At 37.9% G+C, this 105124-nt stretch overlaps 2 protein-coding genes across 2 annotated transcripts; one reads left to right on the top strand and one right to left on the bottom strand.

Moving 5' to 3' along the window:
- Window positions 1-33486: 33486 nt before the first annotated feature.
- On the bottom strand, window positions 33487-75544 carry DCAF5 (DDB1 and CUL4 associated factor 5). The gene is made up of 9 exons (XM_039323987.1): window positions 75296-75544; window positions 65587-65730; window positions 64770-64806; window positions 63921-64060; window positions 61862-61991; window positions 53585-53798; window positions 45779-45845; window positions 41041-41168; window positions 33487-37732 (listed from the first exon to the last, which is right to left on the bottom strand). The coding sequence occupies exons 1-9, from the start codon at window positions 75507-75509 to the stop codon at window positions 35945-35947; spliced, it is 2862 nt and encodes a 953-aa protein (XP_039179921.1). The 5' UTR covers window positions 75510-75544; the 3' UTR covers window positions 33487-35944.
- Window positions 75545-80191: 4647 nt separating this feature from the next.
- Window positions 80192-103882, top strand: EXD2 (exonuclease 3'-5' domain containing 2). The gene is made up of 9 exons (XM_039324010.1): window positions 80192-80332; window positions 85248-85630; window positions 87194-87453; window positions 88637-88763; window positions 90827-91146; window positions 92440-92546; window positions 94563-94698; window positions 96667-97023; window positions 100223-103882. Exons 2-9 carry the CDS (start codon window positions 85301-85303, stop codon window positions 100437-100439), a joined length of 1854 nt encoding a protein of 617 aa, XP_039179944.1. The 5' UTR covers window positions 80192-80332; window positions 85248-85300; the 3' UTR covers window positions 100440-103882.
- Window positions 103883-105124: the final 1242 nt, after the last annotated feature.

Genomic DNA, 105124 nt, shown 5'->3' with positions numbered 1-105124 from the left:
CAACAGAAATTTTGGGCTTAATTGTGGTTGTAAGTCGAGGACTACTGTATACAGCAGAGAAATAAACTTAGGTGGGAGAAAAGGAAAATGTGGGTCTGTCCTATTGCTGAGACAATTCAGGGCAAAACTGAAGATTTTTTTTAGGCTATAAAATGGATTTTCCTCATTAATAATCTGGCCACACAAATTTTCATCCATTATGACCTCTGATATTAAATAGGTGGATAAACTAGCTCCATTAGCGAGGAATAATCTCTCAGTATAATAATCTTGTTGGAATTTGCTGAATGAATCTTAATAAAATATTAGAGAAGTGATTAACAATAAGGCTCAAAGATTATATATCATTTTTTTTCTGCTTTTGCTATTAGCTTTTCAGGTAAGAATGTAGTCCTGCCATGTGCATTTTTCAATTGTTCCTTATGAGCATTTAAGCAAATGTAACTGAACAATGACACTTTTTTACATATGCAAGCAGATCCTACACATATGGGCAGTGAAATAAAAAACATTAGATTCAATGGAATATCCCTAAGTAAGTTTATATAAAACTATAACCTGAGTATATTTATGATCAAAATATTCATTTATTACATCTGCGTACAGCTAAATCAAATGGGCTCATGGCATTTTACAATAAAGTCAAATGAATAATAAGATGATCTGCAACCAAAGTCTCCCACCAAGTCAAGAAACCATTCCACTTACATAAAGAGATAGGCTGGAATTTCACTACCAAAATCTTGTCTTCTTTGACAGTTCTACCCCACAGGTGTCACTGCCTTACTTTAAGTAGGAGTGCAGCTGCTGGTTGCTGGTTTCAGAAAAATATCCCAGTAAAATTTTTGAAAAGTTGTATATCTCTAATGCCAAAAATTGCATGTCCAGTATAAAAAAAATCAGTGATATATTTGGTTTTATAGTTTCTTTGGTTATCATCAGAGGAATGCTATGGTGCTTTATTCTTAATTTTGAATGACTGTTTCATTTCAATTACAACCTCACATTTCATCGTCATAAATTAAGTGATTAAACGGGTTACAGTGCCCCTGTCCCCAGCAGCTGTGAGACAAGCATGTAACCAAGAAAGAAATTTTTCCCACATTCAGATAGCAGTAGATAGATGGCTAAGGAGAGATGATAAAAAAATCACATGGCTGAAGTAAAATCCAAATATTCCAATGTATTATTGGCCAAAACAGATAATATCCCAAAAGACAAAATATATGCTAATTTCTTCTCATAATAGTTTTTAAGTAGATCTGATTATCTATGACACTGTTACCTGAAGGAACAATAGGTAAGCAAAAAATTGCACTAATGCAGAGAGCAAAATAATGGATATAAACTGCATTTATGAAGTTGGACTAATTAGTGTATCTCCACTGCCTCAAATATATATTGGCTGATAAGTTGCTGTGGGAGCATGTTTACCACTTTCTGTTGAAAATAAATGTTATCTATTTCTTTCCAGGGATGAGAATATAGAAACATCACTTCTACCAGTTTGCAGAACTCTATAATAACATGTTGAATGATTGGATTGTTAGCAGCTTGTAACATCATAGCCCATATCCAGAGCAGTTGCAATTTTACATTGGTTTTCCCCTTTAAAAAAAAGTTGTTGTAGAGTGGGTGGAATTTAATTTTGGAAGCAGATGAAAGAATAAGTGACAACTGAACTCAATCAAAGGAAGTCTGTCATTAAACTGCCAAGGCTGAGAAAGCCAGCTAACCAGTATGACACTGTCACTTGTTACATAAAAAAACCTTAAAAATAATATTTTTTAAGACAAAGTGGAAAGGAAAAGTATCCCTTAATGCTATAGGAGCCAGAGATAGAAGGTATTTCTAATGAAAATGCATTACTGTAGGATTATAATGAGGGCTTGATATACACAAAGCTATTTTTTTAAGGTGGATGTAATACATTCTATCTGCTTCTCATGGATTCCTGCAGTTCAGACATGGTGAACCTATTCCCTCTGGCAGTTGGACACCCTCCCATTTTTGCAGATTTCAGAGGCTCTCAGAATCACATTACCAAAATCATTAGCACATCTGTAGAAGTTTTGATGGTGTTACTTTTTACTTTATCTGATAGTTTATTCAGTATAGATCAGGGGTGTCAAACTGCCAGCCCACGGGCTGGTTTCATCATACTGGAGCCGTGACCACCCCATTGCCAGCAATGGCGAAAAAGCTCCGATACGTAGTGCAACATCACGTGACATCGCGAGTTTGACATGCCTGGTATAGATGCATCACATTACTGTAACCACTCAATAAAATTCCTTTTAAAAAAGGATGACACCATAGTATTACACCGGTGACATCACTTAAGTATTTTTGTTGTTGTAAGACACGGGTGTCAAACTCGCCACATCACGTGACGTGTCGCGACGTATCGTGACTCTGTTTGCATTGCCGGCAATGGGGTGGGCATGACTTCGGTATGATGAAACCAGCCTGTGGGCCGGCAGTTTGACACCCCGGTTGTAAGGCTAGTTGCTGCATTTGCTATTAGTTTGATCTACTTTAGTCTTAGTCCCATTTTTTCACTCTGAACGTTGACTTTCATTAGTAGAACTTACAGATTATTTGAACTCTCAGCAGTTAGTGCCATCAGCATAGTGCAGGTTTATGTTTCTTCTTCCAATTTAAAAAACACATTCATCTTCCAACACAGCTTTCTTTAATAGTTATTCCACATATAATTGACAAAGGGAAAAATGTACAGTTTTGTCTTGCTCCTTGCTGTCCCGTTTGCCATTTTCTGTCTGTATTGTAATTTCCTGACGTGTATAGGTCAGTGGTGGCGAACCTATGGCACGTGTGCCAAAGGTGGCACTCGGAGCCCTCTCTGTGGGCACACACATGCCATTGCCCCAGCCTCGCCTCCCCCGCGACCCCCTCCCCAGCAGCCCCCCTGGAAGAGAGTCACCCCCAAGCGTGGCCCATGCGATGCAGCACAGCCAAGGACATGGCAGCCAGGCAGCATAGACAAGAATCTGCTTTCACACCCCATCGTGCACAGTTGATGCTGCGGGAGGCGGGCATAGGCCCTGGCCACCATGGCGCTGCTGGGCTGCCTGGGTGATCTGCGGCGGGCCCTGGAGGCAGTGAGTGGCCCTGCGGGCAAGCGGGGCAGGGGATGGGGTGGGGTGGGGCAGGGGCGGGGCAGGGCAGGGGCGGGGCAGGGCAGGGGGTAGAATCTAAAAGATTCGCCATCACTGGTATAGGTGGTCCTTGCTTAACAACCACTTGTTCAACAACCATTCAAACTTGTGACAGGGCTGAATGAGTGGTAGTTACAACCAGTCCTCAGAGATCTGGCTATTGCAGTACCCCTGCAATCACCTGATCGCAATCCAGGTGCTCAGCAGATTTCCAACTGCCACAGTGTCCCATGGTCATGTGATCACAATCCATGCTGGCTTCCCACAAGCAAAGTCATTGTAGAAGCCAGCAGGATGTTAGCAGAAATTGCAGTCACTTGAGGTCCTGGCTCGACAATGGCAATCAGGGACTGCCAGAAGGCTGTTGCTAAGCCATGCAGTCATGTGACATCACATTTTAATACCACATTGTTTAGCAATGGTAATTCCAGTCCAGGTTACCATTGTTAAGTGAGAATTACCTGTATACATTTCACATAAAGATAATGAGTTGTTCTGGAGTTATTTTTTTTAAGCACATTCTACAACTTGACATGGTTGACACAATTGAAAGTGTTTCTCTAATCCAGAGGTCCCCAACCTTTTGGGTACCAGGGACCGGTTCCATGGAGAAAGGTTTTTCCACAGAACGGAGGGTGCGTGGTTTTGTGTGCTGCCTGCATCCCACGGATGGAGCTTTGTTTGTTTGTGTGGACCGGTTGCTGGTATGCCGCAGCCCAGTACTGGTCCATGGACCTGGGGTTGATGACACCTGCTCTAATCAGTGAAGCATATACTGACTTCTTTTAGAGATTTTTTAGTTTCCTCAATTATCCATCAGCAAAAATTTCTCATGTTACTCAGCTTTTTCTGAAACCAGCTCAAACATCTAGCATCTCCGTAGCATGCTGAGGTGCACGAAATGATGTTACCTTCCCACTGAAGTGTTCCCTATTTATCTACTCACATTTGCATGCTTTCAGAACTGCTAGGCTGGCGGGACATAGGACAAGAACCGGAGCTTATTCCATCACATGGTATTTTGGGTTTCAACTGCCAATCTTCTGGTTGACAGCCCAGTGTCTTAATCTCTAGGCCACTATGTTCCTGCCACTGAAATAATTAAGCATAAAGAAGATCACTTGCTATAACCAATCTGTAAAAAAAAAATGCTGATCAAGTTGTCTCTGTTCCAGCTTAATTGAGAATAAAGCCAAGAGTTGTACTAATAGTATCTGTTTGTTCTTGAAGTATGTAGACTTTATTTTTACTTTGATAGGTATCAATTCATTCAGACCTGTGAATATATGGACAAATTTTCTTTAAATTTTCGAACTATTCTGACTGATGAAAGATGCTAATGTCCTTGAGGAAAAATAGGACTTAATGAAGGTTGCTATCAGCTTGAAAAGAAATAGCAGTGAGACTTTTGCTGAAAAATATTACTGTTGGACTTTGCCCTTTAGATAATCATTGGCCTGGTTCTAATTTAACATTTTTAGCAAGGTGTTCAAGTAGCCCATAAAAAAGTTGCAGAGCTGTTTTAAAAGTTAAAATGGTTGTATTTCTTGTAGTACAGTTATTATAGATTTTGGAGAATGGTGCAGAGTCTGAGTCCCCAAAGTTTTTGAAGCAAGGAAGTGACATAAACTTGATTTATCCTAAGAAACAATGGTGGTGGAATAACCTAAGTTATCTCCACCCACATGTGAATAAGGAGCCTGATTGTGCAGTAAAATCCTTGTCTGGCCAGGAAAGCACCTACAAAATCTTTGGTCTTCAGCGTCCCAGATTGAGACAAACCTTGTCCCTGAAGAACAGCTGGTTCTCAGAGCAAGGCGAAAGGGGAACCTTCCTGCCCGCTTCCTTTTGAGCCAACAGGACCTCCCTGCATTCCGGAAATTGCTGCTTTTCAACCTCTGGAGGAGTTTAAGGATTGTGATTGCTATAGTTGTTGCTGATGGGGGGGGGGGCGCATAGATTGGGGCTCTGCAAAGAGGCCCAGACAGCCTTAGCCTTCTAAGGTAAAGCTGGTTCTTTCCAGCCTAGTTCCCCATTGCTCAGCAACTGAGCAGAGAAAGAGACACACACACACAGAGAGGAAAGATGAAAAAGTCTGCCTGCCTTATATGGCTATGCTTGCATACTCGAGCGACGTGAGAAAGTCGCGTCACGAAGCTGGAAGAAACGGGGCGGGGAGAGGAGGGAAAAGGAGGGGGCTTGAAGGTCTAGCTTCGGATAAAAGTGGCGCTTGGGACAAGCTGGACGCTCCGCCTCTCGGAGGCAAGCCTGCTTCTGTGACACACCCGAAGTTTCTCGGCTTTGTGGCTGGAGACACACCTGAGGGAGGGCAAAGGCGCCAGGCTCCAGACTCGCGGAAACTCTGCTCTCGCTGCTTCTTGAGAGGACGGGCCTGTGCCTGCCTCGCGCTTCTGCAGGCTCGAGGCGACAATTTCTTAGGAAACCTGGCAGTGGCCTAAAGGAAAGGCTGGTCAAATTGGTGGGCAGTCGCTTTAGAGCAGAGGTGCCCAACTTTGGCAACTTATTTAAGACTTGTGGACTTCAACTCCCAGAATTCCCCAGCCAGCATGGAAAATTCCGAGAGTTAATAAAGTTGCCAAGGTTGAACACCCCTGCTTTAGAGCTAGGCGGATGAAGGACTTTTGCTTCTGGTAGCTTTGCTCTAAAATGACACTTAAACAACAATAACAACTTTTTCTCCTCCTCCTCCTCCTGTTTAAAATGTTTCTCAAGGACTGCGCTTAGCTGAAGTTGTTAATTGTTAGGTAACTATAGCAATTAGACAGTTTAACCACCCTTTGAAGATAACATAATTAAATGATAAAGAGTTAAAACACTGCAAAAGGCACTTACCAACTATAACAGGGCAGTCAGCCCTGTTCTGAGTTTGAGGACAACTGTGTAAGACAGAAATCTCCCTCCAATGTATTATTAAAAAAACAGTTTAAGGTGCTTTGATTTTTATGAGTTTCAAAGATACTTCCTTCAGGCAGAACATGAGCACCTGTTAAGGAAATTAATTACAATAAAAACCCATTTCCATATGTAAAGTGTTGATTCAGGCAATTACTGCTTTCAGGGCACCCATTTCACTCAAATGAGCCAATGACAGAAATATTTTTTTTTTCTCCATAAGAATGAAGGAAGACAAGAAGTTAGCCTTGCTGCCACCATCTGGCCTTACACAACCTGACCAATTTATGCTTTTAAAGATGCTGCAAAATCATGTATATCAGCATCCTGTGGGGCTTGTACTGTGGAACGGATTCAGTGTTTAATTATTACTCCTTTGCAGCATCTTTCATTTTGCTATCAAAATGTTATTCTGAGTTGGCTAAGCGTGCTTAGTCCTCTCTGAGCAATTGATAGGATTTTTGTATTTGGTAGTTCTTGGTGTTTCCTAAAATTTTGTCTTGGATGCAGGCTGAACATTTGTCCCATCGGAATTCATAGCATAAATGTTTATGGCAGAGAGACAACTTGTCATCCACAGATGCTGAAGACTACGGCACAGGTTTCATTTCTTCAATAAATTGTATTAAATAATACTTCTTTGCAGAATAATTTCCCAGCATATGCATTTAGTTGTTTAAATGTTAGGAAATACTGGTTCTTCCATAATAGCAACAAATACAGGGATTTGGCTAATTAAAGCAAAGATCTTAAGTTCTTCCATAAAGTTGTGCCTGGAGTGTACTTTTCTTTGTCAGTTTCAATTGGTAATCTATCAACAATCCTTCCAAAGAATTGACCAGAAGATTTGAAGATATTCCTTTTATTTATTTTATTCTTCTATCCATATATGTTCGTATGTATGTATATGTATGTATGCTTTTTTTAATAAGCACTTTCAAATCTAAATGCAAAGGTTTAGAAATAAGGGATACTACTTTTAATTTAGTTAGAATACTTATTAAAAAACAATATCTAAAATGGTTAGTAAAAAAGATTCAGGTTTTCTTTTTGTCCGTGTAAATATACATAGAACATGTGGACTGCAGAATATGGCAAAGAACTTCCTTGTCTTCAGCCACCTAGTTTTTTTTCTCTCTACAGTAACAAGGAGTCTTAAGTCTTCTACATCTGATCTTTCTTCCATAGATACATATATTATAGATTGTGCTGACTTTAGGCATAGCAATGTCTACCAGGTTTCCGTGTTCAAGTAGAAGGCAGGAAAAAGGATTCTGCAAAGCTTGCTCTGTTGATGTACTTAATTCAGTTCAAAATACTAGAGTGCAGAAAATTCATCTAGTATAAATGCGACTGTTATAAGCAGAATCAGACATCTGTAGCATAAAAGGCATATCTTCTTTGAAGTGAAAATAAACTTGCATTGTCAGTGAAGAATAAACTATTTTATTTCCGTCTAGCAGTGTTTTAAGTACAAAACTGCCATGAATTATTAACACAGAAATTGCTACATAGTTCTGTTGAAAAAAAATATTTTTCAAAGCTTAAGCATCAAGAAAAGTTGATGTAACAATTTTTCAAAATCTCATAATACAACAGTTTAATCTTTAAATAACATGCTTTTTTCAATTCTGGTAGCTTTGTATCAGAGATAAAAAGCAAAATGTAAGAACCCACAGGGGAATGCAGTTGCAAGTCAAAACAACATTTTGGTATGCATATTTCTGTTTCATAAGTCAAAACAGATACACATTCCTTCCATGTCATAGGGTTGTTTCTTTACTGTAAATGAAAGAGATAAGATATGGAGCAGCTCTCAGATACATATGGTCAACTCTACCATTTGGGAAAGTGAGGCTCTGGTGTTAGAAGACAGGGCTGAAAATACCACTATATTCCTTCTACCATCTTGCTATCTTCAGATGTTTAGAAATAGGCTGTTTCAAGTGTCATTGTCCTTAATAGCAACAAATTCCATTATTTTCTAAGCGACAGATTTGCATACTTGCATTTCACCTTATTCAAAAGGACCAAACAGTGGTTTCTTAAAAAAATAAAAATAAAAAGAATGTGACTCTTCTGTAAATTCTATACATATTTGTTCAGAATGTCATTCCATAGAGTCCAGTGACACTCCAGAATAAGCATAGATAGGATTCCAATCTTCAGGTTAAATGAGAAACAGACAAATTTATAATGTGTGCTTGAAAAGCTAGTACTGGAAAGGAATAGAATCCCAGTTAGATCAGCATTCTGGTACTGAAGAGTTGGCTGCAATCCTATTTTGTCATGTAGATCCCTGTTATTACTTCCAACCCTGTGTTTGTACCAGTAAACTTTCTCCAAAAGGTGATTTCAGTTAGATACAGAGGTTAATCTCTGATTTGCAGCCAATATCTCATGCCTGAAAGTAAGGCAGGCGCTCTTGAATCAAATTTGACCGTGCCATTGATGGAGGAATCTAACTTGGAACAATAGCAGATTGTGGATCATCCTTCTCTCTACAAAAATAAGAACGAAGTCTTTCATGAAAATTTAGTCTCCATTGGTGCATCTTTTGTCCCATGACTGTAAGACAAAGCTAGATAGGTAGGTGTGCTTAAAATCTTAATTTCAGAATCGAGCTGGAAGGGACCTTGGAGGTCTTCTAGTCCAACCCCGGCTCAAGCAGGAGACCTTATATCATTCTGGACAAACAGCTGTCCAATCTCTTATTTAAAACTCCAGTGGATGGATCACCCACAACCTCTGGAGTTCCACTTTTCAATTACAGAATAATCTGGCTTTGACTGTGGGTTCATACATTATGTTAAGGCATGATTTGTTTTAACCATAGTTAGTTGAATAAACAGAATAACAGAGCTGGAAGGGACCTTGGAGGTCTTCTAGTCCAACCCCCTGCTCAAGCAGGAGACCCTATACCATTTCAGACAAATGGCTGTCCAGTTGCCCAATTGTCCAGTTGCAATGAATCCCTTCTCTATAAACCAACACCCCTCTCTCCCCCCTCCCCAGTGGCATATTTTATTGTTCTAAATCAGAATGGGGAAGGGACTTTCAAATATTGCTGAACTCCTGGAAACCCAATCAGCAAGGCTAATGGGGGGGTGGGTGAGGAGTATTATGAATTGTAAATCAGGAGCATCTGAAGAACAACAGGTTCCTCCTTCTTGTCCTGTATGTTTTCTGCAACAAAAATAATAACTGTTCCTGAAATGGAAAATTCACAAGTGAAATCTACACAAGTGAATTCAGAAGAAAAATATACCAACATTAAATTTGCCCTCTTCATTGTTGCTGATCTCATTTGTCTATATAACCTCTGTTTTAAATCACTTCAATCACTTGACTTTCCTCTAATGCAGGGGTGTCAAACTCAATTTAATTGAGGGCCACATCAGCATTGCAGTTGCTTTCAGGGGGGCGGGTAGGTGTGGCCTAGGTGGGTGTGGCCTACTGGGTGGGTGTGGATGGAGTGGGTGTGGCCAGTTCTATATCATTCGCATCAAGGTGCCTTTGGGGGCATGGGCAGGAGTGGGATAGATCTGAGGATCTCTGGCAGAAGGGGGTGGGACCGGGGCAAGTGCCAAGGCATGGTCCACTGGAAGAGCCTCACATTTTCTCTCAGGCCATGCGGGGGGGGGGCTTATGGAGCTAAGACTGAATGTGTTTCAGCATAGATGGCCACCACAAAATTGTACATTGGCTCCCAGCTGGCCTGGGCCTGGGCCAAGGCAGAGGGGGCGTTCCCTCACTGTTTCCAGGATGGCTTCGTGGACCACATGAAACCACTTCGCGGGCCGCATCCAGCCTCCGGGCCTTGTGTTTGACATGTCTGCTCTAATGTAATGGATACCAAAGGCTAACTATTTATATACCCCAAAATTACCCTTGCATGGCATCAGGGAGATTTTAAGCTTATTTCACTCAAAACATGAAAGTAATGACAAGCAAACACAATCTTCCCAAAAAGACAATGCTAGGGTTTGTTTGTGCCATAATTAGGTGCAAGTGTGAAAAACAGTTCTAAGAATTTCAATATGCTCATCTATCTTATAATAGGAATATTCTACAATTAGAGGGAGGGGGATAGGGTTGCAGTGAAGAATAGATGTTGCAATATTTTTCCAGTCTCTTGTTTGATCTCTCTCTCCAACCTCAATGGTAAAGAGAGAATCTGTTATATAGCTCTGGCATTGTTGTCCCAAGGGCTTTAAGACCTTTGAGCATCCTCACTGTTTTTGCAGGAGCTGTGTGAGTCATGATGACTTTTTGTATCACAAAAATATATTAATTAATTTTGCATTTTAATGTTTAAGGGAAGTTGATTTTATCTTGAGAAGCTTATTTTCCTTTATTTTATAATCTGCTTAAAGTTTCACATTATGAAGAGAGATACTGCTATTTTAACAATACCATTGCCATCTGAATTTATAACAACAGAACTCTGCTGAGGACGTCGTTCTGTAGCATTAAATTTGGAGAATCATGTTTAATCTTAAAATATGTTCCTCTAGATCAGTGGTTCTCAACCTTTTTAATGCCGCGACCCCCAACCGATCGTAAGTCGAGGACTACTCAACTGGTGCAGCACCATTTGCAGAATGGGACTTTTGGTGGGCTCAGCAGGGCAGAGACAGCCTGGACAATTCCTATTGGCTTTTGAAAGCCAATAGAATAAAAGGGAGTAGCACAGCTAAGGAAAAGGGGGAAAAAATGGTGGACTGCATTGTTTGGCGGCCCCTGTGAAATGGTCATTCAACCCCAAATGGGGTCCCGACCCACAGGTTGAGAACCATTGCTCTAGATCCCCTTTAGCCACTCTATGCATCTCTCTGGTTTTCTTTCAGATAGGAAATGCTTTCTGTTTATAACAGATAATTTTTCATGACTGTCAGATACTTAGAGAAGATGCTTATGATTCTTGTGTCAGTATCATGTTTCTAAAAGAGAAGTATTAGGGCTTCCTGCCTTATAAAGATCAAGTTCTTTGCCCAATTGCATTGGAGAAAATCTTGCAACCAAAGTAGATGCTAGATGAAAATACAGATAAAGGAAAATTAGAAGATTGGCTTTAGACTGTTGGGCTATCTGGTTCAGCATTATGCTTGACACAGTTGGTATGTATTCAGGAAGCACATAAACAGATAATCGGAGGCCCATTTCTAAGCATCATAATAATACAAATTGCTGCCAAAAAACATCTGCTTCTCTTAGAATGTATAAAGAGAACGGACCAGGTCCTTCTGCATCAAAGTTAATTCTGTCAATGCACCAATTATAACTTTAAAAAAGCAACTGTGGGCAAGCATGCCGTTGCTCCAGTCCTAGGCCTTCAGTCCCATCCATGAGCAACCTGCATCAAAATCTCCTCAGGCAAGCGGCTTTTTAAGCTGGGTTTTATAAAACCTTTTCCCTTTAGGCCTCTTACAACCCTGTAATCCCTTGATTTCAGGTAGATTTGGGGTGGTTGAATGAAGCTAGTGTTTACTGATCAGATGCATGGCTCTTGCCAACCCTATCCAGCCTCCATAGGCGTCCTTCCCCATGAGCAACATCAAGGTGGCAACGCCCATCCCGGCCACACTCACCCAGTCTGCCATGACCACTGCAGCCATGCCCATCCAATGGCCATGCCCACCCAATGGCCACATTCACCCGGTGGGCCATGCCCACCCAGCACCCGATGATAAATAAGTGGGGTTTGGGTTGAGGTTTGAGCACTCAGTCTCTAAAAGGTTCACCATCACTGTTCTAGACAGTCTTTCCCCCCTCGTTTTTCTCCATGAAGCTACAACTCATTGCCTTCTTGAAAGTTCATGAATGCAAAATCAGAAAAGGATGTTCTATGTTGTGTTCCATGAATTTGGACCTAGAAGTAGAGTTCAATTTCCTCAGGCATTCATTTTAATTTTAGTTCCTCTAGGAGGGAGGAACCTTGTGAGGAAGAGACCAGTGAAGAATCTGGGATCTTTCCTTTTTTTTTAACCTGCATCAGAGTCCTGCCATGTTCATTGTGATGGGTTTGTGGTATTCTAGCCTTAAATATCACAGTTTTATCTTACACTTTACTGTAGACAAAGCAAATTTCTCATATGCTTCTCTGTGGGATTGTCCGTGTGTTGGTTGAAGGTTCCAGTCCAACACACTCAGACCAGAAGAAATCATATTGAGAAGCTGGTTCCATCTATGTGCCAAACTGGGGATTCAAACTGCATTTTGTACCGACGGCATTCTGTCCTGTGATGTCTCTTTCATTCTTTTCCTAGAACTCATAATGTGACTAACCAGCTCAGCTAGAAATCTTATGCACAATACATTAACATAATTGCTTTTAATCTTGCTTAAGGTTGCTGAGTCTGATGAATAAATCCAGGCCTTTTACGACCCTGTAATCCCTTGATTCGGGGTAGATTTGGGGTGGTTGAATGGAGCTAGTGTTTACTGATCAGATGCTTTAGCAATTAAAATGTAACATTAGCTTCACATGTGGTGGTATTCTATCTATAGTTTCTACAGCTTTTTTTTTAATTAAAAATTTTTTAGATATTTTTACAAAAAGCAAAACAAACAAACAAAAAAAAAACAACCCTAACCTACCCACCCCAACCCTCCCTCTCCATCCCCCCCGATCTTACCAGAGCTGAATATAGGCTTAATTAAAATTTTTAAGAATCTTAAAAAAATTGAAAAAATATAAATCATAAATATATCTAAATACCTTACATAAACAATTTATAAAGTAATTAACAATAAAATATATGTAAAAAAGCATACGTATTAAAAGGAAAAAATACTTGAAAGAAAAAGAGATAATAAAAAAGAAAAAAAAGAGAAAGAAGAAAAGAGATATAAAAAAAGTACAATCTATAAAATATTAAAATTTATTTACAAGTTATTAGAAAGCTAAATGATATTTTTTTATATCCAATTTATATTGTATAAAATTTATCCATTTTTCCCATACCGCAAAGAATTTCTCTTGCGATTGCTCCTTTAAGAAAGCCGAAATCTTTGCCATTTCCGCCAAATAAGAAACTTTAAAAAACCACTCTTGCAAGGTAGGCAAAGATTCCTTCTTCCAATATTGCCCTACTAACAGCCTAGTGGCCGTAATCAAATTTAATATCAATATAACTTCCTTAGCATCATAATCAGTAACAATACCTAACAAAAACAATTGTGGGGTAAATTTTACCCTCTTTCTAAAAATTCTTTGAATATTCCACCATATCTTAATCCAAAAGACTTTTATATTTTTACACGACCACCAAATATGATAATAAGTAGCATCCAAACAACCACATCTCCAACATTTAGGCTGTAAGTCAGGATACATACGAGACATTTTTTGTGGATCAAGGTGCCATCTGTAAAACATTTTGTAAAAATTCTCCCTTAAGTTCTGGGCTTGTGTAAATTTAACATTCCTCACCCAGATGGTTTCCCAGGTATCTAGTAGAACTGGTTCACCAAAATTTTGTGCCCATTTAATCATACATTCTTTAATTAGTTTTGATTCTGAGTCCAGTTCTACTAGCACCCCATAAATTCTCTTAATGTGAGTTCACCTTTGATCTTTTACTTGTTTAAAAAGATTTTCATCTTCTCTGAGCAGACCCACATTACGATCTATCTTCCATCTATCAGCTATTTGTCTATACTGAAACCATGAATATATAATATTTTCATGTGCTAAATCTTCCAAAGATTTTAACAGCCAATTTTTACCATCCCACCTGAGTAATTGCGCATAAGAAACACTATCCATCTTAACTCCTCTTCTTATTCCCTCTATCGCATGCCAAGGTATAGCCCATAATGGTATTTTAAACTCACTTTTATAATATTTCCTCCAAACCCGAAGTAAAGAAATCCTTATAATATGAGATTTAAAAACCCGATCCTCTTTTTTATTAAAAATTAGATAGGCATGCCATCCAAAAAGTAAATTCCAACCCTCCAAATGGAGTATTTCTACATTTGTTAAATCAACCCAATCACTAATTAATGTTAAAGCCACAGCATCATAATATAATTTCAGATTCGGTACCTTGAGTCCACCTCTCTCACGGAAGTCTTGCATAATTTTAAGCTTTACCCTTGGTTTTTTCCCTGCCCAAATAAATTTGTTGATACCTTTCTGCCATTCATTTAAATTAACCTCATTCTTTAAAATAGGTAACATTTGAAATAAAAAGAGAAATTTTGGGGGACATTCATTTTAATCACTGCAATTCTTCCCATAAGAGATAACCGTGTTTCTACAGCTTTTTATCATACATCAGGGGTGTCAAACTACCGGCCCACAGGCTGGTTGCGTCATGCTGAGGCCATGCCCACCCCAGCTCCGGCAATGCAAAAAAAGTCGTGAAACATCGTAACACGTCACATGACGCAGCGAGTTTGACACCCGTGTCATACATCATATCCCCCATATTACTAAAATCAAGACCAGAAAGGGGAAGAATGAAGAAAAAGTTGGAGGCTACTTCACACAATATTGAATGTGAAATTATGTATATAGCTATAGCATAAGAAGCTCAATAAACTAAAGTATTATAGACATGGTAAAGAATATTGGGACCTGGTGAAGTCTGATCAATAAAGACTTGCTTCCATGTGCTGTCACTCAGGCTTTGGAAAGGATTGGGCAACTTCATGGAAGAACAAAAACAATAATCTTTATCCTCTTCTTGCTGTCTAATTCCTGACATAGCTCACCAGCCAACACACCAAGGCCATTTCCAGATTGAGATGGATCCAGTTAATCCAGTGGTTCTCAACCTTTTTAATGCTGTGACCCCCAACCGGTCATAAGTCGAGGACTACTCAACTTGTTGTAAGTCGAGGACTACTCCACTGGTGCAGCACCCTTTGCAGAATGGGACTTTTGGTGGGCTCAACAGGGCAGAGACAGCCTGGACAATTCCTATTGGCTTTTGAAAGCCAATAGAATTAGACTCTCCCCTTTATGGATTACTGCCTTGTCGTGGCGAAGGGGCTTGCGTAACTCAATGAAGCTATAAGCTATGCCGTGCAGGGCCACCCAAGACGGACAGGTTATAGCAGAGAGTTCTGACGAAATGTGATCCACTGGAGAAGGAAATGGCAAACCACTCCAGTATCTTTGCCATGAAAACCCCATGGACAGTACTAAAAGGAAAAAAGATATGACGCTGGAAGATGAGCCCCTCAGGTCGGAAGGTGTCCAATATACTACTGGGGAAGAGCAGAGGGCTAGTACTAGTAGCGCCAGAAAGAATGAAGCGACTGGGCCAAAGCCGAAAGGACGCTCAGCTATGGATATATCTGGTGGTGAAAGGAAAGTCCAATGCTGTAAAGATTTTTTCTCCATAGGAACCTGGAATGTAAGATCCATGAATCAAAGCAAGCTAGACGTAGTCAAAAAAGAGATGACAAGACTGAACATTGACATCTTAGGAATCAGCGAACTAAAATGGACAGGAATGGGTGAATTTAACTCAGATGACCATCAGGTATACTACTGTGGGCAAGAATCCCTCAGAAGAAATGGAGTAGCCTTCATAGTCGATAAAAGAATAGGAAAAGCAATACTGGGATACAATCCTCAAAATGACAGAATGATCTCTATTCGAATCCAAGGCAAACCATTCAATATCACAGTAGTCCAAATCTATGCCCCAACCACTGGTGCTGAAGAGGATGAAATTGACCGGTTCTATGAAGCCCTACAGCACCTTATAGAATTAACACCAAAAAATGATGTCCTTATCATCATGGGGGATTGGAATGCTAAGGTAGGAAGCCAAAAGATAACCGGAATAACAGGCAAGTTTGGCCTTGGAGTACAAAATGAAGCAGGGCACAGGCTAATAGAATTTTGTCAAGAGAATACGATGGTCATAACAAACACTCTTTTCCAACAACCCAAGAGACGGCTCTACACATGGACATCACCAGACGGTCAACATAGAAATCAGATTGACTATGTGCTCTGCAGCCAAAGATGGAGAAGCTCTATACAGTCAGTAAAAACAAGACCAGGAGCTGACTGTGGCTCAGATCATGAGCTTCTCGTTGCAAAATTTAGGCTTAAATTGAAAAAAGTAGGGAAAAGCACTAGGCCACTCAGGTATGAACTAAATCATATTCCTGATGAATATACAGTAGAGGTGACAAATAGATTTAAGGAACTGGATCTGATAGACAGAGTGCCTGAAGAACTATGGATGGAAGTTCGCAACATTGTACAAGAGGTAGCAACTAAAACCATCCCAAAGAAAAAGAAATGCAAGAAAGCAAAATGGCTGTCTGAGGAAGCTTTGCAAATAGCTGAGGAAAGAAGGGAAGCGAAAGGCAAAGGAGAAAGAGAAAGATACACCCAATTGAATGCAGAATTCCAGAGAGTAGCTAGAAGAGATAAGAATGCCTTCTTAAATGAACAGTGCAAAGAAATAGAAGAAAACAACAGAATAGGGAGGACCAGAGATCTCTTCAAGAAAATTGGAGATATGAAGGGAACGTTTCATGCAAAGATGGGCATGATAAAGGACCAAAATGGCAGAGACCTAACAGAGGCAGAAGAGATTAAGAAGAGATGGCAAAACTACACAGAAGAACTATACAAGAATGAGCTTAACATCCCAGATAACCACAATGAGATGGTCACTGACCTCGAACCAGACATCCTAGAATGTGAAGTGAAATGGGCCTTAGAAAATCTGAGCAACAACAAAGCTAGTGGAGGTGACAGTATTCCAGCTGAGCTATTCAAAATCTTAAAAGACGATGCAGTAAAAGTGCTACATTCAATTTGCCAGCAAATTTGGAAAACTCAACAGTGGCCACAGGATTGGAAAAGGTCAGTTTACATTCCAATTCCAAAGAAAGGCAATGCCAAAGAATGTTCAAACTATCGCACCATTGCACTCATTTCACATGCTAGTAAAGTTATGCTTAAAATCCTACAAGCTAGACTCCAGCAGTATGTGGATCGAGAACTACCAGAAGTACAGGCAGGATTTCGAAGAGGCAGAGGAACTAGAGATCAAATTGCCAACATACGCTGGATCATGGAGAAAGCTAGGGAGTTCCAGAAAAACATCTACTTCTGCTTCATTGACTATGCAAAAGCCTTTGATTGTGTGGATCACAACAAATTGTGGCAAGTCCTTAAAGAGATGGGAGTACCAGACCATCTCATTTGTCTCTTGAGAAACCTATATGTGGGTCAAGAAGCAACAGTGAGAACCGAACACGGAACCACTGATTGGTTCAAAATTGGAAAAGGAGTCCGGCAAGGCTGTATACTGTCGCCCTGCCTATTTAACTTATATGCAGAGCACATCATGAGAAAGGCAGGGCTAGATGAATCAAAAGTTGGAATTAAGATTGCCGGGAGAAATATCAACAACCTAAGATATGCAGATGATACCACTCTAATGGCAGAAAGTGAAGAGGAACTAAAGAGCCTCTTGATGCGGGTGAAGAAGGAGAGTGCAAAAGTTGGCTTGAAACTCAACATTAAGAAAACCAAAATCATGGCATCCGGCCCTCTCAATTCCTGGCAAATAGATGGGGAAGAAATGGAGGTAGTGACAGATTTTATTTTTCTGGGCTCCAAGATCACCTCAGATGGGGACTGCAGCCAAGAAATTAAAAGACGCTTGCTCCTGGGGAGGAAAGCTATGGCAAATCTAGACAGCATTCTAAAAAGCAGAGACATCACCCTGCCAACAAAAGTGCGTATAGTCCAGGCCATGGTTTTCCCAGTTGCAATGTATGGCTGTGAAAGTTGGACCATAAGAAAGGCTGAGCGCAAAAGAATTGAGGCCTTTGAACTATGGTGCTGGAGAAGACTCCTGCGAGTCCCTTGGACTGCAAGGCGTTCAAACCGGTCAGTCCTAGAAGAGATCAACCCCGACTGCTCTTTAGAAGGCCAGATCCTGAAGTTGAAACTCAAATACTTTGGCCACCTAATGAGAAGGAAGGACTCACTGGAGAAGGGCCTAATGCTGGGAAAGATTGAGGGCAATAGAAGAAGGGGACGACAGAGAATGAGATGGCTGGATGGAGTCACTGAAGCAGTAGGTGTGAACTTAAATGGACTCCAGAAGATGGTAGAGGACAGGAAGACCTGGAGGAACGTTGTCCATGGGGTCGCGATGGGTCGGACACGACTTCGCAATTAACAACAACAACAAGAATTAGACTCTATTCAAGAGAGTCTATTCTATTGGCTTTCAAAAGCCAATAGAATAAAAGGGAGTAGCACAGCTAAGGAAAAGGGGAAAAAAATGGCGGACTGCATTGTTTGGCGACCCCGTGAAATGGTCGTTCGACCCCAAATGGGGTCCCGACCCACAGGTTGAGAACCACTGAGTTAATCTATTCCATCCAGAAACTCTTGGTGCTATACTATCATCATACATTTCTCCATTAGGTTAAAAAGAGTAGACTTGAAATGGTACAATTGTCTAATATGTTGTTTGGTCACAGTCCAACCCTAAGAACTACAGTATTAGACTCTCTGATTTTTTTAGAGTTGAAAACATTTAGAACTATTGGAATAAGGTCAGAAGGAAACTCTGATCTGTTTCTACTTCACCTTAAGGACAGAGAAAATCTTCGGAAAAGATGTGACCTCATTTTTCATTGTTTTTCCCACAAACTGATGGGTTTTAGCTATGAATCCCATTGCCGAAGGTGGAAAGGGGGCATTTTCCTCACTTCTGAAATTAATATTTGTAACAACAGCTATAGATAAAACAATCTCTATATCTAGTTATTCCAAGAAAACACTCCATTTCTTTCTTTCTAAAGAGCCACTGCAAGAATTTAAGGCATATCACTGAATCTTTTAGTAGTTTTGACCAAATAAAATTAACAGCTTTTGAGACTTGTAATCTGCTAACATCCTTCCAGCAAAGCATTTCTCCTTTGTTTCTTAGGGGCCACATTTTGGTCTTTTTCTCCAGTTTTTATTCTTGGTTTGCATAGACTGGCATTTGATCATATGGAAGTTACCCCAGCTATTGGCATCTGTTTCAGAGTGTTCCTCTATGGTGAGACCTGGAAAGAACAGGATACTGTGCTATTGAAACTTAGAAGAAGAAGATGAGATTGAAACTATCAACAGATAGAACTGGTAGAAGCAACATGCAAAGCTAAATGGTATGATGTTCTTGCTTTTAACTGCCCTTGAATATAAAGCCAATGCTTCTACATGAAATCAACCATACTAGACTAGACTAGACTAGACTAGACTAGACTATGCTATGCTACAGGGCTTTTCAACCAATGGTACGGGTACCACCTGTGGTACATTGGCACCTGGCAGGTGGTATGTGACCATCCTAGAAAAGTGGTAGCGGGGGAGGGGAATGAGCGTGCCACCAGGTGGGCAGGCATCTTGCTTGGCTGTGCCTTGAGGGGCACTTTTTTCATTGTAACTTTGAACAGTCACTAAGCAAACTGTTGTAAGTCAAGGACTACCTGTATTTTATCACTTTTTTTCTTTCATTTTTTTTTTTTTTTGGTCATCAAGTTTTTGACACCTTGCTAGGCGACTGGTAGTACCCAGATATTGCCATATCCTAAAAGTGGTACAATGGGTGAAAAGGTTGAAAAGCCCTGCTATACTATACTATACTGTACTGTACTGTACTGTACTGTACTATACTATACTATACTATACTATACTATACTATACTATACTATACTATACTATACTACACTACACTACACTACACTACACTATACTTGATGCTTTTTTTCTAAAAAAAAAAAAAGGTGCTGGAACTCACACACGTCATGCAACCCGCCTTGCCTACCCTACAAGGTTCCAGCCAAAACAGGTGCCGGAACTCCGTTCTGGGCGTTCTATGAGAAAAAAAAGCTGTGACTATACCATACCATACCATACCATACCATACCATACCATATATATACACCTATCCATGCTATCAGTAGTTTTCATCACTGAAATAAATAGAAAACAAGATGTAATTCTTTTCCATCTGGGAATTTGGCCAGAGTGGAAGATAAGAGCAGCTTTCAGAGTTATGACTTATAAAACTGAAGACTTATTGTATGTAATAAAGACATTATACCTTTTTCACAGCATGCAGTTCTAGCCTCACCTTGGGATAAACTGTGGAAAATATATATCATGAAGTAGTTAACTGTCTCATACTTTGTAAAGCCTGTTAAGGGATATCACCAGCTTTATAAGCATGTGGCCTTTTAGCCGTGTATGGCTAATTACTGCCATGATTTTTGAAATGTGTGAACATGACAGAAAAATGGAAGAATATAACCATCCTATGCATGCTGACAGTTGGAATGTGTAGGCATCATAAGAGGAACAAGGAAATTAACTTTGCTTCTCTCTCTAGGCCTTCTCATCACCTCCCTCACAGAGAAGTACAGCTGCCACAAAGACCTTGCTCCGCCTCTGAGATTTATTTTGAGTCTTCACATTTTTTTAATTGGGAGCATCTATCTGTAGACAGAGGAGATGCTATATCAATACAAATGCTTCATATTTGGAAAATGACAAGACTGGGAAATAGGGTAGTAAACATGCCATGTCTCATTTGCAATTGATGCATATAAACAGTGCATCTGTTAGAACATCTGGAAAAGGTTCATGTTATTAGTCAGTCACAAAATTATCTACAAGTCATAGACCAACAGTTTAGTATCAGGCATACCAATATATTTGGCCCAGAGTCATATGTTTAAGATGGGCAGCCATCTGAAAGAAAAGGGAAAAGGGTGGATACCCAAGACAGTCTAAAATGGATGTGGTCATTTCTGAATAGGCAGCTCCCAGGGTGACGAAGGTAAAGAAGAATAGGAGAGTTGTTTTTTCCCTTTGATCCTTACTGTGCTTTATCAGAGAAGCTTTGTACAACCCACTTACATCTGTCTTCAAGAGAACCAAAAAGAATCTAACATAATCTCAAAAAGAAGCCTGTTATATGAGCACAATGAAATTTTCTCTGTTGCCTTTTTCCTTTATGTATGCTTGCTATAGACTGATAAAACCTACGTGTTCTCTGCTGAACTATAATAAATTCTGACCTTGTCTTTTGATGGAAAAGGGGGAAAGAATAAAGCTTTTGTACGGTTATAATGTTTCAGTCATTTCAGGCAGGACCTACAAGCAAAATGATGCAGAGCTCTTCTTTCCTGTTCCAGGCAGCCAGGGGGGGCATTGAGCATTATATTGGGGTCAGGAGGGATTGTGAGGCAGTGGTGGGAGAAGATTAGAGGGGTTTTCTGGTTTTCCTACTTTATAACTTTATTCTCAGACATGATAGTATCCCTCTTTGCAGTGGTGGGATTCAGCCAGTTCGCACCACTTCGGCAGAACCAGTAGCTAATTTTTTGCTGCCCAGACCCAGAATGGACTTCCAGAAGGGGCATCCACATGGAGAACTACTTGTTCACGTATTTGAATCCCACCATTGCCTTTTGGTTTCTTAGAAGCTCTGATTTGCTGTAGTGGCTTCATAATTCAACAGATGAAATTACTATTTCAGTATTGTGGCAAAGATGTTGGATCAAGTAAACTAAATGCAAAATCTGATTGGCCATGGGAACTGATTGCATGACTGTGGACATGCCACATTCTTGGAACATACTCTACTATATTTCTTTCTGCTAACCTTAGATGGTAAATTTTTTTAGTACTGAGCATGCTTGCTCATTTGTTTGTTTGATTGATTTTGTATCGTTCCTTTTAGATCTCAGAGTGAGCATACATCGCATTCCCTTTGATAGTTTTCCTATTAGGCTGGCAGATAATTGGCCCAAAGTCATCCTTAAGCACCCATGGTTGAGGATGATTTGAAATTGGATCATCATGCCTAACCCTAATTGCTTCAAGTTTGTTTCCCCTGAGATTTCCTCTTGATTTTATATCCATACAAACCTTGCGATTCCTATAAATGTGCAGGCACTTCCCTCTCCTACTGTAAATAGATGCTGCTGGGTCAGCTGCACAGGACCTTATGCTTGGAGAATTGAGCATGCTCTTGGTGTATATAAAAAGGGAATTCCTATATTTTCTGCAGCAGCTTACAAATACTTAATTGACTCTAACACTCTTTGCAATCAATCAGATCACAGCTAAGGTGCTTTTAGCTCAGGACATTGTGCAGTATGCTGATGCACGTACAGTATGAGTGTAACGATCCTTCAGGGATTCATATCAGCAGAAGGAAACCAGATACACTCCCAAAGTATTGTCTCTTCCCCTCAAACCTAAAATAATTTGATTTCTGATTCTACTTTTCTCATTGGATGCACTTTCCTCTTAGTGACACTTTAATGTATGATACAACATATTAAAACCCTGCAGTGGAGCTTCTGAATAATGACCGCATTTACTACAGTTTCCGGGAATGAGAAAAAAATAAATAAATTTTGCTCTGCTAGCTGTAAAATACATCTAGTCCAGGTTTAAATCTCACCATCTGTTTAAAAAAACATCAAATGTGTAATCCTAGTCCTAGGGTAGAGGACTCAGATAATTAGGAAGGTTATTTCTACCATGTCCTTCAATGGACGTAACGAAGTCTAATGCCAAGGGGCTTCAGAAGGAGAAGCGATTTTTAATTAAACCACAGTAGATGAAGAGCCACAAAATTATTTTGGAATGAGACCTATTTAAAGTATTATACCATTGCTATGGCAACAGTGCTCAGGAGATAGAAAGATACATAGGCTAATGAGCGTTTGAGGAAACTTCCATTTGATTGTTCTGAACAATTACTTTTGCCATACTTTTTACACAAAAGGTCAAGAAGCTATAGTAAAAAGTACTGTGGGTCAATCTGTCCCATATTTAAGCGTACACAAAGCAATGCAGTTCTGGGAACAAAAGAGGGAGTGTATCCATTTCTGGGGTCTAGGCTAAAAGTAAAAAATGAGCCAGCCAAAAAAAGAGAGAAAATCAACTATAATTTGACTTCAGTTTCTGATTAGTGATCATCAATTTCAGTGGCTGTTCTGGACTCTATTGGCTCATGTGGCTTTGGGCCTTTTCCCCACTTGCCTCTAAAAGTGGGATGAGCATGCCCCGCAGCCAATTTTTTCTGTCAGTTCCTCATGACATTGTCTTTTATCTCCTTTCCAACACATCCTGAGGCAATTTTAAATCATCCTTAGCTATTCTGTGGTAGTTATTTTTCTGTTATGCTGACAGCAGTCCAAGATAACTTTCAGATGAATACCACATGCTTCAATAGCCTGTCATTGAGGAAGTCAAGTGACCCCAGAAGGTGGAATCCACCTATTGGCTACTTTAGCCTAGTATGGATAGACCTCCCTCTGGTCCTTGGACATTGTCCTTTGGCTTGAGCACTGTAGGTGTGTAGTACTCTGTCTCTATGATCTCCAATTCTGGGGATTAGTTGACTTATAGGATTGGAGACCTGGCTGGGAGACCTGCCAGATGAAAAAGGAAAGTTGACTCTGCTATCAGCTGTCTCATCCGATGGATCAGCTGACTTACAGAATTGAAGACATGATGGCTATGAAAATGCCTCCATTTATTATGTCTGTGGAGATTCTCAGTCATCCAGGTCATGATTGTCCAAAAGGTGCTTTTTCAGATGGACTTTCTTGTTTTTCTTTGAAGACATTTCACTTCTCATCCAAGAAGCTTCTTTTTTTTAAAAAAAATTTTTTTTATTAAGTTGTAAAGTAAAATACAAAATACAAAGCAAATAGTTGGACACAATGGGGAGGAAAAAGGGAGAAGAGAGTGAGGGAAGGGGAGGTAAAAGAAAAAAAAAGAGATTGACTTCCGACTTCTCCTGTTGCAGTAGAATAAAGCATTAACGTCGAGCCTCAACTTTTTATTTTTTCACAGTAGTAAAAACTAGCCATTTTTCTAATAACAAATCAGTCTAATCAGTGAAACCCAGAATCAAAGTTTCATTTTTTTCCACCTGAAGCACAATGTCCAGAAATGGTCTCCATGTAGAAACAAAGGTACCTGTATGCTTTTCTTTAATCAAAACAGTCAATTTAGCCATCTCTGCCAGCTCCATCAACTTCTGTAGCCATTCCTCCATAGTGGGAATTGAAATGTCTTTCCATTTTTGTGCACATACTAGTCTTGCTGCCGTCAATATATACATAGTGCAAATGTGTTTGGAGCCTTCTTGGTTGCAGGGACACAGGGCAGAAAACATCCTGCAGCCAAGAAGGCTCCACACACATTTGCACTACTTAGGTGATTCTGGGGACACAGGCAACCCTCCAAATGGCTCCAGTGACTCTCTAAAAGAATGCAAATGACCAGCTGTCTGCAAGGAATATAAATCCTTCTATTCCCCACCATCTAGTCCAGCGGTTCTCAACCTGTGGGTCGCGACCCCATTTGGGGTCGAACGACCATTTTACGGGGGTCGCCCAACAACGCAGTCCGCCATTCCCCCCCCCCTTTTCCTTAGCTGTGCTACTCCCTTTTATTCTATTGGCTTTTGAAAGCCAATAGAATAGACTCTCTTGAATAGAGTCTAATTCTATTGGCTTTCAAAAGCCAATAGGAATTGTCCAGGCTGTCTCTGCCCGGCTGAGCCCGCCAAAAGTCCCATTCTGCAAACGGTGCTGCAAGTTGTCTGCAGCGAAGGCGAGCTGTCTGGAAGCTTCCACCCCTCCCTGCTGAGCAACTACTAAAAATGTAAGTAAAAGAGGGCCAGGGGTGGGAGGTGGGAGGCCGGTGAGTGCAGGGAGGGTTGCTGGCGCGCATGGGGCCCGGCGGGTGCCTTACCTCCTTTGGGCTGGGCCAGCTGGTGGCCCAGCCGGTGGTTGGCCTGCTCCGTCTCTGCTGCTTGCCAGCTACAACTTGGCTGGTGCAGGAGGCGGCACCACGCATGCGCAGCGCTCCCGGGCAGGGAAAGTCCTCGACTTACGACCGGTTGGGTAGTTCTCGACTTACGACCGGTTGGGGGTTGCGGCATTAAAAAGGTTGAGAACCACTGATCTAGTCAGAGTTGAAGAAGCTACTTTCAGGATATTCAGAAAGAATTACTGCCAAGTAGGAAAGACTCCAGGATTAGAGTAAAACGCATTTAAAATTCTTTCATTTTTATAATGCAATAGTTGTAACAGCTCATTGTTTGTATGTGACTATATTATCATATCATCTCAAGCTAAAATAATGCATTTATAGGTTCTTTTGAAAACACATTTTTCTTTGTTTTTTTTCCTTATTAAGCCATCATGGCTGAATATACATCGCGTTGGATCATAATATGGCTTCTTGTGGTCCAATCACAATGAGCCAGCAGTGTGCTGGAGCTGCCAAAAAAGCCAGCACAGTGCTGGGCTGCATTAACAGAGGGATAGAATCAAGATCACATGAAGTGTTAATATCACTTTATAACGCCTTGGTAAGGCGGATACTGCATCCAGCTTTGGTCGCTACAATGTGACAAAGATGTTGAGGCTCTAGAAAGAGTGTAGAGAAGAGCAACAAAGATGATTAGGGGACTGGAGGTTAAAACATAAGGAACGGTTGCTGGAATTGGGTATGTCTACTTTAATGAAAAGAAGGACTAGGGTTGACATGATAGCAGTGCTCCAATATCTCACGGGTTGCCACAAAGAAGAGAGAGTCAAGCTATTCTCCAAAGCACCTGAAAGCAGAACAAGAAGCAATGGATGGAAACTAATCAAGGAGGGAAACAACCTAGAACTAAAGAGAAATTTCCTGACAGTTGAAACAATTAATCAGTGGAACAACTTGCCCCCAGAAGTTCTGAATGCTCCAACACTGGAGTTTTTACAAAGAGATTGGACAACATTTGTCTGAAATGGTATAGGGTTTCCTGCTTGAGCAGGGGTTGGACTAGAAGACCTTTAAGGTCCCTTCCAACTCTGTTATTCTGTTTATTCAACTAATTATCGTTAAAACAAATTATACCTTAACATAATGTATGAACCCACAGTCAAAGCCAGATGTTGCAGAACAAAGATAAAAGGCAGCTTTTTTCATTCTCTCTCTCTCTCCCCCTTCTTAATTCTTTGAACTTGAAAGAGAAATGAAGTACAGTGCAGCCTTGATCAAAGAGGAAACTGATACTCAAGAAGTCAATACCTTACCGCTAAAGTTGTTTTACAATGCTGCATTAAATTGATCTTTCGCGCCTTAACCAGAAACTAATGGGATACCAGTTGCATATCCAAATGTCAACATGTTTATTTAGAGGCACCATAATTCAGTTCAATTTAGCTGATTCAATGTGTTCAGAAATGAAAATTTAAGACTGCTTAAAGTTGCAGCTTAAAGATAGGTAACTGTAATTAACTAATGTTAATTATTCTACCCATAACAAAAAGCCCTTAAGTTTTTACCCATGGAAAGTCACCTGTTCATTTATATTTTTCCTGTGCCTGACAGGAAATACATAAAGTAGCAAGTTCTGTTTGTGCAAGAAAACACAGCCAGGCTGTGTTTCCAGATCTTAGAGAAAGATAGTTTTTTAGTTTACTGTCGGGTGTCAAGAGTCCAAACTTGGATCTTCTACACAAGCCCATATCTGCTCTTGTCCAAAGGACCTGCACTTTTGATTGAAATCTTCTATTTCTAATTACTATTCTATTTCTTCTTACTATTTCCAGATTCATTGCTACTATTCTAGAATCATTCTACACACACACACACACACACACACACACACACAATTCTCAAATTTGAATTAAATGTTCAATTCTCTCTTTAAAGCACAAAAGAGCAACAACAACTATAGCTCAGGTTGCTATAAAGAGCTTATTCTTTTCTTGTTGGCGATATTTTAATTCCCTGGGGATAAAGCCATATCAGCAGCTTACCACAGCTGTGGTAATCATTTACACAATGTTTGCTTAAGAATTTTTACACTTTAAGCACACAGTACATGGTGAGTTTATCCATGTTGGCAATTTCATTTCCCAAGGATGTTTAGACTGGGGTCAGAGAAATGGAAACACTTTAAAACTAAAGCTTCATTCACACATCATGCAAAACTTGAAACTTTGAATTATGGGTTGTTGAGTAATTCTTATTTCCGATATTCAAGCATTTCAATCCTTAACCCATAGGTTACAAATTGCAATGGCTGACATTAAACAAATAAAACCTATCACATTATGGTTACAGTGATATGCGAACCTATTCATATTTTCCATACTTGATTTATCCTGAATTAATTTATCACCCCTTAATATGAATAATAATGCGCCCAACTTACCTCAGGGTAAATGATACCAGTTAACCATGAAAAGATTTATTTCCAGTAGCTGAATTTGCAACAGTATAACTCTAGCAGTTATATGAAACAATGTCTCTTAAGCCAGAATAATAGTCCTTTTATAGGTTATAAGATTTTTTTTTACTGTGGGCACAACGGCACACATCAAAAATGAAATTTAGTTGCCCGCTCTCAAAGTGAAACACATACATGACACAAACCTAAACATACTATGAACAACATATGTATAGACCTACATCTCTACATATACGTAGCAAATAAATATTAAATATATAAAGATATATGCACTAAACTGAGAGAATAATTGTTTGTTGATATGTGTGAAATTGGCAGAGATAGAAATTCCTTCTGTCTTTTGGGAAAATGAGGTTTCCCCCAATTTTTGTCCTACAGACATGTTGGATTACAGCTCTTATCATCCCTTGCCAATATGGCCAATCCCTGATGAATTAGATTCTTTTTTTATGTGATATAATATGTCTTAACCTTCCTCCCCATTTCTCCTCAGCAAACTATGCCTCTAGATCAGTGGTTCTCAAACTGTGGGTCGGGACCCCATTTGGGGTCGAACGACCATTTCACGGGGGTTGCCAAACAACACAGTCCGCCATTTCCCCCCCCCCCTTTTCCTTAGCTGTGCTACTCCCTTTTATTCTATTGGCTTTTGAAAGCCAATAGAATAGACTCTCTTGAATAGAGTCTAATTCTATTGGCTTTCAAAAGCCAATAGGAATTGTCCAGGCTGTCTCTGCCCTGCTGAGCCCGCCCAAAGTCCCATTCTGCAAACAGTGCTGCACCAGTTGAGTAGTCCTCGACTTACGACCAGTTGGGGGTCGCGGCATTAAAAAGGTTGAGAACCACTGCTCTAGATATTACTTTTAGAGACTAAAATTTTATTCCTGCTGAGAAGTTTCCTGACACTTTCTGGCTCTTTATTACTTTGATTGGGATGCACACAACTGGGGAAGGTCCAGAAGCACCATCTGTCCAGGAGAGGTCTTCCCTCTTAAGCCAAGATGCTCCTTTCCCCTGTAAATAGCAGAGGGAAAGCTGAATTGCTGGCTTCAACCTTACATTCAATACTTTTATGCATTCTTTAATGAAGAGCAAATGTTTCTTCTTTGTAGTCGTGGTTTTATACATTGTCAACTTTCCATCAAGTCTGCACAGAAGCAAACTCTCTGTGTAGAATCAATCCATAGCAGTTGCCTTGTCAAGACAAAGAGCAGCCATTCAGGTTAAATAACATTTAACTGTGAAAAGCAACAACAATAAAACCCCGCAGAAATTATACCCCTTTTAATTTAAAACATCTCTGTTGGAGAACACTCAGGAAATGACAATTTGTATTGTTGTATTATTCGGCTATATGCCTGCTTTGCTACACTTTCAAGGAGATCACTTTCCCAAATCTTAATCAGGCAAGGCTGTTTTAATGTACAAGAAGCTATTGGAGATGAGAACTACAATTGATAAGTGTGCCTATAGTAGGAGATACTCCTTTTGTAGTTTTAAGTGAGTTTTCCAACTATTATTATCAATAAATTGTTATTATCTAGTTATCTAATTATCCACTAGATCGCGTGATGTATTGGAACTTTTCCCCCATTGCCAGCAATGGGATGGGTGCAGTTTTGTCATGATGCGTCCAGCCCGTGGGCCGGCAGTTTGACACCCCTGAACTAGATCATCTTGTTTTATTTTCTTAAGCAAAGTTCTGTATACTACTTGTTACCTCACAGTTTATTTTTTTGTATTTTATAATAAGTAAATAGATACAAGAGACAGTGAAATATTTTCTTTTCAGCAGTTTCCTGTTCTGAATAGATTTGATTAAAGGAAGATTTATTAGTGTATCTAGGAAAGGGCCTATAGGGATAAATTAGATTGATGTAAAAATTACAAACCTTGCAACTTTGCTTTCCTTGTTAGTGTAATTAAACTTCACAGTGAAAGTTTACAAATCCCACATGGATGCCAATTGTGCCTATTTCTTTTGTTAGCATAGTGATGGATTTTCTAGTTAACTGGAGTCTGATTTGGTTCGCTAAAAATTTAATGAGCTACATCTTAAAAGGTAGCTGTTGATGTATCTGGTATGTCTGAATGAAAGTTTATGCAAGTATTTATCCAGTTAACCATACATAATTTTCTTTTGTGCTAACATTTACCCTGAAAGACTCCAGTTAGTGGGATATTGTGATTGTTTTTGAATTGCTGTTAAGAAATAATGTCTGCTTTCTTTTAAATAAATGTTTGTAAAAAAAAGGCTGCAACTGATTCTGGCATGGAACAATCCCAAGGCATCGCAATGCTACCTACACTTATTTAAAGTTAAGTTCCCATAAACTCAGTAGGACCTATTCTGAGTAACCATGGCAATATTGCAAAAGACCAGAACAATGGCTGCCTCCCAAATTGTTAAAAAAAAGCACATACAATCCAAATATGTTTAATAGGCACCCTCTTTCTTGCATATTCCATGACTCCTTTTGGGCACTACTCAGGAATTTTCATTAAAAGTCACTCCAGTATTTACTCTATACTTAAGATGAATTTTAGCAACAGGAGCATCTGGCAGATATGATCCACTTAGGCACTACTGGGTTATTTCAAAGCAATTGAACAATTGAAATAAGTGAATGTCTCTCAGAGGGAACGAAATGTATGTTTTATTAAGAACTAATGTAGTACAGATTTTCTCAATTATTATCTTTCAGACATGTTGGGATTTTTACTCCCAGAATTCCTAATTAATATGTTAGTCTCAGGTTCAGAAATTGTGTCCTAGTGAAAAGATCTGCTTGGTTTCTACTCAATTCCAGCCATTTTTATACACTGAAAATATACTTTACTTGGGGTAGGGGAAAAGGAGTAGTGAAACAAGCCAAATGAAGCATTAGTCACCAGTTTTAGTATAGAAACATAAGCTGGTAATTAAGAAAATTGTGGATTTAATTTAGATTAAATTCAATGAGCAATAGATGGTATGAAAAGTCTGATATTTCAAATACTTGCTTCCTTTTTACGCACATCTAAAGTAACAAGTACTGTAATGATAAATAATAATTGGAAATTAATATTTGATGCTTGAGCTGCAGGTTTCAAAGAAGGCCTTTTGTTTCATATTTTATTTTTTAGAAATGTTTCTGTATACTATCCACCTTATGAAGATCAGTTCCAATCTTTGGGTGTCTCATGCCAAGCATCGCTTAGTGAGCTGTATCTAAATTTCCACCAGGTGGTTGGATTTATGTGCTAGTGATATAAATTCTTGTGAATTCTATATTCCTTCTGTTGATCTAAAACAAGTTATTATGAAAGATATTATTCAAAATGCTTTGGGAATTATACAGAAATCTGATAGCCTGCCTATGTGATATTAATAGGCCAGCTTTCCAAACACAGAAGATCTGGCTATATAATCAGTAATATAAAAGGATGCAGCATTCTTGAACTCTGCAAGGTGTTTTAAACAAGCTATAAGCTCTTCCACATGCATCAGTTCATCCCACAATACACTTATTACTTATGCTGACAATCTTTGCAAGAGCATCAGGTCAGGAATTCACACACCACCACATAATCCCAGCCAAAGTATCTAGTAAAGTTGTGTTTTCAAAAATTAAGTTGTTTCTTAGGAAGTCTTTCACATCTCTTCATTTCAAAAAGCTAATAATTGGTAAGACATCCTTGAGTTCTGCAGAGTGGATAAACATTATCAGCTGCCAGTCTTGGCATAGATGTTCCAACGTGTTTGGGGTAGAGAGACGGGGAGGGGGAGATTTATTTACAGCTCTTAAAAAATGATAAAAGATACTGATTTTCGATATAAGATGTCTAAACAAATCTCTTTCCCAGCTGTTGGCCAATTAAACTACATCTGGATATCTTGCATCCTCTGTGATTGGCCCAAGAAATGTCATGATTAGCTCCAGGTTGCTGCTGTTTTTAAATTAGGACTGTGTTGCAGTTCAGATTCAGTTCTTAGCTGTCATGCAATCCTTGGGGAAAAGCAAAGCTGTTTTAAGGAGTTGCAGACAACTCATTAGCTTATGTCCTTGCTTACTGTCAAGTGCCTCTTCGGAATCAAATCTGAGTCATTATCCAAACCTACTATTCATTATGAATGTGTTCCTAAATCACATTTCTTCTGCTGAACTTGTGGGACCCATATAGCTGTCTTCTCTTAATAGATAAAATACACTTCATAGTTTACTGCTGCTGAGATTTCATGGGGCATGATGATTTGTTTTTAAAGACCATCATATAGTCAGAAGATCAAGTTTCCAGAGGCATATGATGAAATTGTATTTGCAAGAATAAAACCTAAATTCCTGTTGCCATAAAACTGAATGATTTCCACCTTTTAATATGATTATAGTTGTAATTGATTAGGCAGTTGGGCATATTCTGAATGATTTTGCTATCATATTTTAGATTCTGCTATATTTTTTTAGAATCTGCTAAAACATAGACTTCAGATAATATTGTCAAATGTATAGCTAATCCTTATTATTTTTTTTTTTTAGAACAAATGCATATATATCTTCTCCATGTCAATCTTCCATTCTTTTAAGGCTACAATTCATGAAATATGCTATAGTTATGGAAAGGTCCACTTTATCAATATCTTGTGATCCAGGAACATAAAATAACAAGAGTCCCCTTGTAACAAGAATCTTAAATGCTTTTCAACTAAAGTCAATGGGACCCAAATTCTGCCTTTAGGAGCAGGGAAATATAAATCAAACAATCCTTGATTTCTTGTAGTCAATATAACTTATTTAAATGTCCAAAGCCACAATTTGGTTTCTTGGCAGTAGAAATGGTGTAAAAAGAAAATGATCATATTGGTAGTTCTCTTGAAGGTTGAGGAGCTGGTCCAATTTTTCAAATCCTCAACCCAAATTCTATAAAAAAAAAAAACAGCAGTTGATGGCCTGAAAATATCCTGTTGATTTAGTGCAGGGCTGTCAAACTCGCAATGTCACGTAATGTGTTGCGATGTACCGCGACTTTTTTTCCATTGCCGGCAATGGGGTGGGTGTGGTTTCACCATGATGCATCCGGCCTGCGGGCCGGCAGTTTGACACCCCTGATTGTGGATCTAAACTGGTTTCAAACCAGCAACAAGACACTGTTTAATGTGACATTCAAATATTGCTGCATCAATGTCAGTTCAAAAACTGAATACGTGCAGCTTGTTTAAAGCTGCACGGAATTAAAACTTCTGTTTATCTACCAGTTTAAGGTTTATTTAGGTTGATATACTCAAAGATCTTTTGATGTGCACTGTAAAAGTCAATTAAATTTCATGAGTAGTTTGGATTTTTCCATTAGTCTTTCACACCATTTCTGCAATATATATAGTTGGCTATCAAAAGTATTTTCTTCTGGTTCCAGATTAAATACGCAACATTGCAGGAATTACTTTGGCAGTTTATATGTAGTTTTCTTTAGATACAGGTTATCATGTGATCTGATTCAAGTTTTATGACTATTTTACTACAAATTGTAAAATGAGTCACTGTGATCATTAAGCAAATCACATGGTAACTTAGTGATCCATAAAGTCCTTAAGTGAATCCAGTGTATCCAATGGGCTTCTTTTGCTATTTTCTGCAGGAAGAGAAAAGTCACAAATCTTGGTCGTATGAAAAATGGCTAATCTCTGCTGTCCTAGAGAATTACTACTCAATGAATGTCAAAGCGAGAAGGGGAGAAATTATGCGTCAAGATCGAATAAGCCCAAATTCTCAGAATGTGACAGTTTGTATCATGCAATTTATGCTATCAAGAGGATAACCTAGCTTGTAATTTTACTGATTTGAAATTTAGTATCAAACTATTTACTAATGCTATCAAATAACAGGGTGGTTGCTTTTTCAAATGAAATATCAAATTTCACCATTCTTGCATTTCTAAAAAGGGGAGAAATTCCCTATTTGTACATTGTTAAACACAATTTATTGTTTTACTAATAAATATACTTGAGCTAGAGTATATTCTCTATACCTTTTGTACTTCAGGGGTTTTGGCTGAACAACTGTCTATTGTAGGAGTACCTAAGAAGACCAAATTCATTACCCTTGGAAAGAGGTACGTTGCACAAAATGTTAAACATCAGTCAAGGGTTTGCAGAAGCATTTCCTTTTTAATTCATTTTCAAAAGTCCAACAATTTAGCATTTTTATTCTCGTTCTTAGCACAGTAACTTCAATACACACATGGAATATTTGGCATCTCATTTTATTCTGGTAACGACCCTTGGCTGATGTCCATAGCAATGATCCAGCAATCTAGAATGTTCCCAGAAGTGGGCGGGGTAAGTAGAATAAAGCGTATAGCACCAATCTACTCATGGAAACTTCCCTTCTGGTCACTAGACTCCCCATTTCTCTTAATTTTAAAAATATTTTTATTACAAAATAAATTGAAAAAAGCATGTTGTAATTCAAAGTGTCAGCCAAAGAACAGCAGCTTTATTTCCAGGAATGCTTCTGTTCCTCCTCCCCACCCCTACTCCACAAGGCCTATAGGCAGGCTTTGAAAAGGTGAGAATGATGAGTGCTTGGATGCCATATTTCGTTTGTAAGTGTGACCGCTATGCCAAAAGAAAAAAACACAGACTAAATTTAGTAGACAGCCTTTTAGATAGGGTGGCTGGGATCAGTCTAATCTGTTGTTTTCTCATAAGCAAATAAAGTTATTAAATTTATATTTATTAAAGGTATGTGTTATGGTTGCTATGTCTACCACAGGGCAGAGCTGTTTTTTTTTTAGTATAGGTATAGTTCTGTCATGCTGGTCATTTTGGGAGAACCTTCACAAAAGGCTTTCCAAATTCCACATATGCTTGTGTCTCCAAAATTTGGCTACCTCTGATCTTTGCGAATAAGAAATTAGTTATTTTCACTTCAGCAGTTGTCTTAGTCTAGCATAATCTAGTAGAACACTATATTTCCTGTGTATCATACTGGGCCTTGCAATTCTATGCAGGCTTCTGTGCAAGTAAATTGAGGTGAACTTGGTGGGACTTGCAAGAAGTAAAGATGAGTAAAAGTGGGTGATTGTTTTGCCTTTTGAGGGGGGGGGGTGGAATAAAGACATGACTAATAGCTCTGAATCAGTTAATGGGTTTGGTGCCTTAAAAAAATGACACAGGTATCTTTTCCAAAATAGTTGAATATATTCAAAGATATGAACAAATATAAATGCAATAGATGTATAAATATAGGGCACCTGGAAATAGGCTTCATACTGAAATTAATCCCACCTTTCTATCTTTTGCAAGAAGCAATGGGTAACAGGGCAAATACCTATTTTGGAAGGAACAGTTTCAGACTGAAAAGGCTGGTACCCTTCCATAAGTGAACTGCACATCCCAACAGTAATGTGGAAAATAAACAACTGCCTTCCACTCATCTGATTATGATTATATCAGCCAGCATAATTAAGTAGGCAAGTAACATGTAAAAGCCAACTGACAAAGAAAATGATTTAATTGGTGTCCCAGAAGAATTTACCAGACCTCTTCCCTTCAATATACAACTATTATAAAAATATATCCACTCTAGGTTTACTATAAAACACAAAGATAGCCCATACAGACAAAAATATTTGTTTAATTTGAAATCATACATCAATCTGCACTGTGTGTAATATAGTGCAAGACTGTAAAACAAGGGTGCCTCAAGTCAGGCAACTGTTCTGAATAAGATCAGTTCGTTTTTTTAAAAAAACTTAAGGAAAAAAAAATCAAATCTCAAGAATCAGTTCAAATTCTGTTAAGTACACCATTATGCATCTTTCTCCTCCTCTGAAATGACTAACCATCTTCTCTAGACTCTGCTGTTAATATCACAGAGATAAAAGTTATTTTGTAATTAGAACATAGTCTGGGAAGGTCAAAAATTGCAATGGCTCCTTCAGGATCATACTGTAACAAATTTCAATTGGAAGTGAATCTACTTCTCAATCCATTCAACATGGTTACTGTTATTACTATATAATGGGAGAAAGTTAGTTTGAGAGAAAAAAAAAGAAAGATCATTATGGATGCTACCTTAACAGTCTCTAATTCAAACAAAACCTCTTATATGAATAATGGATTACAAGTTCATAACAGCTGTTGATGTTACTTCACATACATAAACCATGAGGTTGCTTCCAAACTAACCTCTTTAAAAAGATTTCAGAAGTGTGAGAGATTTTAAAGGCTACTTCCAAATTTGTCTGTTTTCTTAAACAGAAACCATGCTCCAAAAAGCATCATTTGTAGGATGTTATTTGCCTATCATTCAGCTCGGACAAAAAAAAAAAAAAATCCCCACAGTATTAACACGCTAAGAATTATATTTTTAGAATAAAATGTACAATAGCTACTTTAAGTAGCTGGCTGAACAAACACCACACATCACACAAGAAAAAGTCAACTGTCTGAATCAGTGTTTACTTGAGCAAAACCTTGTAAGGGTACACTATACTCAGTCTTATTTTAAAGAAGTTGATTAGATTTTTATACAACATAGCCCCTGTCAATTTAAAACAGACCCACTGAAGAATGGAATGAAGAGTTGGAAATGCAGCATTTCAGAACCAGACTGTGTGTGTTTTCAACTTCTTTTCTGAGGAAGACCTCTCAGAATCTGTGTCTTCAAACTCTGCTCTGTGCCTTTTCTGTCGTCCGTGGTTTTGTGAGCCATCACTGTCTGCGGGATGCAATTCAGCAACCTCCTCTTTCATGCTCATGCTGTGACTGGAAGAGTCTGTTGCGGATAGGCAGCACTCCTTGTGCAAGGATGTGCATGTCTGCACAAAGCTGCTGCCTTTATCGACATTTAAGTGTAATTGTTTTCCTTGACCCAGAACCTCTTGCTCTCCAAAATTCTGTCCATTATTAAGATAAGGAGAATGAGAGTGTATATGGCCATTATTGTAGTTTGTACAGGAATTGTCAGTGTTCCTATCCTCACTGTCATCTGTTTGGTTTCTAGATAAATTTCCAGATGCATTACCATTGGCAGGAGTAGAAAATGAATCCTTAGAAACAGCCAGTGAGTTGTGGCTGGATGTTGTTTGACAATTCTGGTTATTTTTCTGTTCCACAAATCCTGCAGGTTGGTTGCATGACTCCTCAATGCAATTAACTCTTTCTTTACAAATGGCTTTTCCGTTCAGCTTCTTAGCTTCAAAAGAATGCTCTATAGATCCACTACTCCCAGAATCTTGGGCTAGGGTTTCCTGGTTTTCCATCTGTCGTTGATTATCACATTCATGTTCTTGAACATTTATAGAACTTTCTGCTGGGTTACAATCCTTGAAAATGTCTTTGTTGCAGCTTTCAGCAGCAGAAGAATCTTGACTGCTAAGAGCTTTTCTACTAGTTCCTGGTCTTCCTTCACTTTCTCCACCTCCACATGAAGATTCACCATCTTTATTAGCTGCGTAGGACATGTAAGAATAATGAAGCCAACGAAAAGCTTTATAGATCTTCCTATCTACTGATTCACTCTCTGAGCAAGGAAAAATCTTCTCTTTACGGACTTCGGTGTTTCCAGCACTTCTTTCAGGTGACGAAGGTGGAGAGGCAGAGAGATCATCCACTTTGATTTGGGGATAATCATAAAGGTCTTCACCTATATAAGTACTTGTGTTTCCTGCATTTGCATTAGTCCTTTCTTCCTTTTGTGGCTTTTGTCTTTGTCTACGTCTCTGAGCATTGCGCTGCCTGGTTAAGGCACGTCTCTCATTCAGTTCCTCGTCATCTTCTGTGCTGCTGCTACTGCTGGAGCTGCTTGAATCATTCTCTTCAGGACTAGGCGACCTTGGTCTTGGGAAAAGATCAGCATCCAGCTCAGTCTCACAGGTGTTTTCATCAGAATCAGACTCATTGGAAAGGGCTAGGAGGCGTTTGTCCTGATATCTCCTAAGTGCAGATAAGCGTTGCTGACGAGACACTGCAGTTTCTCTGGGTGATGGAGATTCCGTGGATCTCAAAGTTCCCAAGTTATAGGCAGGTTCATCAGATTCTTCGGTCATATGAGGTGGGGAGTGACGTAGAGAAGTAGAGGACTCAGATTCACTATAGCCAGAGCGTTCACTTACTCCAGCATGAAGCTGCAGGATAGTACTTTCACTGAGGTCACTGTCAGAGTCAGAACTCCACCCCTCTATTTCTCGGCGGACCAAGGAATCAAAGAAGGCCATCATGCGTGGGTCCTCTTGTACTGACTGATTGGCATAATCATGAGACAGGCCACTGCCACTGTTCAATACAAGATTAATGTACTCCTCGTGTGTATAGAGACAACGTGAATCATCTTCAATTTTACCATCAAGATCCCCCGTACAACCAGGTTGTCGATAAGGACTCCAAATCTATAAACAAAAAGAAAAAGTCACTTTATATCCTTACCACACATAACATCAAGACATTAAAAAAAATTAAATAAGCAACTTGTATATTTATATCATAACGATTTTAAAGCATTTGTATTTTAATTTAATTTTCATTCCATTCTATAGGTGCATTGAGATAAAATATTTTTCCCTACCTGAACTGGAGGATTCACAACTCATAAAAATGCCCTAAACTAGAAAAGAAACATCAGACTGCAGTGCTCTATTTTTATGCAATAAGTGTCTACTGGTGGGACTGGGTGGGGGTGGGAAAAGAAAGTGCAGAAGGAATGGCTAAAAATGCCTAGCTGCGTTCTGTGTAAAAATCTAGGCACAAACCAAGATACTGGTTTCCCAGGAAACTAGCATTACTTGGATGAAGAAATATGCCATTGTGCTTTATGAGATAACATATAATACTTCATTTAGCAATTGCAGACATTCCTATATTATAAAATGAAAAATATTATTAGCTGACAAATGTATTGGGCACTTCTTCAGCTCCAAGGAGGAGAAAATTTACTATGGTAACTGTGCAACTATTACTTTCATAGCTATTCTAAAATAAAACCTTTATTCTATAACTTTATATCCTTCCTTCCTTACATTTTATTTTGTTACAGTAATCCTAACTCACAAAACCTTCTTTAAAAATCTTAATTCAGGAAGTAGAATTTTGTACAATAAATGAATTACTTAGAATTATTAAGTTACATTTGATGTAGAACTTAGATTTTGAGATTGTTAATCAGAAATAAAATCTAACATAGCATCTCCATTATGAATGAAATCCTCAAATAACTTTTACATGCTAGAAGCAGTAAAATTGCTGCAAGTATTTATAATTAGAACTAATGTGGTACACATTAGATAATCCCCACTGTAAAGCAGAGATAGATAGCCTATCTCTATAGTTATCTCCATAGAAACAAAGGTCTATGGGTATTTTGATTCTCATTAAAATATACATCAGCAATACTTTTTCCTTCTATGCAATTGACAAATTGCCATTGGCATCAACATTCAGTTCAACACTGCCCTCCTGCTGTCAGCCTTTTACAGATTTAACCAGTTTTTCTTAACAGATGAAATTCCTCAGCAATATTGGTCTCCAAGAAAAGTTCTCTATGGTCTTCTCTGCTGTTTGCTGCGCACTCCATTTTGTTTCAAGGCTCTTCTGAAAAGATTGTCTTTCACTGACAATGTTTGTTTTACAAAAATCCTTCCATCAAGCCAAACCAAATTTACTATTCGAAGTCACACAGGGCAGGAACTTAACTTTGTTTTCTTTCACATTAGATTGAAACAAACCTACAATAATATGCTGTCTAAAAAGAAACATAAGCACTAGATAGATTTGCTCAGGGAGAAATTATTACAATTGTGAAAAGTCCTGGGGTAAATTAGATTTAGCTATCTCTCTCCCCTCCTCCCCCCATCTCAGGTCTTTAATTTCTTTACTTTAATATTTCTTACTCCTTTTCTGTGATCTTCATAATACTACAATACTCACTGGAAAAGTAAAAGATAAGAAGTGGGATATATATGTAACATTAAAAAAAATCCAGAAGGTGGGAGATTCATCTTTGGACTTTAGGTGATGGAGAAGTTATAAAAGAGTAGGCCGCACTTCCCTGTGTTAAACTAGATTGGTATAGAAATTTGAGAGCCACTAGTAGTTGGGTTATTTTGTCTTAAAAATGACAATAAAGTTTTTATTATTATAGTGTTTCTTTCACACGTTTGATTGGTTTATAAATCAGAAACATAGCTATGTTTCATCAGATATATGCTGGGAACCTAAAGAAATTCCCTTTTCAAAATAATTATCTAACAGATTGAGAACAGCCCCCAAATAGTGATAGGCTGCAACAAAAGCAGTAGGTGAGGGTTTTTTTGCGCACTAGTTTTTAACTTTTTTGTAACATGGACAAAAGGGTGAGGGTCTGGTGAAACCTACTGACTTCTCCTGAGAAAAATGGATTTAAACACATAAAATGTATTATATATAGTTTTATCTAGGAAACCAGTTGTGCTCAAATACAAAACAGCAGTAAAGTTCTTCAGGTTTTTGGGTTCTATAATCTCCCAGGACTTGAAATGAATACTTAATATTAGAACCATCATTAAAAAGGCAAAACAAAGAATGTTCTTCCTGCGTCAACTCATACTGCCCCACGAGCTGTTGATACAGAAGAATTATTGAGACTGTCATTTGTACTTTTATAAGTGTCTGATTTGGTACAGCAATCAAACAGGACAGGTACAGACTCCAATGGATAGTTAAGACTGCAGAAAGAACTATTGCAACCAGCCTGCCTTCCATGGAAGACCTGCATTTTGTGTGGTTCAGAAGATTGGGCAGCATACAAATTTTATTAATAAATAAAATAAATAAATATCTGAACCACACAAGAAGATATCTGAGAAGATATCTATGGCCCCCTCACATCATGGACATAAACTGTTTCAAATCCTTCTCCTGGGACAATGCTACAGGGCACTGCATGCCAAAATAACTAGACACAGGGACAGTTTTTTTCCTCGTGCCATCAATTTGCTGAACTCCTAATTCTCACAGTACTGTCTAATGTCTATGTCTACTTATCCATGTAGTATGGCTATAGTATTATCATTTATCCTTACTATCTTTACTCCCCCCCCCACCTATTGGCATCATTCTGATGATGATGATTATTCTGTTGCTCTGCATGTACACTGAGAGCTTCTGCACCAGAGACACATTCCTTGTGTGTCTAATCACACTTGGCCAAATAAAGTTTTCTATTCCATTCCATTCTATTCCCAAATAACAAATAAGTAATATAGTAATCTGTGCTTTTTATTAACCAGTTAAATCAAAAACAAGATATTAACCTTTTAAAGGTATAATAATTTAAGTATTATTTGAAATCCACAAACATTTTTGGAGTCTAGAAGCCATAAATTACTTTCTTGCTGGTATATATTATTGAATGAAAAGCTAAATTTTAGTCAGAGGTTAGCAAAAACAAAGTTGCAATTTTTTCCCATCTACGTTCATGAATCCCCTGAACCTATCCATGGAGCCCAGGTTAGAACTCCTGTATTACACCAAGTACATTCTCCTGGTCCAGGGGAACGATATTCCATAGGGTGGATGCCATGGAAGAAAAGGCTCTCTTTCTGGGATCCACCAGATAACACTCTTTTGTAGACAGGTCCCGTAACATGTCTCTCCTGCTACGTAAAGCTTCACCAATTTTTAAATAAAAACTAAAAATCCTGACCATGGAGAAAAAACTCACCTTTATAATTTTTTCCACACCAGAAGAGCAGATCATGTAAGTGTGAGGGTTAAATCGGACTTGGTTGACAATTGAACGGTGGCCTTTCAGCACCATAAAGGCTCCATTAACCACTCTGCCAATTCCACCTGGAAAGAAAAAAAAGGCAGAATTGGGTGACTTTATATAAATTGGCTTGATTGTATTGCTAGTGGAATATTCTGCCTCAGTGCCCCCATATTATTATCCTTTGGAAATATTCAGAACCAGCACCACCAGCAGTTTAGTCAAGAGAAATGAGACAGTAGATATGTGTAATTTGTTAAATTACATAAATGCATAATGACAGTATACAACAACCTTTGACAAGGGTCACGTTTACCTACTTGAATAGATAATTTCATTCTATATGTAAAATAAAAGCTGTTATAATCTAAGCTAACATTGTGTTACATGCAAAGATTGTTTTAGATTTGGTATCAAAGAGACAAAGAGACAGACAAACATAAGTCACTGCCAGACAGGGAAGAGGCTGCCCTGCTCTTGATGCTGAGAACCCAAAAGTACATGCTGTTGTCATAGGAAGGGGGGAATGAGTAAATATGCTAGCCCCCCCTATTGTTGAGAACATGGTTTTAGAAAAAGATACTGTTGAAATCAAAAAATAAGCAGGAGGTGCAAATAATGAATGAATGAAGGTTTGAGAATAGGAATAGAGATACTCCTTATTGACTGGGGACTTATTGCTTCCTGACAGGCCTTTCTATAGGAGATGACCAGGCTGAGCCTGAGGGAGGGGTCAAACATGTCATCAGTCATGAGACCCTGCATGCCCACAAGAGATCTAAATCCAGCTCACCTGGAATTCCTTTCTATTCTTAACTCCCACTAATTTCTCTTGACCGTTAGTAGTTCAGATTCTTGTAGAGAGCTTAAGCTTGCAATAAATCTTTGCACTCATTTGAACTGCCTGAATTTCCTGATTTCCCCAGCTCTTGACACTCTCTGTTTTTTTCAATTGTACATTGCTTAATCTTATATGATTTAATTAATTAGTAGGTTTTATAGGATCTAATGTATCTATTCTTTTCATTGTAAAGTAGTTACCTGTCTGGTATTCCACTATTCCCTTAAAAGTTAGTGCTCCCCAGGTTTTATTGAGACTACTTTGTACTTTTGTATATTCTATTTTTTTTAAAAAAAATTATCCTGCCTTTATTATTTTTCAAGTGATGAACGTTCAAGATATTCCCTCCTACTATTCAATTGTCATTCCTGTATATAGCTATTATTGTTAGTGACTGTGCAAATCCTGTTTTTTGTCTTCCATGTGTAACAGGTGAGTATCAGCAGTGGAGAGCTTCTATTATGGAATAAAAAGTAAGTGGAGAGTCTTTATGGATACATTTTCCAATAGAAAAGCTCAGCCTCCATGTGTATGTCATTTTTAGTCTACAAAACAAGACTTTTTTTTTCTAATACATTTGTGTGATTTCTTGACCTAAATCTGTGCATAGATACAATCTATAATTATGTATATTGTCTTTACAGTTGAAAGACAGGATTTTTTTTTAGTAAAGAACATGATGCAAATTCAGCTAAGAACAAACAACTCATTTTCAACTTACTACAGGTAGCTCTCGACCTACAACCACAATTGAGCCCAAAATTTCTGTTGTTAAGTGGGACATTTGTTAAGTGAGTTTTGCCCCATTTTATGACCTTTCTTGCCTCAGTAGTTAAGTGAATCACTGCAGTTGATAAGTTAGTAACTCGTTGTTAAATGAATCCAGTTTCCCCATTGACTTTGCTTGTCAGAAGGTCACAAAAGTTGATGACATGGCCGTGGGACACAAAAGTGGTCAAAAATATGAACCAGTTTCCAAGCCTCTGAATCTTAATCACATGATCATGGGAATGCTGCAAAGGCTGTAACTGTGAAAAATGGTCATAAGTCACTTTTTCCAATTGTGTTGTAACTTTGAATGATCACTAAATGAACTGCTGCAAGTCAAGGACTAGCTGTATTTACAGAAAGGATGAATGTCTTCCTAGTTTACAGCATGGTTTTAACACTATCTAGTTAAGCAATGAAAAAAGTTCTGAACATCAGAATACTGCATTTTAATACTATGCATTAAAAGCAAACAGCAGTCTAACAATTTAGGACCCCAAGAGCCATCATAATAAATTGTTTGACGCACGTAGCAGTCACTTTGGAATCATGTGAAAACTGCCCTTTAATCTTTGCTGTTTCTGACAAAACAGAAGAGAAGGAAGAGAAGAAAAATACTTCAGAAAGAAATTAAAATAAGTTCCAGAATGTTGATTAGTTTAATAAATGAGGCCACAATAGGGCATAGCATATTTCTGTCAATAGTTCAAATTAAGAGGTTGAAACTGAGAAGACTTTTTAACACAGTTTGAAACTTAAATTCACAAAGCAGACTACAAAACATCTGGGATTATTTATAAATATGGAACATCAGCAAGCAAAAGGTATGGAAACAATGGCACAAAAGAAAATCCAAAGAGATACAAATGCAACAAGTAGGTACTAAAATAGCGATACATCCTGCATTACCCAGAACAGTGCTCTATATGGAAATATCCTCTGCAATTCTGAAGAATTGTATTAATTGTATTAATCTTCTTTCAATAACAGAAGAATGGAAAACAAAAGCCCTGAATGATTGCAGCAATGGTCTGCATCAGTATAGGTCACCTGATCAAAATCTTCAATAGTATGAGAGATATTGTATATCCTTCTAAATTTATATTTATGCAAATAGTTAGCAAAAGAAAATGTAAGTAGAAGTTCTTGACCATAAAAAAATTACTAACTTCAAGTTTTTTTTAAAAAAAGTTGCTGCCACAAATCCAGAACATTTGTGGTTAAGCATGACATAATATTATTTGATCAGTCTGCTCAAAGGAAAACATAAAGCTTCAATGCCCCAGGGGAGTGCTGGATTTTTATCTCAAAACTATCCTGGATATTATTAGTCATGTTGCTTCCTCAGAGTACAAAAAGAATATCAAATGGGACAACCCATTTGGCTTAACTGATGTTTAACAGTAGATTAAGAACTTGTTAGAACAAAAACAAGTCCAAACAAACTGCAGATTGTAGATGTGCTATTCTGACTACGGAAGTGAAAATTTATTTACTAAGGTTTACCAAGGAAAGTAAAATACCCTATATCAGGGCTCTTCAACCAGCGGTACGCGTACCACCTGTGGTACTTTGCACGTGGCAGGTGGTACGCAGCCCTGCCCAGCCAAGTGTAGTGTGGGAGGGAACGAACCAGTGCAGCACAGGACTTACTGTGAGAGAGTCCTCCGGAGCTGCAGAGTGACTGGAGTGAGGCAAAGGCCCCAGGCTCTCTTCCGACTCACTTCTGGATGAGAAAGGAGGAGGAGGGGGCGGAGACAGGAGGGGCTATAAAAGGAGGCAGTCTGGGCGGGAGAGGGAGAGAGAAAAAAAAGAGGCAGCCTTGGGAGGAGATGGAGTCAGCTCTAGCTGCACCAAAGGGAAAGAAGGAGGAGGGTGGGGGAGAGGAGAGGAGATCAAGCAGGCCGGCCATGAGCCGATCTACAACTTCTGTGGCAGCCACCTGTATTGGAAGCAACAAACAGGCAAGAAATGCAGCAGGAGAGGGGTTGCCCTCCATGAGGAATGAAGAAAGGCAGCATCGGCTGGAGGTGAGGCATGGAGGGAGGGAGGAAGGTGGAGAGTGGAAGGATTCTTATGTGCTTTTGTGACTTTGAAGTTCTGGATTTGTGCAATGTGGGCTTTGTGTTCTTAAGGAGTGTTTGGCAATTTCTAGGCAGATGGCTAATGTCTCATGTTAGCTTCTATTGATCTGCTACTGTTAGCTGTAAGTTTTGCTGCAAGGGATTTTGAAATATTTTTCTCCTGAATGGATTTTGCCTGTAGCTTTCCTTTACTTATGAATGGAGCCATTTGGGGAGGCTGCCTTAACCAGCAGCCAGTACTTACTATATTTTTTTTCTTCCTTAAGTGCCAGCTGCCAGCTCAACTTTCCTTTCTAGCCAGTAGCTAATTCTTAAAAGGGAATGCGCCTTTTTAAGCTAGTTCCCTCAGCGGTTTGTCTTTTCTGTCTCTGGAGGCTTTTCTTTGTTTGATGAATATATGGAAGAGGGAAAATATTGGGGGGGGGTCAAATTCTTCCTTTAGAAGGAGATGGGAATGAGAAAGAAGGAGGCAGGGAGGAAGGGAGGGAGGGAGGGAAGGAAGTCCCGCCTTAGCACTTGGCCACCAGCAGCCCTGCCATTGACTTTGCTTGTCAAAAGATTGCAAAAGGGGATCACATGACTCTGGGACACTGTGACCATCATAAATATGAATCAGTTGCCAAGCATTCAAATATAAATATAAACACGACCCTGGGCATGCTGCAATGATCGTAAGTGTGAAAAATGGTCATAAATCATTTCAGTGCAATTGCAACTTTGAACAGGACTTCTTTTGAGTCATCAAGTTTTTGACACTTTGCTAGGTGGAACTCGAATATTGCCATATCCTAAAATTGGTACAATCTGTGAGAAGGTTGAAAAGCCCTACCCTATATGACTTTTAAAGGAACTCCTTCCCTGTTATTACATTTTAGATTAATAAATTATTCCCACCTGGATAATTTTCTTATCAATCCTTCATGTTCTGCATTAATTCCAAAATACAACATTCCTTACATTTCTTATTGGGAATTAAGTTCAGCAGATTCCATACACTCACCAGCTTCAGGATCTGGAGGAATTCTCCACATGTATAAATTGAAGTCATCTGATCCTGAGAGGATATACTATTAGAAACCAAAATATTATAAGTTACAAGAAAAGGACCATTAAACTACATGCAAAAGAATAATATAATTTAATTGGATAACATGGCTAATGCACGTTCTGTGCTTTGGTCAATTAATATTATTAGGATTATGACAGATTAAATGCTGAAAGCATGAAGACTAGTTACCTATAAAAGGATTACAATTCTACATATAAACATTGATTTAGAAGTGCCAATGAAATAATGAGAACGCCTCCCTAAATATATTTATTCTATTTTGGGTATTCTTTACCATACCTTTACTTGTACAAGAACTTTTTATATGCTACAGGTTACATTTATATAATTCTATTACCTCATTTATAAAAGAATTCCCAGGAAGATCTATAAGTCAGTGACAGAATAAATATTTTGTCTTAAGAAGACTCCTTGCTTGAGGGCAAGGTTAAGAACAGTGCCTATAATTTTCAACTACAGTTAGATTGATTACTGCGTTAGGTGGTCTAATGATCTGACAGGCCATGAAGTCTCTGAAAAACAACTTCCTATTGTTTCTTGTATTACATCGAAATTACATAATGATATATATAATTTCTCAATTGCTGGAATCATTTTATTTTACCAAAATAGGGTTATCACAATGTATTTTACAACCCATCACGACTATATTATAGAATGTAAGAGAAATCATATACAGCAGGACTACCCGATTCTATAATAGTTTTGTTTCCTATGCCATCTGTTTGGTAAACGCGCAAGATTTGTTTTTCTTGCCATTCACATGTATACATAACCCGATCTAGAATGTTGTTTCTTTGTGTCATATAATATATGTGGGTATATGCATAATTCTGTATTTATTTATTTATTTTTGTCATATGTATGTAGTGTATATCGGAAGTGGTGACCCTTTGAGAACTGAATGCAACGAAATTTCATTTTAATGTATGCTGATTAGTGTACATTCAAAGTGACAATAAAGTTATTATTCTATTCTATTTCAGAATTTCACACTGTGTTACATAATAGCCAGAAGCACATTTCTCATGGGATATCAGTATTATAGTCAATAATGCTATAAGGTGCTTAGTGGTGGACTTGACATATCCTTCATGTTTCCATCCATATTGGTAAAGTTACTATTGGCCCAAGCCAATAAAACAACAAAAAAATATGATTGTTTCTACAATGGTGAAGCCTTACTTAGAATATAAGCAATTCTAAGTAAGCAATTATTTGGATGGCATGTCTGCTCAGCAACACTGGAGACTGACTTCTTCTGTTTTCAACATTTTGAAATATTCTAGTGTTTACAAGCTATAACTGGTGCAAACAAATTTTACATATTTTTGAATAACTTATAAATCTTACAAAATATAAAAATAGTACTAGTGTCGTAAAACCAATGTAGTCTGTTGTTTAAAAAAATTGGGATGTCTTTAATTTTTATGCAGAGCTTTCTCCCAAATTCTCTCATTCAGTACATTCTCTGAATAAAAAGTTATCAGGTCCTTGATACCCATAATTTCTTTAAACTAAATTACTGGTCTACTTAAAAGGGGAAAAAAAAGAAAAGAAATGCACAATTGCACTTACAGATGAAAAATTTGCAAACATTGCAGAACTATGAAGCTGCTAGCATACTAGATATTTATTGCTTCAACAGAAGATTAAATAGTATTAAACAGTAATTTAATATAGAGTTATAGTACTTAATTCCATCTGCTATTCCTCTCTGGAAAAAATATTTTTTACCCCAGACATTGTCAAAATTTAAAGCCAAGACTGTCTCCACTTTTATTAGATTTATTAAACATACTGATTATTCTCTTTGAAGTAGAACTTTAGATTTTCCTGTAAGAGGAATATTTTTAGAAGTATTAGAAAAACTAGGTAAGTGGCATATTGGATAAACAGCCCTAAAGTAACTTTGGAGTAATGCTACCAAGATATTTTTTTGTAATAATGTCCAGAATTTGGTGGCAGAGAGTGAACTATAGCTAGACCAGAGTTTCTCAGCTTCGGTAATTTTAAGACATGTGGACTTCAGCTTTCAAAATTCCCCAGCCAGCATGCCAGGTAGGGAATTTTGAGAGTTGAAGTCCACATATCTGTAAGTTGCTAATGTTGAGAAACTCTGACTTAGGGTGACAAGGTACACTGAGGACACCAATCACGAAGACTCTTTCCCAAAGTTTTACAAACATGCCACTAATTGTAGTGTAACATAAATTAATGTCTCCCAAGGGTATTCAAATCCAGGCAAATTCTCAAGGAAGAGATAGCACTTGGAATTGTGCCTGAAGAAAAATGAGTAGGAAGAGAAGCTGATAAAACAAACAGATCACATGCTATCTACAACCAATAGTCACTCTTCCAGTTGAGCCTTTTTGGAACAACCAAAGTTCAAAAGTATGCCCATTTTAGCAATGTGAGATAAGTAACCGTTTTTCTGCTACCCTTAGCATATGTGTAAAGTTGTGAATTCAAACACTGGACCGATTAAAAATATCCCAAAATTGTTTCTGAGCAAAATTCTTAAGCAATCGTTCTTCATAAATGATTAGCTGGGGGAAAAAAAAAAAACAGGCCGTGGGTGGAGGGAAGAATTGGCTTGGCTTCCAGATGACCAGCTGCTGATTCAGAAGTTTGCCTTAGATGGAAGAAATTCCCAGGCGTGGTTAATAACTGTGGCATGAAACATCAATCCCAGAACAATAAACATGTCTCAAATGTTTAGAATTAGCCATCCTACGGCAGTTGCACGGGATACCTTACGGCTCCTTCCCACCTCTGTCCCCAAAGTAATTTCATACTAGCATCTTATGCAAGCTAGAATATGGGGAGAAGTAGTCAGAGTAGTATGACCTTATAACAGTGTTTTTCTACATTTTATCTGCTTAAGGAAAAATTCAGCCTCCTGTCATTTTTCCATTTCCTTCATTTTTATGGAATGTAGAATAGAACTATGCTCCTCACCCCAAGCAACAAAAAAATAATTCATTTTTTCTGTGGCCACGATTTTCCTGATTTCTTTTTCTGTGAAAGTTAGCCCAGAATGGAGGATTTTCTGCAAGATTCCAAGGTAACTAAAGGCTGCCATACTAAAGTCAAGATTATTAACAGAGTTCTTGAGAAGAAAGGCAAAAATAAAGATGCTGAAGTATATTTAATTATAAAAGTTAATTAAACATTCTATGGACAACTATCTTTCTTTTATTCCCCCCCCCCCAAATTTCTATTCATGTTAGCTCTTTCTTAATGAAAGATCCCACTGTTTTGCAATCCCTTTTAAAATAAAGTTTATGGGGATTGTTGGTGTTAATAGACACATACACACAAACACACACACACACAAACACACACACACGCATACGCACGCAGAGAGAAAGAGAGAGAGAGAGAGAGAGAGAGAGAGGGAGAGAGAGGGAGAATCCCAAATGTCCTAATGCCATCCTCTCCTCCAAAACTGAAAAACTGATATATGTATAAACTGCACTGCACATGTCATGCTAAACCAGAATTGTAGCAATTTGTAATTTGCTATGAGCTTTTGCATTTAGTCTATTTTTAGCCATCTTCATTCTTCCTAGCAACACCAGCAGCTAAACTAAAAATCAAAAGTTTGCTGTGACATTAGGTAAATTTGCATCCAAAACAGGAACCATTTTTAGCATCCTGTTTAAGAGTTCCTGATGGCTAGCTTACAAGAAAAGAGACAGTTCAGATCCTGTGATCTTGTCAGGTGGACAGCAAAGGATAGATTAAACAAGGCAACAAATGAACACATGGCACCTTTAAAATATGGGACTTCTGCTTGAAGAATGTGTGTATCAGAGCTACAGTACATCCAAGACAGATAGCTAAGCTAAATGAAAGCTAAAAGCAAAGTAAAAAAGTGGCTTAAGTCAAGTTATCTATTCTGTTCCGACCTGTGTTTAGATTTCCTAGTGTACAGTAGTTTTATGACCAATGAAGTTTTTTAGTATTTATTTAACCACTGAAGTACAGGCTGCTGTCTCTGTTATTAAGTATCCTTAAATTTTTGCAATTTCTACCTCAACCAAATCAATAATGAGCGAAGTGTCCTCAATATGATCATTTGAATGGACTTTCAATAACCTTGCAACAGCCAGTTTTCCCTTTAATCAGCGTCTCAGTTTTACTTCATATATTTAGTGATATATTTAAATGATAAGAATAATATTTTCATTATTTTTCTCCTTCCTCTAAAGAATCTGGACTAACAATATTCGTACTTAACAATTTATAAATAAAAAAATTAAAAAAAATAAGTAATAAGTCCTAGGACCCTTAGGAAACTGCTTCAACCTTATAAAGTTCATCAATACTAGAACTAATAACATATCCAAATCCATATATTATTATACATAACTGTTCATTATAGGCATTACATTTTTCCATTAAATAAAATATTAATTGTAGATTACTAATCTATCTTTCCAATATCTACTAATAGCCCATTTCTGCCCTCTACTGTCAACACAGAGACATTTCGGCATTTTTCAATAAAATACTAACGGCAGGAAATGGGGGGAACCACATATACATACACAAATCCTGACTAAATCTTAATTAGGTACAACATAAGTTTTCGCAATTATTTTTAAGTATCAAAGTGATAAGACACGTTCTTTTAGACACAACTATTTCTAGGACCCCTGTGGAGAATGAATGTAGAAACAGCTAAATGGCTTTTCAGCATATAGCACACATCAGAAATGCAGGAATTTCTACTGGGAATGCTACCAATGACTGCTGCATTCCTGAAGTTCTCTTGTACCAGAATAAAGTCAACAAAGGGGTTTGGGTGGTGATGTAATGTCTGAGATATGCCCCAAGTCTGATAAAGCAAAGCAAAACAAAAATACCCAGTCATATACAGCATATATTAACCCTCGCTTGAAAAAGTCACCCACCAGATTTTGTGACCAGGGACTTACAGACAGATAGGGTATGGCACTCCCGCATATCACTGTTTTTTGCAGCATAATTCAAGTAGAACTGAAACTTACTCTCCATATTATTATTATTTTTCCTACCTTTATTATTTTCAGAAATAACTCAAGGCGGCGAACATATCCAACACACCTTCCTCCTCCTAATTTTCCCACAACCACCACCCTGTGTCAGTTTTTGTGTCTACATCCCACAAATGCCTATAATTCGACCCTTCTATCTTTCACTATATATTTTTAGAGGTACCAATTTTATCATCCTTTAAAAATATTTTACAATATATATCATGTTACTAATTTTATATATAAATTTGGATTTGTAATGTTTCGCAGTTGCGACTTGAGCCTGCTTAACGCCCCTAGTTGGAGGCTGCAAGGCAAAAGAGATTGTAAAAAGTAAAACTGCAGTATAGCAGTTAAAAAATGTCAAGGTGTAATCAATTAGACATCTGTCTGAAAAACTTCCTGCATATATATATGTGTGTGTGTGTGTGTGTGTGTGTGTTTGTGTGTGTGTGTTTGTGTTACTAATTAAATAACAATAATATATAGGATTTTTTGACCAACTATCTTGTGAAAAATACAAAAATTGTGGCTCCTCACAATTTTATGAATGCACATATTATATGATAAGGTAATGGCACTATAGTTCTTTTTCATCTAAGAGATATTCCATCATATGTAACATTTAATAATTTATTATTTAAATTGATTTACATATGGCAAGAAAACAGCTAAAAAGCCAGTGGGTGACCTTGGGCTAGTCACCTTTTCTCAGGAGGAAGAAGGTGACTGGCAAACCACTTCTGAAAAACCTTGCCAAGAAAACTAAAGAGATTTGTCGAGGCAGACTCGGAGAATTGACCAGAAGAAGAAAAACAATGGCAATAGTACTGCGCGCGCACACACACACACACACACACACACACACACACACACCAGAATCTGAAAGTGCTCTGAGATTTTAAAATCTGGTTGCTCACATGACAATAAAGTCAGATATTATTAGACTGACACATCTGTGGAGACTTGTTACTATTCCTTGATTCTTTGGGGGGAAAATGATTTGACCAAGAAGAAAAAAACAAAGCAATTATAGAGGAAAAAATAGGAGAATTACAAATAGATGGTGGCATTGTTATGTGGATCCGCTATAAAATTTAAACAAATACGGTATAACAATTCAAAGTAAATTCTTGTCTGGAAAAGGTATTATCGTCTCAGCAACAAAGAGTAAATTGGTTTAGGAAATTAGTGACACATGTAGAAAGCAAATATGGTTTCACATCAATTTTTTTCAACCAACGTATGCTTGCTACAATATGCAAGGTGAGAGCAGCAGCCAGCACTATCAGAATTTATTTCCTTCTCCTCCTGTTTCCCATCCATGTTATGTAGTTCAGTTCATCTCCCAATAGTAAGGAGGCATCATTTTTTTAATCCTGGGCCAAAATGGTTGAGTGTTATAACCTGAGATTAAGTCACAATTCAAATATAGGTCATGGAATATTTGATAACCAGTATCACAAATAAGGGGATATTGCTTATCAATTAATAAGGGTGGTGTGATGGCTCAGTGATTAAGATGCTGGGCTTGTCGGTGAAAGCCACAGTCCAGGTTCGAGACCCAAGCATCATGTGATGGGGTGAGCAGCTATCTTTGCCCTACCTCAGTGTTTCCCAAACTTGACAATTTTAAGGCATGAGGACTTCAACTCCCAGAATTCCACAGCCAGCGTTGCTGGCTGTGGAATTCTGGGAGTTGAAGTCCTCATCCCTTAAAATTGTCAAGTTTGGGAAACACTGCCCTACCTCCTGCCAACCTAGGAGATTCAAAAAAAGCATGCAAATGTGAATAGATAAATAGGTACACTTCTGTGGAAAGGTAACAGTGCTCCATGATGTCATGCTGGCCACATGATCACAGGAGCATCTTCGGATAGCACTGGCTCAATGGCCCTTGAAACGGAGATGAACCTAGAGCAGTGGTTCTCAACCTTTCTAATGCCGCGACCCCATAATACAGTTCCCCACGTTGTGGTGACCCCCAACCACTTATACATCACCGGGTGCCAGGGGCGTGGCCAAAGAAAAGGGGGAAAAATGGTGGACAACCTTGTTTGGCGACCCTTGTGAAATGGTCGTTCGACCCCAAATGGGGTCCCGACCCACAGGTTGAGAACTACTGGCCTAGAGTCAGCAATGACTAGCGGAGTAAAATCTGCAGGGACTCCTTTTTACTTATTCCAAATAAATGAATATAATATCTTATTGTATTTCTAGACATCTCAGGTAAAATAACTCACTTTCATATTAATTTATATATTAATTACACATACATGCACAAACATAGAGCCCCATATACAGCTATATATATTACCTATGCATGTGTATTTCTTACAGCACTCCTGTACCTCTTTTCACTTCCTTACCCACTATGGATAGAAAAAGGGATAAAAACAGGAGAAACACTGCATCTGCAGCAGCTTTAAAGCAGAGACTCAACAAGTCACAGTTATAAATAGTAACTAAGATGTTCATCATTAATTACTATTTAATTTATGTGGAGGACTAACCACAATATGATTTAGCACGTTGTGAGAACTATGTCACTAAAAATTATTTATATTGATCTAGATTTGTTGCTTTACACACAAGGAATCTTACAGTGTTCTTACATCTTACAGTGTTCTGCACTATATTCTCAAGCAGTCTTAAAATATCTTAAAATGCCTCTCTGTATAACTCATGGATTTTAGGAATTAATGCTCCTTACCTGATCACGATCTCCTGCAAAACAGCAGCTTTTCATGGTACAAGAGTTAAAATAACCCTGGTTGTCAAACTGGAAGACAGGCAGCCGGGAATGGATGTCATAAAGGACTGGTGGCAACCGACGCCTGAGAGCAAGCAGCTGCGTTCCATTGCTGTTAAATCTCACACTCATGGCACTCTGAAGTGACAGATTCCCACCATATCGGAGCAAGGAACTAGGAAACAGGAGACAAAAATGAATGAAAATGAGCTGCCACAAGTCAAGGTCGCCAAGGTGGTCTCTGTTATCATTAGCATTAGAGTTCAAGGATGGCCGAGTGTCTGAATGTGCTATTTTGTAACAACATCATAATAATTTGGATACTGTAGCCAGATATCCCTCAGATATCCTATCCAATAAGACATTTGAATTAGAATTACTTTAGCAAAAACATTTGGAACACATTTCAAGTGAGTGGTATATATTTTACAACCTTATTTCAGGTGAGTCTAATGGCATAGAAGTCAAAGGGAGGAGGCTGATTTTAACCAATTTCTTTTACTGACTGCTAAGCTGGGGTTGGGGATTCTGGCTACAGCGCACAATCCCTGAAAATAAGTACCGATTTAACCTTGTTTCCCTCCAGTAAAACACAGATAATGTTTGGATCTAAGAGATCACTTCCATGCATGTTTCTTCAAAGATAATCAGTGTTGAATAAGGCTCTCTCCCAAAGAAGTCAATTTAAGATTTTTGCCTTAAATGTAATAACATTTTAAAAACTTAAATGTAAGATTTTAGACAGAAAAAGTAAATCTTTAGGAATAAGATAATTTGTTTGCTAAGTTTACTTGCTGCCTTTATTTGGTACATTTCGTATTTACCACATTCTGTTTAACTAAAAAAAAATCTAGTTTTGGGCCAAAGGCTGCATGAATACAGTATATGAAATCTTCTAAGATGTTTATGTCATAAAGGTCTTCATATTAAAATGCACAGTGGCTGAGGGTCAGAGCAGAATAAAAAAGCTCAAATCCAATATTTATGTTCTCAATAAAAACATGAATCAACCTTAGTTGATTGTTTATTTCACTGGTTGCTTCATGATTTTTTTTCTCCCCTGCATAATCTATTGAAATCTTTCAATTATACTACTGATCTGCTTCATGCATTAAACTTGTCTTTGGGCAGGAAATAATTTCTTTGTAGAAACGGGAAACACACACAAACACCTTTATAGTGTGACCTGCTACACAGGTATAAAGAAGATACACTCGGGTTATTGCTATACAAAAACTGGAGGAAAACACAGTTGTGTTGCTATTATTACATAAAGCAATCTGTTATACAAATTTAAGCCTCTAAAAGCCTTTTGGAAAGCAGAAAGGATAGGCCTTAAAAAGTCATTGGGCATTCAGGCAGTAAATTAAAAAAACTGAAACAATATAACTTTAAATGCAAGAATAGCTTTGTTATGTCAAAATAGTTTTTACCAATAGCTTGTGGAAACAAATGACAATTCTTGTGTTCAAGAATCAATGGCTTCATTTCCAAGAAAAAAGATAAAAAGTTATCTTATTTTGGCAAGTGGCATCATCTGGATTGCTTATTGGAAGCTCACAAAAACAAAACACTACTAACAAAGGGCAAAGAGATTGTGACATGAAATCTCTTCAGTTGCTTTCATTATGTTATTCAGTCTGGATATCTTGGTAAGTCACAGTCATAGCTAAATTAGCTGCATGCTAGCCAATGGTTATAGAAAATCATAACCTTTGGGTGGAAAGAAGGACAAAGAATATCTAGTGCTAAAGACTATGAACATAAAAGTCATTATATATAATGAAAAAACCTGCCATCATTACAAATTGTGATATTTTTATTACTGCAACAAGAATGTATATAGCAATATAACTAATGAGCAAAAAAGTAATTCTTGGCCAAGCTGAGAAAATCCAAAAGTTATAATATTGTATCCTGTCATGTAGCAATATCTCCATTAAGTCCAACTAAACAATTTCTCCAAACACCTAGTTTTAATGTAAAATAAAAGGGAGAAAAGGGAGACGGATATTGCAAGGTAATTTGATAAACAGTGTTAAGAACAGAGACAACTTTATGGAAAGTTACAGTGCAATGCTATGTTATTGTATACAATTGATTATTGTATTATTGTATGTGATTCAGTGACTACATAGGTCTTCTGCATGAATAAGCATATATATTCTATAATATTTATTTTCCATTCCTAATGAAATGAATTAAAGCCAGTGGTGGGATTCAGCATTTCAGCAGAACCGGTAGCTAATTTTTTGTTGCCCAGGCCCAGAATTTATTTATTTATTTATGAGACTTATATACCGCTTTAAGTGCAAGCACTCTCTAAGCGGTGTACACCAGTAAGCAATGTATATATATATTTACATTGCCCCCAACAATCTGGGTCCTCATTTTACCTACCCCGGAAGGATGGAAGGCTGAGTCAATCTTGAGCCGGTGAGATTTGAACCGCTGACCTGCTGAACACAGTCAGCTAAAGTGGCCTGCAGTACTGCACCCTATGTGGCATCCACATAGAGAACTGGTTGTTCACATATTTGAATCCCACCACTGATTAAAACTATATCATCTGTAAACACATGTTCCTCCATGATTAGTAATTATAAAAAAAGGGATCTTTAGGGGATGATTTCCTGGAGTCTTTCAAAAAGTCACATGATGGCTGGAATCCAATCTTATCTCAAACCATTGCCAAGATAACTGAAACACAAAAAGTCATAAGGTGATGTAAACACTCTAGCAATTCTGAAGGGTAACAGCCAGTATCTTCTAGCAAACAAGACTCATAGTACTCTTTAAAGATTACCTTATCATATAACCACAGGATATTCAGACAACTTTTTTTTTTTGTCAATGGCTGAAAAATCCCATAATTGCTTTCTCTGTCTTCTGAGAGAAATCATGCAGAAGCTGGGATATGGTCAACTATGATAATAGTTTCCTATATTCTCAGAAAACAGCATCATGTTAAATTTGTATTTCAAAGGTAGAGAGGCCAGAACCCAAATGTGTTTATGTGTGTCAAGATTTTAAGGAATAAATTGAATATCTTAATAAAAGTATCCTTTTTCTCTCTTAACTTCCCATTTCCCCCAGTCCTAACAGTAAGTGCTCAATGGGTAAGGAATTGAACCACTGCAGAACAGTGTCTTGAATTTCTACTCCTTGCAGGTATCCAGAAGAAATTTGGATAAGGAGGTGCATACCACCGCCCAGTCAGATTTCACATGGGAGAGTGATGATTTATAAAAAAAATCCATGGCCAGTTCTGAATCTTCACTGGAAAGGGTCTGGATAATCTACTTCTAGCACGCTTCACAGTTCTACACATAGTCTCAATAACTTTCTCTAAGTCATAAGGCAATAGTTGCCAAAAACAGTCAGACCTAGGAAGACCCTCTTTCAAGACTGTTGGCATCAATCCCCCCAAGAGAGAAACGTTAAGTACCTCCCAAATTTAGGAGAATGAAAGATTAAAGAGCCAAGAATGGGCATGACTGAGTTCACATGCTATTTGAGACAGCTTGGAGATAGTAGTAGTAGTAGTAGTAGTAATAATAATAATAATGATAATAATAATAATAATAATAATAGCAGAATAGAAGAGAAAGAACTGGAGAAGATAACAAAATACAAAGATAATAATAATAATAATAATAATAATAATAATAATAATAATAATAATAACATCAGATGGTTGAAGAAGAAAAAATGGCTTTGGAAGAATATCTGAAGAACAATGATGAAGATGCACTGAAATTAGTATATCAGGAAGGCTTACTGACTACTGGAGAGACCAAACTGGCCTACAAGAAAGACCAAATGAAGAACAGAATAGAGGCATGGGAAGACAAAGCACTACATGGCCAATACATTAAAAAAATAGCTGGGAAAGCAGATAATAATAAGACCTGGCAATGGCTAAGAGCAGGAAAATTGAAGAAAGAGACCGAGGGACTAATTCTGGCTGCACAAGACCAAGCCTTAAGGACAAATGCATATAAAGTCAAAATTGAGAAGACAGCAACAGACAGTAAGTGCCGCCTATGCAAAGAAGCTGAAGAAACAGTGGACCACCTGGTAAGCTGTTGCAAGAAGATTGCACAAACTGATTACAAGCAGCGGCATGACAAAGTAGCAACAATGGTGCATTGGAAGATCTGCAAAAAATATCATTTGCCTGTAAGCAAAAACTGGTGGGATCATAAAATAGAGAAAGTCATAGAAAATGATAAAATTAAACTGCTCTGGGACTTCAGAATTCAAACAGACAAGCACCTGCAACATAACACCCCAGACTTAACAATTGTCGATAAGAAAGACAAAAAAGTCTGGATAGTGGACGTGGCAGTGCCTGGAGACAGCAGAATAGAAGAGAAAGAACTGGAGAAGATAACAAAATACAAAGACCTACAAATAGAAATAGAAAGACTGTGGCAAAAGCAAGCAAGGGTAGTACCAATAGTAATAGGCTCCTTGGGTGCAATCCCAAAACAACTGGAGCACCACTTGAACACCATTGGCATTGACAAATTCGCTATTAGTCAATTGCAAAAGGCGGCCTTACTAGGAACTGCTTCCATCCTGCGACGATACCTGTAATACCATCAAACATCCACATCTGCCTATCCCAGGTCCTGGGTAAGGACTCGATAGGTAGACAAAATGCCAAATCCAGTCTGAACATCTGGCTGACTGTGCGATGATCCATAAATAATAATAATAATAATAATAATAATAATAATAATAATAATATAATAAAGTTGGAATGGACCTTGGAGGTCATCTAGTCCAACCCCCTGCTCAGGCAGGAAACCCTATACCATTTCAGACAAATGGCTGTCCAGTCTCTTCTTAAAAACTTCCAGTGTTGGAGCATTCACCGCTTCTGGAGGCAGGTTGTTCCACTGGTTAATTGTTCTAACTGTCAGGAAGTTTCTCCTTAGTTCTAGGTTGCTTCTCTCCTTGATTAGTTTCCATCCGTTGCTTCTTGTCCTGCCTTCAGGCGCTTGGAAAATAGCTTGACTCCCTCTTCTTTGTGGCAGCCCCTGAGATATTGGAACACTGCTATCATGTCCCCCCTCGTCCTTCTCTTCGTTAAACTAGACATACCCAATTCCAGCAGCCGTTCCTTATATGCTTTAGCCTCCAATCCCCTAATCATCTTTGTTACTCTTCTCTGTACTCTTTCTAGAGTCTCAACATCTTTTTTACATTGCGGTGACCAAAACTGGATGCAGTATTCCAAGTGTGGCCTTACCAAGGCATTGTAAAGTGGTATTAATATTTCATGTGATCTAGATTCTATCCCTCTGTTAATGCAGCCTAGCACTGTGTTGGCCTTTTTGGCAGCTGCAGCACACTGCTGGCTCATATTTAAGTGATTGTCCACTAGGACTCTGAGGTCCCTCTCACAGTTACTACTATTGAGCAAGGTACCCCCTATACTATACCTGTACATTTGGTTTTTCTTGCCTAAATGTAGAACCTTACTTTTTTCACCATTGAATTTCATTTTGTTAAATAATGCCCAGTGTTCAAGTCTGTCCAGATCTCCTGTATCTTAAGCCTGTCTTCTGGAGTGTTGGCTATTCCTGCCAGCTTGGTGTCATCTGCAAATTTGATGAGTTCCCCATCTATCCCCTCGTCCAAGGCGTTGATGAAGGTGTTGAAGAGCACTGGGCCCAGAACAGAGCCCTGGGCCACCCCACTACACACTTCCCTCCATGTAGATGCGGTTCCATTGAGAACCACACGCTGAATACGGCCGGTCAACCAGCTACAGATCCATCTAGTAGCGATGCTGTCTAACCCACATTTTTCTATCTTATCAAGTAGTAGGTTGTGATCTACTTTATCAAATGTCTTACTGAAGTCGAAGCAAATTATATCCACAGCATTCCTCTGATCCACTAATTTTGTCACTTGGTCAAAGAATGCATTACGATTTGTCTGGCATGATCTGTTTTTGACAAACCGTGTTGGCTTTTAGTAATGACTTTGTTTGCCTGTAGGTGTTCGCTGATTTGTTGTTTGATTTTTCCAGAATCTTCCCAGGTATTGAGGTCAAGTTGATAGGTCTGTAATTTCCTGGGTCCATTTTTTACCTTTTTTGAAGATGGGAACTACATCAGCTCTTTTCCAATCCTCCGGTAGTTCCCCAGTGTTCCAGGATCTTTGAAAAATATAGTTCAATGGTTCTGAGATCACATCTGCCAGTTCCTTGAGAACCTTGGGGGTGTAATCTATCTGGTCCTGGTGATTTGAACTTGTCTAGGCTGGACAGGTACTCACTTACCATTTTCTTGCCTATCTTAACTTGTGTTTCTATTCTGTTTTCTATGGCACTATTTTTGGTAGGTTGGTCTGTTTTTCCCTTTGTGTAAAGACAGACGCAAAAAATGAGTTAAATAGTTCTGCTTTCTCCCTGTTGCTTGTCATCTTCTTGCCACTTTCACCCACTAATGGACCAATCATTTCCTTCACTTTTTTCTTGTTTTTTACATGTTGAAAGAAGCTTTTTTGTTATTTTTGACTTTGGTCGCAAGCCTTAGTTCATTTTGAGCCTTAGCTTTCCTCACTTCATCTTTGCAGGTTCGGGCTATTTGCTGATATTCTGGCTTAGTTATGTGCCCCACTTTCCACTTTCTATACTTGTCCTTTTTATCTTTCAGTTTATCAGAGAGTTCTTTATGCAGCCATGCTGGTTTCTTTTGAGAGCTGTTATTTTTCCTCTTTGTTGGTGTTGTGCTAGACTGGGCTTTTATTATCTCACTTTTCAAAATTTCCCAAGCTTCTTGAGTTTTTTCCCCCTTGAGGATTCTCAAACATAGAATCCTTCCCAAGCCCTCTCTAAGTTTATTGAAATTAGCTCTCTTAAAAGTCCACTTTATCAATTTCTTCAGAATCTGCAGGCCAAAAAAGAATCCCAGATAATATAGCAAGACATTGCCTCATTCACCACAACAGACTTTGCCCAGGAAGATACAATTTTATACTATAGTACTTACAATAGTAAATGCAAATACAAGCTGTCAAATACTGACCTGCAGTAAAAACATGCACAAATATGCAACTAAATTGTATGGTTCCATACAATTAACTGCTTACAATTATTTACTCAGCATTCTTTCAACACTGTTATGGCCAATACTATCTTGACAGTTTAGGAATATAAGTGGAGAAGGAGAAAATGAGTCTATATGTTTTTAGTTAAAACTAATAATTTTGATCATTCTCGATTGACATAAGAGGGAAGAGGCTTTCAGAGGCCCAATTTAACTGCAACCATATATACGCTTGAAGCAAGACTTAACCACAATTTTATTTGACGTATATATCCAAGCAAGTCCAGGATAAGATAAGAAAGAATTTATTTAAAGTTGCAATCACTATCAGCACCCCAATTTTACTATATAGCAAGGCAAAGGAAGTACCAGAAAGAAAGGAATGTGGTTATGCATGCACTCATATGCTAAGACAGTCTTCAATGCAGCTGCACAAGCCATTTAAATGATACAAATGCTAGGACAATTTGAAGAGATATGGTTTATTCATGCTACTCTGCATTGTGAGACATGTGTTCTAAATAATATGTTTCACCAATATGAAATGACAGAATGCTTAGTGATATCTTCTTCATTTGCAGCATTCAAAACTAAGGTAGGATGTACTTCTAGCAAGCTCTAAGTATTGTAGGCAATTCTGGTAGATAATCTGTAGGTCCTTCTGTTGTTTGATATCAAATGAATTGAAAAACATATGAAATACACATTGAGTAAATTAAGCTTCATGAGAAGTAATAATTGGAGCATAAACAACCAATCATGTAACAGCATGTTTAATATACAATGTAAAAATGATTTATAGAAAATGATATAAATGGCCTATTGTATCCATATTGGTAGAGGTTAGAAGTGCACTAAAGGAAATTTAAGTAATCAAGTAATAGAATCCATTCCTGAAACTCTGAAAACCCAATATAGATTGAGCAGAAGCCAGGTATTTTCATTTCAAACGGAGAAGTTTGTTTAAATAATCTGGATAAAGAGATGCAGTTTATCAGTATCCAAGCAGAATGTTCACTACAAGCTTTTTCTATATATTATATGATATATAGAGAAAATTTTACCAAGGAAATTTTAAAGATAACCAAATTCTTATCAGATTACAAGTTCCACTTTGATTTCTCTTTCCAATTTCTTTAAACAATGCCTAAGAAAGCATGTTACTCTTTACCTTTGAGGTTTTCGAATATCCCATAGCCCAACACCTTCTTTTGAGTTGGCTGTGGCCAGTAATCTGGGCTCCACTGGATTGAACATCACACTATGAAAGGCAGAAGGATAATTTGCCAAACAAAAGGGCTCTGTTAAAAAATAAAATAAAATACAGCTGAAAAGAAGGAACATTTTCAATTAAAATATTTCTAGATAAACTTTGTTTATATTTGCCAATCATTTGTAGAATTAGTTTCAAGTCATCCCGGCAGATGTTTCATGTTAGAATTTAAATTATCTTCCTGTAACTCCCGCAAAAATGATAAAACAGTAATCTCTACAGAAATATGTATTATCTCTTCATTAATGCCTATCAACAAATACAAATAGGCTCTTAATCTTAATCTTAGTCTTAATCCTGAAAGTGACCAATAGCAACAAATAATTTAGATTGGTCTCTTCTGCATTTTCAAGTTATTTTACCTAAATTCTGAAAAGTATGTGTTCACTTGCATATACAAAATAATGCTCCAATCTGCAAGATATTTTGCAAAGTTGTTAAAGGAGCTTCACTGATGTTATTATTAGTTGGGTAATGAAACATCTGCAAGCAAGCAAGCAACCAAGCTCAGAGAGCACCAAGCACTCTACAAAAGCTTCACTTACTATCTAATCAAAATTGGATTATTGTATCAAACTATGGCACTGAAATGAGTTTAATAAAAGCTGAAATGGATTTTCAACTTTTTATATTATAACTTTAATAAGTTTATAAACTGCTATTCACAACAATAGTGGTTGCCCTATCAACATCTTAAAATATGGTTGCTATTGGCAGATATCAAGATCTCATATTCTGTGGCAATATTTATATTTTTCATCTTATTTCTCCATTTCATTTCATTCATTCAATTCCCCTCACTATTAACAAAGTCCTTTCTCCCAAGTATGTCTAATGGATGTCAGCTCTATAATGCTTCTTGATGAATTAACTTTTAAAGTCTTTTACGTTTGCTTTTATTGTGAATACAAGCTTTATATGCTTTCAGTTTACTGTGGTTTGCTTCTATTCCATTATGGTTTAACATTAATGTGAGTCAGATCATAACGGCTTGTTCCTCAGATCTTGCTTAAAAATTCTTGAGAATCAAAATTATATGGGAACTAGGCCAAATACTAATATCCAGATGACAAAGACAAGTCTATAATAACTTCAGTAATTAAACATTACATTTTAAGCTTGTTTTTAAATTTGCTAAGAGCTAAACACTTCATGCAATAGTTAACAAGGTAGAAATCCCAATGTGGTTCCTAAATCACCCTGACTAGGTTCACACAAAAAGCTAATTTGATAAGAAATAAATCACATTTTGTCTTAGTGCCACACTGAACTTTGCCTTATGTTCTCTGTTGCCTCCTTTTTATTTCCATAAATAAAGGATAAAAAAAACCTCATCTTCAGGGATGAAGTGGGTGGAAAGACAATCCCTGCTATTAAAATACTCTTTTGGAAAAGCTTTTTGGCATCCATTCTTACTGCTTGGTAACATTTTATTTCCCAGATGTTTACATTTTCAGCTGAAATACATTTTATGCCACAAAGAGATATACTCTTTTTTCTTCCTCTTCCTGTCATGATTTGTTTTTATTACTCCTAATGACTATAAGGAGAACTCTGTGTAGTTTTCTAGGCAGCATTTGTCATTGTCTTCCTAATGTTGAGACTGTGTAAGTGGCCAGAGGTCACCCAGCTGGTTTTCCTGTCTAGGCAGGACTAGAACTCAGGTTCCCAGGTTTCTAGTCCAGAGCCAACCATTAGATTAAACTGGCTTTACTATGTAAATACTTGAAATTGAAGAACAGCATAAAAAATGAAGTACTACAAAACATGAGGTAGTTCATCTTATTTCATTACTATTTAAAGCTACAGATTCCAAGTTTCTGAAGCCACAGGAGAAAAATACTGCCCGCTCCAAGTGAACAAACATTTTAAAGAAAATTCAAATACATGCAATTCTTCCCTTATCAAACTAAACTTAGTTTTCTGTTTGAACAGAAAAAGCAGATGCAATCCTCACCTCCCTGAGAAGACTCTCTGATATCCCAAATGAGAACTCGACCATCATCAGATGAACTTGCAAAAACATTATCGTCAACTGGACTCACGGACAGTCCATAGACTGCATCTTCATGGGCAAACACATCCACAGTTTCACCACTGAAACATACACCAGCATCATCAGCTTCTTATCTTTTACAGTGTGCTAGAAAATTTATTTCAAAACATTTAAAGTCCATTATCCCATACATATCCTTAGAAGCAACAGTATATAGAAAACGTATCTACAAATATGTTAATGCAATGCGATTCTATATAAACTAGGACACTCCTATTTGGACTGTGAAATTCTAAATCACTAATCGAATTTTCTGTATCTGTTGCTGTCATCAAATGGCTTTCCAGGTTTTCGCAAGCCTTATTCAATTCAGTAGGTGTAAGTATGCAATGAAATAAGCATCTTGATCTTAATGCAAAGTAGACAGGAAGACAGATATCATCTCACTCATCTTTAAATTCAGAGAAGTTTCAAACTGCTTGCACAGTTGTCCTCTTAGTAGAGAGCCGCATATATGCTTGAAGCACATGGATTAACATGTTTGTAAGAGTGACCTTGAGAATGTTACATTAACTAACAATGCAATTCTTGAAAGTTAGTCTTACTGAAGATGGGGGGGGGTTATGTCTGAATAAATTATTGCAATGAAAACTGTGGGATAATGGAATATTCCAATCATGTAAATATTTTAGATCATCAGATATGACTACAACGTCCTACAACTTGGGCCCACCGATATCTCAGTGTTTCTCCTTCTTTCCATCATTACCCTGATAAAGAGTATTTAGACACTGGAAAAAATGCATTTACCTTGGGATATCGTGAAGCAAAACCTGCTCATCATTACCTATAAACAGAAATAAAATTTGTCATTTAGTAACATGAATGTAAATGAGAAGGACTGTGGAAAAGGAAAAGAAAAAGTGGTCTGGGAACACAAGAAAGATATTAGCTTTTTAATTTTATTGTGGACCAAATATTCATGACAATGACTCCTACGTATTGGCTTGCTTTTGAAGTATAAAGTAATAACAATTTGTTGTGGAGCAGCAGTAAAAGAGCTTGTCTATGGAGATTCTCAATCATCCTGGTCATGGTTGTCTGAGAGGTGATTTTCAAAAGGCAACTTCTTAGAGAGAAAGTCCAGGTGCTTTTGAAAAGCACCTTTGGAACCGTAAAACAAGTTGTTTACTACAAGTCCATTCTATCTTTAAAGGCACCAGGATAGTTAAGTGTGGAGAGTTGTACAGATTATAGAGCAGGTCAGGGGACAAAAAAAGGTATTCTACAACGTTATTAAAATAGATGGCTATCCTGTCTCATGCTGTATCCAATACATGCTACATTGCAGCTGAAACAGCAGTGAATGGAAAAAAACCGTTGTCTAATCCAAGACAATGTGCTCAGAAGGTGGTTAGTTGGTCTGTCTATCTATTTCCAGTAATAGGAAATTACTTTTCAGTTGTGCAGCTTTAATAATATTGCAAAAAAAAAAAAAAAAAAAAAGGTTTGGAGATACACATTGGAACCACTTAAAAATACTGTTCAGATTGAAGCAGGATGTAAATTGCAATCAATCAATCAATGAAGGTATCCTTGCTTTGTTTTGAAAAACTGTATTCTTTACCTCCAGAAAAGACTCTGGTGTTACCACTATTAAAAGCCAGGCAGAAGATATTAGAGTGATGTTCTCCTTTCAGTTGAACAGGCTTGACCCTGGAGTGGATTGCTTGTTCCATATGCCAGAGCAGAACTCGACGATCATCTCCACCTACACGGTACAGAGCATAATTATCAAGAAAAGCACTACAACTAGCATCTATACATCTTGTGATATCAAATTCTGAATATTTTAAGTCTGCATTGCTGGATCATATGAAGAGCTACTACAAGTTAGGATGAATTTCTCCATTATTGCTCATTCTTTTTTCTAAATAGAGGCTATTATATAATGTTGAACTGAGATGGGAAAAAGAGGAAAACTCTAACAGTTATATAAATATAACCAGACAAGCTGTTGTCTTGGGCATTTACATTCATTCTTCTATATGGTTTGGATAATTCTTTAACTGAGAACTCTAGACTGTAAATACTGAACAGAAGTCTTGCTTCTTACAGACTTCTTCAGAAAGGCACTTTTTGAAATATAGAAGGTTAAATACAAATACCCAGTACAACAGTGAAATAATATGTATTATACTTGAATCCAGGATTTTGGCTTGGGGTGTCAAAACTTAGAAGGCACCAATGCTGCCCTTCCTTCCGAAAACAAAATCTATTTTACAAATCCAAGAGGGAGGTAGCATCATCTCTAGGAGGTGGCACCATCATTCAAGGTAGCCTAGAGGCGCCATATGCCCCTGAGCAAGGCTGTTTGTGTCACATCATGCAGTCTCAGACCAAAAATTGATTCAAATCTCAGGTAGGAAAGAGTCAACATGTATTTAATGTATTTATTGCATGTAAAGCTATATTTCCTTCAAGATACTCAAGGTGACACATATAGGTTTCTTTTTTTACATTTGTCTTCCGAATAATGCCATGAAATACTTAGGCTGAAAGCATGACTTGCCTAAGGATATCCAGTTAGACGCAGGGGTATCAAACTGCTGGCCCGCAGGCCGGCTGCATCATATGGAGGCTGTGTCCACCCCAGCTCCGGCAATGCAAAAAAAGTTGCAACACGTCACATGACACGGCAGGTTTAACACCCATGAGTTAGAGTTTCAATGTAGAATTGGGATTTGACTTATGGTATTTGCAGTTCTAATCCAATACTGTGGTGTTGGCTAGCATATTTCTAATAAATCTACTATTCATGCCATGTTTAAGTAAGAGATTTAACACAATTTATCCCTGTAATGAATTTTCATGGCTATCTGCCATATCTTTTCCAACATTCTTCAAAATCACAGGGAGAACATTAAAAATAATTCAAATTTACTTGAAATCAAAATCTTAATCTGAGAGAACAAAGTTAAATATTAAAAGCCATACATCTTTGGCTTTTTACAAATATCTTGCCAAAATTATCAGTCCAGTAATCATCCTAAGTTTATAGGTATGATGGTAGCTCCTATATCCAACATTATCATATGAAAAAAAGTCTTCAAAGCCAATTAAGCAGTTAGAGAAAAGCATCATAAATTGTTTGACCTTCTTTTAGTTACAATATAGTTTTTCTAACACATTAACATACATCATTTGCTCAATGATGAAGTCTTCGGTGTGGTAGCAAAGTTTACAAAATAGGAGAAATGTGTGTATTTATATATGTAACATAATGAATAGCTGAAATAATCAAACAGATGAATTAGAAGTTGTCCTAGAGCTGAAATTTAAATTAAATGAATGTTTTATTGTGTTGTTTGAGATTTGCCTAACAAGGATTTAACTATTTATTACTGCAACAGCATGTTTGGACAGTCCTCTTAACTGAAAAAAAATCACTAAATGTAGACTGAGGTGTCTATCTGGGAGATTACTAAACATGAAGTCCTGAGATCATCATTTTCATAAAGGATCACAGACATTAGTCCAACAGCTACAACGTCTTACCTAACTCTGATGGTAGGAGAATGGATGTTATTAGCATAGCAGTGACATCAGCCTAGAGCTGGCCATGTGTCATTGCAACAAAGGGCATTTCAATGTCAAAACCAAGTCTGGTAACTGCCTAGAATGGAACATGATAATCTCTATCCTTCAAGAATGCATGAAAGCTAATAGAACTAAAAATTAAAGAAAATCTCCACATTCAGAAGTACTTTTATTTATATCTCAATTTCTAATAATCAGAATTATATTTTATTATGCGTAGCTGCTAAAAATGGAAAGAATACTTGGCTAACTGCTGTTCAGTATAACCTGAAATGATAAAGCCTTAAAACAGTTATCCACACCTTGGTTACTTACAACCCATTTTGATGGCTGTGTCCAGAATTTGTAATTTGTGCAAAATGCAGTAGTCGGACTTCTAATTAGTATAAGACATAGAGAACTCATGAAACCTGTACTGAAAGATTTGTATAGACAGTTTTGTACTCAGCACAATTTATGATGATGATGATGATGATGTTTTTAGCCTCCAGTCCCCTAATCAACTTTGTTGTTCTTCTCTGTACTCTTTCTAGAGTCTCAACATCTTTTTTACATTGTGGTGACCAAAACTGGATGCAGTACTGTATCCCAAGTGTGGCCTTACCAGTGTTGACCTTTAAATCCTAAACAGCATAAGGCCTGATTATTTGAAGGACTATTGCTACGATTCTGCAGAGTTAAATCAGCAGGAAAGGCTGTTCTGAAGATCCTCTGTTACTAGAAGCTCAGATATTGCTGCATAAGAAAGTGCCTGTTCTGGCTCTTGTATCTTCCATATAGATCAACACAAGTTATAAAACTCCATTCCAAAGCATATTAATTAACTCTTGTTAATTATTTTGATTATTAATTATTTTAATTGTTAATTATTTCTGTTTTTTGCTTTTCATTTTAGCTGCATTAGTTTATTGTTATGTTTTATATTTAGGACATTTAAATAGCAGCTCCCACTTCCCCCTGTACATTTTGCTCCCTCCTTCCCCTGTATTTGTACTGAGATGTTATGGTGATTTTATACATACATACATACATACATACATACATACATACATACATACATACGTATTTATGGATTTATTTTAATGTAAGCCACACAGAGTCGCCTTGCAGTGAGATGAGCGGCAAACAAATAAAATAATAAAATAAAAAAAATACATAATTGTTGTAAGCTGCCTTGAGTGTTCGCATAAGTAGAAAGGTAGGGTGCAAATTAAATAGAATAAGTAAATAAACTATTGAATATATTTGGATCTGCTGAAAATATGTAATAAAAACGAACCGCATCAAATCTCTAAAACAGGGATGGAAAACCTATACACATTTGAGTAACCCTCAGCATCCCTTATTAATAACCATGCTAATCTGCAGTTCTTGGCAGGTGATCCAATAATATCTGGAGCATCACCAATATCTCAATCTGATAGAATAACTTCAGAATAGTATTTGATTACATTTATTTATATCTGCTAAATATAATCTTAATAATGTATTGTGAGCTACACTTAGTAATTTCTACAATCAATAACAAAAACATGTAGTATAATTAACACTGGCAACACTGGATGAAACCTAGGGGTTGAATTTCTAAATTTTATTTAACCCAGCATTAAAAGACTGTTCAGAGATACATTAATGAATCTTGGGTGTATAAATTATCCCATCTCCCAATTTGACTATGAGAGATAGATTATAAATTTTAATTTATATTTTCAACTAACCGTCATTTTTCAGCATACTGAAACTGTAATTGTAATTAGTATGAACTATGTCTTTTTAGACCAAGAAGTATCATCCACATGAGGCTGGCTCATTTCCCGAAAACAGTGGTTCTCAACCTGTGGGTCGGGACCCCATTTGGGGTCAAACGACCATTTCACGGGGGTCGCCAAACAAGGCTGTCCGCCATTTTTTTCCCCTTTTCTTTGGCCACGCCCCTGGCACCCAGTGATGTATAAGTGGTTGGGGGTCACCACAACATGGGGAATTGTATTGTGGGGTCGCGGCATTAGAAAGGTTGAGAACCACTGCCCTAAAACATAGTTAAAATTATCATAGTTTATCTGGTTTCAGACATAGCAAGTAACCACATATGAATACTTAAAGACTATTTCCTGTCTTTTTTTCATAGCCTGTTTCAGTATGAGAAAGTTAGGCAAAATATGCAGAAGGCTCATGATTTTTGTAGTAATCCATAGTATAGTATGCAAATTATATTATGCATCTCTGGTTCCTAGCAAAAGAGACCAACAGACAGGTTGAATTTCTACTGGAAGGGCATTCCAGAATTGTAATACTTGACTTGCCTATTCATTTATCAGACTACTAAAATTATAGCAATGACAAACTGCCCCAAGATAGATTTTTTTTTTTAGATTTTGAATCCCAGGCATACTTAAATGAATGCAAATGGTTTTTAAAAGACCCTAAGCTATATAGAGATTTAAAATCTAGAACCAGCATTTTGAATAGGACCTACAATCAAATAAGAACCAACATAAAATCAAATTTATGCATCCAGCCAACACATGCAACATTTCAATTTTTACGCATTAATCCAAATTCCACCTCAACATCTCTATTCCTGCAACTCCAAATTTGTTATGATCGTGAATGCCTTTTCTAGACAGGTATAAAACACAATATTATTTCTGCATAGCTATCTGATAGTGCTGCAAAAAATGAAAAGGCAAAGATCATAAACATCTCTTCAATATTTTATACTGCATTTGGACAATACTATTTCTCCATTTTAGGTCAGGCATAATTGTTTTTGGTTTATTTTGAATTGCCTTCTATTTTATCTTTGTCTATCTTCTATTAATAGTTTAAGAATCTGGTGTCCATTAATACTGACTTCTCAATCATACTAGAAGCCCTAGAACTGCAGTAAATTATCTAGAGCAAACAGTATGTACTGTACTAAATAGATAACATGATCTACCTCAACTGAGCAATCTCATTTTCTTCATAATTATGAGTGACAGACATTTAACTTGAGTTAAAGCAAGTTAACTATCAAATCCCATAGATGTCTGTTTACAGTGTACAAATTCCTCTCTTATTTCAGAACTCTGAATATTTCTATAGTGCTTTTCATTTAAACATCAGAGTGGTTCAAAGGAAAAAGAGTACCATATAATAATTATAATAAAAATTAAAGTTAAAAAAGTTTTAAAATCCCTAAAACCAAGAATGGACAAATGCCAGAAATTATGGCAGCTGATTAAACAGACAATAACAAGTCCTGGTCAAAGAGGTAGATTTTAAATTTTTGAGAAAAAGACCCCACAGTGGGGACCACATAATTTTAATTAGAAGTTTGTTCCAATAATAGATGCCACTATAGACACTTCTTGTTTGAGTATGTCTGTGAGTAACAGATAATTCTGCAAATAGCTTGGTCCTAGACTGATTAGGTCTTTTAAAACATATACCACCATCTTCAAAAAGGTTTACAAGCTGATTGGCAGCTAAGGTGGAGGTTTCTACATAGTACTGTAAGATTGTACCCAATGAGACACTTTACTGAGCAACTTTGTCACAACATTTAGTGCTAGCCATAACCGTTTTCATCATGAATGAAAATTCCCAATTACCATTTCCATATAAAACATGAGTTAGCTACTCCCCCTTCTGTCTAACCCATGGGGAAACACTAAATGCAGGAAATAGCTGTTACCCCATTGTGATACTTGCACTCAATCTCATTATCAAATTTATATTCACCTACTCATATGGTGAATATAACTTTCCTGAGCATTGAATAAGCTGGGGTGACCATGCAGAATGTGATTTTGAAATCAAAACCTTTGCAACCACTATCTGAATTAGCACATCAGTTTTCTTTAGGTCAAGTAAAATTATCAATTTAACTTCCAAAAATATCCTTTTTTTTAAAGTATGTGAAATAGAGTAACTATATATGATATATCAACCCCCTCTTCTCTGTGACAGCTCCTCAAGTATTGGTGCACAACTATCATGTCTAATCCATTTTTTTTGTTAGACATACCTAGTTTCCTTAACTGTTCATCATATGGTTTAGCCTTCAGCCCCTTATCATCTTTTTTGCTTTTCTCTGGTATTCTGTTCTAGCTACATGTGCCTTTCTTTTCATTTTTTTAATACTTGTCCTTCTTGTTCATCAGTTTGTTACAGAGCTCTTTGTGCGACCATGTTGGTCTCATCTGGTTTCTTTTGTTTTTCTTTCTCTATTGAATTGTTTTTGTTTGGGCCTTTAGTATTTTGTTTTTCAGAGTTTCCCATGTATTCTGAACTGTTTCTCCTAGGATTTCCATCCCTGGAATCCTTTGTAATTTCTCTTAGTTTGTTAAAATAAGCTCTCTTAAAATCTAAAAAACTGATCTGTGTTCAGCTGTATTATGCTGAATTCTAATATGATATGGTCATCTCCCAATGTTTTTTGTAAAATGGGAATATAAAAGAGGTATAACTTATTTACCATATTTAAATAATTTAAGTCTCACATTAACTCAAATATATTTATTTATTTATATGGACCTCATCTATTTCTGTGTCTTGATTTTGCCCATTGTTAAGAGACTTCCCCCCAGCAATGCTATCCTCCAGATATGCATATTCCCAGAATTTCCCAGCTACCATTGCTGAGAAAACTGAAAGTTATCCATACATTTCAAGGCTTCCAGTGTTAGGGAAAGCTGTTTTCAGCACGGTAATCAAATACCCAGTTTAGTCTTTGGCCTGAAAAAAGCAAGTACCACTGACATCAGCAAGTTTACAAACAACAGATAAAACAAACCTTTAGAACTGATTCTAGAATCACTGATTATACATTTAGCTTTATTTACTTTTTATATTCATATCATATCATATCATTATTATATATGTTGTAAAGTTCCTAATGCTCAATTGGATTGAGGCAGCATACAAATTTCCTAAATAACTAAATTTTGATTCAAATTTGAAATGACACTTTACAGAAGGAAGATGAGTTGTTTTCTTCCTATCTCAGATTCTGAGTCTGAATTCCTTGGGGGAAACAATACATTTAACAATACAAATACCAACAATGGTTAGAGCAAAGTCAAATGAGGGAGAAAGAGGGAACAAATGATGAGGTAGTTATTGAATGTTAATATTTGGCCAGAAATATAGAAAATATTTGGATTGAGAAAACAATCAGAATATATATAGAAAAACCTTTGTTTCAAAACAAGTGGAAGTTTGCATTTATTTGATGCAAAATCTCTTCCACTTCACAGAAGCTATTCCCTTTCTTTACTATACTGCCTAGTCTGTGTCTATATGAAAGTCAGATCAACATAATATTAACCCTTTTAAACCATTTAAAGCTCTATTAAATAAAAGTCTCAGATTATTGCCAACAGCATATTTGGCAACATATATATATGTCATTTAAGAGTCAGCTTCAATTGGAGTGGCTTATAAGCTTTGTAAAATGAATATTTTTGCATTTCAGTTACCATCTGGAGGTAAGTGGTTAAAATGTAGCTTTTCCCAACAAGTCTTGAGATTAACTTCTATGCTTTGTTTCTTATCTGATCACTGGCAGGCTTTTAAATATTTTGCTATTTTATGAAAATTGTTGTTTACGTTTTAAAATTGCTTTTTGTGGATGAACTGCCTAGACATGTATAATAGTAGTGTATAAAAATACTGGAAATAAATACTGGCATAACTGAAATACTATTTGATATTAACAAGGCTTGAGATTAACTTCTATGCTTTGTTTCTTATCTGATCACCGGCAGGCTTCTAAATATTTTGCTATTTTATGAAAATTGTTGTTTATGGTTTAAAATTGCTTTTTTGGGACAAACTGCCTAGACATGTATAATAGTGGTGTATAAAAATACTGGAAATAAATACTGGCATAACTGAAATACTATTTGATATTAAGCAAAATGATCTGTCATGCAGCTGCCAATAAGGAAGCTCTTTTCATTACTATGGAAGGCAGTGTGGTGTAATGGATAGAATTGGTTTGATTAATTGGCTAAGTATGAGCAAAGAAGATGGCCTCAGGTGAGTCACTTGTGTAGTTGTTTTCAGGCTAAAATAACACCTTATATACTTAAGGTCTTATAGAGGTGATTATGTAGTATCAATAGTGCAATAGCATTGTATTATCAATACCAATCAATAGTATTGTGTTATAATAAAATTGCTTTGTTTTAAAGATTGGGCTCATTCAAGAACTAGATTATAATGAGGGAAATGTATGTGTTGATCTCATTCTTTATTCTCTTGCAATGAACCCAAAGCTCTTCAGATTTCCAACTTTTTTTCCCTTGAAGACAGAGATGCTGTGGGACATCTCCTTCAGTTGGGAAAATATTACCATACTACTAGGCATTAGGTCTCCAGTCAGGCCTATAAAAGGGTTTATATGCCTTTGTGAGTGACATGAAGACCCAAATCCAAAGATCAAAACTACAAATAAGTAATGGTGCTTATTCCCCATAAACTGTGTTGGAGTGTCTTGATAATGTACTCTTAACTGTGGCTGAAGAGAAAAGAAAAAGCAAACGCCGCGTCTCTCTTGCTCCTTATCAAAAATACTCCACGTTTAGTTGCGCGGAAGAAAGCCTGCGTGGAAGAGGCACGCGCACCTTCCCCGGATAGTGGAGGCCAAGGCGGGCGGAGGGAGATGCCACTTCTGTCGCCTCCACGCTCTGGACGGAATAGGCCATCGATTCCCCGGCCTGTCGCTATGAGGAGCTCAAGGAGAGCAAGGCCTGCGGTTCCCACTCAAGCCCCGGCCTGGAGTTTGCATTTCCCTTCGGAGCGGGTGGGAACTCCGCCTAAAGCAGCAGTGGGAGCGGACAAGAAGAAGCGCTCCCCTCAGATTCCTTCTCCGGTGAAAGGCGCGGAAGGAAGCGGTGAAGCCCGAAGGGACTCCTCCCTCCTTCGCCCACCACCCCGTCGCCGCAGCTCACGTCAACTCCGAGTCTCCCCGACACCTGACAGCAACCCCCCTTCTCGTTCACACCCGCTCGCTTTCCCCTCCAGCTGCAATTAAAACCGGGCAGTAAAATAAGCATAGGTGCCCCCCTTTCCGGGGAGAGGGAGAGGGGGGGGAAAAAGAGAGAAAAGCTTGCAAATTACAATAACTCTCGGCTTCTGGCAATAGGTGCTTCCTTCTTCCATCCCGTTTTCAAAAACCACCCCCGCCCCCTAAGCGGAGTTAAAAAACAAAAAAAGCCCACATCTGACCCGGAGCCCCTTCAAATCCGGACCCAAACCCCTATCTCGGACTCCCCTTTACGACGCGTTGCGTCTCAGTTACGGACTTCGTCGGATATCACTGGGAATTTCTACGCGTCTTATCCATTTTGTTTCCAGTTACTCCGACACCTCCAGCAGGAGAACGAAACATCCTGTTATTAATTAATACACAGAGACACCCAGAGCAAAAACAAAACTCCTATAAACCTTCCGGAGGAGCCACTGCGTCCGGATGGGGAAGCCCAACTTCCCCCCTCCTGCAAGCTGGAGCTCAATAAACAGGATTGGGAGCAGGGGATAGGACCATCCCCCCCTCCCCCCCAAACTGTCAACCATTTTAGATCTATATTTGGGAAACCTTAGGGTGTGTTTTGGGGGAGAGGGAGGGCATCTGCTTCTCCAGTCGGGTTCGGCGATGCGGGGCGAGGGGAACGGAGAAGAAGGAGATAAAATTGGGGGGGGGGAGCGGAGGGGGGAAGGAGGGGGGAGAGGAGGGCTTGCATTACCTGAGACCAGCCATTGGCCTCCATTGTTGGAGAATTCAATGGCATTGACACAACCGAAGTGCCCCAGCAGATCCTTCTTGTAGAGGTTTCTACAGCCTCGCAGGCGCCTCCGCTGAAAGTCCTGGGTGAGCAGAGGGTCTCCCTGCAAGCCCCTCTGGGACAAGAAGCCCACGACTGACCTCATGTTGCCCCCTAGGCCAGCTCGCCGTCTCATGGTGCTGGTGCTGGTCCCCCACTTGCCCCCCTCGCTCGCTCCCTCGCTCCCTCCCTCCCTCCCTCCCTCCGCTTTCTCCCCGCCCTCCCTTGTTATGGTTATGATGATTTTCTTTAGCCGGCCATAGCAGGGGAGAGGTATTAGACACTCCGTTGCTTCCTGATCCCCTTTAAACTCCTCCCCTGCCTTACAGCGGCGGCGGCAACAGCAGCTGATTCACAGCTGCAGCCTTTTCCTTGATGCGATTCTTCTGCCGGCTGCTTCCTTGGACTGAACGTTGCTCGGGGGGCCAGTGGTTTTGGAGATCGAGGATGTGCTCTTGACTAAGTGGTCCCTCGCCACCATCATCGCTATCATCATCACCACTCCTTCCCTATAAAATCCAAGATCGGCGGAAGTATATTTGGCTTTCGCTGGAGACCGAACAGACGTTGAATCCACCATCACTCTTATGTTACGGAGTTGCCACAGCGGAAAGCCAATAGATCTCGCTCGGGCGGGACAAGAACGGGTAGATAGGATAAAAAGCGGCGAGCCGCCAGATGCCGTTTGCCCTGCCTTCCTCCTTTGCGATCTCCATTAAAGTAACTTACGAAGTTGAGCAGGCGTAAAGAAACATAACCAGATTCAGGAACTTCCTGGAGTTTTCTTCAAAATTCTTCCTAGGACAATAAAACTTCTTGACCGGAAGATGAGATTTCCGAATTCGTTTTTTAATCTTTCTCTGGTGACTATTGCTGACATTTTATATATTCCTCACGATATCACGGAAACCTAATCATTTTGGTTTGAATCGACCAAACGACAGAAGGCTATTTTTCCTGTGTGTTTTTTTTTAAAAAACACATTCTGAAATGTTAACATTTCCTAAAAAGACATCTTAGGAAATAATTCCATACCAATTAAATATTTTGAAAAGGGATTCTGGGGAAGAGATATATTGTACCCAAGAAATGAATAAAACAATGTGGGTAGTCCTTGACTTACAACCACAATTGAGCCCAAAATTTCTGTTGTTAAGTGAGACATTTGTTCAGTGAGTTTTGGCACCATTTTACGACATTTCTTGCCACAGCTATTAAGTGAATCACTGCAGTTGATAAGTTAGTAACCTAGTTATTAAGTGAATCCTGCTTCTCCATTGACTTTGCATGTTAGAAGGTCACAAAAGGGGATCACATTACCTGGGGCACTGCGTCCGTCATAAGTATGAACCAGTTGCCAAGCATCTGAATTTTGATGATGTGACCATGGGGATGTTGCAAAGTACTGAAAAACGGTTCTAAGTCACTTTTTTTCATGCTGTTGTAACTTTGAATGGTTACTAAATGAACTGTTGTAAGTTGAGGTCTGCCTGTACTTGCTAAAGACTATCTTAGTGGAACTTACATGAGATGTACAGAACTCTGCCTCATCAAAATGTACATTACTTCATGGAATATTTCTGTCTTTAGTTTGTCTTTAAAGGGAACTTAAATTGCTGTAGAATCTGCTTTGACAACTCTATGATATATATACAATTTTTTAAATACATGGTACATGGTGCATACATGTTTGATATTAATATAAAGCTTCCAAATAGGTGAGTTTATAATAGTAAAATTTATGGCTTTTCATTTGGTTCACGGTGGGATGTATTAATAGCAGAAATAATAGGGAGATCCTAGGAGGATGCCATTATCTAATGTGAAATAGGAATGGGTAAACCTACAGATGGCACCTGGTCCTTTTGCATTACCACAACCTGACTTGGAAGTATGTGGATGAGCCTTATACCCTACTAGCCACTGGCAAAGAGCAGTTCATATACTCCAGGACCACTGCAATGTTCCTGGGACACACCCTCCCATGGCACCAGATATATTCAGATAACAGATTCCACAGCAGCTCTCTGAAAGATATTCTTTATCAAGAGCTTAATACACCTGACACCTAATCCTCAATTTTATCTAAGAGAAAAAAACAGACCATTTGCAATGTTTAACCTTTCACACAACATAATCACATGGGTTATTTTTACTTCGGTTCTTTTTTTTTTTTTTGGCATAGTGAGTTGTGCAACCTCAGTTTGACATTATGATTCATTGTATTATGTGAATTCAGAATATGGCTTAATTCAGCAACCAAGAAAGAGGGTTAGTAGAGTTACAGAGCCATGCTGCCTTTGGCTGTGCCAGACACATGATTCCATAATTTGCTGAACTATTGAATTTATTTATTGAATTAATCCTATTATGTATATTTTATGGAATTAATCCTATTATGTATATTCAGAAAACTCACAATTATATTCAGTCAGCCAAAAACAAACCATACCAAAATATTGAAATATGTGTTCATATTAATACATCATATAATTTTGCCAATTGTATAATAGCCTAAATTATTATGCAAACATAACTTACGATAGTTCATTCTCTATCTTAGGTTAGGAAACTAAATTCTGAACTATGTAAAAAGCACTTTTGAGCTTTAGATATAAGGTATTACCAATGTACAAAATGCAGAATTGAAATCAAAACTATTATAGCTTGGGATTTTATTAATTTATATAATTGTACATAAATATAAATTAAATATTAAAAGATATCCAACAAACTTGTTTACCTAAGGGAGAGGATCCTTCTTCTTCTTCTTCTTCTTCTTCTTCTTCTTCTTCTTCTTCTTCTTCTTCTTCTTCTTCTTCTTCTTCTTCTTCTTCTTCTTCTTCTTCTTCTTCTTCTTCTTCTTCTTCTTCTTCTTCTTCTTCTTCTTCTTCTTCTTCTTCTTCTTCTTCTTCTTCTTCTTCTTCTTCTTCTTCTTCTTCTTCTTCTTCTTCTTCTTCTTCTTCTTCTTCTTCTTCTTCCATATCCATATCAGACGTTGGCGATCATGTTGGTGGTCCTGTTTTTATCAGCAGCCACACGAAAAAGTGCTGCTGAGTTTTGTCCAAACCAGTCCCTTAGATTTTGAAGGCACGATGTTCTTCTTCTGCCTGGACCTCATTTGCCTTCAATCTTTCCCTGGAAGATTAAATGGAGTATGCCATATTTTTCTGGGTGTCACATGTCCGAAATATTCTAACTTTCGTTTTTTAATTGTTTTGATGATTTCCCTTGGCTTCCCCAGGTGGCTTATCACCTCCTCATTTCTGATCTTGTCAACCTATCTTATATGTAACAGCTGCCTGTAAATCCACATTTCAAATGCTTCTAATCTCTTCAGGTGGCCTTCTATCAGAGATCAATTCTCTACTCCATAGAGCAGGATAGAAAAAATGTAACATCTGACAAGCCTGATTTTTAATTTTAGGCTTATGTCGTGACTGCAGAAAACCTTTTTCACTTTGAAGAATGCTGTTCAAGCTTTCTCTATCCTTGTCTTTACTTCAGTGATCATGTCCTAGCTTCCATGTAAATTAGAACCGAGGACATGTGAATACAGGTAGTCCTCGACTTACAACAGTTCATTTAGTGACCATTCAAAGTTACAACAGCACTGAAAAGAGTGACTTATGACCATTTTTCACACTTACAACCATTGCAGCATCCCCATGGTCACATGATCAAAATTCAGACACTTAGGAATTGACTAGCATTTATGACTCTTATAGTGTCCCAGGGTTATGTGATCACTTTTTGCGACCTTCTGACAAGCAAAGTCAATGGGGAAGCCAGATTCATTTATAATAATCGTGTTATTAATTTAACTGCAGTGATTCACTTAACAATTGTGGCAAGAAAGGTCGTAACATGGAGCAAAATTCACTTAACAAATGTCTCACTTAGGAACAGAAATTTTGCGCTCAGTTGGGGTCATAAGTCGAGGACTACCTGTAGTCTTTATAATGATTTTCTGGGACAACAGCAGGTAAAGCTAATTGAACACTTACTCTTACCAAATACAGTAGCACATTTTCAAAGTGTCCAGTAGAAGTTTTAGAAGTTATTCAATCTGATAACCTACAGAAGAGCATGCTCTTGCCCTGCTGGTTGGGAATTATGGAAATTGTAGTAAAACATATTCAGAAAGCACCAGATGGTGAGGGGAGGCATTCTGTCCTCAGCAATAATGCAGTCTAATAATTAGTCTGGGAGTCAGATTCATGTTCCAGAAAATGTGGAAAAAAAAACTTGCTCCATAATTTTCTGGTCAAGCTAAAGCAAGTTGCTCTCAGAGGCAGACGAGTCTTCACCTCCAGGCATAAACAACACTGCAATCTTTGCTTTGAACTCGATGTTATTTGTTTCCGAGTAAATAGAGTAGAATAGAATACAATTCTTTATTAGCCAAGTGTGGCTGGACACACAAGGAATTTGTTTCCGGTGCATAAGCTCTCAGTGTACCTACAAGTAAAAGTAACAGTAACAGAAACTGGAAGGGACCTTGGAGGTCTTCTAGTCCATGTAATGTATATGTATAGAATCAGGCAGCACTAAGAAGAGCTTTCCTTTTCACAGCAAATTCCCACGTCGCCAGTAAATTAAGGGATGATAAGGTGTAGATTAATTAATTGCTTCAATTAACAGTTCAACACCTCTGTCAAACAATTTGGATACTTCGCAGGAAATCCAAAAGCTACATGCCACACAGTACCGGCTATTGTTTTTTTTTTTAAGCTTTACTGTAGCAGGAGTGATTATTTTAATCAACGTTAGAGGCCACCGTTTCAGAAAACAGAAGCCCAAACAAATCGAACTTAAGCCACAATTGCCGTACAACATGGCAGCGCCCTGGAGCGCTTGTATGACAATACACTTGTACGTTCCGCTCTAAAGGGGAGCACGGAAGTATTGCTGTGCCGAGGAAATTTTTTTTTTTTTTGCCTTTCGCTACGAAAACAGGTAACGTACACGTGAGCGCCTTTTATTGATAAAGGCGCCGTCAGAGGAGAATGGGGATTATTATTAGTTTGAGGTCTGTAGGCAAAATATGCTGGATGTATGATTTCTTTTTCTTTAGGTATGGGTAGTCTCCCCTCCTTCGAGATTGTGATTATAATACAGTACTGTTTAGCAGTTATTGGGTCTTTTTGCTTTCTGCTTGAAGCCTTTTTCTAAACATGTTAATAATATAAAGCTTCCAAATTTATAATGGACTTTAGTCTAGTGAAGTTTACAAGATGGAGAAACTGCTCTTTGTGGAATCTCTCGCGGTGTTTCCCTGTTGAGGAAAACAGGAACATTTTGTCATCCAAAGATGTTATTATTAGCAGTCCTTTTTGCTTTGGTTCCGTAATGTGGCTAACTCCTCAACAAAGCTAGCTGGGGATAATGGAAATTGTTCGGTATTTTGGAGGCAGTAGTTGGGGGAGGATTGTGGTCACTCCCAGTGAAAAATCTTCATTATTACTGTCAATCTGCTGTGTAAATGTATTTGACTACCTTTATAAGGGATAGTGTTGTAAGAACTGAACCCTTAAAAGTAAAATTCTGCCCTTTATATAGATTTTAAAATTCCAAATAATTTACATATCAAGGCTGAAAAGTGGTTGCAAAGATTGCTGTGCTTTATTTTACTTGTACATTTTGAATATTTGACATTTAAATGGGTCATCTCATGCCTCAATAATATCAAGAAAACTTAATGATGAAGTATATTGATCAAATATGGAGCAAAATTCCAAGAATAAATAAATGTTTACAAATGTAAAGATAGTATGTCTTAATTGTTGTAATCTGCTGCATACAATGATGGGAAGGATAGGGAAACTATTCACTTTTTGCTTATTGAACCTGCACAAAAATGGGAGCTGAAAAAAATGTTTGCAAAGTGTGTTTATTACACTTACCTTTCCTGTAAAACCATAAAAAGGCACATATAAAAGTGTTGGTAATCTCTCTTTCAGGCATCGGCATAGCTCACACATTGTGTACAAATGTTGTTGCACATTTCAGTCCAATCTATGAATTTAAAACAAGATTACTGAGAGCTTTGACTATGTGTCACAATTGCATCAAATCCTATGTCAGTCTCTATTTGTGTTGGGCTTGAAATTCCCAGAATTCTTACCAGCATGGATCGAAAGGCAGTGCTGTAAATAATGCCAGAAGCTGGGGTTGTTTGCAGTATGCCAGTTTTCTTCTTATTTTTTTATTTATAGTAATAATAATAGTAGTAAAGTTGGAAGGGACCTTGGAGGTCATCTAGTCCAACCCCCTGCTCGGGCAGGAAACCCTACACCATTTTGGACAAGTGGCTGTCCAGTCTCTTCTTAAAAACTTCCAGTGTTGGAGCATTTACTGCTTCTAGAGGCAGGCTGTTCCACTGATTAATTGTTCTCACTGTCAGGAAGTTTCTCCTTAGTTCTAGGTTATAGGGTTTTGAGAAAGCAGTTAGGTGTGGCAGAAAGCTTGATGAATGTTTCCTCAGTTATAAATGATATGCCATTTTCCTGGTATGAAGAAAAGTAATATTTAAGGGGACAGTATATTTTACTGTACTTGTACCACTAAAAAGTTTAAGTTATTCTGTTTATATGTTAGTGCAGTTGAGGAATAAATCCACTGAAACAGAAAATGTGATCAGCAACAAATTATTACTGCCTATCCTATCCCTTAACAAGACTTCTTTCTGAGAGTTTTGCCCCAATCTGTAATATTTCACATCTTATATTGAATTGCATGTTCAGTTCATTTCTGTAATTTGGAGAAGATCCCTTCATGAATACACTTGGCCATCCAGCTCCCAATTCAAAATCACATGTAGAAATTTTTTTTAAAGCACTGGTGTCCATGAACATGGTTAACAATATAATGTCTTGTTTCCTTCTAATATGAGGACTGTTGTTTTATTTTTGTTCTCTCTTTTCTGTATCTTATTTGGCAAACAATCTAGAAGACAATCTTTTTCTCTTATTTCATAATTTCTAAATTTGCTTAGGAATTTTTAATGAGTTTTGTCAAAAGTATTCTGAAAGTCCAGTCATATTGGTTGAGATGACAGACTTCGTAGCTTGAAATAGCTTAATTTTGTGAATTTCTTCTATACTTCTTGTTCTTCATAAATCAAAACAGTTCTGAAGAGCTTGAAAATTTGCACATCTTCTCACATTATATAATAAAAATATCACCAATTTGGATTTTATAATAGGTATTCATTTTTCTCTCTTGGGTATATAAGACACAGTTACTTGTTGATATTAAATGGATTCATCTGACCATTTATGTGCGTTGACACTTTTGGAGATTATGAAATTTAGTCTTATAATGCGGAAACTTTCTGTATTGACTCCTCTTCAACAAAACTGGTCCTGGTGCAGAGAAGCAAAAAGATGAGCTTGGAGAAACTGTGGAAACCATTATAAACATATGTTAAGCCCAGAAAATGGGAAAAAAAAATTAGAAAGAAATTTGGACTGGTTTTGCCTTAACTTGCTGGGGTGGAAGAGGAAAGGAAGGGAAAATACAGTCAGGCTTTCAAGATTTTATTATTACTGCTTATATCAATAAAATAAAGTTCCTGTCATTCTTTTGGAGTCTATTTCCTGACTTGGCCTACCTCAAAAGGGCTGAAATGTAAGCACTGGAAAATGTTATATTAATCATACTTTGTATAATTTGTACAGAACTGAAATTAATTAGGTATAATTTTCTGAATCCCAGCAGGATTTTATTTTAAGAATGGGAACTACATTGGCCTCTTTCTCCTTCCCTGGGGCTAGAGTGAATCTTAAAGAAAAGTTGCAAAACATTGTTTTAAGATTTCACATTGCTATATTCTTGGCAAATACTAGTTATTTTTTAAATCACTAACTCATATTCTCTGCCTGAAAATGTTAATCACACACTGCTTGTCTACCCTACAATTTCTGAAATGCAAAGAACTCATGATTATTTGTGTATGATTATATATTTATTTATATCCTGCCTTTATTATTTTTATAAATAACTCAAGGTGGCAAACACACACATTGCTCCTTCCTCCCCCTATTTTCCCCATAACAATAATCATCTTCATCTTCTTTATAATCTCCTTATCTTTTTTAGTATTATAAGGACTAAAACTGATGAGACGAAGCAGTCCTCTCTTTCTAGAGAGGACTGTTAAGAGAGGACTGTTACATAGAAAATGTTTACAAAGGTTTGAAAAGACCAAGCAAATATTCTTTGACTTAGAAAGGTGGGAAGAAATGTCTCAAACTTAAATCTCTGTATATTGGCTTAGACTGCTGTGTTCTGAAGGACGTAGAAACTTGTGTATGTGGTTTCTTTTTTGTCTTTATTAAAACAATTATTCTAGCTGTGTTGTGTCTGTGGGCTTCCACTATATGCTAGTCCATAGGTCTATCCCTTCTGATTGGTCAAGGCCTCCCAAGGAGATTATAGGTAATTGGTTCCCTATGGTGATAAATTATGTCTTGACGGACAGGGTGGTTTTTCCACGTCTGAAAGAAGCAGTAGTCTGTTCCCTCTTAAAAAGCCATTACTAGATGCAACAGGTTTGGACAATTTGTGCCCAATCCCCAACCTCTTTTTTTTTGTTGTTGAGATGGTTGTTACAGGTATAATTTGGGATAGAATGGCAATCGGGACCAGAATTTTGTCACTAAATGTTGCAGTGGTAAAACACAGTGCTACGTGACCACATCATTTAGTGATGGCAATCCCAGCAGTTTCTCTTGCTGTATTAAGTGAGGATTGCAGGTCATTAACTGAGGACCTCATGTGACCATGACTTGTGACTTCTTGCTGGCTTCCCACAAAGTCAATGAGGAAGTGTACTTGGGGAAAAACATTAGGAGTCAGAGAGAAAAGATGCTGCTTAGGGAATGGTCAAATAAGAAAGGGTATAGTATGCAGCTGGTTAATGGGGCAAAAGGTTCAGAAGTGACTTTTTCAAGTTTCTTGAGCTATAAAGAAGACAGTGGGAGACTTGTACTTTCAGACTTGCAAGATTATTTTAATGTAGCCTTACAATAAAGTAGAATTAGCTCATCTGGCTGTGTTTCCTGTCTGGTCTACCTGGTAAGGCTGACAGGAAGATGGCAGGAATTTGCATTTCCTGGATCTGATAGTCTTTTTCTTAGGTGGCTGTATTTTTCTTCTGAATGCTTGAATTTCTTTTTTTCTCTCCTTTGGGCAAGATATTTATTTTTTGAAGGAAATCTTTCCTCTTTGGGCTTTTTGACATTGCATAGTGTCAAATTTTACATCTTCATATGCATTACATTGAATAATATTATTACCACTATTTCCAGTCAATTTGGTAACATTCATATTTCACATTAGATCCTGAGTAACTTTTAATAATTAGGGTCTAAGTGGCTTCCCTCTGTTCACTTCGTTCACCAACATTTCTAAGATACATCTATTAATTTACCTCTTTGTCATGATCTGAACATGCATTTCTCCAAACTCTGTGTGGCATTTGAAGCCTGCCTGAAGGAGATCAATTTATAATTTATTTTTTCCTGTTTGTATTCAGAAATGTCCCAATGTTTGAGCTACACCTGATAATTTGTTAATGTTGCTTGTTTAGTTTGGCTTAATTTATTGAATAAAACAGACATGTCAAACTTGTGACGTCATGTGACGTCGCGCAACATATCGGGACTGTTTTGCCATTGCCAGCAATGGGGTGGGCGTGGCTTCCACGTGACGCATCCGGCAGTTTGATACCCCTGGAATAAAACATACTTTAGCATAACATAGACAGAAACTTAGGAGAACGTATTTCAGGTGAATGGGTTCTTCAGGCTTACTAATTTTTCTCCACAATTTTGCTTTATTTTTAATCAGTGTTATTCCATGTTATTAGATCACTGCGTATTGCCATTTTTGCAAAGATGGAGTAGAAAGGAAGATGAAAACATGCCCAGACCAACAGCAGTCACTGTTACTGTGGCTACCCTGTTTGGCATTGCAGCAGGAGGTCTAGCTGTCTGGAAGGTCATCCAACGTCGAAAACATAACACTTGCATTACACCTAACCAAGGACAAAATGTTAAGGAACGAGAAAAGAAAGATATCTCAGAAGACATTTTTCGTTCATCTTTACCTTCTCCTACAATTTGTTGGCTGGAGGAGATCCTTGAGGCAAAAGTAATAATTGTTTCTGAGGTAGAGAAGTGGAATGAAGTGGAACCCATATTAATGAAAGAGTTGGAATGTTGTCTAGTCCTTGGAATTGATTGTGAGTGGGTAAGTCTTAGAATCTATTGAAAAATCTGTTTCACAAGCTAAAGGTAGAGGTTATTAATAAACTTCTTTACGTAGGCTTTATAAGCTAAGACTGAGGGCTGGCTTGAATACCATATACTCCCATGACACGTTAGGTGAGTCTATGATAACATGGTTTGCTTGGTCTTATGAAGAGTTTCCCTATCAGCACTAAATATTTCTGCTGGAGCCTAACTTTGGAGGCTGGTTTGGATACTCTTTCCATGTCGTAGTAACCACTATCTTTTTACAGGTAGTAGTCATAAACAAATGCTTTTTTATCCTCACATCGGTTTTGGATTGACATCCATTCATATGGCAGTTTAGGTACTTTATACAAATTCTACATGGAACAATATTGCCCAAATGTGAATTTATATCACCCTGTTTACTAGTAATGAACTCCTTTCCTGAAGAGTGAATCCTTTTGTAGACAAAACTGGACCATCCTCACTCAAAAGTATGATATGGGAGGGGTTGCTGACTCTGGGATTTCCAGATCTACCTAAATGTTTACAGAAAAATACTGATTGTAAAGAATATGGGATGCAAAAAAGCGTAGCCTATTTGAGCAGCTTTTACATATTGCTTTTAGTCTTGTCCTACTGATTTATTTTTAATACACTAGTAGTTTTTGTATCTTCTTCTCATATAGCTCAAGAGGCTTACATATGCTATTTACATAAATCTGTTCAGAACCAGATTTAGTTTCAGTAACAAGACTGTACCCTTATAATACTTGAGCTTCTGTACAATATACTAATTATTCCTCTGATTCATAGGCCATTCTCACAATCCTTCCTTCCTTCCTTCCTTCCTTCCTTCCTTCCTTCCTTCCTTCCTTCCTTCCTTCCTTCCTTCCTTCCTTCCTTCCTTCCTTCCTTCCTTCCTTCCTTCCTTCCTTCCTTCGCAAAGGGAAAAGATAATTGGAGATGGAAAGAGAGACAGAGAAGAAAGAAGCTCTGAATGGGCTGCACAAAGGGTTAAAAGACACCAAGTGATCAGTTCTTCTTAAATCACTGCCCATAGCTAAACTTCACAGGCATCCACACTGTCCTTCCATCTATTTGTTGTTTTTCTAATGTATTTTCTATTGCTGCTGTAAAATGATTTCTCTCTTGCTTGCTATTTTGGCAGAAAAAACTCACCATATATTAGATAAATCTGGTGTTACTAACCAACTGAAAAACCTATTCTGTACCCAAGTTAAATAATCTGGATTTGCAGTCCTCCTTCAACACAATTGGGAACTGCTAGATCTTGATCTGAAATGCATAGACCTAATATTCTTGGCTTATTTATGGTATCACAATCTGGAGATGAGAGTTCTTCTGAGATTCTATAAGATGAACAACTAATTACGTAAATTCTACATTCAGCAGAATGGTTACTGGATTACATAGTGACTGTTTTACAGATTTAGGTATCAGAATCAGCCTGTATACTTGGTATTACTAAAAATACACAGAGTTGTCTGTGGATTTGACATAGTCTAGATTGCCCAGTTGCTTTTCTTGCCATCATTTTTTTCATCTGAATTCCTAGGTCTCAGTGAAAGGAAAAAAGGCCAAGCCTGTTTCTCTCTTACAATTGGCTACTTGTAATGGACTTTGCCTTCTTCTTCGTTTGCCCCAGCTGACCAATGGGGGACAAGTTCTTCCAAAGACTTTGCTTGAAGTTCTGGCAGATGGCAAAATCCTAAAAGTTGGGGTAGGATGTTGGGAAGATGCCAGTAAGCTGTTTCATGACTATAGTGTAACAGTCAAAGGGACTGTGGACCTCCGCTATCTGGCCCTAAGACATAGGTATGTATCTTTGAATCAGTTTGTTTCTTTGAGAGGTAACCTTGGTTTAACAGACCATTTGTGGTGGAAGTGTTGGATGTTATTCCTGAATGGCAATAATATTGCAAACTATATCATTGGGGCATAGTGACATTATTATGCAAATGTAACAAATTATATCATTTGTGTCATCTGACATTTGCTTAAACAACATAATTTCATGCAAATGACTTAATCTACATAGTATTATCATACAAATTATGTAAATAACTGAATGAGGGAAATACAATAGAGTTTTTTGGTTTGATATTTTAAAAGTCCCTCATCCACAGACACAATGGATATGTCTCTTATTATGGTAGGGTGACCAGATGAAAATTTTGTCCATCACACCCAAAATCTATTAAATTGAGGTTTCATCATAATTATGTTTCTGAATATTCCAAATGTTTTGTTACTTGAGAGGTTATAATTTAACATAATTTTAGAGCTTTTCGTTCTCTAGAATACTAAATGCAGTAAGTAATGGGGTATTGGCAATGTTTCATTGTTAACTGTACTTTATTTATTTTAAATTTTGAGATGCATGTGGGCCCTGTTTATACAATATGTTTTTCCCAATCAATTATTCACCTAGTTACGTCTATTGGTTGCTAGTTTGTCAGCATACAATTACAGTCATATGTCAACTATCTTCAATTTGGGGAATATAGTATCCCTGTTGATTTTAATCCAGGAATACTTGGTGTCACAAGAGTCCTTTTTTCCAAAAGGATATTAGCAAATCTTCATTATGTTCCATATTGATCAGAAAAAGGAAAGAAAAGCAGCTGTGCTGAAAACTAGAATTCCACACAAATTTATAAATCTCACTCATTCTACCTACCTTTCTCTGTTGGCCCCCTGCTTTCCTGGCCCCCTAATTGCTCACCTTAAAACATTCACTTAATTCCACTTGTGCCCCTGTTAAGCATGCTGTACAAACATAAAGTTTTCTCCTATTGTTAGGTAAATGGATGCAGTTATGAAAAGAATTCAAGAAAAGTTAACCTGCTGCTGATAATTTAAATACCAAATCTCCAAATTAACAGACAGAGAAACAGACACATATTCACACACACACACATAAATAGTGATGATTTGGTTCCTAAGCATTTGTTGGATGGATAAAGGGCATTTTTTTCTTCCATGTACAATCCTGAAGTAAGACCTTCTCCACAAATGGGCTCAGCCTGAAGTCTCTTGCTGAAAAGCTTCTCCAATATTCCCTTGATAAATCTCTACACTTGTGCTGCAGCAATTGGGAAGCGGAACAGTTAACTCAAGAACAGGTTTGTTGTCTTTGTAAGCTTTTTAATAGCAGCTTTCAATGAAGGCAATTCATGGTGTTATCTGGTCCTTCATTTTGGCAGTCAGACCCCTCTTTTCTCCCAATGGAAGGAGTGGAAGGAATACAAGTTTCCAAAAATGGGAAACTTTTGAATATAGGAAATAACACCATCATCATAAAGTTGGAAGGGACCTTGGAAGTCATCTAGTCCAACCCCCTGCCCAGGCAGAAAACCCTATACCATTTCAGACAAATGGCTGTCCAGTCTCTTCTTAAAAACTTCCAGTGTTGGAGCATTCACCACTTCTGGAGGCAGGTTGTTCCATTGATTAATTGTTCTAACTGTCAGGAAGTTTCTCCTTAGTTCTAAGGTGCTTCTTTCCTTGATTAGTTTCCATCCGTTGCTTCTTGTCCTGCCTTCAGGTACTTTGGAAAATAGCCTGACTTCCTCTTCTTTGTGGCAGCCCCTGAGATATTGGAATACTGCTATCATGCCCCCCCTCGTCCTTCTCTTCATTAAACCAGACATACCCAATTCCAGCAACCATTCCTTGTGTATAGATAAAATTATTATAGCCCTTTTCTGTTTTAGGGTTAGGTGGATCAAGAATTAATTCAATGACTTGGTGACTTTACTGAAAGAAGTGGAGCTTAATCAGCTGCTTTTGGCTTATTTCAGGTTTTAAAAGTGGAAGCCTCTTGCTGTCCCACTTCCATTATCATTGTTAATCCCTCCCTCCAAAACAAAAGATGGGCTGAAATTGGGCTCCCATTCCCATTCTATCTTGATTTTGGTGGTGGTGGGGACAACAACCACTGCTATATCCATTTTGCTGCCAGATTCCTGTGAAGAGATCTTGAAGAGCAAATGTGGATTGTCATGCCTGTATTGTAGTCTCATTGAACATGGGCATTGACATCTTTTTGGGATGCTTCTAAATAGAATAAAGAGGTTTTTCCTCATGCTATCTAGGACACTACACATCCTCTTCACGATCTGTTTTCGTTACGTTCTGGGAGGAGGCTTCATGGTATCCGAAGCAGAACATCCAGATTCAGCCAGAGTTTCATTCTATACAGCATTAACCTTGCCAACTCTCAAGCTTCCTCTTTCCGCTATATATTCAAGATGGACAATGTTTAATATTTATTTGCTACGTATATGTAGGGATGTGGGTCTATACATATGTTGTTCATAGTATGTTTAGATGTGTGTCATGTATGTGTTTTCCTTTGACAGCGGGCAACTAAATTTCATTTTTGATGTGTGCCATTGTGCCCACAGTATAAAAATGACAATAAAGGTTATTTTATCTTATCCTCTAGACAGTGAGGCAGCACAAAAGTCTTCTAATGATGCCTCTTTGATGCTCTTATGGCTCAGCTGTATTTTGTCACAGTAACAAGACAAGAAACTGAGACTGTCCTCACATGATTAGTCTGGCACAACTTAGGAGAAGTGCTTGATGGATTCCCCGACATCAGCTGCTATTGAAAAAAACAACCACCAATCCCTGTCCCTTAGGAAGAAGACTGTCGGCTTCTCAAGTAGACCAAACAGGAAACAGGAGAGAGACAGATTTTGATAGATGGCTAGATCATCTGCCAGAACCTGGCTCTCAACTCACTAATCTGTAGACAGGCATGTGTATACGGTTTTGTCTGGAAAAGCAGGCAATCTATATATTTTTATGGTAAGTTCTGTGCCAGGAAAAGCGGAGAATGCTGCTTCTAAACTGCAACAGCTAAATTCAGATGTATACTGCACCTCCAGTAGTCTGAGAATGAGATAAAAGTAATATTACCCAGAGTCCTTCTTGAAGGAGATGGGCAATCTAGAAATGTGATAAAAAACAAACAAATAAACAGACATCATGAGGGCTTGGCCTAGAAGATGGCTAGTGAGGTAATTTTGGCCTATGGTTAACAGCATAAGGAAGAACTTTTTATTTACCAACTATTCTTCATTCTGTTTGTTATTGGGGAGAATTCACCTTGGGTGTTCTTGGATATTCGAGATGCTGATAAATAAGTTAAGGCATGCCTCTTGGTTTTCTTCCTCAGATTGATTATGCTGCCCGAGATGCACAGGTGTCAATGGCTTTATTCCTCCACCTGGTGAACCTTTCCTGCCCCCCTTGTTCGTCAGGTGATGGATATGTTCTTCCTGCTTGGGAAAAAGTCCTGAAGAAATGTCAGGGTTTGGTGGATGTACCCTTCAGGCGAAAAAATAATAGCTTTGGTGATGATGAAAACCCAGGAAATGTGGAACACAGCTCACAGTATGAGAAACTTCCATCTAATGAATCCTCCCCAATCAACCAGCAGGTGAAGGATCCTCGGAAGCACAAACGGAAGCCTCTGGGTGTAGGATATTCTGCAAGGTGAATGTTCCTTGTGTACTTTTTCATCAAAATGTTGAAGATTTTTTTTCTCTTTCGGCATAGCTTTGATTGCTGGCCAATCTTTTCTTTTCTTTTTATGTTTTTTAACTTTTTATATGTAATTTTATTTTGTGGTATTTTATGCCTTTTAATTTCTTCCATCTTATCCTCCTTATGCTGGTCTTTGATCTTAATAAAAGTTAGATTAGTTTAGATCAGTGTTTCCCAAACTTGACAATTTTAAGGCATGTGGACTTCAACTCCCAGAATTCCACAGCCAGCGTTGCTGGCTGTGGAATTCTGGGAGTTGAAGTCCTCATGCCTTAAAATTGTCAAGTTTGGGAAACACTGGTTTAGATTAAGTCTTTTGTGAAGATTCCCATTGAAAACGCATGCCTAAACCCAGAGATTATGTATATAGTGCTTTAGAAACTATTTTCCTCTTCTTGGCCAAATACTACATGAACTCAGAGTTGGTTTTCTGCTTTGTGGGACACCAGAGAATCATGACAAGGGTTCCTTGAATGTGGATGTGATAGTGAACTCTAATGAGAGTTATTTTCTTTGCTCTAGATAATTAGGCAGACATTTGTTCTTATTGCTCAGACTCTTATCAAGTGTGAAAGGTTCATCTAATTGATCGCATTGTTTCGGTGGGAGTTAATATATATACTTCTTTTTCCCCAGAACAGGGCTAATAGAGGGTGAATAGCCCAAATCACCCAACTGGCTTTCATGCTTAAGGACTACAAGCTGGGTACCCCTGCTTCTAGTCCAGCACCTTAACCATTACACTGCACTGGCTCTCATTGAATTATATGCCTTTATTTAAAAATTTTGTGGATCTTACTCCCTATAAAATGTGCATAGTTTTAAGACTTTTCTTAGGAGTATGTTTAGTTAAAATCAATGGTAAATGCCAAGGAACAGTACTGAGGAGGCAGTTATTTAACATTTTTAACAGTTGTACAGGTGGTCCTCGACTTAACAACAGTTTGTTTAGTGACCGTTCAAAGTTACAGCGGTACTGAAAAAAATGACTTGTGACCGTTGTTCACACTGCAGCTTCCCCAGGGTCACATGATCAAAATTCAGGGGCCTGGCAACCGACTCATATTTATGATCGTTGCAGTGTCCCAAGGTCATGCGATCTACCTTTTGCAAAGCAAAGTCCTTGGAGAAGCCAGATTCAGCTAACAACCATGTTAATAATTTAACAACCGCAGTGATTCACTTAATAAGAATCCCATATTCTTATCTGATAGCGATTGTGGCATTCTTTTGTTTACACAGAAAATCTCCCTTGTATGATAATTGCTTCTTGCACGCTCCAGATGGGCAGCCTTTATGTACATGTGATCGCAAGAAAGCCCAGTGGTATCTTGACAAAGGCATTGGAGGTTTGTGAATCTGTTTTTTTAATAGAAGGATAAAATTTACACCACAATTATTTTTGTTAGGTATTATTGTAGACTGTGATGGTAAAGAGATTACCTTAATGTTAAATTTTATTACGGCGGCAAGGTTGCTGATTGGGCAATATTGGAAGAAGGATTCCTTGCCTACCATAGAAGAATGGTTTCTTAAAGTTTCTTATTTATCAGAAATGGCAAACATTTCAGCTTATCTGAAAGACCATTCACAAGAGAGATATATCTCGGTGTGGAAAAGATGGGTAAATTTTGTACAGAATAAATATGGGATCAGGAAATATTATTTAGCTTTTGAATAATCTATGGTTTAAAATGGGTATGGTTGGATTTGTAGTTTCTATGTATTGGAGTTAAAGTACTTTAAATTTTTTGGATGTATGTATAGTGGATTGATGTTCATTTAATTTGTATGTTTTTTTTTGTTTCTTTAACCCTGTATTCAGCTCTGGGAAGGAGGGGGGAGGGTTATGGGGTGGGAAGGGGGGTATTTTATTGTAAAAAGTTTATAAAATTTTTAATTAAAAAAAAAAGGCATTGGAGGTTTGTGAATGTTTTTTTTTTTTTTAGAATCAAAAAGGCCTAAACACAAGCTTGGAAAGACGTGTGCTTGCTGTTGTTGTGCCCTAAAAAGCTATGCTGTAATCCAAAATCCATAGTTGGATAATGCCTTTAGTAATACTAACTAAATGACATAAAAGTATTTTGGTTTTCAAGGGTTTCAGGACTCTTCATGAAGCAAAATAATACAAAAATTAGAGGATGAGAAATTAGGCCAGGTGATATAGCTACATGGTTTCCAGCTTAAAGTAAGTCTTGAGATGTAAAAGCAGGTTGTGTATGTGAGTTCAAGGTGGCTTTTGCAAATATTAATATATACTGTGCTTTCTAGAACACAGAAATGTTGGTTCATCCCCATTCTGCGATGGCAAGGGTAAAGCACGTAGATTCCTGGCCTGGCTGATTTTTTTTTTTTAAAAAAACCTAAAATCAGACATTATTTTTAGGTTTTAAAAAGTTATTTAAACCAAATGTAGCTTTTAACCATTGGCACAATGGTTAGAATGCAGTATCGGAGGCTAACTCTGTTTACGACCTGGAGTTCAATCCGGATGGGGCTCAAGGTTGACTCAGCCTTCCATCTTTCTGAGGTTGGTAAAAGGAGGACCCAGATTGTTGGGGGCAATATGCTGATTCTGTAAACGGTTTAGAGAGGGCTGTAAAGCACTATGAAGCTGTACATAAATCTAAGTGCTATTGCTATTTATATTAGGAGCACATATGGGTATTCATGTTTGATGGAATCAGGATGTTCATTCCATTTGATTCACTGAGACAGTTTCTACTGTTAATACTTGCCTTCTATGCTCTTCTACTTTTTTCTTTCCATTCTCTAAAATGGGATTTCTTATCTCAGTCTGTTTGAAAAAACAGAGGAGAAACATGGGCAGTTGAATCTTCCATAGACCTAAGATAGACAAAAGAGATAGAATTACAAAGTTGGAGGTTACCACAGAAAATTAGCAAATTTTATACATCATTAAACCTCAACGCCTCTTACATTGAAGTTCAATTACTGTATTTTCCAGCATATAAAACGACTTTCTAAACCATGCAAATCTTCTCCGAAGCTGGGGGTCATCTTATACGTCAAGTCGTCTTATATGCCGGAAAATACCGTATTTTCTGGCATATAAGACGACTTTCTAACCATGCAAATCTTCTTCGAAGTCGGGGGTCGTCTTATACGCCGAGTCGTCTTATACGCTGGAAAATACGGTATATATATTAATTTTTATTTATCCATTATTTGGAGCAGGATTGGGGAGCTATGAACTAGAACTCTTAGTGCACTAGCCTGTAGGCTAATGGGGAGGGGGTTTGATGCTGCAGATCAGCAACATCTGGAAGATCACAGTCCTTGATAGCATCAGAGAACAGGCATTAATATTCTTGGGGGGGGGGTTGTGTGTGTTGTTATTTCAGAATTAGTAAATGTGGAGCCGTTTACTGTGAGATTAAAGTTTGAGCCTTCTGGACGCCCTGAATCAACTGTGGATTATTACTTGGCAGTCAAAGAAAATCTGTGTGTTGCGTGTGGCAAAAAAGAGTCTTATATTCGGTGAGTTGTTCAGAAGCAGTTCTGTCTGGCTGATTAAACTACTGAAAGATCTTAAGCTTCCTACCCCATTATGTTGTGTTTAAGAAATAAGAATAGCATTAAATCCAGTGAACATGTAGAGATGTCTTTGTAAACATACATAGATAAAGCTTTGAGTATTTCATTGGCTGAAATATCAACTAATTTTTAATGTGCCATAAATAACCAAGATCATACAATATCAACTTTTGTACATCTGAACTTCATAAGTATTAAAGTGTCATAGTATGAGGAGTGTATTGCATATTGGCAAAGTTTACAAATTCTATGTATGTTTACAAACTGCTGTGTTCTCTTCATGTATTTTGGGATGCAAATATTGGTACTAATTACTTGTAATTGTTTGCTTTTATCATTAATTATCTGGAACACTTGTTTTTTAGTGGGAAGAAGAAGTATAAATTAAACTAATAGGTGAACAATGGAGTTCTTGGTGTACCCTGAGCTTGGTTGTTTATTTGCAGTAATTTTATTACCCAACAAAGTAACATCATCAGTGTAAATGAATGGAGTTTTGCTGCCTATTTATATACATTAACTTCCCTGCCAATTTTGATGGAGGTATACTTTTCTCTTTGATGATTTCTTGATCAGAGTATTATTTTCTGCCTGATTATTTATCTGGTCCTGATCACTGCTTATCTAAATATGGGCTGCTGGAGGGGATGTGTTGTAGTCTTTTTTTTCCCTTCCTAGGCGTTTTATTGTTTCTTTTGAATGATGTGTAAATCTGGTTTATTAATTTATTAATATGGTTCATATGTCTATGGATGGCTGATTTAATGAATTCCAAGCTTACAGAAATTCCATAGCATTTTGGGATTTGGCTTGGTTTAAGAATAATGGACACTATAGAAAACAGTACAAGAAGATAATGAACACTGTGAGACAATTTGTTTAACCGCTTTTATTAAAAGCCAAGCTGATGATAGTACTCTCTAAAGTAACATGTTCCATAGCTATAGAGTAGTCATCGAGATTTTCTCTCCTGACTCATAATAATCTTTTAAACATATTCTTCCCTGCCTTAATGTTGTGCCATCTGCCCGTAGGTTACAATAGACTATTTGTATGCTAAAGGTGTTGCACAGCACCCTACACTGTTTCACATCTTCCAAGAAGAACATTTAATATGTTCTGGACCTCCGACATCCTACGTTCAGCTATACCACTCTAGTTTGCAACTATGAAGCTGAGTTGGGTATAAGGGTAGCTTGCGCTGTGTCAATTCATGTATTTGTGGCTGTGAGGCATTATAAACTGGAGACCGCAGCAGAAGGCAGGCATGAAAATTTGTTTCTGTATAAGAGTAAAAGGGGAATATCAAAATTTAAATAGGAAGTGAACGAACCTATGGCACCAGGCATCAAGGGAGTTTGCTACTTTAACCTACCTTTTTAAAACCATCATTTGCTTTATAATAGCTCACAAGTAACAATGTTTACATCTCTGCCCTCCAAAGCTTCATTTAGTAATTAATGCAAATCTCTTTGCTAATGTGAAACACAAAAACAAAATAGACCATTGTAAGGTCATTTGGCAGCTTCAGGATGACATGCTTCTGCCATTACATTAAAAGAAAAGCAATGTATCTCCCATCTTGTTCTAGCTAAAATAAGTAAGGTACTAAAAACATTAAAAGCTGACAATAAAATATGCATGCTGACCGAACACAAGAAAATGAGTAGAACAGTGTTTCTCAACCTTGGTGATTTTATGATGTGTGGATAAAGTTGAGAAACCCTGGAGTAGAGTTTTAATTAACAAAACAGTGAAATCCTTTGCATACTGTGAAGTGAACCCTATAGAGTTCAGTGGCAGCTTCTTCAGCTAAAGAGGGGACCTGATTGACCTCATGGTACAAAGGTGGCTGCAGGCTCAGTGGCACTATTGGTGATCCACTCTTAAATGTTGCTGTTTTCTCAACAGAAAGAACATTGTACCTCACGAGTACCGGAAACACTTTCCTATCCAGATGAAAGACCACAATTCTCACGATGTGCTCCTTCTCTGCACTGCGTGTCATGCGCTCTCTAACTACTATGATAATCATCTCAAGCAACAACTGGCAGAAGAATTCAGTGCCCCTATTGGTTGTGAGGAGGGCGTTCGCTTGCTCGAAGATCCCACCCGCAGATTAGTCCGTTCAGCAGCTAGAGCACTTGTGAATGCAGATAGCCTGCCTGCTGCCAGGAAGGAAGAGCTGTTGCAGCTGATCAGGGATTACTTTGCATCTGACACAGTTTCCCCAGAGATGGTGCAGGAAGCAGCTGGACTGGAAACCAGGTACAATGTCTTAGAGTAAGGGTTGATTAGATTTAGATTAAGATGCATGATTATTGCCTGCTTGTTTGCAATGTTTTCCAGGTTTCTGCTTACTGGGCCCAATTATCCAACTTTGGAGAGTGCTAGTGGGAAGGAGAGCAGGGTTTGGCTTGGGAATTTGTTCTAGAATTTGGCCTGCAGTAATGAGTGGAATTCCCAGGGAAAAGTGAGAAGCTTAATTTAAAGTAAAGAGTAGGTTCAGATCTTGAAGAAGATAAAAAAGACATCATGCTAGTGGTATCAAGTGTGGACTTGACTTTCTCTCTTAGATCTTCAAACAATAAAGTAATACCCTCCTATCCTTCCATTTTAATAACTATTGACAAGAACAGTTGCAACATGGTTGGTTCTAGCCAATGAGCCAGGTGGCCAAATCTCTTCTGAAGGCATTCTGTTCCATTCGTCTTGCTATCTGATATTCTGGCAGCCTCAATGCACTTGGTTCTCATTGAGCTGTTTGGGGATTTCCCTTCTAGGAAATCCTTTCTTGGAAGTTTTTGTTTATTTATTGTACTTCTGTAAATATTTGGGTTTCCATCTTCTTGACAATTCCCTTTTGTGTGGGAATCCTGCTATTTAGCTATATAAGAAATCATGTTGGGATAAGCATATATGTTTTGCACTTCCAAGTTTCCGGTTGCTGTGATATCTGAAAGGTTCCATATTAGAGGATCCTGTCCATCTTCATCTAACATCAAATTGATTTGCCATGCTCAGTGTTTTTTTATAAGTTTTATTATTTTTTAAAAATTACAATCTTGGAGCTTAGTAAACAACATGTTGTCTGGGTTCACATAAATAACGTTAACTTCTTCAATATAAATCTATTCAGTACTGCTCAATCCAGTATTTTTTCCTTGATCTTCCTTTCTTCCCCATATTTTTTCCATTTTCCCCTCATTAAACAATTACAATTCTTATTACTGTTGATGTTTACAAAATTAGATATAGACATCTTCATCATATTTTACTAATATTATAGAAATAACAATAATATCAATTCATAAGAATATCCTGTTTTTTGTGCTCTTATTGAAGTTTGATTTCCCATCAATATTTAAAATATCTTTGTCAGTTATGATTTTCTCAATATTAATACATTTATATAGCTAAAAATTTATTCATACCAATCCTCCTCTTATTTTCAAATTTCCCATATCAAAAGAAGAAGAAAAAAAGTGCTATTTTAATTGTAAATAATATATTATAAAAGTCTAATTATATCTAAGGGTTCTTTTAATCATATTCAAACAGGTATGTTAAACAGATAGTGCCCCCTCTGATAGATCAAATCCTCTGTTTTGTAAATCTAACTCTCGCTTTCTTTCTTTGCCAAGCAGCTTTCCAGACCAAGGCAATTAAATCATCCAAGAATTTAATTTCTATTTTTGTGAAAGCTACTTGGCATGAAAAAGACAATATTTAGGTAGAGTATTTTTTTTTGGGGGGGGGGGAACTCCACCCATCCACATTCCCTAGACATTTCCCCTGCCTGCTCTATGTTCCATTTTTCAGAATCTTCTTCCTTGTCATCAAGTGTATTTTGGAGAAAGGAGTAAAGGGTCTTTTGTATTTTCATTGTTATAGGTAGGTCTTGCAGTATTTTATTTGTGTATGACAGTCCATATTTCCCTTCTCCTATCTCCTCCATCTCTAGATCCATTTCTTCTGTTTCACCCTCTGATTTCTGGTTTATTTGTTCATACTTTGTAGTCATTGTCTGGGAGCTTTCCAGTTGTAGCTTCAATTTGAAGATTTGGGCCTTTACATCATCTAAGTTATTTTTAGTCTCATTATGGTTTATTTTTATGTTCTCTTTGTACACAACAATTGTTTGATGAATTTACCGTAGCATAGAAAGTATTTGCTACTGAAAGGTGTTTGTTTTTTCTTAAGGTATCATTCCTAGAAATCCTCTAGTATCACCAGTCCCAGTAAGAATGGAACAAAATTTCCTCTAATTTTCTGATCTTTGTATATAGCCTTTATAATCCAGTCCTAATAGCAATATTTTAAAGTAATCCTTTGTCTCAAGTATCCTGAAAATTATCAGTCAGGCCAGGTTGTAATCCACAATGTTCCAAATATTCAAAATGTTCAACCTCCCTGCAGCCAGATGTATTCAAAAAGTCACATTTTTATTTCTCTCCCACTAGCTCTTGAGATTAAAAGTCCAAGCTCAGTAGGTATTCGTAGTCCAAGAAGGTCAGGATGATAAATATGCCAAAATATTTTCCTTTATTGCCAGCTATTGTCCCAAGCTGAAAATCACCAAGCAGCCAAGGAGCTAGTTATAGTGCTGTACTCAAATCCACCACTAGATGTCATTCAAAGTCCATTTTCCACTCTTAAAATAAAGGGTTGATTTCTTATATTTCACCCCAATAATCTTTTTTCCAAAGAGAAAATCTTAGCAATTATCTCAGTTCTCAGATTTATCAAAACTGTAGCTTTGTATTACTTTCACTTCACTACTGTGTATTTCTGTCCCCCATAAAAATTTAAAATGCCGCTTCCATTCACATCTGGAGGTTTTAAGCTTCTTGGGAGCCTTTCCCAGGAAATTCAGTTGCAAAATAGTAAAGAAAGGATCAATATTCTTATCCAGTCCAAACATGCTGTTTACAAGTGCTAATGAAAGCTTTTGTTCTTTGGTTGTCAGCAGCCAATGGCCGGCCGCAGAGGGGTGGCCAGTCTTTCCCCTGCTGGTTTAGAGGGCTTTTCTTGGATTGAACGGAGAGACCGCCGTCTCTCCGTGATTGACAAGGCACCCCACCTTCTTTATCGGGGTGACTTTAAGCCCTTTTTAGGGCTCCCAGCAAGGCAAAATCGGGCACAGAAGGCAGACCTCTGTCTTCCTGCGTCCCATCTCGCTGCAACACAAAACCAGAAGTCTGAAAATGCTCAGTGTTTTTATTAGAGATGCTCCTCCCTTTCATTTCACTTCCTCACCACTTAGTAAATAGGATTGGTGTCTATAATGTTCTCGACACTATAAAGCCCATTTTGAAGTGGTAGAATGAATGAATGAATGAATAAATGAATAAATAAATAAATAAATGAATGAATGAATAAATGAATGAATAAATAAATAAATAAAGTTTGGCATCCTTCAAGCCTGTGCTTTCCCAAACACTTCCTTTGTTCATCTTTTTTTCAGGATTTTTAATGAGAACTATGTGCCACATGGCCTGAAAGTGGTCCAGTCTTTTGCTCAAGGGGGCTTATATTCTCTCATGGGGCTGGAGAAACGTTGGCGCCAGCACTTCTTGGATGTCATGCAGCCCAAGCATCTCCCAGCACAATGGTCTGTTGATCACAATCACGACAAGTTAATCCGGAAATATGGGGAGACTCTCAAGATTGAGCTTTCCTGAAGATGAAATGATGAAACTGGAAAATAGAACTGAGATTTATTATTTTCTCTCCCCCTCATGTTGGGATTAAGACGATTCCACTAAGACAGTTACATTGTGTAGAAAATTTCACCAGCGTTGCCAGTTAAAACTATTTTAAACTAAAAAGTGGTTTTAAGTCTTTTTAATTGTTTCGAATTACAATTTGAATGTTCGTTCTGTAAAGACCACCATAGCCATATCTTCTTAGGAAAGGCCTCTATACATATGTGGATCACTTCCAGCCTTTCAGATGTTCCTTCTGAAGTGCAGTGCTATACTTGTCATTTGTCATCATTGGGCATGGACACAAGGCCCAATGGGCAAGACTGCATGAAATATCTGAGGCTAACCCTAACCTCCTCACCCCCCCCCCCATCATCCCATTTTCCAGTCACATTTGAAGAAGATGTTTTGCTACAGCGGGATAGATGGATGGATGTTACATTCCATTCCCATGACTGCGGTCTTGGGATATCTGAGACAGCATGAAGATCCCTTTTGGTTTCCCTTTCCCTTGTCTTCCCCCCAGCTTCCTCCCACAAAGCTCATGACAGACTGGCACCTAGTGAAGCATAGTTGCGAATGAAGGCTGGCAGCTCTGACAACTCATTGGATAACTTTGAGGCATTATCTTTCACCTCACCTACATATGTGGCCCAAGGATGAAGAACAAGGGAGCAAAAGGCTTGTTTCGAACTTTTATTGTTTCCTGGGGTGGAAGTTTGCATTGTTTCAGTTTTATTCTGCTGGAATATAAGACACAGAAATTTTTCAAAAAAATGATCCTAGTGGTATTATTTTGTTCTAACCTCAAAAGTGTCCTTTTCCAATTTATCCATTTCCCTACTTTATCTATCTCTGATCCTGTACAAAAGAAAATTGAAACTTAAATTTGTGTTGGTGGCTGCTTCTGATAGGATTTTTACTATTGGGAGGAAAAAGTTAGTTTTTATTGAGGTGCTGAATCCAGCTGGGCATTTACAACATTAGATTTTAAGTAGATGCCCATATCATAGAATGTGATGACTGAGAGTATGACTTTTGACTGTTCACTAAGCTAGTGAAAACTGACAAAGTGGCTAAGATTCCCTGTAATACCAGTGCTGTGACTTCTAAGCTGAATTCATGCCCCTCTTGACTGGTTTGGTCTGTGAAGAAGATGAGATTATTTGGATGCGAGAGATGGTGATGGCTTTTTTGAGAGAGCTTCTGTTGGTTTTAGGCTTGAAAAAGGCAATCCAGCCTTATTTGACACTACTGTGTTCTTTTCCAACTTCTCCTAGCTTCAGAGGATCATAGTTGAACCATATTATCCAGATCCCATTTACTCTGGATTCAGACCTGTCAGAGGACAGACCTAACATTGTGTCAAATTCTTAACAGGAGAATACTAACCCCACAAAAAATAAGATTCATGAATATCATTAGCTAAATTTATTCTGAAGACGGTAGAGGTCTTATATAGAGAATCTTAGGAACGAAATAAACCCTAAAATATAGCATTTATTTAATAGTGAATTTATTTATTTATTTATTATTAGTGAATTCATTTGGGCGAAGTCTCTAAATTTCTAAGAGCCACATGAATCTCTTGTTTCCAGAATGCCAGGCTGAAAATCCTTTGAGCTTCCTCACCTTTCTTGGAGAAAGGGGAGAATTCACATCTAGTCTTTTTGGTGGAGGTTTTATTTAAAGGATAGGAATGCAAGAAGTATTCTTGTAGTATTATATTATACAGGTAATACATTCAGCAACTATCTTCATGATCTTTTGTAGTTGCTACAGTGATGAAAAAATAACTTTATGACCAATCTTAGCATTTATGACTTTCAAAGGTGTGGAAAGGATAGGAAAGGTGAAGCAAGATCATAAACCATAGCTGCAGTTTCACTTAATGACCTCTTGGCTTGATGATTGGGCTACCAGTCCCAATTGTGGTTGCTAAACAAAGAACTACCTGTTTATCCTTCCTGGTCTTGTTAGACTTTTCATGGTATCTTGCTGGGGATGGGAGTTGCAGGCACTGTTCCTTCCTTAAGTGGATGTCAGTAATGGTGGGGGGAGGAAAATCAAGCTGGTAGGTTAGGGAAGAGGTCTACAACCCTCGGTTCACAGCCGGTTATGAGTCTGTGACCTGTTGGGAACTGGACCACTGCTGGTCCACAGAGCTGGTAAGGTTGGGGACTGCTGGATTAGGGGATGGTTAGGGGATGGTGGTGCTAGGACTCAGGAATGGGCTGTAGTACTATGTTTCCCAGAAAATAAGACCTGGTCTTATATATTTTTTTGACATCAAAAAATTCATTAGGGCTTATTTTCAGGGAATGTCTTATTTTTTGGCAGGTGGATTTGCCCCACGTGGCCTGCACCCGCTTACCTCAGGGCCCCCGAACCCATCCCCGCTTGGTGACCTCCCTCCACCTCTTCCCTTTCCCTTCCCTCCCGAGCCGGACTGCCATACTATGGAGGATGGGCCTTACCTGGCCCCCCTCTGCTATTTTGGAGCTGCATCTGCTGCTGGAGGGGCTTTCTTCGGTCCCTGCTGCCCCCGCTTTGCCCCATAGATCATCTTTCTGGCGGCAGCTGCCGACTCCTCCTCCTCCGCCAACTCTCTCATGGCTTGCGCCATGACCAGGGGCGCAAGCCTCCCCTGCCACCTCCCTCCGCCAGCCCTGGTATCCCTCTGCTAGCCCTCCATTGCCACCACACACTTTTTTGATGCCCTGCATTGGCCCATGTCTCCCTTCTCTCTTCTGGAAATGGTAGCCCCATTTTCTGCCACTCCTGGAAGAAGGGAGGAAAGGAAGGACGCTGTGTAGGGAAGGATGCTATGTTAGTTCCAAGAAAACTACACCAGCTGGAGCTGAGCGAGGAAGGCCAGGCTCCCCTTCCCCTACAAAGCCCTTGGAGAGCGGCTCGCTTATATTAGGCACATACGTAAAAATCAGGCTAGGGTTTATTTTCGGGATAGTTCTTATTTTTGGGAAAACACGGTACTAAGGAATATCCTTGCTCCGGGTTAGCACTTTTACAAGGAGTCAAGACTATTTTTGGAACAGGAATTTGGGCGTTAGGTCTCTTAGTGTTCAACAGAATGGCTGTCTCTCTCTATTCTAAATGTACTGTTTTTATTGTTTTTTTTGTTGGTTTTGATATTTAGTCTAAATTGTCATAAGTTAGGTGGATGGTATAAAAGTGCTTATAATATACAAATAATGAATAAATAAGTTAGTTACTAATGATTGCATCATTCACACTCAGACACTTGCAGATAAATCAGTATGGCAAAAAAAACTTATTAGGAACCCTTTGTTGGAGATTCAATTTTCTATATGCTACTGGATTTTTTTAAAAATAGTATTGTTTTTGGCCACATAAATCCCAATTTGTTATCTGATGATAATGCCTATTCACTGTTTAAATACCCAGGCATCTCTTGAAGTGTTGATGAAGATAAAGTTCAATTGAAAATTATAATTAGATACATGGAAAATAGAGAGATCATATTGGAGGCTTATGACAATACTATAATGGGTTTGTGAGTGATCTAGCCTTTTTAAATACAAATTTAGTGCTTCTGTGTCTTGAAGCTTACCAGAATTGTACTGACATTTGATCTGATGAAATGCTGTGTGAAATATTTGATTTTTTTTCTAAAGGAAGAGAAAAAAAAATCCACAAAGAAATTCTTGGAGAAAGTTACTTTGTAGTGTGGGTGCAGGAGATGGTAGTGGGAAGTGGTGTAAATCTACTATTCTCCACACTCAGTAAACATTGTAAGGTCTAATGAAGATATCCTGCTTTTTAAAAATGTGCTTCATTTGTTCAGATTTCAGTCATCATTAATATTTTTAAGTGTCTTAATGTTCTTTTTAAATTAAAGCTTTAAAAACTATACACTTACTGGTTTATTTTTTCCCTTTGACTGGATCCATCACTAACCAATTTGGATGAAAAAAAGCTTTTCTTGAAAAGACACCACTACATCCACAGTTGCTCTAGGTTTTTAGGATGGATAAAACTGTTTTACCTCAAAATATATTCATGTACCACTTCATCTATATCTCTTTTCAAAGCCAAGAACAATAACGAAGGGTTTATTCTCACAAAGACGATATTAGAAGCACAATAGTTTTTCCCCAGTTCCTTTTTCATAGCATTCTTCCTCTGCTTATCTGAATGTTGGTTTTGGTTTACCTCCAAAATGAAAATTTCTGGTTTGATCTTGTTGCTAAATCAATGAGCCACTAGATGGCAGAATCCTACAATGAATGCAAGGAAAAATCCAGACATGAAGGGAAGAGAGCATCCTTCTCTGGTTTTGCATAACAGAATAACAAGAGTTGGAAAGGACCTTGAAGGTCTTTTGGTCCTGCTCAAGCAGGAGACCCTATATCAATCATGGCGAACCTATGGCATGTGTGCCAGAGGTGGCACTCAGAGCCCTCTCTGTGGGCACGTGCACCATCGCCCCAGCCCCACTTCCCCCCATGGCCCCCTCCTCCTCACCAGCAGTCCCCTCGGAGGAGAGTTGCCCCCAGCACGGTCCACGCAGAGCACAACAGCCAAGGGCATGGCAGCCAGGCAGCGGGGACAAGACTCTGCCCTTGCACCTTGTCACACGCAGATGATGCTGCGGGGCATGGGCGGAGGTTTGGCTGCCA

The sequence above is a fragment of the Crotalus tigris genome, unplaced genomic scaffold (genome assembly GCF_016545835.1).
Source record: "Crotalus tigris isolate CLP2741 ecotype Arizona unplaced genomic scaffold, ASM1654583v1 scf7180000024291.2576520, whole genome shotgun sequence".
Lineage (NCBI taxonomy): Eukaryota > Metazoa > Chordata > Lepidosauria > Squamata > Viperidae > Crotalus > Crotalus tigris.
The sequence above is the reverse complement of the archived record's forward strand: the minus strand, read 5'-3'. Positions and strand labels throughout refer to the sequence as shown.

Coding starts and splice junctions, on each gene's coding strand:
- DCAF5 (XM_039323987.1), bottom strand. CDS start 75,509: ATGAGACGGCGAGCTGGCCTAGGGGGCAACATGAGGTCAGTCGTGGGC. Junction 65,731..75,295: donor AGGCCAATGGCTGGTCTCAG/GTAATGCAAGCC, acceptor TGTACCGTGTAG/GTGGAGATGATCGTCGAGTT. Junction 37,733..41,040: donor GTGTGGAAAAAATTATAAAG/GTGAGTTTTTTC, acceptor TTTTGTTTATAG/ATTTGGAGTCCTTATCGACA.
- EXD2 (XM_039324010.1), top strand. CDS start 85,301: ATGCCCAGACCAACAGCAGTCACTGTTACTGTGGCTACCCTGTTTGGC. Junction 87,454..88,636: donor TATCTGGCCCTAAGACATAG/GTATGTATCTTT, acceptor ACAATCCTGAAG/TAAGACCTTCTCCACAAATG. Junction 88,764..90,826: donor AACAGTTAACTCAAGAACAG/GTTTGTTGTCTT, acceptor TTTCTTCCTCAG/ATTGATTATGCTGCCCGAGA.